The sequence below is a fragment of the Mustela putorius genome, unplaced genomic scaffold (genome assembly GCF_011764305.1).
Source record: "Mustela putorius furo isolate JIRA1106 unplaced genomic scaffold, ASM1176430v1.1 tig00003988_pilon_pilon_pilon, whole genome shotgun sequence".
NCBI classification, from domain to species: Eukaryota; Metazoa; Chordata; class Mammalia; order Carnivora; family Mustelidae; genus Mustela; species Mustela putorius.
The window spans coordinates 14,356,769-14,473,104 of NW_025422127.1; the positions used below are offsets into that span (position 1 = coordinate 14,356,769).

The window sequence follows — 116,336 nt, forward strand, 5'->3', positions numbered from 1 at the left end:
CCTGTGGGCAGCGATCATCAGTTCTTGTCAAATAGGTGGGGGAAGAAGAGAGGTACCGACCGAATTGGTACCCTGAACCAGAAAACCAAATGCCTTTCTGCTATTCCTGCAGGGAGCCATTGGCCATCAAAGGCATCGTTAATATCCCTTCTGCTTCCATAAAATTGCCCTAGAATTATGACCTTACAGATGTATATGTCATAGTTAGGAGGAAATGTAGAAATGGCTTTGTTCTACAATCATTTTTGAACATTTTATTGTTGATTACATAGATGCATGTAGAAAAGCACACACACACACACACACACACACACACACACACACAGTATAACCAAGGCGCCACCACGTCATTTTAAAAGAGAGACATCTGAGGCCCAGAGGGGTAAAGTGCCATTTTCTATGTCTGAATTCTTCCCTACAACTAAGTATAATTGCTCATTAATCTCTCTCCCCACCACCACACTTCTTTTATTAAACATATATTCTTTGAACATCCATTGTGTCCAAGGCCCTGGGATTACTGTAGGTAGGGACGTGGGGTGGGTGCCCAGATTTATAAGGCACTAACTTTCTTTAAATTTTATTTTATCTAAATGTAATTAATTAAGATACAGCATATTATTCATTTCAGAGGGGATATTAACTCTTCCTCTTCAGAGACTGCAGTGTAGGAGGAGAAAACACCTATATGGGTAACTATGTAACAAAGAGAGTAGCGAATGCCAGGGAAAGACACATAGATAAGGTGCTTTGAGAATCTAAAGAAAGAAGGACAAATGGGAGATACTCATGGAATAAGTGGCACTTTTACTGAGCCCTGGTGGGACAGGATTTGGACATGCAGGGACTCAGGGTGAGAAAGCCACTTTAGCTGGAGTAGAAAGTACAAGAAAGATAGAGGAGTTTCGTTGGATTTCAGAAGGAGTAAATAGTCCAGTCTGGCTGGGACCTAACATTTATTAGGAGAAATGATGGGACCTAATGCTGGAAGACAGTCTAGAACGCAGTGGCAGAGGAAGAACAGCCTGAGCACTGGAGAGCAAACAGACGGCATGGTTCAGGGAAAGGTAAGCCCAAGCTTACTCTTAGGCTTGTCTTTTCCAGGGCTCCTCTCTTCTCACAACCTATGGGAGATGAGTCTATGCGTTAGGTTCTGAGGAGTAGAATTCCAGCTTCAGCTGTCCTATATACCAACCGTGTTATGGAATCACAACATTCTTGGGCCTCAAATTTTATACCCTAGGAAGGGAATCATAATCCCACCCCTTCCTTCTTCAGAGAGTAGATGTGAGCATTAAATGATATTGCATATGAAGGGGACTTGCAAGCTGGAAAATGCCACACAAAAGTAAGGCATTTCTTTTATTTCCCTCTGCCAGTTCTCCACATTTAGAATATATCAGAATTACCTGGGTGCTTGTTAAAAATGTAGTTTTTTGTCTTCTGGCCAATTTTTAAAGCAAGAAGCCAAAATTGGGACTGCACTTGCCCTCCTATATCAACAACTAGAAAATTGTTATATTCTAATAAAACATATATTTAAAAACCAATTTCCAGGGCTTCCGGGGTGGCTCAGTTGGTTAAACATCTGCCTTCAGCTCAGGTCATGATCCCAGCGTCCTGGGATTGAGCCCTGCATCAGGCTCCTTGCTTGGCAGGGTGCCTTCTTCTCCCTCTCCCTTTGCCTGCCACTCCCCCTAATTGTACTTTCTCTCTCTGTCAAGTAAATTTAAAAATCTTAAAAAAAAAAAAAAAACAATTTCTGGAGTTGGAAAACTATCAGCACAAGATTATGATTCTTGAGACAAGGAAAACAGACTAGGGAGCTCTACAATCACCTTGGCTCACTGCCTAGAGAAACCTTCAAGATTCCAGGGCAGGAAGAGGGAGCCAAAGCAGAACATGATGGTCTCTCTGAGTTAAGGACACAGCAATTGGAGGAGGCTCAGGTGGCTGGATTAACAGGACAGAATATCAGAAAAGAAAGAGTTATATAAAGAAGCTCTAGGAATCTGCAGATAACCCTCCTTGAGTCTGTTGCTGAACACTAAGCCATATATATAGAGAGAGAGTGAAATTCTACATGACCGAGTAAATAATGACTGTGGGGCTTTAAGATGAATAAGTTCAGGGCTCACACAGGCTGGAAAAGATTAGAGTTCTGACCCATCAGACTGCAAAGATCTTGATGACGTTCAATCAGATGACAAAATGATCTCGCCATAGTAGTAAGGATAGATTAGACAAGAGTGGTAACTATTCTAGACTTGCCCTATAAAAAGCTTAAAACAAACCTTAAAAGCATCGATGGATCCACAAGTAACTTAACTACCTGCAAAAATACAGTCCCACGCTGTTGAAGGCAAAACAAAAGTCAGCACTCAACAGACAGCACTCAAACTGTCTAGTATAAAATGAAAAAATTACTAGACATGTGAAGAAGGGGGGGAGTAAGACCCCAAACTAGAAGAAAACATAAACATAATGAGGTGAGAAGTGGAATATATAAAAGGAACTAAATGGAACTTCTAGAAGTGAAGCTATCTAAACTGAAGCATGGAGAGAAAAAAGACTGGGGGAAAAAATCCTGATGCTCAGGAACATGTGGATTGATATTAATCATGTTAGAGTTTCTGTTGCTGTATAGCTAAGCTTACTGATTTTTAATTCTGCACTGTATATATGCTGTCACTCCCACCGTGTAAAACTTCCATTTTGGATATTATATTTTTATCTCTGGAAGTTCCATTTAGTTTTTTCATATTTCCCATTTCTCTCCCCATTGTATTCTTATATTTCTGTAAATCCTTACACATATTTATGACAGCTGTTTTAAAATCCTTGCTAACTTCACCTTTAATTTCATATCTTGTTTTGCTGAATATTTTTCTTCTCATTTTGGGTTATAATAATGAGAAGATTGATCACAGAGTTCTTTCCAGAAAATGCAAGCCAGAAGATACTGGAATGATATCTTTCAGTGCCTAAAAGAAAGCAAAGTAAAATATTCTATATTCGTGGAAAGGAAAATTTTTAACAATTGAGGAGATAGATATGGAGGTGCCTGGGTGGCTCAGTCAGTTAAGCATCTGCCTTTGGCTCAGGTCATGATTCAGGGGTGTTGGGATCAAGCCCTACATCAGGCTCCCTGCTCAGTGGGAAACCTACTTCTTCTCCCCCTGACAATCCCCCTGCTTGTGTTCTCTCTTTCTCTCAAATAAATAAAATCTTGAAAAAAAAATTGGGAGGACATACTTTGTCAGACAAAAAGAAAAAACCTGACAGAATATGTTACCAACAGACCTGACTATAACAAATGTTAAAGAAAATTATTCAGGTAGAAGGACAATGATACCAAATGGAAACCTGGATCTATATAGAAATGCAAGTGGTCAAAATGGTGTGTGTGTTTGTGTGTGTGTTTGTATGAAAATAAAAAAGATAATAAAATTTTAAAAAATTAAAAAAGATAATTGACTTTTTAAGGCAAAATGATAATGATGTATTGTGAAATTTACAATAAATATAGAAGTAAATCTATGATGGTAATAGCACAGAGGATGGGAGGAATGGAAATAAACTGCTATAATGTTTTAATATTATATATGAAATACAACATTTGGACATAGACAATGAGAATTTAACAACAAATACTGTAAACCCAAAGCAACCGCTAAATAAATAGATAAATAGGTGGTGTCAACAAGACACTAGTGGAGGTGAGATGGACCAGAAAAGCTAAAAAAGCTATTCAAGCAAACAGAAGGCAGGAAGAGGTGAAAAAGAACAGAAAACAAATGAAACAAAAATAAAACAGCAAGATGGCAAATTTAAATCCAAACATGTTTATAAATAAATTAAATGTAAATAATCTAAGCACTCCAATTAAAAGAATGTCAGGCTGGATTCTTTTTTGGTTTGGTAGGGGGAGGATGAGGGAGGGGTTGAGAGAGGATCTGAAGCAGGTTCCATACCCTAACAACTATGCGATCATGACCTGAACCTAAATCACGAGTCGGATGCTCGACATGGTTGGAACTGGAGGGGATTATGCTAAGTGAAGTAGGTCAAGCATAGAAAGACCATTATTATATGATTCTACTCATATGTGTAACATAAGCAATAGCATGGAGGATCATAGGAAAGGGAGGGATATCTGAAAGGGGAGAAATCAGAGAGAGAGATGAACCATGAGAGACTATGGACCCTGGGAAAAGAACTGAGGCTCTCAGGAAAGGGAGTGGGGGGAGGGAGTAGCAGGATGATGAGTATTAAGGAGGGCAAATGTTGTGATGAGCACTGGGTGTTATATGTAACTAATGAATCACTGGACACTACCTCAAAAATTAATGATGCACTTACTATATAGTGGCTAACTGAACATTAAAAAAAAAAAAAAAGAGTTGGATGGTTAACCAACCAAACCACCCAGTTGCCTCTCAAGCTAAATTTTTAGAAAGTCAGATCCAACTAAATGTATTCTATACGAAAAAAAAAAAAAAAACAAACCAAAACAAACTTTAAATTTAAAGACATACATAGATTAAAGGGAAAAGAATGAGGAAAAATGTAACATGCTGTATTGGTTTTCTGTGGCTGCCATAATGGATGATTACAAATGTAATGGCTTAAGCCATTCAAATTTATTATCTTACAGTTCTGTAAGTTAGAAACTTAACGTGGGTCACTAGGCTAAATCGATGTGTCAGTAAGGCTGCCTTCCTTTCTGAAAACTCTAGGCAGGAATTGGTTACCTTACTTTTTCCATCTTCTAGAGACCACTCACATTCCTTGGCTCATGGTTCCTTCCTCTATCTTCAAAGCAAGCAAAGCAGGTCTAGTTCTTCTCACATCACACTACCCTGACCATTCCTTTGTAGTCCTACCTCCCTGTGACCACAACCACAAATGGTTCTCTGCTTTTAAGGAATCATGTGGTTAGAATGGGCACAGGTGTGCTGAGGACAAAATCCAGGACAATCTCCCCAATCTCACTGTTCTTAATTTTAATGGCATCTGCAAAGTTTCTCTTGCCATGTAGGGTAATACAATCACAGTTTACTGGGATGGTATATGGATGTTTTGGGGAGCCATTGTTCTGCCTACCACAAAAGCAAATATTAATAACGGGAAAGCTGGAATAGCTATCAGACAACTGCACATAGAACATTCATCAAAATAGACCATAAATTAGACTTTTAAGTTCCAAAATTTTCAATTAATCTTACAAGATTGAACTCATATAGATATGTTCTCTGACCACAAAGGAATTAAATTAGAAATGAATAATAGAAAGATTTGCAAAAAAGGAGAAATTTAAAAATATTTTGCATTGAATAAATATGAAAAATTGGGATGCAGATAAAACAGTGCTTGGTGGAAACTTCAGAGCTTTAAGTACTTATACTAAACAAGGAGTAAGTTTCAAGGTCAACAGTCTAAGCTTCTATCTTAAGAAGCTAGTTTTAAAAAAGCAAATGGAAACAAAAATAGGTAGAAAAAAAGAAAGATAAGAGAGCAAATCAATGAAATAGCAAACGGACAAACAATAGAGAAAAATCAATGACACTAAAAACTAGTTATATGAAAATATAAAAATGGATAAATATTTAGCCAGACTGAGTTTTAAAAACACCCAAATTACCAATATCAGGAATGAAAGAGGAGACATCATTACACAGCCTACAGACATTAAAAGGCTAATAGGAACATATAAACAACTTCATGCCAAAAAGTATGGCAACTCAGATGAAATGGATACATCATTAGATTACGACACACATACTGACTTGAAACAACACAATTCATTATCTTACAGTTCCACAAGCCAGAAGTCCAAAATGCATTTCACCTGGCTAAAATCAAGGTATTGGTGGGATTGCATTCCTTCTGGAGGCTCTGGAGGACAATCTGTTTCCTTCCTTTTTCTATTTTTTATATGCCACCGGCATTTTCTGAATTTTGCTTCCCAGATAGCAATTGCTTCATTCTGACCTCTGCTTCTGTTGTCACATCTCCTTTCTGACACTCTCACATCCCCATTACAAAGGCTCTTATGATTACATTGGACCCATCCAGATAATCCAGTATACTCTTTCTATTTAAAGATCCTTAAATTAGGGCACCTGGGTGGCTCATTTGGTTGGACAACTGCCTTCAGCTCAGGTCATGATCCTGGAGTCCTGGGATGGAGTCCTGCATCAGGGTCCCAGCTCCATGGGGAGTCTGCTTCCCTCTCTGACCTTCCTCCCTCCCATGCTCTCTCTCACTCCTCTCTATCTCTCGCAGATAAATAAATAAAATCTTTTTTTTTTAAAGATTTTATTTATTTATTTGACAGACAGAGATCACAAGTAGGCAGAGAGGCAGGCAGAGAGAGAGAGGGAAGCAGGCTCCCTGCTGAGCAGAGAGCCCGATATGGGACTCGATCCCAGGACCCTGAGATCATGACCCGAGCCGAAGGCAGCGGCTTAACCCACTGAGCCGCCCAGGTGCCCCAAATAAATAAAATCTTAAAAAAAAAAGATCCTTAACTTGATCACATATTTAAAGTTGCTTTTGCCACGTAAGGATTCACAGGTTTTGGAGACTAAAACAGACTATAGCACATTCACAGGTTTGGGAGACTAAAACAGATATCTTGGGGTGATCATTCTGCCTACCAGAGACACAAATTACCAAAATGGATACACATTTTGAAAAACCCCCTATCTATTAAAGAACTTGAATTTGTATTTAAATATCTTCTCACAAAGAAACCTCCAGGTTGGAATGGCTTCAGTGATGAATTCTGTCAAATGTTTAAGGAAAAAAATGAACTTCGACTCTTCATACCAAATACAAAAATTAACCTAAAATAGACCACAGATCTAAACATAAAAACAAAAATGGTAAAACTTTCAGAAGAAAACACAGGAGGACATGCTTTTGACTTTGAGATAGGCAAGGAATTTTTAGATAGGATGCAAAAAGCATGAGCTAGGAGAAGAAAAAAATGGTAAGATTTTCTTTATCAAAATAAAAACCTTTGCTATTCAAAAGACAATGGTAAGAAAGTGAAAAGGCAAGCCAATGACTAGAGAAAATATTTGTAATATATGCATCTGACCAGGATTGCTTTCCAGAATATATAGAGAACTCTTACAATCAATAGATAAGAAAAACAATTCAATAGAATGAGTGGGCAGAGAAAACAGGTAAATGGCCAACAGCACCTGAGAAGAAACTCAACAGTGTTAGTCAACAGAAAAATATTTGGGAAAGCCATATTAATATACTACTACCCACTCAGAGTGATAAAACTTAAAAAGCCTAAAAATACCAAGTGTTAGTGAGGATGTAAAAACACCTGAACCTTTCATACACTGCTGGTGAAGATAAAAAATAGTACAACCACTTTGGGAAACAATTTGAGAGTTTCTTATTATGTTAAATATATATTTAGTATATGACTCAGCAATTCCAATTCCAGAGTTTCTCCCCGCCAAATAGGTCCACACAAAGACTTGTCCGTTATGCTCATCCACAACAACTTTTTTCAAAATAACCAATACCCAGAAACAACCAAAATGTCCACATTTAGGTGAATGGGTAAATTACGGTTTTTATCCATACCACACAAGACTACTCAGAAAAAAAAAAAAAAGAACACACTATTGATATCATAATAGAATAGATGAATCTCAAAAGCATTATGCTGAGCAAAAAAATACACAAAAGAGTATATATTTTATGATTGCCATTTATAAGAAATTCTAGAATAGGCAAAACTAATTTATCTTGACAAAAAGTAGATCAATGGTGGACTGAGGCTGAGGCTAAAAGCAACTGACTGCAAGGGGCATGAGGTTACTTTTTATAGTGATGCAAATTTGGATCACATGGGTATATGTATTTGGCAAAACTCTTTAAATCTTGCATTCAACGTGGATGCATAGTATTACATTTAAGTTGTAACTCAATACAATTGATTTTTTTTAATAAACAGGAAAAAAAGCGCCAAAAAAAAAAAAAAAGAAAGTACTTGGGCCCCATTCCTAGTGATTTCAACATAGCAGCATGGGTGCCTGAAACCTGCATTTCAAACAAGTCCTATGGATAATTATGCTGCAGGCTATTTTATTTGTAGAATTAGTATTGTCTCTATGGGCACCCAACTCATGGAAAACAAACTGACTAGGTGAGTAAAGAAAATTCAGAAGAAAAGTGTTTGAATTTTTATGTGCCCTCATTCCATCCCCCCATTCCATCCCCCAACCTTCATTCTTTAGTTGGAATACTGATCACTACCAAAGGATCCTCTCCCAACTGTTGGCTCAGCTATGGATAGGTTCTTTCACTCATTCTTTATAGAAGGAAGTTTCCTCGGAAAATAAATGGGAGAAAAACAAAATAAAAACACACACTGGTACAGAAAAACCAATGTATTTGCAGAGCACCTATCCTTTCCCATAAGGGCATTATAGTCTGGCACCAGATGGACCTGGCTAACCCAGCTCGCTGGACACGTGGTATCCACAGATACGCCTACCCTGGGGAAACAACAACCATGTGGAGAATAGAACAGGAGAATAACAGATAATGGTAAGAGCACTCACAGCCCAGAGGAAAAGGTCATTCTTCTGTCAAATTAGATTAAATCAAAGTTCTCTATTTCCATCCCTTAGTCTTGTCCTTCTGTCTGACATATCTTCTTCATCTTCTGCTCTCCTGTTCTGTCTACCTGGTGAAATTTTCCATCCTTCAGAACCTAGCTTGAGTAACACCTCTCCTGATCAGACCACCAAACAACTGCTCCCTCCCCTGAACTCCTATGAAACTTGGCTGGAAGAGCTCTAACAGAAATTCTGATTTGCATTTTAGCTATTTAGGTGCATGCCTTATCTACTGTACTAGATTATAATCTCCTTGGTTATGGAAATCATAACTTATTATCTATGCTGGGTATGGCCTGCCTAGTTCCTAGTACATTACTTAGCAATTAGTGGGTGTTACATGTACATTTGTTGTAGTAATTAATGAATGATTCAGTCCATGCTGATTCATATCTCTGATCTTTTGCTCCTGCTGTTCCTCTTTCCAGGAAAATCCTTTCCACTTCAAGTGTTACTTTCCCCAAAAGGTCTTCCCAGATCCCAAGCTGCTGGGCTCCTGTAGTACTCTGGGCATATTTCTATCTTATAACACACAACCAGAACCATATATCGAAGTTAAATATTTACTACCTGTTTCACCTACTTAATTGTAAGCTTCAAGAATCCAAAGATTCCATCCTAGTCATCTCGATCTTACCACCACCTAGCCCAGTGTTTGTAGGAGAATGCACTGCATAAATGTTTTTGTTTTTGTTTTTTTTTAATAGAACGATCTCTTCAGAAGTTTCTGGAAGCCTGAGCCAGGACACACGGTGTAAGGTTTTACAGGCGAGATAAACAGGACACCAGGCGAGGTAGGCACAAGGCACGATTTATCAAAGGCGCTCTCCTGCGAAGTTTCAGGGCTCAGGAGAAGGGGAACCAGAAAAGTTGCATCCGGAGGATGTGGGCAGCCTCCGGCAAGGCACCCCAACTCTGGAAAGAGGAGTGGGGAAGTCACGCTGGGAGGGGGTCGAGTGGGTCTTTTATCTGGGTTAAGAGAGGGAATAGGTTCACAGCCATATAAGGTACGGTATTCGGGGGGGATTGGAGGGTTGTGGGAGTCCTGATGTTCTGGTTTCTTGCATAGGTATCCGGTTACTTGTGGAGACATGACCTAGGCATACATCCTTATGGCGGGAGAGTCAAGGTTTAAGAAAGGGGGGGCCTCGAAGATGGTGGACCAGCGATCATTTCTATTGTTTCTCCTGCATTCCCAGAGCCGCCAACCCAACACACAGGACCTGGGTTTATTTAGTTAATGTTCATAGTAGAGTGGCTGAGACTGTCCTGAGGTCTCATTTCCTGAGAAAACCCAGCATAAACAAACTTCGCACTCTAAGTTCCCTCTTGGCTGAATAAAGAAGGACTAGATGATCTCTAGGGTCCCTTATAATTCTGTGATCCTTGTGTCCCAGGGAATTCCCTAGCAGAATAGGTTGTTGAGTACAAAAGAGGCAAGTGTGGCCTCTCTCAGAAGGCCTTTAAGATGACCCATAACCTCTGGGATGGTTGGACACAGGAAAAAGAATGCGACCTTTCAGAGTCCCATGACTTCCTCGTTTCAAATATATTTCTCTTCCCTTTGCCACCTTCTCCCCCCCCCCCCTTCTCCCGGCCTCTTCCTCTTCTTTTTCTCTTTCCTTATCTGCTTTTCTTCTTCTACCCATCCCACGGCACTCTCCCAGTACCGCTAAGTCCACCTCACCCGCTTTCTTTTGGTCTCCCGATTTATCTATCTCTGGTCCCCTTCGTTTATCCTGCTCCCCTATCCACTCCCTCGCTCATCTCCCTTCTCTGTCAGCCCTGCAGGAACCTGAGACTCCTCACGAAGCCTGGAGGTGGGAGGGTGGGTGGGTGGACCCTGGCGCGGCGGTCCCGCCCCTCGGTGCGTGTGTGAATGTCTGTGTGGCCGTGACGCGGCGCCGGCGGCGGCGGGGAGGGAGGTTGGGCCCGCTGGAGAGGGAGGCGAGCGGATTGCTGGGGCTGCTCGGCTCCTGCGCGCCCTCGCGCTCCCCGCCGCCCGCCGAGGCGCAGGCAGGGCGCAGGCGGCGGCGGGCGGCATGGAGAGCCTGCTGGAGAACCCGGTGCGTGCCGTGCTCTACCTCAAGGAGCTCACGGCCATCGTGCAGAACCAGCAGAGCCTCATCCACACCCAGCGCCAGCGCATCGACGAGCTGGAGCGGCGGCTGGACGAGCTAAGCGCCGAGAACCGCAGCCTGTGGGAGCACCAGCAGCTGCTGCAAGCCCAGCCTCCGCCCGGGCTCATCCCTCCGTCGCCAGCCCTGCCGCCTGCCACCCCGGCCACCGCTGCCGCCGCCGGGGCCCAGGAACCTCTCCAGAACCACGGACAGATCTCTCCCGCAGCGCCACAGCCCGCGCCGGAGCAGCCACCGCTTCAGCACCACGGACAGCTCCTGGCGCAGCCCCAGCCGGGCCCCAGCACCAGGGCTCACGCACCTCAGTCGCCCCACCAGCACCCAGTGGCGCCTGGGGCCGTCGCCGACAAAGACAAGGAGCGGCCCCCGAGTTGTTGCACTGCTGCTGGAACCCTCCTTCAGCATAAATCCCCCGCCGCCCTCGGCAAGGGCGTCCTGAGCAGGAGACCCGAGTGAGTGGGGAAGAAGGGAGGCGGATTGTAGTGATAGAAAGGGAAGCAAATGGGTGTAAGAAGGAGATAAGGGGGAAATTGGGATCCCCTAAGAGTCTGAAGGACTAGGACAACCTGAAGTGAAGAGATGAGAAGATGTTTGGAGGTAGAAGTGTGTCAAGGAGATTTGGGGGGAAAGAGGGATTGATATCAGTGTTTGAGAGGTTTCAGGGGATGTTGGAGCAAAAGAGAGAATCCAGACCCTTACAGAGGGGCAAAGAAGGGAAGAAATGGGTTTTTAAGTGATTGGGGATATCAGAAACTGACAGATTTTAAAGGGGACAAGATCAGAAGGAAGTTGTGATGAAGATTACACTGAAAAAGAAAAAAGAAGAGCTGAATTTTTTTTTTTTTAAGTTAAGAAGAATTTGGAAGGGAGTTTAGGTAGTAAAATTATTTGAATGGAAAGAGACAGAGGTTTGGCAAAGATGCATGTTAAGAGCTTTAAAAGGTCCAGGAAGAGTAGAATTGGGGTCTGAGAAAATTTAGGAGGCAGGGGATAAGGCTGAAAAGAAGGAATGATGTGAGGAGGCAGGGGTTCTGGGGATAAAGAAAGAGTGGGAGAAAACATTTCCCAGGGGAATGAGTCTAGCTCTTTCACTGATGCAGTGGGATCAAAGCCAGGAGTGGCTCTTAGAGAAAGCTTACTCTGCTGACCTGAGTGGGCATCTTTCTTCTGAATCCCCACAGATTCAGAAGACACAATGCACCAAGCCAATGGAGGACTCAGTTACAGCATGAGGACTCAATCTGGCTATAGCTCTTTCCCTCTGACTCAAGGAGGATTTCTGTGCAGGATGGTTGGCAATTGTGGAAGGGGAACAATGATGAGAGAGAGAGTCGGCAAACGGAGTTGTTGGCATTTGGGTGTTTAAGTCTCTCTCTGTTATAGCTGGTGACTGCATTCTTGTTTCCACTTGGTTATTTGGTGATATTAGGAATCTCATGTTGGGTCCTGAGAGAAAGATACTCATTAGCCCCCAGTGAGGGACTCTAGGACCTCAAGCTCTTTCTTTACTTTCAATGTCTATGAGCCAGGGACATGGGAAGAAGAGATGAAAGAGGACTGGAATGTTCTCTCCTCTGTATTGGGCATGCTGTGACATATCAGCTTCCTTCCTCTGAGTATACAGGTGATGGGAGAACTGCATGGAAGAACGGCTCAGGGGAAATCAGTACCTAGTCAGCACTTGACACTGACAATGGTGATGTTACAGGAGGAGGTGGGTGGGGGTAGCAGGGTGGAGAGCCAAGAATCTCATCTCATCTAGTCTCTGCATGTTTCAAGTCTGCAGATACTTGTGGGGATTTGGTGTATTCCTTCAAAACTCATTTTCTCCTCATATCTATGTAGTTAGAGAAGTTGGGGAAGGATATGTTAACTCATAGAGAGTAGACTTGACTGGAACCATGGTCTCCTAGGGGTGAAGACCCAGGATGATCTGACTTGGCAGACCTATAGCAATTGCATCAAGCCCCCAAAAGGTGCAGCCTTCTTCCCCAGCTCCCCCAATGGCTCATCTGTCCTTCTTTCAGTTTCAGTTTTCTTTCCTTATCTGACATAAAAAGCAGAAAGTCAGGTTTCCCTCAGTGCCCAGGATTCAATAAGACAATGTTCTTACAAGGTGTTATGTGGCTTTCCCCTAAATAGGGGGGAAAGACCTATTTCATTTGTTTTTCTGGGGGTTGCTACAGCTTCCTGATAATTATGATTCTTCACCTGCTTCCTCTCCTCATGCCCTTTGGTATCTCTTTTCTCTTCCCCACATTCTCTGCATCTCTTCAGGGAACCATGAGCAAAAAGGGTTGAGGAAAGATCATTTTTTCTGGGAAAAGGAATTTGTTGTGGCCCCCAAAGTAGCTTGAAGAGCCCCAATTCTTCTGCCCATAGCGCCTTCATCTTTCCTTCTCCTTTGTCCTGTTTTTGCTTCCCATAGGAGCAAAACAAAAATAAGAAATAATTAGAATGGTAGAGGAGAGTGAAAGTTGTTAAAAATCTCTCACCTAGGAAGTTGTGCCAGGCACTAAGAGGTTAATACCCCAAGTAGCCCCCTCCTTCCTCCAGCTCCTCCAGTGTCTCCCCTTGCTCGGAGCCTGGACACCAATTTACAGAGAGAGCATCTTACCTCCTGTCTGCAACACTCTCTCCCCTTGGATGTGAAATCATGGACATCTTGGCTGGCTGAACACCTTTTGTGCCTTTTGTGCCACTCATTCCTCCCCACTGTTTCGCTGAACTTCAACCCAAGTTTCCCCCACAGAACCTCAGTAATGACTCACTGTTGCTGATTACATTTGGCCCCATCTAGATTCTACCCCTGATCCCCATTTTTTATGGCTATTCTCCTCTGCCCATATCTCTCAGTGGTGCAGGGCTGGATGCAACCAGCAGGCAGAGATCTTTACGGGTAGAGTGAATTGATGAGAGGAAGAACAGAGCCAGCAGCCCTCTCCTTGATGTTTCTTCTGGGGAGCTCCCTGCTGAATCAGTTCTCTACTGGGCACGCTGAAGTAAGAAGAAGACATGGCAGATGAGGTCTTCTGATCATAATTTTACTGAAATCCTTTCTCACTTTTTACTTGCCCTTCTCTGGCCTCATTATAGTAAAGATGGGGCCCTGGGGAGGTTGCTGAGGGTTGGGCGAGGGTTACATGGGGCCAGGCACTGTGTTAGATGCATTATCTTCCCACACAGTTTGTCTCTTGTACCCAGAGCTCCTCTTCCTGCCCAAATCCAGGAGAGGCAAGAGCCCCAGGGAACCTGGGCCCGGGAAACAATGCATCATTTAATTGTCATCAGATCTGCATTATTATGCAGCCTTGCCTCTCTCTCTTCCTCTTCTTCAGCTGAGGGCATAGGAAGGTGGTGGCCTTAGAGGTCAGGCCAAGAAAGTGACGATGAAGGAGTGGGTGAGTGCAAAGATATCACGGAAGAAAGACGCTGGAGGGGTTAACGTTCTTTCTCTGCATGCTTCCTGGCTTTTGCTAAGCTCCAGCCCCCACTGCTTTTGCCTCTTAATGAAAGCAGCTATCTAGCTTCCTCCTCTTTATTTTTTCAATCAAGGCTCACAGCATCTACAGAATTGATTAACCCCTTCCTGGCTGGAGTCAGAGCCTCAGCCTGATCTGGCAAAGCCTACTTCGTGCCGTGGAAGCACATGACCCTACCGGAGGCTACTGGCTTCCCTGGGACCACAGCTTCTCTGTCTGAACACGTATGCCCACCCAGCCAGCCATGCATTTACAGCCCATGTTCTCCAGCCCGAGGCAGGGGATTACTGGAGGCTGGATAAGATTCTTGAATTATAATTCACATTCAGCTCCTACTTCAACCCCCCCACCTCCAAGTAGTCAGGAAGTCTGAATGGCTCAGTAGCTCCTGTCCTCTCCTCTCTTCCTTTGTCCCTCATCTTCCTCTTCTACTTTCTCTTCCTCCCTACCTTTCCCCTTCTCTTTGTTCTTCCTTCTCTCTTTCCCCTTTCTTCTCTCCCCTCAAACTCCTTTTCTCTCCCATATTTTCTTCCTCCTATCTCTCCTTTGATTCCACTTCCGCAGCCCAGTGAAGTCTCCTTTTCGCTGCTCTCACCCTTTAAGCATAAAACAAATCTTGGGTCACTTTTTGAGTTCCACGGTGTCATAATGACTGCAGGCTGAAGGACAGACAATCATTAGATGCGCTTTTTAGCCTGTTGTCTAAAATGCTGATTGGAGCAGGTGTCTCTGTCCCCACTGAGTCAGGCTCGTCCGCCTAGAGATGGTGGCTCCTATGTGGCCCATTCTGAGAGCTACTAAGAGAGTGTGAATGTCTGTCTGTCAGTGGAAAAACAGGAAAGAAGCAAGCAGTCTCTGTTGACATACCTGAAACATATATCTAGAATCATCCAAGCAAGTGTAAGCAGATTGCTGCTCAGTCTATCAGAACAGAACAAGGTGACAAGGAGGAGCATACTGAGAGCCCAGAGAGAAGGTTTTCTTGGATGGAGTCAAGGGTTTATGTCAGGAGGAGTAAGGGCCAAGGGCAGCTGGAAGGAGGATGGAGACCCAGAGATTCAACTCATGACCTGTGCTGCATATGCATATCGTTCCCTCTTCGGACAGTACAGTACCCCCAACCCTAATCACTTCCCACCAGGCTAAACCCTATCAGCAGAGTAAGAAGAGCCTTAGCACTCAGAGTCCTTGTCTACCTGTGGCTGGAAGGCCTGCTTGCTGAAGAAGCAACATGAAGGCCAGTGCTCACCAAACTACCTGCCTACCCTCCTTTTCTCCTCTACCCCCAGCAAGGAGAGGAATTCCAGCTGGGAAGCCGGAAAATGGGGCCAGAAGGAAGGTTCACCGAGCGGAAGGAGTATGCATCCTTTTGCTCACCCTGAAGCTGGCACAAAGTGGGCACTTGTAAAGATTTTCTGTTCCCTGCTTGCCCAAGAGCCCAGACCTTCCTCCCTTTCATCCAAAAAGAACACAGCTCAAGAGAAACGAGTCACCCCTGCCTCTGGGAAAACCCACTGTTCTCTGTCCTCCTCACCAGCTCCCAGTGCCTTGCTCCATTCGAGTTCTCCTTCCTCACTCCAAAGCCCTTCCCGAGCCCACACAGCGAACACCATAAGGGCCCCATGAGACCATCCTGGAACATTCTCCTGTTGGCTTGAAACCCAACAAGAGGAGCAGTAGTTGGCTCTGCTGATGCAGCAGATATCTGTGTGGCCCGAGTTTCAAAGGTCACTTACGAGACAAGGCAGATGGAGTCAGGTGTGGGGGGAGAGCCAACAAAAGCGAGAATGATCCTGAAGAAGAGGGGAGAGCTGGGTCCAACAGCTGGACATGTGGTCTGGAAAGAGACTTGGATCCTGAATTTAAATCCCAGGTAAAGATTTTTAGACAGACTGACCTTGCTGGGGAGCCTCAACACTTCTCACTGGGGCCCAAAGATACTCTCAGTGGCCCTGGACATTAGCTAAGCAGCAGCTTGGTGTGGGGGTTCTTAGTAAGAGGTCCTGGGGACACTCTCATTGCACCTGGCAGACCCCCAAGTGCAAGGCCATCTGGCAGGATTTCCAAGCCTTGGGCCACTGCAGCACCTTCTTCCTCAGCTCCTGGAAAAGCACAAAGGGCAGGTTCTCACCCAGGCTGCAAAGGGTTTCTTGTTTTGAGGGAGGAGAATGGCGGTCATCTCCATTTCAAGGAGTGAGGGCATTAACAAACAAAAAGGGTGAGGAGCAGTAGGAGGGAGAAATTTTTAGACTTTTCAGGCTGAAGGGAACTTAAGGAACTAAAGAATCACAGAATTTTCAAGATCTAGGTAGTTAAGAACATGGGCTTTGGAGTCAGGCATCTCTGGGTGTGAGTCCTGCTTTATCCCCTACCAGCTGTGAGATCTTATAGTCATTATTTACCTTCTTTAAGCCTCTGGTTTTTTCATTTATAAAATGAAAAGTAACATATACTTTGAAGGGTTGCTGTAAAGCTTAAAAATTAAATGGTATCATTTAAAAAATATTGTTCTGGAAACCTAATAAGTGCTCAAGATATTATAGCATTTCTACAGATAAAGAACCCAGGGCTCATCCCCAGTCAGACCACAATGAAAGACCTGAAACCAAGTTCAAGATCCCTTTCCTGCTTCCAAGCCAGCTTCCTACATGTGCCCTTTTCTCATCTGCCCCTCGCTCTTCGGACAGTGCGCACCCAAGCTATTTCGTTTGCACGCATGTAGAGCTTACCTTCGAATACAGCCAAGCAGGACAAATCCACCATCCCTTAGTGATCTGTGATGGGGTCTCACAACTTTATTGTTGAGAAATGCCTCCTTAAGCTCAACTGAAATGTCTTCTGTTGCATTTTAAGATGATTTGCACTTCTCCTAAGGACATCAAAGGGATCACCCAATGCCCCGTGGTGATAAGAATGATCTTGCCCGTTTTCTAAATGGGGAAGCCACAGTCTCCTCTAGTATATGAACCTGTTGAGGATAAAAGTAAGAGGTGAGGGGAGTGGAGTCTGGGCCAGGAGAATGTGTCCCAGTTCCCTGGAATGAAACCTACATGCATTTGTCCAAATTTTTCCATCCTGGGAATTTTGAAAGGGCAGCCCTGTTCTTTGCAGCTCTTTCTGAGGTTCGAAAGTTGAAAACAAAAACAAAAAACAAAGCCCAGCAGGGTTTGCCTGAGGAAAGAACAGCCTGATGTGTCGTGGGACTTGGGGTGGTGGGTTGAGGGAGAAGGCAGGGAGGTTACGGGAGGATTCTACTTTCTCGGGTCAAGGCTAGATAAAAGAGTTTCTTCTCCTAAGACTTCCTTAGATGAAATGCCATCTAAGAAAAAACAAAAAGCAAAAAACAAAAACAGAACAGACAATGGGCTTCTGACATTCCCTCCCAGGGCGGTTGTGGCTATGAGGCCACCACAGGCAAAGGCGGCCACGGGTGGCCCTGGGAGCAGCAGAGGCCCGGGCTGCTTTGCGGTGGCTCCTTGGAATATCCCATCTGGGAGGGTTATGTAACTCTGCAGGCCCGGTGTATATGCTGAGTGGTACCTTTTGTCCCCAGCAGGCAGGCAGGCGACTGTGGACTGAGGCCACGCACGCCTGTCCGAGCGCCTCCCCATGCTCTGTGCCGGCACTGGGCCCTTCCCTCCAGGCCACAGTTGCAGGGGTGGGAGAGCTTTTGGAGCTGGGCTAAGGTCCTCCAGCCCCGCTGGGAGGTCAAGCAAAGGTCAGAGCTAGAAAGGGCCATGGCTCCAAACTTACTGTGGCACGTGAGGCAACTATGGCTGGAGAGAGAAGTGACTGGTGTTTCCAGATGAGTTAGTGGTGGAAAGAGACCTAGAACTCTTCCCCTGGTGCACTTGACATTATCCAGTGACGGGCCCCCGTAGCTGGTCAGGACTGTCCCGTGGATGTACGGGGCCAGACCTACAGCTAGTTATGGGAACTCAGGGGTCCCAGGGAGGTCTCTACCTTCCAGAATAGCTCGCCTCTGCCAGAAATTCCACAATTAGAGATTCCTTTCAATACTTCAAGTTTATCCCCCTGGTTAAGATGCAAATTCTCCTAGGACAGGAGAAAAACAACATTTAGCTCTATCAGCCTTTACACTTCAGCATGAAAGAGTTCTGATGTGAGCAGTGTCCAAGAAAGGATTTGATAAGGGAGGGGGGGGGTGCCATGGCGGCACTGGTTGACTAAGAGACAGAGCAGGAGGCTCAGAAGGAGTGGAAAGGTTCACAGGGGAGGCTGTTGAAAGCCTAAATGATTTTTATCTCTGCCATATTTTGCAGGGATTTGGAATTGCCTGGCCTGGACCTGGCAAGCTGAATGGCAGGGGGACCCAGGGCACTCCCACATTGGCTTGCCTCGGAAAAGTGATTATCTTGGCTGTAGAAGGGATACTTGCCCAATGAGCTTCATGGGTAAAAATCATTCGGCAGGAATTTAAGGAGCATCCTGATACGGGGTAATCTCTTTTGATCCTTTCTAGGATCTTAGAATAATTCTCTAGATGGCAAAATTTCACACGATTCTATTGGGGTCTGCTGTGAGGTTGGGAAGAGGTGGGTGAGAGCGTTAACAGGTGGTAGAGGTTGGGGTTACCTGGGCCTGGAGAGAATGGGGGGTGAGGGGCTAACTCAACATCTAGTAGGAGCTTGATAAATACTGCTTGAAGAAACAATCTCCTAATATGTAGGTCCCAGGCAGGCTCAGCAATCATTGGGTGGAGGGAGGTAAGCATAAGGTGTCCAGGCTGAAGAAGATCTCAGCTGGAGGGAATCTCTACTGGGGGAGGAGGTTGTGCTTAGTTAGGCCCCAAAGCCCGGAGTCTGCAGCTGAGCACAAGAGAGAAGCTGGATGAGAGGCTCAGCTCTTAAGGCCAGCTGGGGAGTGAGGGCCACATCAGGGCTTCTCCCACCCCAATCCTCTCCATGAGCCTGCAAAGGTCTCCTCTCCCTCTGCCGCCAGCCTCTAACCCTAGACCAGTCCAGTCCTTCGTATGGGAAACCGTGTTAAGGATTAAGCATGAGAAAGCCCTTTGAGTATTTCATCTCAGTGACCCTGCCCCAGGCCCATGGCCTTGTCAGAAGCTTGAACCAGGAATAGGCAATCGGTCTATGATGATGGGAAGGAAAGGAAGCCCAAGATGTGGCCATGTCTCCAGGTGGAAAGAGAAGAGAGAGAGAACTGGATTCTGGCCTGAGGGATGAAACAGGGACCAGCCTCAGGCTCCAGGCCTCTTACTCCTATTTCTTGACCGGGCAGTGTCAGCTCTGTTCAGGGAAATGTCAGGACCCCGAAGGGAGGGTGAGCAGGTGTGTATAAGCATCAGATGTGTTCATGGTTACGGCTGTGCAGAGGTGAATGTGTTACTAGGGGTGGGGGAGAGGGATCACAGCATACACCATAAAAAGATGAGTGGACCTTATGGCAAAACTCAGCATAGGTCTTCCTTCTGCTTCCCCATGACTCCATGGTCTGGTTACACAGTCAGGACTCTGGGTTCTCTCTCCTTTCTCTGCATGACTCATTTCGTCTCTCTTGGCTAGCCAGTTCCTTCTGGGTCTTCCCCTCTGTAAAATGGGGCGAGTCTACATGCTCCCACCCCCCCCCCCCCTTGCAGGTGTGAAGGGGACCAGGTTTCTGGAAGCTGCCAGCTCCTGGGAAGAAGGTTGCCTGAAGGGTGGGCAAGGGCAGGGGTCAGGGATCAGAGACTCTCTATTAAGGTATTGTGTTTGGAAGCTCAGACACCCAGCAGCAGGGTGATGCATGGAAAGCTGCGCTGTGGTTTTCCCTGGACCAGAGTTGGCCTATCTCTGGCCAGGGAGTGGCACCATATGACCTCTCTGGGCTCTGGAGCTGTCAGGTTCTACCAGCTGTCTCCCTGCTATGAGGAATGCACTCCCACCCCAGGCAGAGAGGCAAGGGAATTCCACAATCTCTTCCTTGATAAATGATTCCAATGCACCACAATTTTCATTCAACACATGAATTCAACACAATGATTATTTTAAAACGGCAACAGCGACAAAAACTCTACAAAGCGGTTGGGAAGCTCTTGCTTGTGTCTAGTTTCAGTGTATCCTGGCATAGTCTGGTCTTTACAGAGATGTCCCGGATGCTTCCAAATTGGCTAGGTTGGCATCTTTGACATTCTTGGGGCTATTTCCCTCCTATGAGCCAGTCATGGAAGGCTAAAGGGAATTCCAGAACTAGGCAGGTCCCTGACCCAGAAGCCAGGCCCCTCAGTCCTGGTGGCTGTACCATCCTCACAGACCCCAAATGTAAGCTTGGTGCAAACCCCCCCCTTTCTCTGGGCCTTGATCTCCCCCCCCCCCCGATCAAGGGGGGACCATCACTCTTTGCCCCACTCTTGGACTGTCTCCCCTAGACTCACTAAGTCCACGAGAGGCAGAGCTGTTGAGAGGTTGCGGCAGCATCTAGGACCTGGCTTAGACTTACGAAGTGACTTCCGAATGGTAAGAGCCTTAGGAAGGGAGGTCAGGATGGGGGACAAAGGGAGAATTCACGCTCCCTTTCAAAAAGAGAGAGAGAGAGAAAGAGACCCCTGCAATGTAGGGTGGTCCTGCCCTGCAGGTGGGGGAGGGACAAGGTGGATTCTGTAGAGGTTTCCAGCTTAAAGCACGCCAGGAAGTTCCACCGGGTTCCCTCCGGACTTCGCGTGACAACTGGGAGCAGGCTGGAAGGGAGAAGTCGGGAACCAGGAACCCCTCGCTCGGAAAGCCTGGGGAAAGCCCTTCCTCCCCTGGCCGCTTCCCCGGGGGCTTCTCCGCGGGGAGGGTGCGCGCAGCCGGGCTTTCGGCTGCGTGGGCGAGTTGGCGAGCTGCTCACAGCACGGTGGAACCTCCGGCCCCCGCACCGCGCCCGCCCTGCGCCGAGCTCCACGCTCCCCCGCGGGGGCGGGCACCCCGACCGGGGGAAGCCGCGCCTGCCCCCCCCCCGCCCCGCCTCCCGCGCGCACGCGCCCCGCGCCCCCGGCCCGCCCCCGCCCGGCGCATTGCTGCTGAGTCACCCGCTCCGGAGGCGCAGCCTTGGCACCTGTGCGCTCGGGCTCGGCCGCGCCCGCCACACCCCCGCCCCCTCCGCCCGCCTTCCGGGGCCCCCGCCGGGCTCGCGCTGCGGGCCTTCGCTGGGCTGCCCCGCCCCTCTCCCTTCTTGCTTCGCCGCGCTCCTCGACCCGTATCTCGAGTGCGGCGGTTCCCCGCGGTCCGGCCCCGCCCCAGCCCCACGGCCTCCTCCGACTGCTCCCGGCGTGCGCACCGCCGCCCGCCCACGGCGTCTGGGAGCGCCCCCCGGCGCCGCTGCCGCCCGCGCCTTCTCGCGAGCCAAGGGGCGAGGTCGGGGCCTCCGTGCTGCGTCACCACCCGGCCGCTGATGCTCCTGCCGCCGCCGCTGCTGCCTGCCCCCAGCCCCAGAGTAGGATCGCTCCACGCCCCCTTCCCCTCTGGCGCGGATCCTTTCCCAGCCCTCCGTAGGCCCCAACCCAGGCTGTTGGGCGTGCATTCACCTGGGGGAAGAAGGGGAGAAGAAGGCATGGGCGCAACTTCGGGGATCAGGCCGGTGTCACCTAGGTCCAGCTTCTACACAGCATCCACCTCCCCTGGGTACAAGCCTCCCTCGTACCCAGACACGTGGGCAAGAGAATCCCAGCTGTATCTCAGCCTTTCCATGGTTTATATTGTATTTTATAGAATCACTTAGCCTTAGAATTCTGGCGCAACCTATGATGAGGCATAATCGTTCAGAAAGTGGCACTGGGTTTGAACCCGCACTCGGTCACGTGCTCGCTGCCATACTCAGCAGTGACAGTCTTGGTTTTCTCATCTGAAACGGGGATGCACATACTCCTAACCTAGTAGGACTGCAGGGAAATAAAGAGGTCAGGCCAAAAAAGCGCCAGGCAAGGCGAGTGCCTGCGGGCAGTGAGCACTCAAGGAGGTATATTAGTTGCTGTTCTTTGGGGACCTTCGAGGCCAGAAAGTGCTTTTCGAAGGTAGAGGGCTCTCTTCCTTATCCCCCTTGTCTTCCAGAGGGCTCAGAACAGAAAGACTTCTCATTGACAATCCCTCCAACCCACTTATTTCCACTGTCACCCCCCAGAAACCACCTCCCCAGAAAAGTTAACGAATTCTCATGCAACCTTCCAGGGTTATTCTATGTGCCTTCAAGCAAACACACACACACACACACACACACACACAAATATATGTATATATTTGTGTGTATGTGTGTGTATTATCTTTTACACAAATGACAGTAAACTACATGCTGTTCTACACCTTGCTTCCCCCCCCCCAATAATATGTCTTGGTGATCCTTCCATATGCAGTATAAAGAAAGCTGCCTCATTCTTTTTAATAGCTGTGAAGTATGCCATTGGCTGTGAATCTAGGTTCCTTCTTGCCTACTGAGAGTTTGGAAGGCAAGCTCTGGGTAGCCCAGCCGTGTAATCATTCGGAGGTGTTTCTCTGAGGGGTGGGTGGGTAGGCAGACATGACCTAGGAGTTCCATTTGAACTTGGCCCTCCAGTTGCTGAGGTGTGCTCCTGCAGCCTCCTCCAGACACAGATCAGTTGCCGTAGAAAGAAGACTCCGGAAACGTGCCTTCTTCCCTGAAGAGTCTTCGCCACTCTTTTAGCTTGGCTCCCTTTGTTGCCCATAGACATCAAGGTTGGGGGAGCTGCCAAGGTATATAGTCTCCTTCCCACCAGCCAAAGATGAGTCCGGAAACACCACCCATTTCAGGAAGTCTTCCTGAACTGATCTGAGGAGGAAACTGAGTTTCCCATTACCTCTCCCCCTACTTCCCACCTCAGGCTGAGCCTAATCCAGGCCTGGCTAAGAATAAAGTCAATTCTTTATTCCTTGGTTTAAAAGTGCTTATTTTCTTCTCTGTGTAAGTATGTAGTCATGATATGTCTGTTCTTCCACCTAACAAATACTCGGTACTCTACCATGAGCCCGTTCCTACTGTTCCAAACACTGGGGTACAGTAGTGAACAACAAAAAAAAAAAAAACCCTCAACTCTCGTCAGGAAGCTGACAGAAAAAAAAAAATCAGCAAGATTAAGAAAGAGAACATGGGTTGCATCTGATGGGGTGAGTGTTGTGGAGAAAAATAAAACAGAGAAGGGGACCTGGGAGTAAAGGGGAATCACAGCTTCAAACAGGGAGTCCTGGGAAGTTTTCACTGAGAAGATAACATCTGGGCAAAGACTCAGAGCCTGGGGGTTGGGGGGTCTGAGAAATCTGGGTGGGGGAGTGAGGATGGCAGAGGCAAAGCCCCCTTGAGGGACTGAGGGAACAGCCTGGTTGTTGAAGTAAGACAGGAATGGAGGGAACCCAGGGAGAATAGTCTGAGGCAAAATCAGAAATGTTGGTGGAGGGTTGCAAAGTGGGAGAGTGCAGGGGTGCAGCAAATCTTGTAAGAGATGCTACAAATGGGATCCACCAGGCTGTGTTTGGAAATGGGTGGGGATATGCTAGTTGCCACAATGGCTGGCTAGGTTGAGGGGGAGGTGTCGCTCCCCCAGCATTTGGGGGCAAAGGCTATGCCAAACAGCCAATAGAGCACAGGACAGCTCCTGCAGTGAACAATGTTCTTGTCCAAAATACCAGTGTTCTTTGTTGAGACACGCTGATAGGGTCTTGACGTCCATTGTGATGAGTTTGATTTTGACTTTAAGACAAACCCGGCTAAGGGGTGCTTAGATGGCTCAGTTGGTTAAGCATCTGCCTTTGGTTCAGGTCGTGATCCCAGGGTCTGGGCTCCCTGCTCAGTAGGGAGTCCACTTCTCCCTCTGCTCCTCTCCCCACTCACATGCTCTTTCTCACATAAATAAATAAAATCTTTAAAAAAAGAAAAAGAAAAATTAGGTTAAAAGGAACCTTGGCTGCTGGGTTGAGTTTCTGTTTAGAACAGCCCGAAGAGGAAGAAAGCTAGAAGCAAGGAGAGAAGACAGGACATTGTTGCAAAGTCCAGGCGAGGACCTGGGGTGGTAACAGTGAAGGTGGCTATGAGTGGTCAGACCAAGGATTAGTGTGGCATGTAAGAGAAAGGGGGATTGGACGTGAGTTCAAGAGTTTGGGCGAAAGTTACTGGAAGGGGGAGATGGGGAGATCTGGGTGGGGGGAGATTTCAGGAGGAGTTTCAGATATGTTAAGTTTGAAATGCCTCTTATGGAATGCCTGTTGGACACTCAAGGTTGAGATGATTGGTAGGCATTTGGAATGGACTGGAGATATACATTTGGGGAGGCTTTGAAAGCCTTACTGGATATCATCACCAAGGAGTGAGAAGACTGAAGAGGACCAGAGGTGGAGACTTAGTGCACACCGGTGTCAAGAGAAAAGCTGGAGAAGCATGTGGTGTCCTAGCAAAGAGGAGTTTCAACCAGGAGGGCAGGGACAGAGAGATAAGCCCTGGAGTAGAGCAAGGACCGGGAGAACTGCCCATCAGCCTTAGCAACGTGGAGGTAATCAATGACCTAGCTCTGATAACACAATCAGGGCAGAAGCCTGATTAGTGTTGGGTTAGGAGAGAAGGGAAAAGAGACAAACCAACCAAACGTGATGTGTGGACCTTGAGCAGGTCCTAATTCAGACCAACCAACTGTAAAAAGACATTTTTAAGGCAATCAGGGAAATGTGAGCACCAATATTGGAGAATTATTGTTAATTCAGTTAGGCATAATAATGATCCCATTATTATATCTTTTTAAAGTTCTTACCTGTTAGAGATACATTCGAGCTAAAATAATCTAAAATGGGGTATGTTTTAAAATACCCCAGCAAAAAATATTGGGGCAGGAGATTAGTAGAATGCATGTTTGAAATTTCCCTAATAAGTGTAAGGATGAGAGAAGAAGAGGAACTGCAGACAATGAGTGCAGAAAACTCTTTGATGAATTTTCCTATAAGGAAGAGTAAAGGAGCGGGTTGATAATTGGAGGGGGCCCTGAGTTCAAGAGAGAAGATTGTTCTGGAGGGTGGGAGGAATAGCACATGTGTTTCCATCAGCATGATGGGCAACTCCACTTGCAGACCGTCTGCCACAGAAAGTCCTATAGGGAAACTGAGGAAGGTGGCATCACTGACTAGAGAAAAGTCACAATAACTTAATGAAGCAAATATTTTATCATGAGCTTACACTGGGCAAGGACTGTGTTAAGTGATTTACAAGCTTCTCTTGATACGTGTTCTGATACCCACTACAGCTGCGGGGTGGGGCATGAGGAGGTTAGGTGACTCGAGGTGGTGCCCACATTCAAGCCCTAGCAGGGTGATTGCGACAGTTGGTGTCTTCACCTCCACTCTCCACTGCCTTCCCCCAGACGATGCGGTAACATGCATCGGGCGGCCAAGAGAAGTTTTTCAGAATGCACTTGCTGTGGACTTCGCCTTGGAGACTGTCATTCACTTGGGAGTTAGTGGAAGGAGGGCGACCAAGGGTATTTACATGAAGAGCTCAGAATGCTGCTCCCTAAGAACTATTAGCATAGATCGGCCCAAGCTCACTCATTTATCAACATGCATACACAAATATTCACATGAGTGCTGTGAATAATTAGACTAGCTGGGGGCTGGGAAAAATGAAAATATAATGAGCTATGCTGTACAGGAGCAAGGAAGTGGAGAGAGGGGAGCTCAGTACCTTATTGTTATTTAAGGATGGAAAATTTATTTAGGTTCCTCAAGGGCTCGAGTCCTATCTATACGTTCATTAGCCGGTAGTTATTGAGCACCTACTGTATGTCAGGCTCTGCTGTAGGTGCTGGGGATTCATGGCCAAAGACTCTATCATCGTGCAGCTCACGTTCAAGAGAAGACAGATATTAAACAAGACTATATGTGCATATACATTCATAAGGGCTCAGAGGGAAAATAAGGGGATGACAGGGGGGAAGGTGGTTTTGGTAGGCAAGACCTCACCTAGGAGGTGACATTTAAGCAGAGAGATTAAATAAAGCTAGGGACAGAGCCACATGAAGATACGAAGGGAAAACATCCTGTGCAAAGGCCCCGGGGCTGGAAGAAATGGATGTGTTCAAATAATATAAGAAGGAAAGTGTGACCAGAAGGCAAGGGAGTGGGGGAGGTGGGGTTGGAGGTTAAGATGGGCCTTCCAGAAAAATTTGTGGAGTGGGAGGCTAATAGGAAGTCATAGGGGCAAAACTTTAGACAGGGCAGTGATGCAATGCCCTACTTTGGAAACCAGAGTGGGAGGTTCAAAAGGCAGAAGAGGGAGGGGATCTCAGCAGAAAGTTCTAGAGTGCTGTTCACAATTATCTGCTATTCACCCATTCATTCTGTCTTTCAACAGCATGTACTCATTTCTGCTGTGTGCGAGGCATTTATGTACATCTATCATCTCATTTGATTGACAGAATCCTGAAGGGAAGGTATTATTATTCCTCATTCACAGATGTGGTGACTGAGGCTCAGAGATGTTGAGGTGGCCCACCCAAGGTCACACAGTAAAGTGGGGTCTTCAAGTTCCTCGTGCAAGCTTCAGCCTCTTATACCCAGACATAGCTTTCTCCACTCTAGGGGAGTGTTCTGCAGTGTCGGAAGTGTCTGCCCTCAGCAAGGTCCGATCAGGAACCTGGCTCAGTGTTCAGGGACAAAAAGGTTGATGGCACCATGCCCATGTGACAGTTGTTCATGTTGCTGCAGCTCTGAACTTGGCCTTTGGCCCGCTCCTCTCCGTCATGCCAGGCAGGACTGGGCTAGAGGACTGGCCGAATGCCACCCACATGTAGCCACAGATGGAGGATTTGTAGGTCCCCATGGGACATCATATCCTTCCAGGGCCCACGTGGTCAGGAGGTGGTACAACATCCTTCATCTCGATTCTGTGTGTGTGTGTGTGTGTGTGTGTGCACGTGCATGCACATGACTGCTCTTGGAGGGCTGTAGATACATGTGTAATGCATGTCTCGATATCCAAGGGGGAGTGTGTGTGCATTCATGTATTTGCGTGTGCATAGGTTTGGGGAATTTCTACTAAGTGAGTGACTTGGGATGCAGTTAGGACCCATGCATTTTTATAAGGGTGCTGGATGTGTTCACAGAATGAAGAATGCGTGTTAAGGAGTGTGTACACTTAGGTGTGTGTGCAGTGAGGGGCATGTGTGTATAGTTACATGTATGAATCTTTGCTCTCCCAAACCAGTGTCTACAAACACATCGAGTATTAGTGTGTAGCAGTGGTTCCTGCTGTGGGTATGTGACTTGGGTTGGTGCATATGAACAGAGCGGCTGGCGAGGAGATAGTTGAAGTGTGTGATTGGAAACTGGCTGAGGTTGTCTGAGGTTTTGTGTTGCTGTGTAACTCTGAGTCTGACTGTGCCATGGAGGGCAAGATCAAGGCTCTTCCATTCACAGCCCAGAGGCCACCTCTCCTGCACATACCTGCCATGGGGTTGTGGGACATGGCATGGAGCTAGTCTTAGCTGTGGGTTTGTAGGAGGTCATGAAGACTCCCTTAGCCTTAATTTCCTCATCAGGTATATGGCATCAATATTAACATTAATTATTGTAATTATAATATATAGCATTATGACTTTTACTACCATTATCCACTAAGACCCTTCACGGGACTTTCAAAAATGTTTTGTAAATCAGAAACACTGACCAATGCAGTCATTATTATCGACCAGGATCTGCCTTCACCCTTCCGGGAAAAGCAGTGCTTGCCCACCATTGACTAAGGGTTGGGGAGTAACACCGTGCAGGCATGTTTCTCTGTGGCAGGCATGGGCTGGATGGCCCTGATCCCATCCTCTCCAGCTGGCTTTGCCCAGTAGCCAGGCACCTGTCTTCTAGGTAATAAAGATCTCTCGTAACACAAGCTGGCATGATGCAGCCGAGCGCCCGGCTCTGTAATTCCCTCTGAGCCACCCCGCCTGGCACTGGAGCTCTCCTGGCTCCTCGCAAAGGCAGCTGGACCTCAAACAAGTAGGCTTCAAGATTGGCCACTGAATGGCTGTGGACTTGCGGGCTGGGCCACCCTGCTGGGCAGCAGGAGGCTGGGAGACTGAGAAGAAGTCCTGAGGGCTCCAGGACTGGGCCCGGGGCAGGGCAGGGCGTGTGGACGGAGGAGGAGGCTGGGGCCTCGTGGTGCACTCAAGTTAGAGACCGAGTTTCCTAGTCTGAGTTAAGTTTCCCGAAGGTTACCAGGTTGATGCCGAGACTGTGTGATATTAAGCAAATATCTTGTCTCTCTGAAACTTTTCATCTGTAAAATGAAGATTTAAGTGAGGGGCGCCTGGGTGGCTCAGTCGGTTAAGCATCTGGCTTCAGCTCAAGTCATGATCTCGGGGTGCTGGAATGGAGTCCTGCGTCGGGCTCCCTGCTCAGTGGAGAGTCTGCTTCTCCCTCTCCCTCTGTCTCTCCCTTTGCCTCTGCCCCCTTACTTGTGCTCGCTGTCTCTCTCTCTCAAATAAATAAATAGAATTTAAAAAAATAAAATAAGATGAGGCAATGTCTGGAAAGGGCTCAGTACTCCTGCATAGACAATAATGGTGGTGGACATTTCTCTGAGGCATGTACTTAGGTCTTTGTTTCCATGAATGCACGTGTTTTCAAAAACATGCGGGCTTAATTCCCCATTTTTCTCCAGCGCCCTCAGTCATAGGGACTCAATTCGTGCATCGAGTCATCAAATGGTATCTACTATACGCCACGAGCCAGGCTGCCTTCTGTCCTGGAGGTAGAGGAGAACGGGTCACCGGTGCTGCTCTGTCCCGAAGAGCTCATCTAGCGTAGGGAGATGCAGGGATAGGGGATACAGCTTGGGAGAGAACTGAGAGGTTGGTGTGGGAATCCAGAGGCAAGCGGGTCCAGCCCAGGCAGGGACAGGGGCAGGGGCTGAGGCCAGCGGAGCTGGAGGGCAGGCACAAGAACAGCAAGGGAAGGCTTGGCAGGGTCACGCCTCGCCGCTGGGCTCTAGAGGGCAGGCAGAATCTGGAGATTGCTCGAGACTGAAGCAACCTGGGATCTCGGGATGAGGTTTCCCTCCTGTTTCCTAACGGTATAAATCAGAGCTGGATAGGGGCTGTGCCATTCCCCTACAACATTACCGCAAGTCTTTGGAGCATGCAAACCTAGGGCCGGGCAAGGGGCCCTCTGGGTCTGGGAGCAGCAGGGGTGTACCGGCTGAGTCAGGCACAGCTCCCGACACCTTAGATATATTGGTTCATTGAGTCCTCACCATAATCCTTGAGGTAGATGCCATTAGGATCCTATTTTACCAGTGAGGAAACTGAGGCTCAGGCAGGCCAACCTGTTAACTAGAAAGTGGCAAAACCAGCTTTGGACTCTGGACTTTCCATGCCCCGAAAACCTTGTGTGGGAGCGACATTGATTTCACCCCTGCTACGTGCTAAGCATGACACTAGCATGACATTTTTTTTTCCTAAAGATTTTATTTATTTATTTATTCATCAGAGAGAGAGAGAACATGAGCAAGGGGAGCAGCAGGCAGAGGGAGAAGCAGGCTCCCTGCTGAGCAAGGAGCCTGACTCAGGACTCGATTCCAGGACCCTGGGATCATGACCTGAGCCGAAGGCAGATGTTTAACAGACTGAACCCCCCAGACATGGGTTATCAAACCCCCCGACATGGGTTATTTTGTTGGATCTTCGCAATAACTCTATGGGGTGGTTTCCTTTATGACCCTCCCTGCTCAGAGCTGAGAACTCCGAGGCTGCAGGATGTCAGATAATCTGTCCGAGACCCCCCAGCCAACTCAGTGGAAAGGTAGTGCCTGACTGCACACCTTCCCAAACCTCAAGCCTGTTCCCTGTCCATGGAACCACGCTGCCTCCTGTGGTTTAAGGGTCCTGGATGGAATTCCTCCCTAGATCATGTGGCAACCTCACTGCTCCACACCGGTATGCTCCCGGGACCAGAGGACCTTGGGTCAAGGCTGGTTCCACCCCCTTACCAGCTGTGTGACCTCGAAGCATAACTACACCTAACCCACAAGGTGGTACCAAGGTCAAACAACGTGTCAGAAAATGCCATATAAACTGTGAAGTGCTGAAATGGAAGGAACAGACAGCCGCACTGTGTGCCCACCACCGCGGTAGATGCGATAAGGAAGGCACTAGGCAACACAAGCAAAAATAAACAAGTGGGATCGCAGCAGACAAAAAAGCTTCTGCTCAGCAAAGGAAGCCGTCAACAGAGTGAAAAGGCAGCCTACAGAATGGTAGAAAATACTTGCCAATCATATGTCTGGTGAGGGCTTAATATCCAAAACATATAAGGAATTCATACAACTCAGTAGCAAAAAAACAAGCGTCTGGTTGAAAAATGAGCAAGGGCACCCAGGTGGCTCAGGCAACTAAGCATCTGACTCTTGATTTGGGCTCTGGTCATGATCCCAGGGTCCTGGGATGGAGTCCCTCATGGGGACTCCCTGCTCAGCGGGTGGTCTGCTCTCCCTCTGTCCCCACCACCCCCTGCCCCCACCACCTCTGTGTGCTTTTTCTCTCTCTATATCAAATAAATACAATTTTTTTTTTTTTTTAATGTTAGAGATAGAACTACCATAGGATCCAGTAATCCCACTTCTGGGTATTTATTTGAAGGAAATGAAAACAGAATCAGAAAGAAATTTCCGCACGCCCACGCTCACTGCAACACTGTTTGTAGTGGCTGAAGACCTGGAAACGCCCTAAGTGTCCCCCCACAAAAGAATGAATGAAGAAAGTGTGTATATCCATGGGAATATTATTCAGCCGTGAGGAAGGAGGGAACCCTGCCATTTATGATGGAACTTGATGCTGAGTGAAGGAAGCCAGGCAGAGAAAGACAAATACTGTATGATATCCCTTAAACCACACACACACACACACACACACACACACGCATGGATGCAAAGTCATACTCAGAGAAGCTGGGGGTTAGGTCTGGGGAAAACAGGGAAGGTTTGGCCAAAGGGCATGCGCTTTCAGCTCCAAGATGAAGGCCTGCGGGGTTGAAGGGAAAACATGGTGACTACAGTTGGTAATACTGAATTGTATAACGGAATAACAACGGGAAAAGGAAGGTACCAGCCTCAGGCAGACTTTGTCCTCAGGTTAGCAAACAACGAACAGGCCCCGTGCATGTGTGTGTATGTGTGTGTGTGTGCGCGTGGGGCTACAGAGACACACAGGACACGGAGTTTGCCATTTGATTGGGATATGCCATAATACATTCAGGGATTTATTTTATTTTATACCACCATTTGTTATATACCACTGTGGGCTGTGGGCTAAATTCCTCCGGTATGTTTTCTCATTGAATTCTCCCAGCTCTCCAACAAGGGATTGTTACCATGCCTTTTCCGTGGCAATAAAATAACTTGGAGGCTGGGGACCAGCCCTGGGTTCACGTCCTACCTCAACCTCTTCCTAGCAGTGTGACTCTTGACCATGTGACCAAATTTCTCTACCCATCTGTAAAATGGGAATAACAATATCTATCTCTCCAGTCTATTGTTTTATGATTATTACACATCAAGTTCCTAGCAGGCAATCAGTGCTCAAAAAGTAAATGAACAAGCAAGCAGTTAGGGAGGGTTGTGACCTTCTGAGCTCTGTGGAGGGGAGCAAGGAGGAGAGATGACCCTTTCCGTTAGGAAGAGAGTGTCCTGTTGTCTTTAGAAGGAAGCATGAAAGGAGGTGGGGTCTGCTGTTTCTAGTTGGAGGAGTGGAAAACTTGCCAAATCCGCACGTAAGTAGGTATAAGCCACTTCCTTTCTCTGCCCCTGGCTGCTGGAACATCGGTAAGCATTTGCCTTATTAAGATCTTTCCAGAGCTTCCCATGGAAGACTGCAGTGGCAGATTGCAAGAGTGAGCACAGAAAATCTACCCCTTCCTCCATGACGGGAGGAAGGGATGGGGGCCTGGGGAGGAGGCCATTGAAATGACATCCTGGTAGGTCCCCTCTTGCAATAGCGCGGTGGTTGCTGAGTGCCCCGGGGGCAAGGTCTAATAATACCAATAATAGTCATTATAAGATTTTGCATCTGTGCAGGATTTATTATGTTTCTCCCGAGGCGGTTTCCCATTCAAAATCTTATTGAATCCCTATAATTCAGTGACATAAATGGGCAGGATTGAGAACCTCCTCTACCATGACTTGACCTTCTGTGGGCTGACAGTAGTGAATGGTAAGCTGGGTCTCCATCTCCAGAACTTCTCAGGGGCTCTCGGCCCCAGGCCCAGCTCCAAAATTTCCCCCATTCAACCATCCCCACCCCCAGTTTTCTCATTGTCCTAGTTTCTGGCCCCCTGGACTCCTTTGGCTCAGTCATGAGCCATCTGGTCTCTGAAAATCCAATCTAGTGGTTGAAGGGAAGGAACAATCCGTTATTTTTATTTGCTGCTTGGAGGGGGGTTAATAATTAGGTGATCTGGGGCCAATGAGAGCAGGGAAGTTAGAAAAAAAAATTACTCTAAAGCTTCTTGATGAAGTATAAAGATATGAGAAGGGTGAGAAAAAGATTTTGGTCTTAAAAAATCAGCCATGTTAAGGTAAAATTACATAAATGAAATTCACCTATTTTAAGCATATGAGTTTAGACAAATGTCTACAGTTCTGTAACCATGACCTCAATCAAGCTATAGAACATTTCCATCACCCCCAGAGAACCACTTGTTCCCCTTTTCAGTTTAAACTCTCGCCTCCCATATCACTGAGACTGATCTGTCACTATAGTTTTTGCCTTTTCTAGAAAATCATACAAATGGAATCACACAGCATGTAGACTTTTGTGTCTAGCTTCTTTCATTTAGTATGATGCTCTTTTGAAATTCATCCACGTTGGCACATGTATGAGTAAGCTTGCTCCTTTTTATTGCTGTGTAGTACTCCATTGTATAGATATACCACAATTTGTTTATCCATTTACCAGTCTGTGGACCTTTAGGTTGCTACCAGGTTTTTTTTGTTTTGTTTTGCTTTTTTTTTGCATGCATCTTTATTTTATTGATAATAATTGTCTCTATATACATTTAGAACACATGGACCATTTTTGTATGGATATATTGTTTACTCAACTTACAGACAATGATTGGCAAACATGTACTTGGACCTTCCTTGTATTAACTCTGGGCCAGCTCTGTCCCACTCCTACTCCTCTGACCAGGGTGCAGATTCTCGCAGAGTGGGAACGACTCATTGTAGTCATGCAACTCAAGAAATAAATATTCAAACCAAAATGTGGTATTTAACTTTATTTGTTATATTTTATTATATTGTGGTAAGAACCGTTACCATGAGATCTGCTCTCTTCAGTTTTGTTTTTTAATATTTTATTTCTTTATTTGACAGAGAAAGAGAGATCACAAATAGGCAGAGAGGCAGGCAGAGCAGAGTTGGGGGGGGAGCGGACTCCCCACTGAGCAGAAAGTATGATGTGGGACTGGATCCCAGGACCCTGAGATCATGAGCTGAGACAAAGGCAGAGGCTTAACCCACTGAGCCACCCAGGTGCCCCCATTCTCTTCAGTTTTTAAGTGTACAATATAGGCTTGTTAACTATAGGCACAAAGTTGTACAGAAGATCTCTAAAACTTATTCATGCTGAATCAAAACTTTGTGCCCACTGATTAGCAATTTCTATTCCCTCCTGCTCCCCCAACCCCTGGTAACCACCATTCTACTCTCTGAATTTATGAGTTTGACTATTTTAGATACCTTATATAAGTGGGATCGTGCAGTATTTGTCCTTCCATTTTACTTACTATTTTATTTAATATGATGTCTTTAAGTTCATCAGTGTGGTCACGTATCACAGGATTTCCTTCTTTTAAAAGTCTGAATAATATTCCATTGAATATATATACCACATTTTCTCTGTTTATCGATTGATGGACATTTATATCATTTATGAATCTTGGCTTCTGTTAATAGTGTCACACTGAATATTTGAGTGCTAATATCTCTTCAAGATCCTGATTTCATTCTTTTGGATGAATAACCAGAAGCGGGATTTCTGGATCATATGGTAGTTCTATTTTTAATTTTCTGAGAAACTTCCATACCGTTTTCCATAGCAACATTTTGCATTCCCACTAACAGTGTACAAAGATTCCAATTTCCCTGCATCCTCCTCAACACTTGTCACACACATATACACATATGTTTTGACAATAGCCGTCATAATGGGTGTGAGGTGATACCTCATTGTGGTTTTGTTTTGTATTTCCCTGATGATAGGTGGCATGGAGCATCTTTTCATATATCTGTTGGCCCTATATATGTCTTCTTTGGAGGAGTGTTTTATTCAAGTCTTTAGCTCATTTTGAATCAAGGTTATTAGTATTCTTGAGTTGTAGGAATTTTTTAAAAAATACATTTTAGAAATTAATTGCTTATCTGATGTTATGGTTTGCAAATAATTTCTCCAATTTAGTACATTGCCTTTTAACTCTGTTGTTTCCTTTGCTATGTAGGTGCTTTTTGGTTTAATGTAGTCCCCCTTGTCTATTTTTATTTTCATTGTCTGGGATTTTGGTGTCATATCCATGAAATCATTGCCAAGACCAACACCATGAAGCTTTCCCCCTGTGTTTTTTGTTTTGTTTTGTTTTTTTAATTTTAGGAGTTTTATAGTTTCAGGTCTTAGGTTAAGTCTATCATCCATTTTGAGTTGCTTTTGTGTACTGTAAGCTATAGGTCTAAATTCATTATTTTGCATGTGGGTATCCCCTTTTCTCAACACCATTTGTTGAAGAGAATATCCTTTCCCCATTGTGCATTCTTGGCACCCTTGTCAAAGATTAATTGAATGTATATGGGTAGAATTCCCTGTTGTTGGTGGCGGTTTTTTTCTTGCTGTCAACATTTGTTGCTCTCAATCGTTTTTTGCCAATCTATGTTTTATCTTATCTTGGGTAAATAACTAGGAATGCAATTACAGGGGCATGTGATAAGCGTATGTTTCACTTTGTAAGAAACTGCCAGATTGCTTTTCAAAGTGTTGTACCATTTTACATTTCTGCCACAAGTGGAAAACTGTGTATAAGAGTTTCAGGTGCTCCACATCCTTTTCAACACTTGATATTGTCAGACTTTAAAATGTTGCTAATTCTAGTGGGTGTGTACTGGCATTTTATTGTGGTTTTAACGTGTATTTCATTAATAACTAATCATATCATTGATATATTTTCTTTTGTGAAGTATCTATTGCCAATATTTTGTATATTTTTCTATAAAGTTGTTTGTCTTTTTAATATTAAGTTATAAGGATTATTCATTTTTTTTTAAAACAGTGTCTTTCAAAGAGAATATTTATTTTGATGAAGCCTAATTTATCAATTTTTTTTCTATGGTCTGTGCTTTTTGTGTCCTAGCTGGGAAATCTCTGCATCTTCTAAGTCACACATTTTCTCCTATGTTTTCTTCGAGAAGTTTTATAATTGTATCTGCTAACTTGGGTCTATGTTCCATTTTGTATTAATTTTTATATAAATATGGTACAGGACCTGAGGTCCACTTTATTTTTGCATATGGATTTTCCATGGTTTCAGCACCATCTATTAAAAAAATCTATCATTCCTCATTGAATTACCTTGGTACTTTAAAAATTTATTTATTTATTTATTTGACAGAGATCACAAGTAGTCAGAGAGGCAGGCTGAGACAGAGAGGGGAAGCCGGCTTCCTGCCGAGCAGAGAGCCCGATGCAGGGCTTGATCCTAGGACCCTGAGATCATGACCTGAGCCAAAGGTAGAGGCTTTAACCCACTGAGCCACCCAGGCACCCCTACCTTGGTACTTTTACCATGAGTTAATTTATTAGAATTAATACATGTTTGAGTCTATTTCTAGCCTCTTTATTTGGTTCAATCCATCCGTATGTCCGTCCTTCTGCATCACCAAATTGTCCTAATTTTAGTAGCTTTATTTAAAGTCTTGAAAGCACATAATGTAAGATTTACAACTTGTTCTTGTTTTTCAAAGTTGTTTTGGCTATTTTCCCACTCCCCGGGAAAAGGAGTGACCTCTGAAAAAAAAGAGTGACATTTTCCTCCTATTCATCATGTTTAGATAGAGAAGTCTTCCTGGAGGAGTTGAGAGGAAAAAAAAAAAATAGAGGCTGGTCTTCAGGCTCTGCCAGCCCTGGTGATGGTGGTCCCAGGATGGGTGGGGGTCAAGAAGGTGACAGGAAATGATTTTATGATTTCTCTCTTTTCCTGGAGCTCAAGGCAGGTCCTTTAGAGAGGTTCCTGGTTGTTTCATTTCAAGGACTGGTGGTTAAATCTGCTGTCTTCACCTTGGAAGAAGAGAAGGGGATTCCTCATTCAAAATTGCCCCTTTGAGATCCTGGTTTTGCCTTTTTGAGTCTCCTGCTGGGAATCCCTTGGCCAGCCTCTCTTACTGCGGTGCTATACATACCATCAGTTCTTCCAAGCCACTCGACTATTTTTATGGCCAAGCAGTGGAATCCTGAGTCTCAAACTGAATATAGATGTGGGAAGTTATAGGCTCACAATCCCCCAGAACTTCAAGGGTGTGGCCCTGGCTAAAGCTTTAATTAGCTCCTGTCAGCATTTGCCATTTCCTACCCCTCCCAGTGCCCTGGCCGCTTGACCCCTGTTCTCCCCTGATAGCACCACCACTCTCTCCCTAGCTTCCTTCCTAGTTCTTTCAAGAACAGGGAACTTTTCTGGCCAAACCTGAGGCTCTCCTCTTCCTTCAGGTCCATGCTGCCTTCTATGAAGACCCTTGAACCCCTGTCTTGCTTGGATGATATCCTGAAGTTCCTGAAGCAAGCTGCCCCTACTCTGTACCTCTCATTCCTGAGTCCTCCAAGCTCCTTCCCATCCCAGGCTCATGGCATAAGACAAGACATCAAAATTCTCATTCTGGGTCTGGACCACCCCATGGTCCAGCTACCCCACCGATACTCATCAGATTGGGGCACTTTTGGATTGCTAAAGCCAGGTAGAACTGAATTCTGCCTAAAGTCATGGCCATGGAATTAAAAATACAGGAAATAAATGTTTGGCCTGGATACGACTGGCTTCCCTCATTTGGAATTCCAAGAACCATATACTGAGGCTGGGTCATGTTCCTTTTCCATTGCTATTCCTTGGGTCCCTCCAGCTCCAGAACTCTTAGGGCCACAGCCCTGGGCGTCAGGTCCCACAGGCTCCTCTGTGCCTCTGGATTTGCATGATGTGGTGGCTCTGAAAAAGTCCCTCTCAGGCTCATGCTCCCGAGTGGGCTGGGGACTGTTTGATTCCAAGCCCTGGATCACATTCTCAATGCAGCTTGAAGGGTCCTTCTCACCCCAAAGTGTAGCAACTGCGCTTAGGCCTATGAGTGCAGACCTTTCTCCTTTCTTTACTTCTCCAGAAGCAATGGGAGACAGATGAAGTCTGGATCTTAGGTGCTTGAATCATCCAGCCTCCTAGGGATTTGCTCAACCTGCTGGGCCCTCGTCTCACTCTACACTAGGTCCTAGTTTCCACCATGATGGAATGAGGATGCAGAAATGTTGTCCTGGAATGATGACTCAGGTACAGGGAGCTGAGCTTGTCCAGTGTAGAGCCTTCAAGACGCAGGTTCTGAGGACCTACATGAGCTGACATTCAATGTTGTGTTTGCTTTCCTAAAAGCACCCCAGGTTCAGGTATTGCTACTGTCCTAGCTTTGCTGGTGAGAAAGCCGAGGCTTCAAGAGGCAAGGGACTAGGATGAACTTACACAAGGGTTGTGGCCCATCTGTGGGGTCTATGACCTTGTGGAGTCTATGGCCCTGGCATAGACCCTGAAACCTTACCCGGAGTGGAGTGTTCCAAGGCCTTATGTCAGGTGTTCTTTGGGAAGAAAGCTTTATTCTGGGTTCTGTGGACAGAGGCCCAGTGTGCCCATGTCCCCACCTCACACCTGGACAAACTATGATGGGACATGCTGGCAATAGCCTTGGGACGGTCCTACCCCAGGGACTCTGTCTTGTTCCTCCCTGGCTCCCACCCCCCTTTGCAGCCTCTTGTGCCCCATGGTCCATCTGCTGTGGTGGCAGTGCTCCCAGCGAAAGCTGGGAAAGAAGGAAGCAGCGAGGGACAAAGGGCTATGACCTGTGGGCTAAGGATTTGGGAAATAGCTCAAGGGCAATGTCAGGACAAGCCTTGGACTTGGGCAAGGAGGAGCAAACTAGGCAATGATCCCTCTGCCCACATTCTCATTATGTCTTCAATCAAACAGGAACTTATTGTTTGGATGTTCTCTTAGCTGGTGGGCTCCCTGAGGCAGGGCCTGCTGTGATGCTTCTCTGTATTTTCATACATTGAGCACCAACAGTGTACCAGACACTGGGGACTCCCAGTCCAGGGTTTAGTGGTTGGACCCATGAATGACCATTGGCCAAAACCCTCATGAAATAGAGAATTGGACATGATCCTTGAAACTTGCCTGCCTGGAGTGTAGGCTCTCCTACTAACTAGCTGTGTGACCATGGGCAAGTCATTTACCTGCTCTGAGTCTTGATTTTCTCATTTATAAAAGAGAGGATGATGACACACACTATAAAATTGTCTTAAGGGTTAAGGCATAGGTTGAATGCATGACATGTCATCAGTGGTCCACAAACTCCCTATGCCTCAGTTTCCTCATCTGTAGAGTGATGAGGAAGTTTTGCTCCATGGTGTTTTGTGAGAATTAAAAAGTTAATACATGCAAAGTGTTCAAACAGTCCGTGCCACATAGTAAACATTATGAAGTACTAAAATATAATTATTAGTATTCTGCTACCCCAAATTTATCATCTACCTGTATCTATCTATCTATCTATCTATCTATCTGCTAACCTCTAGACTTATTTGTATTCTATTAGTTTTTCTACTACTAACCTCTTTCTGCTCAAGGATCCCAGCCAGGGTACCATGGGACAATTTGTCCTGTCTTCTTAGTTTTCTCTGGTCTATGACAGTTTCTGTCTCTTTTTGGGTTTTAGGACCTTGACAATTCTGAGGAGTACTGGTCAGATATTTGGTAGAAGGTCCTCAATTTGGGTGTGTCTGGTGTTTTTCTCGTGGGTAGATTGGAGTTATAGTTTTGGGGGAAAGATGCCAAAGAGGTGAAGTGCTCTTCTTATCGTACCCCAACTTTATTTTTAATGGGAATGAATTCTTTGGATCGCTTTCTTGGGTTCTCCTTTGGGGTAGAGGGAAGGGCGTCTGGGAGTGTAAAATCAACGTTCGGCCAACTTATACTAAGACCGTGGGGACTTGGACTCTGACCTTGGGCAAGGGAGGAGGCCAGGCTGGTCAGAGGTGGGTAGAGCAGGACTTATAACTCAGCATGAACTAAACCCTAAGAGAAGGCAAGAAGGGAGGTTCTAATGGGGAAACCCTTGGCCCAGATTGAGGAGACCTGTGGGGGAGGAGGTGGGTAGAGGAGAAATAGAAAAAAGGCTGAAGGCAAGCTTCCCCTCTCAGCTGGACTGCCTTGAGGGACCTCATCAGTAGGAACCCCAAAGGAGAATGCAAACACCAATAGCACTGCCATCCCAAGCCCAAGGTACGGAAGGACTTGGGGACATCCAGGATTACATCACCCATTGCATGTGCCAATACAGCTGAATCTGGGGAACTGGGAGGACCATCTGGAGTCTGCCCGAGTGCCTGGCCAGAGAAGCAGCTCCCAGCTCTGGGAGGATGCCTCTAAGAATTGGAGGCAGGGTCAGGACAGAGCCCCCAGGCACTTGGCTTATGGTTGTATCCAAGTGAGCTCTCCATCCTGAAATGCCAGTGCCATGCATGGTGAACAAGCTCTGCCTCTTTGCCTACGATCTCGGGGTCTTTTCTGGAATTCTGAACCTACCCTGGGGCACAGGTACATCTGGTGGCAGGAACTGGGGGGTAGGTTCTCTGCTACCTGCATCCCTGGGTCTACCTGCCTCCCCATGGTTGGGGCTCTGAGCCTTTCTGGTTCCTGTCCTGTCTCCTCCTTCCTCCTTCCCCTTCTCCTCAGGCTGGGCAGTAATTAGAGGCTATCATGTGACATTTGGGATCCAGAAAATTCTCTAAAGGCTCTGATTTGCCCCAGGAACTCCAGAGCTGGAGTAGGAGAGGTGAGAGGATCAGGAAGACTGAGTTGGGGCTTTGGTCAGGGAACTACTGTAGACCAATTACTTCTCCACTCGGGGTCCAGTTTTCTCCTGTGTGAAATGAGGGTTCAGATTCAATATTTTCCTTACTGCCCTTTTATGAAACTATATTAGATGCATTAATTATTAGTCTGTAATCTATTGATTATATGTAATCCATAATCAATAATTTATTAAATTAACAAAAATCCAAGATGAAAATTTCCCATGATCCATCCTGAAATGACATTAATATTTCCATTGGTTTCTGACACTTTCTAGTCCTTGTTCACATATATATTCAATTTTAATGTATTTACAGTAATACCATAAGTAGGAATTTATAGTGAACATTTTCAGCTAACATTACACCAAGCATATGTTTTCCTTTCCCTTTTTTTATCTCCTTTGTCCTGCTCTCTTCTTGCTGAGGTAGCCAACGTGAACCGCTTAGTTATACATGCGCTCCTATGGAAAAACAGTACACTGTATAGAATATGCATTTGGGGGAGAAGAGTCCTTGTTTTACAAAATGATACACATTTCTCTGCAGCTTGCTTTTCTTGTTTAGCCACATGTTGTGGAAATCAACCCCAGCCAAGAGATATCACGCATAATTCCATGTAGAGATAGAACACATAACTCCATGGGATGGATGAAACTGTCCCAGTATCTTCAACCAGTCCCTGACTGATGGGGACTCGGGTTATTCCCAGCCGCTCTGTTTCCCCCACTAAAAACAATGTCGCCATATTTTGTACAAATATTTTTATGAACAGGTTCCTTGCATTTCTCTGGTATAAAATTCCAGAGGTGGAATTGCCAGGTCAGAAGACCTGTGTTCCTTTCAATTTCCAAAAAACAGCTGTAAACATTCACAATGAGTGATTCACACACAGGCAGTAGATTGGGCACTTCTCTGCCCGTGTTCTCTCCAGCCACTGTAGCTACTGTCTTTCTAATGCCTGCCAGTCTGATGGATGGGAAACGGTATTTCTGTGTTGCTTCCATTTGTACTTTCCTGTTTACTAGCAAGATAGAGCGTCTTTCCATCTGGCTCTTGGAGTTCCTCTTCTCACAACCGGAATTCATATCCTTTGCCCATTTTTTCTACTGGGTCTGTCTTTACATTATGAATTTGTGGGATCTCGGTGTAGGAGACGCACCTGCCTTCCGCCATACGTACTGCAAACATATGTTACCACTCGATCATTCGTCATTTGACTTACTAGATTATCTTTTCCCACACAAGATGCTTTCATTTTACGTAGTCAGATATATTTCTTCTTCTTAATGGCTTTTCAATTTCCTGTTTTGTTTTAAAAGTCTCCCAAACACATAAGCTGTCTTTCTAAGTTTCCTTATAAATTTGCCCGTGGTTTTTTTTTTTTTTCTGTTTGTTTGTTTTGTTTTTTTTTCCCACTGAAACTTGAAATCTTTCTGGAATTACTTTTGTCAAATTAAGGTAAGCTCCAATGTTATTTTCTCCCATGAGAAGAGCCAGGCTCAGCAGTTTCTAATCTATGCTGTTGTAATTGTGGAGCCCCCGAGAGACACCTGGGAGGTGGCTACCAACCTTGCGACTAGCAAGACAGGGGTGTGAGGGGGTGGCACAGATCTCCCACTTCCTGCCCCTATTGAGCTCTTCCGCTTTGGTTGCTTTACAAAATGGGATCCCAGGGGTGCCTGGGTGGCTCAGTCTTTAAGTGTCTGCCTTCGGCTCAGGTCATAATCCCAGAGTCCTAGGCTCAAGCCCTGAGACAGGCTTCCTGCTCCACCGGAGGCCTGCTTCCGCCTCCCTCCCTCTCCCACTCCCCCGTTTGTGTGCCCTCTTTCACGGTCTCTGTCAAATACATGAGTAAAATCTTAAAAAAAAAAAAAAAAAAAAGAACCCCACGAAAACCAAAATGGGATCCCAGGAAAGATTGGGTTTGGACAAAGTGTTCTGAGGCTAAAAGGATTTTAAACACCTCTTTCAGGTCATCTTTGGGGGCCCTTCCAGGTCTGGCATTCTCTGACTCCATGATGGTGAAACAACATGTCAATATAATTTTATCCAAATGTAATTTCAATATTAAATCCCAAGGTGGCTCAAAGTAAATATTAGAATCCTGGAGTTTTGATGATGGAAGACAACTTGGAAATCATCAAGTCTAGTGCCTCTCGATTCTGGCTACCATTCAAATCACCTGGGAGCTTATAAAAAGGCCTGGAGCCCCTAACCAGGGCCAGAACAAGAGTATCAGTCCCTTGGTGGGGGAGCTGCAGGGGGTGGGGGGTGGGAGGGTGGGGGGAGGGCAGGCGTTGATGCTTGGGAAAGTCTCCTAGTAATTCTAATCATCAGCCGGGGGTTGAAGACCACTTCTGTAGCTTAACTTCCTTACTTCGTTAGCAAATAAATTGAGACCTGGGAACGGTGAACGAGGTGTCCCACTGCTGGCTAGCTGTAGAGTTGACGCTAGAACCTTTATCTCTGCCTCTCGGTTGGCTTTTTCATTTGCATCAAACAAATCCCTCATCAAGCACCATGCCTTGGGTTTTCAGCCGGCAGCACTGAACTCTCGGTGAGAGCGCTTTGTATCTTTGCCTATGATCACCTTAAACACGTTCAGTGCTGGGCATCACAGATGAATAGACCTAGTTCCGCCTTGCTGGACCGAAGCGGGGAACAGGGTTTCAAGAACTATAATGATAAAAGATAGTGCGGAATTAATGGAAAATCCTGTGCAGTGGAACTTACCGTCAGGCGGGGGTGCTCAGAAGGAGGAAGAGGCAGCAGTTGGGAGGTCCAGGGCTGCAAGCAGTGGCAAGGGGTCTCAGGGCAGGGATGCCTTAGTGCTGGCTGGGCCCCGCCTGCTGAGGCCACCTCTGACCTTGTCCCTCTGCTCTGTCCTCAGGAATGAGACTGTGCTACACCAGTTCTGCTGTCCCGCCGCCGATGCCGAACAGAAGCCCGCCTGCTCTGACTTGGCCTCCCAAAGGTGGGAATGCCGCGGTGACTGTTCTCCCTCCCCCACCCCCACTGCCCTTCCCCTCGGAGCAAAGCACACCACACAGCGCCTCTTCCTCTGAGTCCTGTGTTCTTGTTTGTCTGTTTTTACCTCCTGCCTCCGTTTCTCTTTCCGACCTCTGGACCCCAGATGAGCCATTCCCAACTCTTGAGGTTATTATACCCTTTGGGTTTAAACTCCAAACTTAGACTCCTTCCCCCAAACAGCCTACATAAAATGGCATCTCTTTAAACGTCCAGGGTAATTAATTGGATTATGCAGAGTATAATATACATACATAAAACATCATATAGGTCATCTGGCACTCAGGAGGGGCTCAACCAATGGTAGCACCCATCCTTTCTATCAGAGCAAAGATAGATGCTTTCCTTTCTTTCTCCTTGCATAAAAGAGCCAAGATGAATACGTTTAATTCTCAGGATTTCAACACTTCACTAAGATAGCTATTGACCTGGGAAGGAAGGGGGAGTGTTAGGTCGAGGGTCCGTGTCACTGTCCCGGGCTTTCTTCACCTAGTTGTGGGTTAGTCATGGTCCCTCTTACTTTTATTATTTTTAAAAAATTAACTAATTTTTTTTTTAAACCAGGGAACCCTCAGGTCATTTAATAGTCACTGATGACATCTTAGGGTAATATAACTAAATATACATACATATTTTTTTGATTGGCACAGGCACAGCATGCCAATCTAATGAGACAGAAAATAGGGGTGTTATAGCATATATTTGGTGTCTTTCCAATATTGTCAACAACATAGCAGCTTCAGTGGGAAATAGTCACAGTGGTCAAAAAAGCTATTTAGCTTTTAAATGTACTATAAGTTTTTTGTTTTACCAGGGAGTCCATCCCCATTCATCTAAGTGTCTGTCCATTATTGTCATCACGTTTGCAAAGCCTACCCCGGCAGAAGGGCGGGGAGTCCCCAAGTGCTCTGCCTGTGACGCTGACGTGGAAATGTGGGTGCCCGAGCCCCATAAGGCAGCTCTCGGCGTGGCCAGCTTCCCACACTCTGACCCCTCCTCCCCACACATCAGCTCCCGGCTGTTTGCTGTGGATATGTTACATCTCAGGACTGATGCCTTGATTCTTTCTTTGGGTTTCTTAAGCTCAAGACTTTCCTGAAATGTAAGTGTAGGGAAATACTTCTGTTCCATGCCAGTCACTTCCTCAGGGAGGGGAGGGGGAGGAGAGCCACGGAGCAGCTGAACTCAGGGTCCCTCTTGTCCACCCGCCTGCTATTTGGTCGTCCGTCCTCCTCGTGCTCTCGTCTGCTTTCTTCCACGTCCACCTGTCCCTCCAGCTCTCCTCTTCCTCCCCAACACCAGATTCCTCTTTTCTGGCTCGCTCAGTCTTGATCCTTGCGCTCCGGGTCGCTCATTAAAGCTTTGTTCTCTTTCCACCGAGTTTTCTGTCTCAGTTCTGCACATTTCTCTCTTCTTTACTTGTTTCTGACTTCACTGGCAGTCAAGACACTTGGATTCTGGCCAGGATTTGCCCCATCGACAGACTTCTATTGTTGGGACTCGTTTGAGCAAGTTGCTTAGCTCCCCTGGGCCTCAGTTTCCCCATCTGTAGAATCAAGAGGGTGATCTGTCTGGGGAGGAACGTTGACATAACGTTTCATGGAGTCTCTCAGCTGCTCTGAGAGGTTAGACCAGGCAGGTTTTCTTATCCCTGCCTCATGTGAGAGCAGAGGGAGGTTCGGGGCACTCAAGGGCCTTGCCCACAATCACACAGCCAGGAAGTCCCAGTGCCCAGACTTGCCCCGAGGGCACGTGACTCCTACTGCTAGCACTTCCAGGTTTAAGACTCAATGATTCCATGGTCTTTCTTTCCTCCTTTGTTCCTCGGAAAGTAACTCCATAGTGATCAGAATGGGAGCTATGGACATAAGACCAAGAAAGGTGTAACTACCGGGAAATCAGGGTCAGGGAGGAGGTAGGACTCTGAGAAGGAAACTGGAGGAGTGAAGCCAAAGCCAGTGGCACACCTTCAGGATCCCTCAATCCCAGGCTGAGGGAGGCATGATTGCTCCCCGAGGCTGACCAGATTGGAGGATGGAAGGGAAAGGGAAGGACCGAGCCCTGTGCCGGCACCTGGGGTGGCCTGGGAGGCCAAGTTCTGTGCTGGGGACAGAAGCACAAGGAAGGCCATTTGGATTCTGGAGGAACTCCCCATCTAGTGGGGTACTGTAATGCCCCCAAATGGATGCTGGCTCGCCTGGAAACTGACTGGAAGGAGAAAGAAATGGGAGAATGAGACAGGGGGTCGGGGGAGGAGGAAAAGCATGAGGACAAAGAGTGGAGTGGCATCGGGGTGGTCTGCAAGGGTGGAGATGGAGAACCCTGGCCCCTCCCCATGAGGTCTCACCGTTCAGACACACAGCAGAATCTTCCACATGTCCTCCTTCGTGGGGCAGGGAGAAGAGAGGGAAGCTGTCTACTCTGCCTCCCACCCCATCAATCCAGCTCAATTCAGGAACGTTTAATTACCACCACCCAAGCACCAGGCATCGGTGAAGACAGATGGCCGGGTGTCCTCAAGCCCAGTCTTGGGGGGGGGGGCACCAGCGACAGAAATCCTCCCCAGCATTTCCCATGCTCCCCCTCTCGCTCTCATCCTTCCCACTCCTTCCCGTGCCCTCACTCCTCTGCCAGCTGGGGCCACCCTGAGGCCTGGGATTCTGGTGGGAAGGGGAGGGAGGAGCTGTTGTGATATGTGGGAGAGAGGGGTGGGAGCTGGGGGCCGGGGAGGGATGTTCCCCCCTTATGGGGGCTGGGGCACCAAGGGAAGGGGCTTTTTCCCCCAGGCTTTGGGGCGGGAGGGTAGGAAATCTATTTTCCTTGTTTCCCCTTGGAGGGACAGGCGCCGAAGTTGGGGTGCGGGTGCTCTGGGAAGGAGGGTGGGAGAACATTTGATGGTGGAGGATCTGAGAGCACTGCCCCCCGCAGCCTTCCCCTCTCTGTGGGCCAGGGAGACCTGCCCCCAGCCGGTCCAGACCTTCAGCTGCTGTCTGCCTCTGTTCCCAGTCATTTCAAATTGTCCCGTCTGTTTGGTTTGTCGTTTCCTAGAGTATATTTCTGTCTGTCTGTCGGTCTGTCTGTGTTTGTGACATCAGTCTCTTGGCTTCTCTGGGAGGAGGCCTACTGGAAGTTTTCTGACAGTCCAACAGTGTATACGTCAGTCAAGTCTGTCTGTTCTTGGTGTTCTGGGGGAATCCCATCCGGAGAGAGTTTTCTTCCACGAGATCCCTGACATCCCCCGTGACCCCTTCACAGCCCCGTATCCCTTTCCTTTACCCAGGTGCCCTCCCTCCAGGGCATAGCCCAGACCTCCCTGTGAATTTCTGTATGAGAATGTGCCAAGGTCAGAGACTGGGCTGAAGACAAATGCAGAGTCAGTGAGTCACAAAGCCCTTTGGGCCACCCTGGGAGATCCTGGGCTGGGATACAGGGCTCCGAGACAAACCAGGTTCCAGCCCAATCAGCCTCCTCGGAGTTCTCTGGGGATAAGTCCATTGGCCTCTACAGGAGACCTCAATAAGAAAGCTACACCAGTCACTCAGGTGTCAGGGTCACCGCCGTCCTTGGTGTGTGACCTCACAGCTGACTCCCTCCTCAAATTGCCAAGTTTGGGATGTCTGTCATCTTCCCTGCAGAACACAAGCTGTGGGACTGAACAGGAATCCCTTCCTTGAGCCCCTGGACTTCTCCCCTCGGGGCTGCTTGGCAGCTGGTCACCCACAGCCCCACCGGTCAGACCTGTGGAGAGGGGCCGCCACCGCCGGAGGCAAGCCCTCAGCCCCGTGGAGAGACCGGCCAGGAGACTGGCCAGGAGCCATGCTCCTGCCTCCCAAAGAGGCTGCCAAGCCCCAGCCCTGGGAGAAGGGGTGCTGCTGGGACAGCTTGCCCAGACACCTACAGAGCAGCCTTTGGGGAATGGGGTCAGGAGAAACTCTTGGGACCTGGAGCCTTCCAGGGAGTGATGCTCCAAGAAGTGGGGAGACCGAAAGTACAGCAAGCCAGGAAGCTGGGGGGTCCCCAAGAAAGGAGGCCAAGGGCTGGGCCTAAGGGACTGGGGTGCAGGGGTGCAGTGGTGGCCCTGGAGAGGCCTCTGAGGCTGGGCCACCGGAGAAAGGTGCCGAGGCTCGCAAACCCATAGGCAAACGGCCTCTGCTTGCTGGGTAGCAAGGCTCAGGTGAGAGCTGGGGGTGGTGCAGCCCCCAGCAGCCAGCCAGGGGCAGCAAGTGCCTGCCAGCTCTTTCATCCCCTTTCCCTGCCTCCTCCTGCTGCTCACTAATGACAAGGGCTTTATTCTAGGGAACTGAATAGGCTAGTAATTGCAGCCCTACTTTCCATCCTGTGGCTCTCCTCCCTCTCAGGCTCTCTCAGTGACACTCGGAACAATGACCCTGGGCTGGCCAGCCACCTCCCAGCATCCCGCAAGACGGCAGGCCATTTGTCTCTCTGGGTGGCAACGGGGCCAAGTTGAGGAAGAATGGTCTCTAATAGGGTCATGAGAGGAGGCTCGTTGGGGTGGGCGTGGGGGCTCAGGAAGGCGACGCCTAGGGTGGAAACGGAACAACCCCCAGATCTGAAGGGGGCTCCCCCGGCAGTTTCAACTGACTTGGTGTTCAGTCCTTTCTCCTCGTGTACCCCTTACTCCAGGATGGAAGAGACACTAATATTTCTTGAAAGTATGATTCACGGAACGTACCGGGGATGCTGCACTAAGCCCTCTCAAGATTTCATCCCAGCTCTGGGAGATAGCTATTATTCCCCTTTGTCGATAGGGGATCTGGGATGGAGAGAAGTCCCGTGTCTTGACAGAGGGACCGTGCCAGTCAGTTCTGGAGGCGCAGGTGGAGCTCAGGTCTACCGCCAAAATGCAACATCTCTCCACTGAGCTGCTGCTAGAATTTTTTTCTTTTCTTTTCTTTTTTTAAAGAGCACAGAAGAAATCCTTCCAGGCATTTCTTTTGATCTTAAATAACCTCTATTTTCTCTGGTTATAAGTTATACTTGCTAGTTGTTGGAAATATGGAAAATACAGAAATGTAAAGAAGAAAATAATTGAATCCCGTTATATGGAATTAACCACTGTCAACATATTAGGGTACAACCTCCCAGGATTTTATGTTTCTAGGCATGGGCTTTTATATTTTCACTCATTAAAAAGAAAAGAAAAGAGAAAAAGCTGCTGTAGCCTGCACTTCCCACTTAGTATCCCGCGTCCCAGGAGCGCTCCAGCCCCGGAGCAGCCCAGCCCATCCCCCACCCTGTCCTGGGGGCCCTGGTCTGCACCTACCACCTAGGCCAGCTGGTGTGTGCCCTTGGCCATGGGCTCTGTTGGAGGCCGCGCTCCTTGCCACCCTTGAGGAAGGGACTTCCCTTGGAGGATGCTGTCAGGGAGAACTCTTCGTCAGCATTGCTGGCGTCTCTGTCCGGCCTCTCCCTCTCAGCTCTCCCCAGCTGGCCTGGGGCGCGATCAATGGACCAGTCAGTGTTTACTCAGAGATTATGGAGCAATTAAATTCCCGATCAATACAGTTCAGTCTTCAAACAGCCGGGCTAGGGAGCCTCGGCGTCACGTGCTGGCTCCATCAGTCACCTCCCAAGCTCTGAGGCTACCGGGGAACCTGCCCCACCCGTGGTAGAGGGGATAGGGCTCGTTCTGGCGCTGCAGAACTGCGTCCCTCTTCCCTGGAGAAGCACTGAGAAGACTCGGCCTCCCTCACAGGCCTGGGGTCGGGGGGTCTCTGGGGTCAGGGGTTTCTGCCTCAGCACACTAGGAAGGCAGTGGGACGGCAGACAAGTCCAAGGGGAAATTGTCCAGTGGTTAGTTCCCAAAGGCCTTTGCAAGGGTCGGGATCATGCGACCTAATGCCATGCTGTGACACTTCCCAGGATGCCCTAGAATGGAGCAGCTGCCAACTATGGGATTCAGGTGGGATTCCTGGTGACTGAGGACCTCAGTCTAGCCTGGGATGCAGCAAACCTGGTAGGAAGTGCCTAGCAGCGGGAGGATGAGAGGGGCTGCTTCTTCTTATTTGGGCTGTTTGAGCAGGTTTGCCTAGTTCTCCGGTGGAGGATTTCTGTGGAGTTCCAGCAGAATCCACCTTGGGCGGGCTTTATACCTGAGCATAAGCACAAGGAAGATGGCCGAAGAATTCAGTCCTGGAGCTAGAGGAATCTGTCCCCTGACGAACCACATGGCCAGTCTCTTCACCAGTCTGTGCTTTTTGTCCCGCCAGCATCTTCCCAGCCAGAGGCACAAAAGACAAAATAGATGTCAAAATGCTTTGATAGCTTGGTAGGGGATGTCCTCCCCAACCCGCTCCCCCTAATTCTAGAAAGTATCAGGGAAGCTTTGTCTTGTGATTTTTGACTTTCTATTCAGAGGGTTTTTTCCCTCAGCTGCGATGTGAAACTCATGTTTGGAGTCAAGAATTTGTCCAGGCCGATTTCCTTACGTACTGTTCCGTCCCAGTCACTCTCTAAGACCAGTCTCTCCAGGAGACGTAGGTTGTCAGCAGAGGGTGCTTGGGAAAATTCCCCGTCCACAGGCCTGCGCTGGGGCCGTGGAATGTGAGCGAGGCCAGACTTGGGTCCACCTCCAAAGAGCTGCGAGTTAAGACAGACAACTTGCTGTCAGCAGTGTGATTAGAGAGGTTTAGAGAAATCCTCCTCGCTCTGTTTCGTGTCCGTTACCCGTGAGAGAGGGAAAGAAAGAAAATACTGGCTGTGAGGGATAGAGCGCTCGCTATGTGCTAGGCAGATAGGATCTTACTTAATTCCTGCTGAAAGTTCTCGAACTGTGATTAGTCCCAGGTTTACAGACAAAGTGAGAATTGGAGATGATAAGTGACTTGTCCAAGGGCCATATACCTGGTGAAGGGCGAAACCAGGATTTGAACCAAGCATCTATGAGGGTTTCTGCTACCAGAGTCAGAGGACACAAGAAGGGAGGTGTTTTCAGCATGGGAAGTAAAAGCGTGATGGTGGAGTCACCATCTGACTCCCACTTCCCCAGGGGGCTGCTTCCAGGGGGCTCCTCGCAGACACCCTGGTTTGTAGTTCAGGGACCGAGAAGGCTGGCCTTTCCTTGCTACCCTCCAAACAAGGCTGTTTGCACCCTCCAGGCAGCAGGAGGTAGACACATCAGAGCAACCAAGCTGAGGAGAGAAGTGGCGGAGAGAGGATTTTTATGGGGGGAGAAAAGATTTAGGCTTTATTATTTTAAAGAAATAAACATAACTAAAGACAATACTCCCAGAACAACAAAATGAAAACTACCACAAGGCACGTCTGACTATCTCTGCTCAGTTGGTGCCCATTAATGCGGAGTTTTATCCAATTGGGGGAAACAGATTCTTTTTTTCGATTACCGGAAACTTCTCGTTTGAGTCTTCTGGGTATTCTTTTTCCACTCCCGGAAAGAATAACCTCTCTTTGCAGTCCTAGAGATTTTTCTAACCTCACCATCTCTTATGCTGTTTGGTTTGGTTTGGTTTGGTTTTCGCCTCTGAAAAGTCATCGTTCATTATTCATTTATCTTTCAACCAATAACACGACCATAAAAATAATTTATAATTTCAATAAGCGTTTCTGATATATGACAGAAAGGGTTTTAAGTCTGTCTCATCACACCGGAAGAGAGGAAATTATCTTCCTCTGCAGCAAGAGTGATTTAATCAGATCAGACATTCTTCACAACTTTAATGCCTTTGACAGAGGCCTTGGAATGGCTTGAGAAAAGAGATTTTTGGAGATTTATTTTGTGATGATGAAAAAAAAAAAAACCCAAAACCGAAAAAACAGGAAAGACAGCTGTCTGTGAAGGAGGACCTGCATATGCTGCTGTCTCCAGCAGGGAGACGCGCCAACAGCAGCAGAAAGAAAGGGGCTGTTGCTTTTGAACCCCAGGCTGTGGAGGCTCTACCCGTTATCACAGAGATAGGAGACGGGGGACCAGAGTCCCAAGGTCTGTCAACTGCTTAAGTGCAGAACAGGGTCTAGAACTCGGGCTTCCCGAAAAGCTGGTGCTTTCCACCCCCAGACGTCTCTGTGCCTCAGTTTCCTTAGCTACCACACAAAGGGGTGAACCATCTAATCCCCAAGGCCCCTGTACCATGATTTTGTAAGAAGACACTCTGTCCTGGCCGGGGACAGCATAGGCTTACACACGTAGCCCCTGGGAGCATTTACAAAGTGAGAGGTGGAGGGGTGGGAAGACAGCGGACCCTAAGGAGCAGATGGGAACAGCCACATCCAAACTAGTGCGAGCATATGCAAGAAATGAGAAGTGTCGGTAGGAAGGTAGAAACGGACAGAGATCAAGACAAGCCCGCATACAGAGAGGGGCTGCAACGAGCAGTGACATAATGCCCTGTGTCCTGCTTGTCACCGCTGGGACGTGCTGCCTCGGCCACGTGCCCGGTGCCACCACCCATGCAAACTGGCAGCATCTCGGTGTGGTTCCGTGTTCTAAACGAGGCTGCGAGTTGGCAGGTTTGGAGGAGTGATTAGTCTACCCTGAGGTCCCCGGCTTTCAGGAGAACAGACTCACCAGATACAAATTTATAAGAGATTGATAGAGTAGTGTGAATTTATGAATTCATAATGAGAAATAGTATCGGTGAACAGGTACTACACATATTTACTGATGAATAAGGAACTTAAAAATATGAGAGTCCCTTTTCTTTTCCAAGGGCAGAGGGATGAGCACTTTCGTGGATTCCCTTCTACATTGGAGAGGAAGAGAGAAGTGGAAAGGTAGTACCCTGGGCTCAAAGATGAATTCAGGAAAATTTTAAGGAAGTTCTAGAATGTGGAGCAGGTGAGAGCACAGACACAAATCCAGGTTCGCATCCTGACCTGGCTACTTACAAACTCTGTGACTTCGGTTAATCTGCTTCCAACTTTCTAATCCTCCGTTATTATTACTTACCTGTGAAATGGGGTAACAAGAGCACTTGCCTCTTTCGAGGTTGAGGGGATTAAATGAAATGCTACATGGAAATGTTCTTGGCACCTAGGAAGCCCTCAATAAGTGCTAACTATTTTAAAGCTGGATTTTTCAAGAGTAGAGAGGGAGAAATCTATCAAGATTCAGGAGTCCCAGAGAAGGCACCTAGAAACTCAGATATGACCAGGAAAAATTTAGAGGGAATGAATGGACTGACTACTTTGGGGGATGAGGGCCTAATGGTAGAGCCTCTGAGATGGCAAATAGGAGGGGACACACTACCCAGGACATTGAGGCATGCGGCATGCCCCTCAGAGAGAGGGTCTAGTCCCTCCTCTGGATGGCAGGTGACGGGCATGGGAAGGAGGTGGTTTTTCAGGTCTTTCTATTCAAGCCTAGCTTGGGACATATGGAGTGTTGGCTAGAAAGAGCCCAATATCTGTGAGAGAGAGAGAGGACTCTGAGAATTAAGAGACCAATTTGGGCGAAAGATCAAAGAAGCTAGAGGCTCCCATGAATGCCAATCCAATAGGGCCAACAGGTCTGGGGAGGAGATTTTCTAGACATCAGGGCAGGAGAGGAAATGATTTAACCCACCACCAGGTTGTCACAGTGCAGGCTAAGATGAGATTAAAAGCAGAGGTATTTTATCAGAAAATTCTTTGCCAGCTGACAGTTTGACTGCTCTCCTAAGAGGAGGAAACAATTGAACCTTTTTGGGGAAAGGTTTCTAGCCTGGCATTGACCCCTGCTCTTCCCAGAGGGGTGGGTGGTCCCCCATGCTGGGATCTCCAAGGCTTCCTCCCAAAGCCAGCGTGCTCTGCATAGTCCTTTCATCTTAAACACTTCTGGAGATGACGTGCGAAACCCACAGGCATGTGGGAAATCACATGGCCATTCTGCGACTATACGCTTACAGCAAGAAAGATTGAAGTTAGACATGAAGAAATTTAAGTAGGAAGGCAAAAGATAAGGAAGGTGACTCTAGGGAAATAGGGAAATAATCATGCTCCTTAGCAGCTTCATGGGTGCCCGGAGCAGTGTCCTCCACTGCTGGCCATGTGCCCATTTCCATCTCTCGTGTCCTAAGACTCCTGTGTTTGGCAAAGCACACGCCTGACTACCATATGTACCTGTTGGCCATTAGAGACCCCTTCCCCTGGCACGTGGCAGTATTGAGCCTGTGAGAAGCCAAGAGGTTATCTTTCCCTGGAAATGGCTCAAGACCAAAGAAACATCCGCTCTGCTGGGGTGAGGCAGGGTGATCTGGGTGGGACAGGAGGAGGATAGAATAAAGGGGCTTTACAGCCATGAGGTTACAGAAGAGGCAGGCATGGTCTCTTGCCCAGCCTCTGGCATGCACTGTGCTCACACACGGTGTGTGTAGGTCACCATCACAGGGCTCTCTACCGGACCCAAGAGGAACTGGATGAGGACTTTGCTCTCCAGGGAGTAATCACTCTTGAGCCAGAAACTGGGGAAGCAGGACATGCCCAGATTAGGGAAGGAAACCTACACGGACTGAGCATCAGTAGGTGCCCTAGGCTTTGTGGACATTGTTCTAGTAACTCTCGCCGCAGAGTCATGTGGTAGGTCCTCCACCTCACACCTGAGGAAATGGGCTTGGAGACATCAAGGTGCCGGCCAATATCACGCAGCGAGTGAGTGGCTGCATTTGAAACCACGGGCAGTCTGTCTGGTTTCTAATCTCTTACCATGTTTGGCTGCCTCCCAGCCCCTATACCTCTGGTGAGCTTCTCTTGGCATCATCTCTAACTCTGAGCTTCAGAAATTATACCATACAGAAAAGAACAATACTTCTCCATTTCAAGAACGCTGGCACAAGAACATGAAGGATAGTTCAAGTTCAAGGACAGTTCTTTATTCCGAAGTCACGTCCTTCCTACTTTTTCTTATTCTTTTATAATATTATAAGGAAACTGAACGATACTTTCCTTTCTATTTTCTTATTTAAACAAAAGTAGCTTGTGGGAAATCCCAAGAAAGGACAAAGCTAAGCACTGCATACACATTCCTACCTCAATTCTCTCATAGAGAAGAAAGTGGGGCTCAGGGAGGTGAAGCAACTTGCCCAAGGCCACACAGCAAGCCAAGGCAGAGTCAACATTCAAACCCAGTCCACACTTACACCTGCTGCGCTGCAACCCCAGATGACACACAGGCCAACCCTGCTGCGGCCTCCTGTGCTCCCTCCTCTCAGGGACCCCAAAGGCACATGCACCCCAGGCCTGGCTCCCGGCTGGCTGGTGGGCTGTTGCCTTTCTCGAGGACGTCTCTCCCAGCATCATCTGTGTGGCTCCCGAAGTCACCACATTCCATTTGGAGATGATGACACATCCAGACCACAAGGGCCAGGGGGGCAGCGGGGTTCCTTAAAGAACAAGTCCATTCTCTTTCCTGAAAGCCTTCCTTGCTAAGATAATGGGTATCGCCCAGCTCCCGGATCCCTGGGATTGTGGCCAGATCCCTGCCAGTGTTTCTGTCCCGCCAGCATGGAGCTGTGGGCATCACCCCCTGGAGAGGCTTCCTGACCTGCTTGGAGTCTGCAGGATCTTGAATGTTCCTGAGCCTCCCCCTTGAGCTCACTCTGCAGACACGGTTCCCTGCCAAGCAGCCACCACTGCTTACGTAAAGACAGGGAAGGAATCTGCCCCTGAGGAAAAGCTAGCGAGCAATAAACACAAATTCAGGACAAAGATTCCTTTGAGGAGAGAAGCAGAAATACACGGGGTAGGAAGGCTTCTCCTGTGCCATTTCTCGAGCTGGGTACAAGGGAATAATTTTCTTTAGACTTTACATGTAGGTTACTCCTATCTGCATCTATAAAGTGGCTCATAAAAAAAAGAAACAATTAAATAAGACCCCGAGTTTTACGAGGCTGCAAATCTATAGAGTTGTCTGCACCAGCTTTGCAGTGACTTCGGGCCGCGTAGTTTAGAGACGGTTCTAGAGGCAGTGAGAGCTTCACAGCAGGGCCGGGTGCCATGGGGCTGCCAGACGTGGGAACCCTGTTCTCTTACTAACACAAGCACGTGAGGAAAGGTGAGGAGATCCCAAGTGCGTTTGGGGCCACTGCGAGTTCTCTGTGCTTGGTCTAAGAGAAATGTGCGTTTGTGAAGTTGTGTGCTGTGTCTTGGGGAAGGGACAGGGAGCGGGGAAGATGTCCTTAGAGCTGGATGTTGCTACCAGATCTACGTCTATCTGTGAGAAAATAAAATGCTCAAGACTATTAGGATTCCAGTGGCATTAAGATGGCGTTAGTCAGTGTGGCCGGCTTGGGAGCTTGTGAGGAAGGTGTACTGCGGAAACTTCTAGATGAGGCTTCCCTGGATGACTGCGGGCTCTGACGTGCCCAGCAATTCAGTTGTGGGGTGGGCTGAGCAGGGGAGGTTTCCACAGTAGACGTCTGGGGACGGTCTGCCGGAGCTGCTCCTGTGACCAGCCTGGAGAGAGGGTGGAGCAAACAGGGGCCTGCATATGGGGCAGGTGCGAGTCCAGGGAAGGACTGTGGTTTCTTGGATGGGAAACCCCCACCAGCAAACAGAACCAGCCAACACCTTTTGGGAATAGCTGTGAGATCAAAGCTTGGTGTCTCCGAGGAGCCAACGGGAGAGAGAATAACTTACTCTCTCAGGGCCCTTGGGAGAGGGGAGGGAGAAGCATCTGTCACAGCCAATGAAGTCAGGGCAGCTTCTGCAAGGGAATGGGCCCAGAAAGCCACAGCTGCCTCGCTCCGCGGCTTTCTATTCTGAGACCTGGCCTCCAGCTTGGATAATGGAGGTCAAGGAGCCATGGGCTGGGGCAGGTGCGGGCACGGAGTTGATGACGTCAGAGAAGCAAGGGGAGGCTTCTGCTGTGTCCGTGGGTATTGAGGGTGGGGGAGCCAGAGCCCAGCCATTGAGCAGGGATGGTGCAGTGAGGGTCTGGGGCCCACAGAGAGGGAAGGGGGCGTGGCCAGAGGCGAGACTGGACCTTGACTCCCAGCCTCGCGCTCTTCCCAGCACCCCGAGCAGCGTGCTCTAGATCGCCCTTAGACTCAGCACAGAGTGACTTCGTTTGCAGCACCGGCCCTCTGCTCACCCCAGCTTTCCCCAGGGGCAGCTGGGACACGGAGGGCCCTCGGCTTCCCTTGCTCGGCGCCTTTATTCTGACCCTTCCTCACCGCCTTATTGATTCAAACACAGGAGGAAAAAGGAGTGTTTTAGTAGCGGCTGAGAAATCTTCAGACGTGAGGAGTGTTGTTAGCTTTTGTCGGCCAAATGCCTAGTTTCTTTGTTCCAGAAGTGCTTGAAGAAAGCCTGGCAGAGTTTGGGCGAATATAGTGCAATCAATCAGGCCTTCTGGGGTTTCTTCCTGCCTGAGGAGTCCTTCAGCCTTCCACACCCTCCGAGCACGACGTCTAGAAATTACTGTTCCAGCTGTTGCACAGAGGGGAAAATAGCCTCCTCCAGCAGCCCCGCAACCCTCAACACCAACAAACCCCTCGGGAGCTAGGTCTCCAGGGCCCTTCCTGTTCCTTACCACACCTTCTTGCCAGGGGCCCCCACCCAAGCCAGCCTCTGGCAGGGCAGCGTGGGCCGAGGTGCCCTCTCCCAGCCCTCACACAGCACTCCAGTTCCTCCTGTCTCTCCAGCTCCTGGTGGTGGGCAACATGGCCTTCCCCCGGTCACCAGGGAGGACACTCGCTGACCTGAGTCAGCTCCTTGGCAGGGGCTACGTGAGCACAAACACCGGGGTCCCTTGCCCTCCTTCACACTCTGTCCTCGTGGAAAGGCCATAGCTCCTGTCATGGCCAGCATACCCATCTACGAGCTCACTTTCTCCTTCTCACTCTCTGGAGTCAACTGTGGTGCCGAAGAGTTAGGCATCTCGCCCGAGTCAGCCAAATAGTGAACTGGAGGACCAGGGGCCTCATTCCACGCCCGCTGTCCTGCCTGTGAGGGAGGGTGTCATCCGTGTTAGGATAGTAATAAGCAGGGTCTGAAAGCTCAGAGGTGGGTGGTATAGCCTGGTGGCTGGGGTTGCCTATAGCCCTTGACCTAGTCCTCCGCATAGGGAAGATAAGCCATGAACTTCTCTCCAGAATGGTGTTTTCAGCCTGGGCCCTACGGGGTCTATAAAGCCTCTGAGTGTGGAGGTAAAATTTGGCATGCATGAACTCTCTGGAAAGAAAGTTTTTCAAAGGTGTTCGGAACCAGCAAAGGTTCTACAGGGTGGTTGGCAGGCTGGACCCAGATAATTCTGGCTGTCGAGAGCAAAAGGAAGAATAAAGAGAAGCCGGTTATCTGTCATTGATTGGCTTCTCTGGGAAGCAGAGTCAGATTCGAGAGCCCTAAATGTCTCCTAGAGGATGCGCTTGGGATCACCACCGAGGGAAGGGAAGGCAGGAGCCCAGCATGGGGTGAAGGGAGACGTCCTAGTGATGGCGGGCCAACAGGGGCCTCAGCCAATCCCAGGGGGGCTCTGGAGTGAGAACGACCTATCAGACTTGCCCCAAGTTGGGTAAACATGGCCAAACCTTCATAGTCCCCGCTTCAGTCAGTCGCTGGATTTGGACAGCCCCAGGAATGACGTGACTTTGGGCCAAGGAGCTCCCTGCAGCTGAGACTATCTCTGATGGGACTGCTGGGGCTGAGGGCGGAGGGCAGTCCCCAGCAACACTGCCAGAGCCGGGCAACAAGTCATTTCCTGAAGGAGGGTCAGTACCTCTGCCCTTGGGCAAGTAGGAGAGATTAAACGATACCCATCCACCCACCCATCCAGCCATCTATCTTTTCATTTAACATTTATTAAACACGTATCAGGAGCCAGCCCACTGTGATAAGCGCCGGTGATAAAAAGGTGCAGATGGCATCGTCTAGTGGAGAGAGACACATCCATGAATAATTAGAACACAAAGTGGTCATTGATGAAATTGAGGCAAATGCCAAGAGTTATTAGAGCACATTGGAGGGTGGAACCGACTCTTTCCAGGGGCAATGAGTGAGTCCTGAAAGAGCTGATGAGGCAGGGAAAGGAGGGGCGGGAGCGGAGCATGAATAGGACAAGGCATCGCAAGGCAGAAGGAGGTCACGTGAGAGGCACAGTGGTCCGAGAGCACATGGGAGATTTGGGGAGAGTGTCAGTGTGCCCGGTGTGGGTGGGTCACTTGGTGGAAATCTGGCTGGAAGAGGAGGTTGGGGTGAGATCACCAGTGCTCCGGAGTCCACGCCAGTGGACTTTATCTCAGGAGTACTGGGAAGTCACTGATACTTTTGGAGCCAAGGACTGATATGAAAGTATCTACATTTTAGGAAGTCAAGCAGGGATGATAGGAGGGAGTGGTCACTGGAACCCCAAGGGAGTTATATATACACCATGCTCCCCAAGCCCCTATCATCTCTCTGAGCACAAGTCAGATTCCAACATAAGCGACCCTCTCTGATGTGAAGCTCAGTTCCTACACACAGGTTGCTCTGGTCCTGGGCACATGTAGTATTCCTCTGAGCAACTACTTATTCCCCCTACTTCCCAAAGACTTTTGTTTGTCATGCTCACATCCTGTGTTCTCATGGGTGAAATAAGCCCTGGGGATGGCCTGGGTCCCTGTGTGTGTACTGGCCTAATGTCATGTGACCTCAACCCAAGCCTTCACTGGACCCCCTTGTTCTGGTGCCACCCACATTCTTTTTACCTTCTTGAATGGGCATCCCAACCCAGGACAGGTTTTTGAGACTAGTGTCTTTTGTGTCATCAGCGACCCTAAGTTTCTCTAGGCTAGTGGGTTGCCATTCAAGGAATCTGCTTCCCCAGCTGAATAGTGAGCCCAAGAGAGCTAAGATCACCGGGATCCCTCTCCCTTCTCCCCTGCCCTTCTCTTTACAGGAAGCTATGCAGGTCACAGAGTGAATCCCATTCATGTAATTCCTGTCCAAGTGCCAGGCTGCCTGAAATCTGACCCACTAGGGACAATAGTTTCTTCATGTAAGGTCAGCCCAGCCAGCTCTGGACACTTAAGGATCACAGCCTGTATCTTGAGCAGAGTCATGTTCTGGGCACTGGAACAATAGCCTTCTATTCCGTGTGGGACTAGGATTGAAGTAGATGGTCTCTACGTGAAATAGACGGTCCTTCCAAGCTATGACAGCCAGGATGAATATTCCAACCTCTTTCTTTAGACCATGTTTACAGATGGGGTACAAACAGGGAAACTGTGGCTAGGAACATTCTTCTGATGCTCAGCCATCCTAGAGGTTTTAAGTACTCAGGCTTCTACTGCTCCCTGACAAAGTAACTAAAAGACAAATTTACACAAGGAGCACTGGACAAATGTCTGCCTAGGGCATGCCCCATGTTGTGGCTGGTACCTCCGAGGGGTCTGCCTGTAGGTGGTAAATATGTATGGATTCCTCAGAGGTCACAGATCCCAAGATTTGGTGACCCCCCTCCCCCCACAAGACTGAGGCTCTTTTGTTGCTCTGGTGGGTGGAGACCAAGTGTAGGAGGAAGCCTCAGGAAGCCAGTTTGCCTTCATCTCTCTCCCTAAAGTTTGTAAAAGCTGACCTGGAGGTCTCGGAAAGACCATGAGATCTGATGGAAAAACCCTACTGTTTCGGTTTTGTGAAGACTGAGGTAGGCTAAATGTTGAGAACCCCTTCCGCAGGAATTCTCTATGCTGTTCTTCTGGGGACTCCTTTGGGACTCCACGCTGTAGGTCTCCAGCTCAGAACAGTCACCGCAGATGTCACCACTTATCAAGGACTACTGTGTGCCAGACACCGCACTAAGTTCTTTGTAAGTTATATTTATTCCTCACAGAAGCCTTGCAAGGAATTATTTAGATGCCCATTTTGGGAAAATAGAGCCACCAAGAGGTTAGGTAACTTGCCCAAGGTCACATATTAAGTAGCAGAACTAGGAGAACCAGGATTCTAACCCACGTCTTCCTGACACCAAGCCCATGTTCTTTACCCTCCACTACATGACCTTAAACTTTGCCATATTGATGACAGCAGCTCTGGGTATCCAATAGCCACCTTGTACCACACAAGTCTGTGAAGAAGTCTAAGGAGAGTAGGCAAGGACAAGATCCCCTTTCTAATACCTTTCATCATATACTTGGGATGGCCACAGTCTCTCAGTCCCTTTGCATGGAAGTGGACAAAGGCAGAGTTGGTTCTACCAGCCAGAGAGCCTGGAACCTTGGGGCTGGTGGGCCTTGGTAGACTGGCCTTGGCACTGGAATCCAAGCTCCCAGAATTCTAAGCTTAGGGATAAGTAAGCTCCCATCAAATGACAAGTAAGGAAACCGACCCAGAAGGAAGAACAAATTACCCAAGGCCACAGAACTAGTTAGAAGCATTGTGTATGTGTCAGTGTGTGTGTGAGTGTGTGTGTGAGAGAGAGAGAGAGTGTGTGTGTGTGTGTGTGTGTGCACGCACACTCACACGTGTGTATACAAATGCATGTATGTGTGTGTGCTGGAGATGACAGTATAAGGGGTCTCCTAATTCCCAGGTCCTATGAATGAGTTCAGGAGAAGGCCGTGGAGTCCGTCTCTACCCAGAGGGGTGGACCATAAAAAAGGCTATTTTTAAAACATTTGTTTTGGTTTAACACAAGTAGTTTATTTCGGACAGGTGACTCCAAGAAGCGCCAATGTAGGAGTAGGGGATGAAGAGAAGGAAGCCAATACATGTTCATCACTGCTTTGACTGCTGGGCACTTCCAGGAGATGGTGTGGAATGTGCCTTGGGTTATTCCTCAAGGGAAGAGGAACCCCGGGGGGGTTATCCACCTGCCTCCATTACCATCTGCTGAGTACTGCTACTTGGGGGCCTCAGCTCCCCAGAACCTCTTCTCAAGCACACTCCAGCAATAAAAGAAAGCGAAGGGCTACTTTTAAATGCGTTTGTAGCCCCTAGTAGCTACCAGTTCTCTATAGAGTCTGGAAAACTTTTCAGGTGAAGAGGCTTGGGCATGAGGACCAAGGACAGTCTGTAGGAGAGATGGATGAGACTGAACGGTGCCCCCTGGAGGCCGGTTGTGATAGGAAAGGCAAGAGCTATTTCTGTGTGCCCTGCAGAAAGAATAGGGAAGTCCTACGACAGGAGTTGAAGTCCGTTCTTAAAAAGAATTTCTTGGTGATACTGGTGAAAAAGACTTATCAGACTTCTGGAGCCCATTCAGCTATGCACCTTGATTAGTGGCCATACAAGAAATGATGGAGCCAAGAAACTTGCACAAGGATGATTTCCTTAGAGGATTTGAGGCTCCTTATGGCTAGGGCCAGCCAAAGAGCTCTCCTTTATGGAGGCGATGAGGCCGGGGAGTGCTGGGAGGAGAGATGGAGATGGAGCCACAGGATTTCTCACCCACCCGTGGCTATTCTAGTACCAGAGACTCCGAAGTTGGGTGGAAGCAACAGGAAGAGGTCTCTTCTTTGGCATGATTTGGGGCACCTTCCGTGGAGGCAAAGCCTCAGAAGAAGCAAGCCCTAAGGTTACCCGGCTCTCCGACCAGGGCCACCCCACCTCTTGAGCACCTGCTCCTTATCTGTAAAAAAGGGAGATTGGAGGGCTGGACTAGAGGGCCTCAGGGTCCCTTCCCGTCCGGCTCTCCCGTCTCCGTCTGCTGTAGGGCCATCTCTACGGCCCTTGTCCTCCCTGCAGGTCAGTCATCATCAGGTGTGAACTGAGCACCTACCACTTGCCCAGTACTGAGTGGGGAGCAGGGATAAGCCGGACTACAGGCCCTGGCCTCTAGGGCAGGATGGATGTGGGGGAAAAAGAATTAATACTTACTGAGCAATGACTCTGTGCCAGGCAGTGTGCTAAACAGCTTACACATACTGACTCCTTTCCCCCTCACCATAAACTCATAGAGTAGGCAAGCGTAGCTCCACTAGACAGAGGAGAAAACCAGAGAGGGGCCCAGAGGAAAAGCAACTGAACTGAGGCTGGGTGGTGGTAGAGCTTGAATTTGAGCCCATGCTGTAGCCATAATGCTTCTCCCCCTGTGGACCAGGAAGGGACTCGCTAAGCACAGCTCCTAGTGTGCTTACAGAGGAAGTAGTTACAGCTAGAGTCACCTGGAAAGGCTTCATGGACAGGGGGCTTCACACTTGGCCTTGAGGGAGGGGCAGGACCTGCAGACCAGTCAGGGAGGGGGACGACCTAAGGGTGCTAGTTCTCCAGGATGGGCTGGGTGTGGGGGCACTAGCCTGCTTTGAGCAGGGAGGTGGACAGCAGCTACGGCCCAGCCTGCTGGTATTTCCATGGGAAGGAAGGAGGGGCCAGGAGTCAAATACAGTTGCTGCCCCAGACCCTGCAGGGCAAGCACCCTCCTCTTCATAGCCCCAGCCCCAAAGAGCTGACGTCCGTCCACCCAGCCGGAGGGGCTTCATGCCCAGATTATGCCTGTAAGGATCATTCCTTCCCCCACAGCTGCTGGGACGGTGTAAAGACGGAGCGGGTTCAGTGTAAACCAGCTTCTTTCCAGCTGCTTAAGCCACTGGTCCGGGAGCTAGATGACTGATAATGATGATCCTTAACACTGATATATAGGAGGGACCATGAGTCAGGCACTGTTCTGAGAACTTTAACTAACTCAGACCTTCCAACATCCCTATGAGGTAGGTACTATCATTGTGCCCATTTTATAGATGGGGAAACAGGTACGATGAGGTCGAATAGCCTATTGAGGTTCGCACAGCTGATAAGTCAGAGTCCAGATCCCAGCCCAGGTGGTCTGCTCTTCCCTACTGTGCCATACTGCTTCTAAGCACCACTGCTTCTTCCCTCTTCCTGGGCTACCCTTCTCAAATGTAGGTTCTCTCTCCTTGCCCGCAGCTCTCCCCTGCCAAGGCAGCCCCTCCCTAGAGGCGATGGCAGGAGGCATCCCCACGAGTCCCCACCGCCAGAAAGGCCCATCAGTGCCCCAAAGGCCAGGCCGGAGCGCCCAGTTTCTCTCCTCACCCCCGCACCCACATGCACCCTGTCCCGCTCTCCCCCAACCGAGCACCGTTGCCTTTTGTTCACAGCGATGGCTCCTGCACCCAGGCCGGTGGGGGCATGGAGGACTCCGTGGTGGCAGCGGCGGCGGTGGCAGCCGGCAGACCCAGTGCCCATGCCCCGAAGGCTCAAGCCCAGGAGCTGCAGCAGGAGGAGGAGCGGCCGGGGGCGGGGGGTGCCTCCCCGAGGGCTGGCTCCCACCGCGTGGCCTCCCCCGGCCGGCAGCAGCCTGCCCTGGCGACGGCGCTCTGCTCCCACGCCCCTAACGCCTCCGATTACGAGCTCTCCCTTGACCTAAAGAATAAACAGGTACCCAGGGCCTCCGAGGGGGGCGGGAAGGGTGGTGAGGGGGCCCTGCCTTCGGGGGCTATCCAGGGTACCAGGGATCTCCCCACTTGGGCCCACCTCTGTTGTAGGCACACTTCTTTCGCCACGACTTCTCCCAGATGGAGCTGTCTTCAGCCCTTCCCTGGAGCCCAGTTTGTCAGGAACCAGCCTCTCCATGGTAGGGGTCACACCTTTGCAATGCCAGTCCCCTCGGTACTGTATTCAGGGCCCTGTTCCTCTGGCCGTGAGCCAGAAGCTTAAACTGCCCCACCCCCAGACCTTGAGGCAGGTGGCCCACTGTTCTCTGGGGAAGAAGAGAGAGCCTCGCTTACGTGTCCATGCAAAGGACAAGCTCCGTGTGTAGGCACACACAGGTTAAAATGAGGTGCCAAGAGAATGGTCTCCTCCAAGGAGATTGAGGATTCGCTGGATTAACCAAAGCTCCCCTACTGGAGAACAAATCCCGTGTGTGTGTGTGTGTGTGTGTGTGTGTGTGTACTTAGGTGTATATGCTTAGAGAAAAACATCATGACTAGGTATTGGTTTTTTTTTTTTTTTAAGATTTTATTTATTTATTTGGCAGAGAGAGAGATCACAGGCAGGCAGAGAGAGAAGGGGAAGCAGGCTCCCCGCTGAGCAGAGAGCCTGATGCAGGGCTCGATCCCAGGACCCTGAGATCATGACCTGAACCGAAGGCAGAGGCTTAACCCACTGAGTCATCCAAGTGCCTCATGACTAGATATTGTTAAGAAAGAGCATTGAACTTGGAGTCGGAGACATGGGATCCAATCCTTGGTCTTGCTCTAGTTAACTCTGTGACTTTGGGAATGCCAGTTATGCACTCTGGGCACTGGTTTCTTCATCAGCAAAATTGGGCATTAGACCTTGAATCATCTCCAAGGTCCCTTCTAGCTCTACAGTGTGTAGGTTCTAAAGAAGCATTCTTTAACTCAATGGGCAAAGTCAGTCTTGGGAAGGATAGCTAGTAGGAAGATCACTAAGACTGAATCAGGCCATACCAACCTCACTTCTTTCCTTCTGCATCAAGGTCAGCTGTAGGTGGAACATCTGGCTGTCAGCAAAGTATTTAAAATATCCCCCATGATCGATATGTGGGCAAGAGAGGAAGCAGAGTAGATGACAATATAGTCAAGTGGGTTCTTTTCAAGCAGAATTCTTAAAAAAAAAAAAAAAGTTGGTTTTTCCATCAAGGCCAATTCCTGGGGGAGGTGAGTGGTATGCTGTCCTTGGTCCTGTTCTGTTCGATGGGTTTTGACAAGGCACTAATTTCTGATGACACAAAGCTGAAAGGGGACAGCAAATACCTCGGTGACAGAATCCAAGATTTTGTAAAAATCTTATCCAGACATAAAGATTTAAATGAAAAAGTCCAAATGAAATAGGGAAAAACATCTAAAGTTCTCTTAGCTTTGAAAAGCCCACAGCATTCATACAAGATGGGCAGGCTTGATCCTGGGAGAGAGACCTTAGGGCTTCCGTTGACTGTAAGTTCAAAAGGAGTCAATAACCAGGAAATCAGGTGCCAAAGTGAGTCCAGCAGCCTGCACAGAAGGGTAGATAAAGCCCCCTGGATAAGGAAGCAGCTGGCTAGAGCCCCACACTGGTTCCTGGTCAGGGCCTATCTGGAGCCCGTCCTTGATTCTTGGGGCTGAGTTTAAGAAGGAAGTAAGAATGCCAAGGATTCCAAGGTTCTCCCCAAGAAGAAAAGAGGATTGACTGGATTCATATGGAGAAATTGTAGACACGAAAACAAGTTTTAAATATGGAAGAGCTGGCATGTGAAAAGGGATTAGATATATTTTCTATCATTCCAGACAAAAATAGTGATACTAACGTAAGAAAGCTACAGGAAAGGAAGCTTCTAGCTCAATTAACAATTAGAGCTGTTAAAAATATAGAAGGCCTTGCTTGTGAGGTAGTGAGTTTGTGTTACTGGGAATGCCCAGGCAGGGGTTGGCAGACAGTCCATCTGGAACACTACAGTATGATGTGGGTGGTCAGTTGGCCCAGAGAAGACGTCTTCTCAGTTCCACATGACTGTGCTCCGTGAGGACAGAGACCATCTCCCATCCATCTTCGTACCGTTCCCCCAGCACCTAGCATAGGGTCTTGGACATAGGAAGAGCTCATTGAGTGAATAATATTTGGATAACTATGGTGTGAAAAGCAACAAGAGAGTGAGGTAACAAGAAGAAAATGGTCCCTACTGGCCCCCAAAGAGAGTGTAGTTCATTTTAAGGAGTATCGGGCCAATAAAACTGAGGGAAACCTGTGCTTCAACTTGGGCGGGAGAATTAGTTTAATTCTGAGCGACGATGGCAGATGGAGAGTTGCTCTGATCGGTATCATGGACCTTTTTATAGTGGACATCATTCTGATAGACGGTTCTGCATGTCGGACCAACAGGAGTGGGGTGGGAAAGGTGCGGGAGGGTTGGCAGAGGGTGCGACAGGAGCCTTTGTGTTGAGTGAACCCAGCCTCGGGGAACAGCCCACTCCCCTGGATTGAGTATCTGGGTCAAGCATAGACAGGAGGGAGGTAGGAAGAGGGCAAAAGTGAGGGGCTAGAGAAAAGTGATTAAAAATGCGGCACACATTCATAAGAGACTGAACCCAACTTCTGTCTCTTCTGCAAATGAACTGGGTGACCTCCGGCAAGCTGCTTAACTTCCCTGGGCCTCCATTGCCTCCTGTCTCTTTGGGGCTTTGTACATGCTGTTCCCTCTGCCTCTACCACTAACATTCATGCTCCCCTCCTCACTTGGCACTTGGCCTCAATTACTCTTTATTTTACTTTGAGACAGAATTGTGGTTCTCTTTCCTCCTCCTGGCAGCTTTCCCTGCCCTCCCAAGCCTGTGTTGGATGTCCCTTCTCTGTGACCCTCCCGCACCCAGCCATTCCCAGTCATAGCCCTTCAGTCCTATATCCTCATTCCCTGTTAATTTGACCACTCCTTGAAGGCAGGACGCATGACTTATTATTCATCATTATATCTCCAGTGCCTGACACAGTGCCTGGCATGAAGAAGATGCTCAGGGATGAAAAGGGGAAAATACTAAGTGAGCTGAAGAGGGAGAGGGGCATGAGACCTGGGGCCAGGACCTGGCTCTGCTTTGGGTTTCTTCGAGATCTAGGATATGGTATTCTGATTCTGTCAGTCCCACCAGTTGCACAAATACTGTAGCACTTGGACTGGAAGGATCTTGGACAGTCATTATCTCCCTAGCCCACCAACTGCTGGTCTTGCTCCATCAGCCAGTCCAGAATCCTAGGCAGTTTCTGTGGCTTCTCGCTCCTCCACATCTGCTCCAACCCAATCTCCACTGCTGCTACATCTTAACTATTTCTCCAATTCCCACCCTCTCCTGCCACCCCCACCACTCCCACCCCAGGGCAGGCCACCATCATCTCCTGCCTGAGCCCCTGGGCAGGGGAGGCCACACGTTCCCCTACTTGGAGCTGTGCTTCCTCCAAACTGATCTCCATGCTGCCACTGAGCCCTCTTGGAGAGCACATCTGATCACGGTATCTGTCTGAAAGCCTTGCATGGCTCCTCTCCATGTGCAGGACAAAGACTTCTCCAAGGTCTCCTACCACCAGACACAACTCCATCTCCTGCCCCGCTCCCAAGTGGGTTTCCAGCCATTCCCACTTGCCTTGCTCCAGACTTCTGTGCTATCGTTTGCCTCCGGGCCTTGACAGATTTTATTTCCTTTGCTAGGAATACTCCCCACTTGTCCCTCCAGCACACGTCACTGGGGAGATCTCTGCTCATACTCCGCATCTCAGCTCGGTATCCCTGAGCCTGGCTGTGTGCTTTCACGGAGTGCCCCTCTGATGACTCTGTGCCACCTGAGAGCTGTCCCACCCATAAAGGCAGGGACTATGCTGTTCTCAGGGCTGTCACGGAGTCGAGCAGACTGTGCACAGAACACCTTTGTAGCCTCTGTGGGGACTGAGCACTGCTCAGAGCTGTGTGTTAGATGATATACAGCTCTTGCCCACTTTTGCTTCCCAGCACCCCGCACAGTCCCTGGTGCCTGAGACATGCTTCACACTGGAGGAACACAGGAGTGAAAGAACAAACAAATGAATGAATTAAAGAACGAATGAATGAATGAACGAAAGAATGAATGAGTCCGCCCCCCGGACATCCCTGCCTCCCAGCCCCCAAGGCCTCTCCCCATACTCACACAGTGGGGAGGTCCTCCAGTCTGGCTTCTCCCGTCCTCTGTTCCCTCCGCCCTCAGCTCTGTCGCTTTATCTCACAGTGGTTCTTGAGGTTACAACCTCCGGGGACAAAGAACATGCAGGTCCTATTGGGGGGTCCTTTAGGAAAGTGCTGTGGGGAGGATGCATAGGGCAGCCGAGTGAGTTCCACATTCATCCTTGCTCTCGAGGGAGTTCGGATCCTGTTGTGTGCCTCTGCTGAGGAGGACCCTGTTGGAGCCCGTGTGGGATGTCCAAATGGCATGGTCTCTGTGCCATCCAAGCCAGGGGTCCATGTGGCAGCCAGACCTTGACCCCAAGGACAGCAGTCCTTTCTACAAGTGATCTCCCCTACCCGAGCCTTGGGGTCCAGCCTCATCCATGAGGTGATCACCCTCTCAAGGGGAGAGGTGGTTGATTATGTTTCCAACTCTCTGGTCTCAGTTTCCTCATTGAAGAAACAAGAGGTTATTCTGGAATATCTAACACTTGTTCTTCCTCTGAAGGTGAGAGTCCCACCATGGCCCTGGACAGCATCAGGGGCCAGCCTACAGATGACGGTGAAGGCAATGCCAGTCAAGGGTAGTCCTTCTGTCCACCTGCATCCAATTCAGGGAGCGCTATCGCACAGCTGCTATGTGCAAGGCCTGGGCCACTGTGCTACAAAAGACACAGTTCCAGGCCTCAGGGAGCTCGCTCCAGGGGTGGGCGCTGACATGTAGCGGGTACTAAGTAGCACTAACAGCCCTAATCTGGGCCAGATGAGGTTCTAAGCATTTCTTATGCATTATCTCCCCAGATCTGCAGGCTATCTCGGTGAGCTAGGGACTACTGCTACCCCCATTTGAGGAATGAGGGGACTGAGGCTTAGCCATAACAAGTAACTCACCCAAGGACACGTCCCTAAGTGTGTGTCCGCGGTCCAGCCAAGACTGGGACTCACAGTCTTTGATTTTATCCCAAGTCTTTCACAAGAGCAGCAAAGGGGTAGGTTCCAAGGAAGCGGTGGACGGTGTGCTGTGGGAGCACTGGTGACAGCGAGGAGCCCAATCTGGGGTTCAAAGCAGGCTCCCCACAGCAGCAGCTCTCCCTGAGGCAGTCTCTGTGACTGAGGAGGAGCAGAGTCATTAGTAGCCCCCAACCCTAGCTGGCTGGGGCCCAGAGAGGTTCCCAAGAGCATCCTTACTCCTAGGCAAGCCTCAGTGCCCTGTTGTGTCAAGCACTTTCGGTGTTTTGGACAGCGGACAGGGAGGTGGGAACACAGGGAAGACGCAGGGGTCCCATCCCAACAGGTGCCGGGCGCAGGCCAGCTTCCCCTGGGGGCCGCCATTAGCATCTCCGAGCTCCTCCCCGCTCCCACCCCTACTGTCTGCTCCTAAGCCTCCTGGAAACCTTCCCTTGCCAAGTTCTGCAGGCTCATTCCACGTAATGCTTAAACATTCTCAGCTGGGAAATCTTGGATCAGAGGAAATCCTCGCTCACATGTGAAAGCCACCCCCCACCTCGGGCTGGCTCCCTCCTTCCCCAGCACTGCCGCCCCCCCAGCTAGCTGCTCTTCCTCCCCCAGCCTGACTTGGTGGCCCTCTCTCTGCGGCCTTCCTCGGGCCCGGCTGCGGCAGCAACCTGAAAAGAGGGAGCATGTTCTAATTAACACTGAGAGGCTCATTAGACAGACAGAGCCCCCCAAGCCCCCCTCCACCACTTCTCCCGGCAGAAGCTGAGAGATTGCTCTCTTGGGAGGAGGCGAGGCTACAATTACCCATGATTCATGGGGTTTAGAGAGCAGTGAGCTGAGCTGCTCTTAGGCCGGTGGGCCCAGAGACCTTCCCTCCCTGGGCCCACCCCCCACTTTCCCCCACCCCCGTGTCCATCTCTTTTAGCTCTCTAATCTGGCACCGGTTAAGAAAAGAAAAGTGTTAGGGCGCTTGCGAGGACCTGGCTGGGTAGACAGAGCTGATCTGGGACACTGCCAAGTTCCCGAGCCCTGGTTGGGGGCGAAATAGTGGAGGGAAAGGGGAGAATGCAGCATTTGACTCCAAGCCCAGATCCGGAAGAGAGCCTAGATTTTTATTTTCCCTGGGATATAGGAGAGAGTTCAGTTTAGCTCCTGTCTGCAAAGATTTATTAAGCCCCAGCCATGGCTCCGGCTCGATGCTGGGCCCCAGGAATGTAGAGACATAATACCACCCTGTCTGTAAGGTACAGTCTGTGGGGCTACAGAGGGCAGGCCATAAAGGACGGGAAAGAAACAGTGGGGGACAGTGCAGGCGGGGTTTGCAGCAGGCACAAGGCTGGAATAAATGGGAGATGGTTGTGTTAAATGCGCTGGAACAAATGGAGAAGATCCAAAAATTGAATTCAAACACCACAGTGAGCAGTTGCTCCTTGCCAGGCTCTGTGCTGGGTGCTGGGCATGGATCAGAGGGCTCGAATAACTTCTGCTCTGTTCGAGTTGGGGTCGGTGGGGTGGAGAGAAGGATGGGTTAGATAAATATCCCAAAGGTGAGTGGAGAGAACTGAGCGTCAGAGAGAAGTAAGAAACAGCGTTCTCCATGGGCCCCTGAAACGGAGAGCTCCCCGTCGGGTTGGGGGACTGAGAAGGCTTCACAGAGGAAGCACATTGGAGGCAGGTCTCGAAGAAAGGGAAGAATGTTGCAGACTGAGTGACAAGGCTGAGCCAATGCTCAGGGCAGGAAAGCCTAGCGTGGGCTGGGGGAAGCGCAGGAGTCCAGCCAGTGTGTACGCAGGCTTGGCATAGGAGTAGAAGATGGGAGGGAGGCTGAGGCCAGATTGCTCAGGGTCGGAAGGCCAGCAGGAAACACTTCTACTTATTTTGGGTGATGCTCTCAAGCAACGCAAAGCCTGTGTTCACATCGGCTCTTCAAGAACCCTTGATCAGGGTCATGTAGGGTGGATGGTAGGTGTGAACAAGAAGCAGGAAGTCAGTGGGGAGGTTGCCAGAGGGTCCAAGTGGGGAGCCAAAGACAGCCTCACATGGCAACAGTAGGGTCAGGTTGATGCAAAAGGTATTGGGGTGGGGGTGCATGGAATAAAGGCTTTGAGGCTGACAAATGCAGAGGCCGGGGTGAAGGAGAACCCATGGTCAAATGCAAGTTTCCCAGCCTGAAGAATGTAACAGCCAAGGCTCTGTATGCAAAAAAAGAAGTCATCAAGAGCTGGTTTAGGGAGGTGGGGGAAGACAGGCGCTTTGTATAGGTGCACAGGGGGATCCGTGGGTTGTTGGAAATGCAAGTCTAGGATCAAGCCTAGGAATGGAAATTTGAGAGTCATTCCCATCATCATCATTGTCATCAAATAGTTACCACTTACTCTATACCTGTTATGTGCCAAGTGCTATACGAACAGTTCAAATCTCATAACAAGGTACAGGGTAAGCAGGATTAGTTTCATTTAACAGATAAGAAAGTGGAGAATCAGAGATGTTAGGAAACTTGCTCAAGGTCAACCAGCAGGGAAGAAGCAAATCTGGGCCTGAGTATCTCTCCTAAGGCTTGTTCATCAGTCCGTTAAAGTAGATTGAAGTTATGATAGGAAACAAGGTTCTCACATAAGAGGCGAGAAGACATTAGCCTGTAGATGTTGCCACAAAGGCTCTGCCTGAGACAGCTTCCCTCTTAATTAGTGCCTAATTATCAGTTACCAGAGGCTGCTCTGACGACGTCCAACATGGCAGTCACGGAATGTCCAGAAGGGCTCAGATGTGTCTGCAGAGTGGATGATGGCCCACATGGGACTCATAACCGATATGCGTAGGGGTTTCGCGGTCAGAATATAGGATGAAAGGGCTATGGAAGCAGGCAGACCAAGGTAGACTGGGTCGTGAGAGCTGAGGAGAGAGTCTCAAGGTGATAAACACACCAAGAACTGTGGAAAAGGGGGAGAGGGAGAGTGGAGGACGGACCATCAGCTGTCATGATTAAAGGTCTCTGGTGACCCTCCTGAGAGTCACTTTAGAAGACTGGTGGGAGCAGGAGGCAGACCCTGGGGAGTCGGCGCATACAGGGTTGGGTTGGCTGTTTGGCACTTGTTCATGGAAGGAGGCAGAGGGTATAGACTAGTCTTCCAAGAAGTCTGGTGACAAACAGAGAAAAAGAGCCTGGGCCAGTGCCCCAGAGCAGTGAAGTCAAGAGGAGGCATGTTTTAGCCTGGGGAGATCTGGGAGGGTCTGTAGGCAGGGGGAAAGGAGCCAGTGACACAGTAGAGTTCGAAAATGCAAGTGAAATACATCAGTTCCAGGAGAAGAAAGTTATGGGTTAGGTTACGGGGGTTTTTGAGAGTCACAAAGATAACTTTGCAATTAATTCTTTAATGTATTCAATAAATATCCACTGAAGTCCTACTGTGTGCTGGGTGCTCTCTAAGCACTGGGGATAAAGGAGTGAACATGGCAGAGTATGTGCATTCGTGGGGCTTACAGTCTAGTGGAGAACTTGATGGGAATAGATTCAAGATATTCAAAATCTGGTTTTCTTCTCTGCTTGGGTGACACTAGGACACTGGCTGGTAGAAGTCTCCTAGGCTTAGCTCAGCCTTCTGTCTCCAGGTAGGATGATACTGTGCTAGGGAAATGGACATCTTTCCCATTCTGGAAGCATTTCAGGCAATAGGGTTTCATACCTTCCTTCTGTTGCCAATAGCATCTCATAACCTAAAGAGAATGCTCTTGGGCCTAGCGTTTCCCTCAAAGCATAGGTAGGCCAGGTTATAAAGAAGTAAGAATTTCTGCCTGGTGTCTGTTTCTCCTGGTCCTCCAGACAGAAATTGATAGAAGGAGGCAATTAAGTGGTCACCTCCCCTCAGTTTGCACCTTGGAGGGCTCTCCTGCCTCGTTAAGGCCAATTGGCCATTCCAGGCCTCAGGGAACCTGCCAGAGTTCTGTGGGGACACTGAGCCGAGCCACAGTGATCTCTCCCCTCTGATGTGATTTCTGTGAAAGCAACAACGAAATGCCTCTGAGATATCAGGAGTTTCTCTTTCTCTGGAGATCCTGGGTACATGATGAAACCCTGTAGGCAACTGTCTGAACGTTCCAGGAGACAGAACTCAGACAGCCCGAGATTCCCGCCCCCCCTAGTGCGCACATCCGTATAATTCCCTTCCATGGGAAGTGCCGTGGGACTAGAGGGCATAATAAGGTATCCCTCCTGTGATTAGGTTACCACTCAGTTGACCTTAAGTGAATCAAAGGAAAATCACCCCAGGCGGCTTGACCTAATCAGGTGAACCCTTTAAAAGAAGGTGAAGTATCAGAGTCACTCTCCTGTTGGCCTCAAAGGGCCAAACTACCATGTGGCAGAGAACATTGGGTAGCTGTGACTAAGAGCCTCAGCCTTGGAATGTCAAGCAGCTGAACTCAGGATACCTACTGGCCACTCAAATCTTAGTGAGAGTCAGCTTACCCCCTATTTTCAGAGAGGACAGACAGACTGAGGAAGATAGAAAGCATAAGGCCACTAGGTCTGGGGATGGGGAAGGCCCTGAATGGTGAGACAGAAGAACCGAAGATAGGATTGATGTCATGCCATTTTACCCGGGATTGTCCCTGGGGGTTGGGGTTGTGCCTGTCAGTTTTCCTGGGCTAGAATAGGATGCCTCTGTTGGTCCGGGGGTAGGGGGGCACCCATGGGGAGGGAACCCAGCAGATCGCTGAGGTCGTGAGAGGCAGTCACTCCACCTGCAGTGGCTGGTGAGCCAATGTGGCTAAAGGTTATTGGCCACAGGGGGAAAGTCTCTCTGGTTCTTTTCTAAGAGGTTTCGATAAGGGAGAAAGAGTGAGAGCATTGCCACATGATGGGGAGAAATGGCCACAGCAGGAGGACAGAGCTGGAAGGAGGCGAGTAAGGGCCTAGAAGAAACACCGGTCCCTTGCCACAAGTTTTCCTGGGTTCACACTGCCCATGTGAGGTAGCATGTGCCCACCAGCCCCACCCAGCCCTGCCCTGATTGTACAGCTCCTGTTGTTGGGAACAGAGGTGGCCCAGATTATGAGGTACCCATAGTATGGGGCGCCCAAATTATGGTAGCCTGGAGGGACTCCCACTCTTAAAATATCCGTCCACCCACTCCTCTGTCCTCCATCTATTAGATTCACACTTATTGAGCATCTACTATGTGCCAGCCCTTGGGCTGGGTATCAGGAACACGTTGATCAATCCCCAGTCATCCCCTTATGATGATCCCAGGGTTGGGAATTTCCGCAATGCAGTGATGAGGAAGAAAGGTGAACGGGAGGAGCAGCATTATTTTTTAAACATTCCTGTTTAATTTTTAATTTGTTATTGTTTTAAATGTGCACACAAGTAGAAAGAATAGTGTAGTCAACTTTCAGATAACCACCCCCCAGTTCCAACAATTTTTGTTAATATTGTTTCCTCTAACGGTTCCAGTTTTTTTGATGGAGTATTTTAATACAAACTCAAGATCCCGTGTATTTCACCCATAAGGACTTCCATACAGATCTCTGATATGAACGCTTTAAAACAAACAGCTATCTGATCCCCAAATGCAACGCCCTGACCTCTGCCCGCTCCACCCCCCGCCCCCCGCAAATCGCCAACCGCTGGGAAGCCAGTCCTATATCCTACACATCTAGGAGTCTTGACAAGGATCTGGTATCCCAGGCCGTGACATGCTGGAGTTTCAGACTTTGGCCCTTTAGTCCCCCCCGCACCCCCTCCCTTCCCCCGCCCCAGGCCTCACCGCGCTCTTCCTCCTACCTGTTCTTGCCACAGATTGAAATGCTAGAACACAAGTACGGGGGCCACCTCGTGTCCCGGCGCGCCGCTTGCACCATCCAAACCGCCTTCCGCCAGTACCAGCTCAGCAAGAACTTCGAGAAGATCCGCAACTCGCTCCTGGAGAGCCGCCTGCCGCGACGGATCTCCCTGCGCAAAGTCCGCGCGCCCACTGCTGAGAGCCTGGCAGCGGAGAAGGCGCTCATGGAGGGCTACGGCCTCATGGGGCTGCCACTGGTGCGCTCGCCCTCCCTGCCGCCCACCTTCGCGGGCACGCTCACCGAGCTGGAGGACTCCTTCACCGAGCAGGTGCAGTCCCTGGCCAAGTCCATCGACGACGCGCTCAGCACCTGGAGCCTCAAGACCATGTGCTCCCTGCAGGAGAGCGGCGCCTACCAGCTCCACCAGGCCCTGCACGCGGGCACGGGGCCGCCGGGCCTAGAGGCCGAGATGCGGGAGCTCGACAGTGCCCGCCCCGCGCCCGCGCCAGGGGAAGAGACCGCCGAGGCCGCCGGCCTGCCCCAGGGCCACGGCAGTACCCTCATGATGGCTTTCCGGGACGTCACCGTGCAGATCGCCAACCAGAACATCTCTGTCTCCTCCGCCACGGCTCTGTCGGTTGCCAATTGTCTGGGCACACAGACCGCCCAGGCCCCGGCGGAGCCCGCGGCGGGCAAAGCCGAGCAGGAAGAGGCGCCGGGGCAGGAGGCCTCGGTGGCCACAACCGCGGCTCAGGGGGACGTGCCCGCCGAAAACACGGGCGCAGAGGCCGGAGCCAGCGGGGCCCCGAGCACCCACCCTCCTGGGGCTGTCGTGGAGGCGCTGGTGGAGGGGGCCGCGGTGGCGGCGGAGGCAGAGGTGGGGGAGGTGGGGAAAGGGACTGAGGCCGAAGCTGGCGACAACTCGGAGCCGCTGAGCAGCAGCAGCACGTCCACCAAGTCGGCCAAGTCGGGCTCGGAAGCGTCAGCCTCAGCCTCCAAGGAGGCCCTGCAGGCCATGATTCTGAGCCTGCCGCGCTACCACTGCGAGAACCCTGCCAGCTGCAAGTCGCCCACGCTCTCCACCGACACCCTGCGCAAACGGCTCTACCGCATCGGCCTCAACCTTTTCAACATGTGAGTGAGCACCGATTCGAGAGCTCTGGGGAGACCCGGGAAGCTCTTGGTCGGCGGGGAAGGGACAGGGGCTACAATGACAGGTGAGCAGGGTATGGGTTGATTTCCCGCATCATCCCAGCGCCCTGCCTGGTGACATTTGTGCGGCACCTGCTCCTGGAGGTGCTGGGTAGGGGTGCACGTTTTCTTTTTAATGGTTCACAAATTTATGTTCAGGATTAGGGACAAAACAACACATCAAGGCCATGCTTTCAACACTATTCCTGCTTACTAGGGCTTGAAAAGCGAGGGAATTGAAAAGAAAATGCAGTATTAAGTAATAGTCCAGGTCGTATGAGGATTGAGCCGAAATCCTTCAGGCAGACGGGAAGCCAGGGAAACAGCACCGTCTCAGGGGGATGACGTCAGGGAGGGAGCACGGAGGAAAAGGAGGAAAGGCAAGGGAGGGCCTGGGTGGGTGAGAAGGAAGAGAAGGAGCACAAGGAATCCAGGTAAAAGGCAGGAGAGGGGCGGGGATAAAGGGGGCGACAAGGACGCAGAGGTGGCACAGAAGAGAACAGGAGAAGGAAAGCAGGAAAATGAACAAGGGTTTTGGTTCAGAGTCCCCAGCCAGAGCCCCAGCCAGAACTGTCCTTGCAACTAGAATGTAGAGAGCCGGGGGCCAGCAGTGTACACGCACCCCTCGCGTGGAAACCCCATCTCCACCCTCCGTTCACCCCTTCCTTCAGAGCCCCGAGCCAGGAGATTGAACATCTCTCCCAGCCACGTGTCCCTTCACTTATTCACTCAACTGTTACTTATTGAATGCCGGGCACGTTGACCATGGAGATGAGCAGGACACATGCCCTGGTCTCCAGAAACTTCTATTCCAGGGAGGAACAGCTACTGTTCCCGGCTCACCTTACATAAAACATCTGCAAACTTCCTAACAATATCTATTATGCCATTTTACAGAAAAGAAGCAGGCTCACACAAGTAAGGCAAGTTGTGCGCTCACACTCACGCAGACCCTGGGATCCCTCAAAACAGTGGTTCTCAAACTCTCTGTAGTAAAGGACCAGTCTGGGTATTCACCCACCAAGTGGTGGCTGATACTTTTGTGAAATGCGATAAAAATGAGTTGCTAGAAAAACAATCACATGCTTGGTTATCCCGAAAATGTCAGAGTGCTATAAAAGGTTCTAAACGCTTGCCCTCTGTTTCTGTACTTAGCTTCTCCTGAACCAGTCAGATACAGTTCAGGGAACAGTATGGATTTGCAGGCCATACTGTGAGCACATATGCCTAAAAACACAGCACCCACATCCACACGTAGAGACCAGAGCCTGAGAAAGTGAATGATGGAGAACAGGATTCTTGTGTCCCTGTGGCCAGTGCAGTAGGAGAGCTCCCCTCTGCTCCCCAGAGCCCTGCTTCTGGGGCGAGTACTGCATACAGACGACAGAACACAGACAGGGTGGAAGGGCCTTCGTGGCAAGCCTCCGGGCCTTTCAGGGAAGACAAAAAGAAACCTCTCCACTTGCTCTGGAATTCTCTTCGTCTGCCAGACCTCTCTAACTCCTTCTCTCCCCATGCAATCTTCATTCCTGTGTGTGTTTTGGGGTGGGGGGTGGGGGTGTTCAGGAAGACAAGGTTCCTAGGTGAAGCCCCTGGGACAAGGAGCCCGTCTGCAGCAGAAGGAATCCTGGCTTTTCAATGGAATTCTTCCCAGAAACGTCCAGGCACTTCTGTAGCTTCCCTGGGCTGGAAGAAAGGGAGGAAGGAAGTCGTGGATAGCCTTGGCTCACTCTCTACTTCTTCTTCCCACCTCCACTCCCACCCCCAGAAACCCAGACAAAGGCATCCAGTTCCTGATCTCCCGAGGCTTCATCCCCGACACCCCCATCGGAGTGGCCCACTTCCTGCTCCAGCGTAAGGGCCTCAGCCGGCAAATGATCGGGGAGTTCCTAGGCAACAGCAAGAAGCAGTTCAACCGCGATGTGCTGGAGTGAGTGCCCCTCTCCCCACGCATGGCCCGGGGTCCCACAGGACACAGGGGAGGGAACAGGACCCCTGGAGTCTGGGCCCGTCGCTGTATCTTGACCAGCCTCTGTTTCCCCCTCCTGGGGTCCTGCATTTACTGAGCGGGCTCCGGGCTGGGTCCCACTGAAGGCGCCAGGGGTATAGAAATGGTCGAAGGAGACGAAAAGGCCTCCCTCCCTACTACCCTGTGGGGCCAGAGAGGAGGACTGGGTCTACACGGGGACCATCTCTGCCTGGTGAACAGACCCTCAGCCCACCCCTTGCTGCCGTCTGCCCAGCCCCTGAGCCCCCACTGGCTGGCTTGCTCCCCATGTGGGTTCAGTTTCATATTGGTGGAGGCAAACACAAGTCAGGAGAAGGGAGTTAGATGGGTTTTAGAGCAAGAAAATACAGTGATTCCATAAACATACGTTTACCACCAAGATCAACAGATGTTGATCGCTAGTGCTCTTGGCTCTGTTCACGTGGAGGCGTGGGCAGGTGAGAGCCCCCAGGTCTGGGGTGGCATCCTTGGGGCCTCGAAGCCACCTTGCCCCTGGCAGAGAGAGAGGGTGAGGCCCCATAAAGTTTGCTCCAGACCCCCTTCTTGAAGGTCATCATGCTGTCGGAAGCCTCTCCCTGGGAAGTCAGCAGACGTGTTTCTCGGGGGTTCTGAAACAATCTCTCCCTTTCGTCTTGCTCTTGGAGCAGCAAGGGGCTGTTGTAGGAGGGACAGGGGTCTCCTGCCCGAGGGTTTGGGAGCAGCCTGACTGGCAAGATTGTCACTGTGCCTGGAGCGGGAGCTCGGAGACCTGGCTTCTGTTTATGCAGTGGTCTTGGTGCTGTGTCTTTGGACAAGTCTCTGCCCTGGGGGCCTGCAGTTCCCTGCCCGTGGACTGGAGGGGGCTGGATTATGAGGGGTCGTCCCATGGTCCTTTAGAATCCCTGTCACGTTCCTGAATCCACTCAGTCTAACTGAGTACAGTCCGAAGAGCAGGGGCTTGGACACATCTGAGGGACCTTGAAATCCCAGGCTGCCCCTTAGTTGACAGAACTCAGTCCCCCCCTATTTGGACAATCAGACCCTCCCCCACTAGTGCTTAAGATGCTCTGAGGGTCTTGCAGAGGAAAATGAACGGATAAGTTTGCTTCCTTCCTCCTCCTTTCTTCTCCCTCTCCCTCGCCACCCCCCCCACTTCTCCTCAGCATCAGCCCTGCTGGGTAGGGTGCCCTGAAGGGATGCCCTGAGGAAATGATACAAAGAGGAGAAAGATCAAGTTTTCTCTGTCTCCTTTCGCACAGGCTTTCCCTCCATCTAGCTCTTCTCTCTGGCCTTTTCATCTGCTTTTGTCCCTGTTCCACTCCTGCCCCCCCCACCGCCCTGTTTCCGTGGGAGGGTGAATGGGGGTGTGCTCTCCTCAATGCTTCATTCTCCTGGCTCCCTGCGGCCCTGGGGGACCCTGCTTTGTCTCTCTGCTCGGGGGGCTTCCTGCTTCACTCCCAGCCCTGACTGACTGTCTCCTCTGCCCTCCCCAGTCGCCCTATGGCCTGGCCCTGAAATTCTGACCTGCTAGGTCCACGGTGACCTGGCACACTGGGAACGCGCAGTTTTCCGGCAGCCCCGGTGGTGCGGGTGCCCGGCAGCACAATGCTAACTAATTGCCATCCTCCCTGGGAAACCGAGTGTGTGGGCTGGAGACAGGCAGCCCCCGTGGGGAGGGGCGCCGCTGGGAGCCTGGGACCAGGCTGGCAGCTGAGGTGGGGAGCAGGCTAGGGATGAGGGGGCAGTGTGGTGGCAAGACAGAGCTGCTCCTGACAGGGCCTGCTCTGAACCCCGGCTCTGCTCCTCTCGTGCTGGGAGGCCTCCTCTGGGCCTCGGTTTCCTTACCAGAAAAGGGAGCAAGAGGGTCGGGCGGTGCGATCTCCAAAATCCCTTCAACTCCTGTGACTCTGAGATCTTACGTATTCCTCGGTGTCATTTTCTCACACTGGGATGGTTGCAGAATCGTTCGCCCTAAAGGCCAAGGCCATGCTTTGTCAGGCCACCGGGGCATCCCAGAGCAGCCTGGGGGCTCCAGAGCCGGGAGCTCACAGTTCCTGCCACAAACACGCAGTGCCTGCTCCAGGCTGGGAATGAGGCTGTGCTGGGCATCCCTGGGAGTACAGGATGGGGGCAGGGAGGAGCAGGCGTGGCCGTGGCCTCAGGGGAACTCACAAACCCTGGTGTCAGTGGGAGAGATGAGCAGAGGAGGGCGGAAAGGGAGACAGGGAACCTCCCGCAGGCCTAGGGGTGTCAGGAGAGTGGAGTGCGGAGCTGAGCCCCCTCCGCCGCTGTGGGTGCCTCGGACCCTTGTGCCATATTTGCCGGCACACCCAGCCTCCGCACGGAAACAGCACCGAAGGGAACCTCTTCACCCAAGTCCGAGTTTCCGCCTGCCTGGCTTGTCTCCTGTAGGGTGTCCGTGGGAGATGGGAGGCAGGAAGGGGGCAGGCACTCACAGGGGAGCCAGATGCTGGGGTTCCGGGGGGGGGTTCAAGCCAGCTCTCCCGCCACCTCTGGGCATCTGCTGCCTCTTCCTTACGCCCACCAGAGAACACACACAATAACAAAGTCACCAGTGCCATTTTGCCCAGGCCGAAAAGGCTTCATTGGGATTCTGCACAGCATCCCTGCCCCCGCCTGGTGACATTCAGCATGTCTCGTCCGTTCTGTACAAAGCTGCTTGCTGAATAAAAGGACATAAATCACCCATCCCCTTGGAGACTGAGACAGCCCCGTCCACTGCACTCTTCGAGATGTAGCTGGGCAGGAAGGGGAGAGGGTGGAAGCTTCTAGGAGGGGATGGGGCGGGACCCCAACCCCTACCACCTACGGGCCTGTGGAGAAAAGGAAGATAGAAGGGGCCAAGCAGAATCCACCTTAGCTGCTGGCCTACGCCGTGACGTCGCCTCCGGAATCGGGCCCTTGCTGCTCTAGGAAGCTGATCTCTTCGTCCCTCAGTGCCCTGATTCCATAGCAGATCCGTTCCAAGAAGAAATGTATTGAATCAGGGTGTATTGAATTAGTAGGAGGCATCCTGAGCTCCAGAGGCCATGTCCATTCCACTGTTTACCTGGGAAGGGTTTGGTTTTTATAAAGGAGAAAAGGGCCTGTTGCCTCGCTTGTCAAATGGGGACAATAGGACCCACGTCATGCAAATTACAGTTTTAAAATGCATGTAAAGTGCTTACGTCAGTGACTGAGGCTAAGTCAGTTCTTTACAAATATTAGCTATTTCCATTATTATCTTTCTCACTTGGAAGCACAGGGCGGTAGACGCCTCCCTAGCCTGGCCCCGGCCCGGTGGGGGGATCCCTCAGACGCCTTAGGTCTGGTTGGAGATCAGGTCCACTCCCCAGACAGCAAGAAATTGCTGGAGCTTGCTAGGGAGGGAGAGGAGCTCATTTGGGGGCCATCCTGCACTCTAAGGAAATCTTCTCTGGTGCTGAGAAGAGAAGGGCCCTGGCGGCCTGGCCTAAGGAGCCAGACATCAGCTGGGGTTAGGATCCTGGGGCGCTGGAAGCTTCTCCCTCTCAGTTTTCACATGGCTGGGAAATCTGGCTCTGCTCTATTTCCCTTCTGAAATGTTCGCCTCAGCAGTTTGAAGGCCGGTGGAGGGGGGAGCGTTCCATGCTGGCTGTGAGCAGGCTCTTTTCTGGGCTGGGTGATCTTTTCTGAGGGGAATCACAGGTGCATGGCGGGTGTGGGTATCTCTCATTTCCGTGGAAGTGCACGGAGGGCAGCTTTTGGGCTGAATTGCCAGAAGGGTTTCCTGGATGTTCCTTCTCTCGCTGCGTCTACTCCGTTTCTTGTTCAATATTAGAATTTGACATTTTAGTCAGATCGCATTATTTCATTTCCTTGGAAATGTGTTGGCCAGAGTGTAACAGATTTGTTCTTCTGAGGGGACATTCAGAAATGAAGACAGATTGCCTGTCCAACTCAACAGGCTGGGAGGTGCTAGCCTTTCGTGGTTAGGAAGAAATTATTTGAGAATGTCTTGCCCACTCTGCCATGGGTAACCTCAGAATGGTTACTTTGTTTCTGGGGAATTCCACCAGGAAGGAGAGAGCAGGCTGGGGCCCAGGCTGGCCCTTATAGGTCTGCAGGAGGGTGGGAAGAGGCCCAGGGCAGGCCAGGATAGACTCTGTGTTTATTTCCACTGCTTTAAAAACTTGACACTGCCACCACCCAGCAGGATAGAAGGACAGGGTCCTTCTTTTTTCTTTTAATTTAATTGTATTTTATTTAAATTAAGTTAATTAACATATGGTGTATTAATCGTTTTGGAGATAGAGCTCAGTGATTCATCAGTCACATATGACACCCAGTGCTCACTACATCATGTGCCCTCCTTACTGCCCATCACCCAATTACCCCATCCCCCCACCCAGCACCCCTCCAGCAGCCCCCAGTTTGTTTCCTGAGATTAAGAGTCTCTTATGGTTTTTCTCCCTTCTGATTTCCTCATTTTATTTTTTCTTTCCTTCCTCAGTGATCTGTTTTGTTTCTTAGATTCCACATATGAATAAAATCATATTATTGTCTTTCTCTGATTGACTTATTTCACTTAGCGTAATACCCTCTAGTTCCATCCACATCATTGCAAATGACGAGATTTCATTTTTTTGATAGATGAGTAATATTCCATTGTGTGTGTGTGTGTGTTTATTTATTTATACCACATCTTTATCTGTTCATCTGTTGGTGGACATCTGAGCTCTTTACACACTTTGGCTGTTGTGAACATTGCTGCTATAAACATTGGGGTGCAGGTGCCTCTTTGGGTCACTATATTTGTATCTTTGGGTAGTAGTACAATAGCTGGGTCATATGGGAGCTCTATTTTTAACTTTTAGAGGAACCTCCACACTGTTTTCCAGAGCAGCTGCACCAGCTTGCATTCCCGCCAACAGTGTAGGAGGGTTCCCCTTTCTCCACAATCTCGCCAACATCTGTCATTTCCTGACTTGTTAACATGAACCATTCTGACCAGTGTGAGGTGACATCTCATTGTGGTTTTGATTTCTATTTCCCTGATGTCACATGACGTTGAGCATTTTTTCATGTGTCTGTTGGCCATTTGTATGTCTTCTTTGGAGAAATGTCTGTTCATGTCCTCTGCCCATTTCTTGATTGGATTATTTTTCTTTGGGTGTTGAGTTTGCTAAGTTCTTTTTAGATTTTGGATGCTAGCCCTTTATCTGTTAAGACATTTGTGAATATCTTCTCCCATTCTTTCGGTTATCTTTTGGTTTTGTTGACTGTTTCCTTTGCTGTGCAAAAGCTTTTTACCTTGATGAAGTCCCAATAGTTCATTTTTGCTTTTGTTTCCCTTGCCTTTGGAGATATGTCTATCAAGAAGTTGCTGTGGCTGAGGTCAAAGCGGTTGCTGCTTGTGTTCTCCTCTAGGATTTTGATGGATTCTTGACTCACGTTTAGGTCTTTCATCCATTTTTAGTCTATTTTTGTGTGTGGTGTAAGGAAATGGCCCAGTTTCATTCTTCTGCATGTGGCTGTCCAATTTTCCCAACACCCTGTGTCGAAGAGACTCTTTTTTCCATTGGATATTCTTTCCCACTTTCTCAACTATTAGTTGACCATAGAGTTGAGGGTCCATTTCTGGGCTCTCTGTTCTGTTCCACTGATGTATTATCTGTTTTTGTGCCAGTACCATACTGTCTTGATGATAACAGCTTTGTAATAGAGCTTGAAGTCCGGCATTGTGATGCCCCCAGCTTTGGTTTTCTTTTTCAACATTCTTTTGGCTATTTGGGATCTTTTCTGGTTCCATAAATTTTAGGATTATTTGTTCCAGCTCTGTGGAAGGGGGTCTCTTCTAAAAGAGAAGGCTTTAGGTTTATGGCCTTGACCCCTCACCTCTCCAGTGCCCTTTCCCCTGATCTCCCCCCCCCACCATTACACACGTACACACACAGACAAGAGATTTTCCTTAACAATAAAGAGTAATGAACGTTTTAGACCCACTTGCTCCTGTGTGTAGAGATCTTTGGACTTTAAGTGTGGGGCGAACAAGTCCAATGTTGAGATTCCCTTTGGCTTGGTCACATTAGTGTATAAGTTGGACTTTCACACAAAGATCTACCACCTAGTCCCTTCATGATATTTTGGGCCCTAGCTCTGGAATGTTCTCTCAGTCCCTGTGTGACATTCAGGTGTGCCTTCACCTGGCCACTCTTTTAAGTGGGATTTCTAGGGAGTAGGATTCTAGGGAAGGGGCTTCCTAGGATTACAGTACTCTGGGGCTTGTAGGAGGGTCAGCTGTGAGTGAGTAGGCTGTGAGATGTAACAGTGACAGCTCACATATATCATGCATTCACTGTGTGCCAGTTGGCACTGGGCCAAGACCCATACGTTGAAAATCTCATCCCATCTTCTCAGCAGCTCTATTAGGTGAGTGCTATTAATCTGTGCCAAATGAAGGAACCAAGGAACAGAGAGGGTAGGTAACTTGCCCACAGTCACAGAGCTAACCAATGGCTGAGATCTGAAGACAGGCAGAATGGGTCTACAACCTGAGCCCAGAGCCCGACACCATCCTTCCTCTCTGCCTCATCTCAAGGCAGGTGTGGTCCAGATGACCTCAGTTGTGAAATGCAGTGCAGGAAGGCCCCTTACATGGCCTGCTTGTCCAGCCCTCTCATTTCACCCAAGCAGGAAGAGAGGACCAGAGAGAAGAAATGACTAGTCCCCTAGCTAGTGGCAAATTGAACAAAATCGGGTACTCCTACATCCCTTGACCCATGTTTGTTGGCTCTGCTCATTCAAGAAGAAAGCAAAACTGAGAAATGGATCCATACATCTCGGGTCTGAGCTGGATCAAGTTTCCTCTCTCCCCGATAGGAGGATATTTTCAAGAGTTAGTGAATGAACATCTAGAGGTGAAATTCCAGGCAGAGTTAACTGCTGATGATGGAAAAGGTCTCAATCCCTATGCTAGAAGGGACTTCAAATTCACTTACTCACTTCATATGTCAATTCAGATTGGGTGTCCAGGTACATAATGAAAACCGTCATCTCTGAAGCTTTGTTATGTAGCTTTACATACACAGTCTCTTTTAAAACTCAGAACCACCCGTCCACTAGAGGTCCTAGGAGTCAGCTCCATTCTATAGGTGGAGAAAAATGAGGCATGGAGAGTCTAGGTGACCTGAACTGAGAGGCTCAATGATGGAAGCAAGATTCAGCCTCGAGGGTGTCTGACACCAAAGGCCTGACTTCCCATGCTGCCCATTCTTAATACCCTGGAGCAGTGGTTCTCAAAGTGGGGTCCCCGGAACCGCAGCAGCAGCAGCAGCCCCTGGAAAACTGTTAGAGATATCAATTCTCAGACTCCACCCCAGACCCACGGAGTCAGAACTCCGGGGGCAGCAACAGTGGGTTCACAAGCCAGCCGGGTGGTTCGGAGGCACACTCAAGTTGGAGAATCCCTGGCAAGCGGGGATGCTGGCCGGCCCAGTGAAGGGAGAGTCCCCTCCAGGCATCCACACTGGCTTTGAGTTCATTCGGGTAGTTTCGACTTCGTTCTTTTGGTTCCTGAGTCCCCAACGTGTGACCGGCAGCCATCCCTTTTGAGGACCTCCCAGATGAGACTCTTTGTCCCCATGTCGTCACCAGGGATGCTGGCAGGTCCTCCTGCGTCAGCTTCCCTCTGTTCTATTTTCTGAGCCACATCACACTTTTCCAAAAAGCCTTGACCTTTGTTGAGCATGTTATGAGTTCTGCCTCACAAAAATAACTCTCTGGCGGATGGGGATATTTTTAATTGAATTGTATGAGCCAAGAACTGCAGAAATAAAACCAAGGTTCCTACATCCCATGGCAGTGGGCGGTTTCATCTTCCATCCTAATCCTGGAGCCTGGACTCAGTCCCCGCCTCGAGCACCAGGGCCCCCCCTGCTGTCGGTGGGCGCTGCACTCTCGCACCTCTTCTGAGCTCAGCCTGAGCCTCACCTTCCAGATCTCTGCTGTCTCTTCTGGCCAATTAAAAATCCCTGCTGCTATCATTACCTATTTTCAGCTCCCAGTCAGTTCCTTTGTCTGCCAGACACAGTCTTGCTATCGTAAAAGAAATAAAAAAAAGTTGAGATGACGAAATTCATTTTGCTCACAGTCGTGTACGATGCTTCACCTCCTTGCAACACAAACCGCTTCCACGCACAGATCAGTATTAACAAACCATTTTCTGCAAGGCTGTACCTGTTTATACAGATGCAGGGAACATCTGTGCTTCTGCTCCCCACAGCCCCTGGAAGGGGCTTGCACAGGAAAGAGAGGGAGAGAGGCCCGAGTAGAAGCTCCAACTCTTCATGATCCACTCACTCGCTGATCGGAGGCCCCACCCTGGGCAGGTGCAGGCAGGCCCTGCTGGAAGCGGCTTAATGGGCACCAGTTTGCCCGGCTTCTTGTCACTCACTTGCTCGTGCGTGCGGCACGAGCTCGTGGCAGGCACAGGCTTCCCACTGCCTTACTGCCTGCGGTCTGGCATCCATAGGGCCGTTTCCTAGGCAGCTCTGCCCCGTCTAGGGGGCAGCTCTCGATGATCTTGGCAAAGCAGGCCCAGCAATCCTGAGCCACTGGGCAGAGCTCCCAGAGGCTCAGGCCACTGGTCTCCCTCCCTAGCTGAGCACACGCTCCAGGTCCCATTCATTCGCCCAGCTGGTCTCTCACTCACGCATTCATTCATCCCAGAAACGGTTATTGAATTCACATGCATGCCAGGCATGCAGAGAGTGAGAGGCCTCTGCTGGAAGGAGCGCAGAGCCGGGTGCGAAGACAGGCAGATAAATGTTATGGCACAAGGGACAACCGCGGCGGTCGACAGAGGACTGTCCGGGAGGTCCTGGAGAGATGGATAGCTCACCAGGGACGTTGAGGTTGGGGCTGGGCAGCAGGAAGAAGGACAGCATGTACAAAAGTGTCAGGCTTGAGACCCAGACTGCGGAGGGGAAGCCAATATATGGAAGGGTCAGGAGAAGCTGGGTAGAAGTTGGGGTTTGCTTGGCCCAGAAACTGGGGCTTCAGACTACGGATGTGGGAAGCCTTGGGAAAAAAGTAGAAGCAGAGGAGTGAGTGACAGGACTAAATGGGTGTCCTTGAAGGATTGTACTGGAACATGACTTAGAGGCAGGGAGACTGGTTAGGAGGCCATCGCAGGCACAGTCCTGGGGAGAAATGTTGAGACCCTGAGCTCAAGCAGTGGCCACGGAAGGGAGAAGTAGGTGGGGCGGGGAGGCGTGGCCTGGCAGGTGCGCTGTTGTGGTAGGGGGTTGCTGATCCAAGGAACAGCCTCCATAGCGGCTGAGATTTCAGAACCCTCCCTCTTAGCATATGAATTTGTTTGTGCTTCAAGCTCTCTAGGGTAATTTGTGAAATTATACCAAATAAACATGTGCATATTTTCAGTTTGGGAAGGGAGATGCTGGGGTCGGGAACATTTGATCTGAAGAATCCCTCAAACCAGGTATTATCAAATATTTACCGGGAACAAGCTGAAATATTAAATAGCCACTGAAACATGCCGTGTGCGCAGGGTGACTTCCTTGCGAGACATGCCAGCGCAGCCTGTGGGCTTGTGAGTGTGCCCAGACCACTCTGACTGCCATTCAGACCAGAGCACCCCCATGAGGTCAACAGTGAGAACTCAGAAGTTGGTTGGCTTCGATCAAACGCACAGTTGATTGTTTACTTGGCCCCTCTGGATTCAGCAATGTTGTCTTTTATTAACAATACAAATCAACCAAAAAGAAAATTAACTAGTTAGTGATGAATAATAACATGGAAAGGGGGAATTCATCACAAGAGATACACACGTACGAGTGGTGGCAGGGGACGTTCAGAGCCACAGTGATGGATGAGGCCACCTCAACAGAGGTGTTAAGAGGGAGAAGCGAGACTAGTGGCCGGCCCTAAGCTGGAGGCCAAGGGAGGGAGGCTCTGGATGGAGGAGGGGCACCCCCAGAGATGAAAGAGTCAACCCAGGGGAGGGTGGTGTGAAGAGAGTGGGAGAGAGGAGTGTTTCAAGAAGGGAACGATGAACCGTGTCCGTGCCACCAAGAGGCTGGTGGGATGAGAAGCTGGTGCCATTGGACTCAGCAACGAGGCAGCCAGCGTGGCCTTGACAGAAGAAGTTTTAATGGAATGCTGGGGTAGATGCTTGGCTGGAGTGGGTTGAAAAGTGAATGGGATTGAGGAAGTACAGACAGCATGGGTAGGGACACCTTCTAGAATTTTGGCTCCAAAGAAGAGTAGAGAGAAGGGGTAGTGACGAGAGGCAAAGAAGAGCCAAGGCAGGGTCCTAATTCGTGAAATAGGAAAGACAAGGCTCGGGGTACTAAGGGGGATGATTTAGTAGACACTAAGTTGGTACTACCTGCAAGACCATCTCAGACTGAATGGGTCTTAACTGGCCGTCTCAATCTCTCCTCCTGCCTCTGAGTCCACCCCATCTGGACTCCACTTAAAAATTAGCACCACCAGCCCTCAGGTGCTCAAGCCAGAGCTCTGAGCTAAGAACAGTCTTTAGTAAATGTTAGTGCAGAGGCCGTGTCCCCCACTGGTCTTGGACCCTCCCCTTAGAGTGGAGAGGTCCTGCTGGGGGAAGAGGCCTCACAGGAGCAGGAAGCATGGGGCAAGCCCCTTTGTGGTCTCAGTTCTGCCTTCTGCAAAACGGGGAGATTATACGCCAGACAAGACCACGCAGAAATGTGTGATGGTTTTGACCTTAAAGATCCTCTAAGAGGAGAGACAGTCATGGGTGGACACCTGCTGGGTGGACACAGTAGGATGGGTTTGGAAAACTGTCAAACAGTCTGCACCCCACAAAGATTCCAGGGTGGCAAAGAAGGATGGGGAAGGGGTGATTTTACGGTGGACCCAGCAAAATAAGAGAAACCGTGGGAAAGAGGGAGAGAAGAGGAGAGGGAGAGGAGGTCTCCATGCAAAGCTGAGCTGGCCCTTCGGGAGAGAAAAAAGCATCATGCTGAGTGGAAGGACGAAGGTTTGGGTGATTGCAGGATGGCCGAGGCGTCTGAGGTGAGGATCCACTGGGGCAGGCTTGTCAGGAGAGAGCACAGCCTGGTCTTGCCAGCTGCCGCGGGCGGCACAGTCCCCACCAGGAAGACCCCCGGTGGTCCCCTGGGGCGAGGGAGCGAAGCAGCCCGTCATTGCCCACTCTGTATTCCAACGCCCCCCAGGAATGCTGCTGTTGACTGTGGCCGTCTCTGCTTCTGGGTCTTTCTTAGAGAGTGGGGGCAGTCCTGAGCGCTTACCTGGCTTGGACCCCAAGTCTCCAGAGAGGAAGGCATTTGTCTTCTCAGGGATGGTAATACCCTACCACCACTCAGAACAGCTTCTTCCCTGCCATCTGGGGTTTGGCAGAACACACTGAGATTTTTTTTCCCCTCGGGATCTGAGAGCCCCAGGACACCATCAGCCCATCGAACATTGATGCCCCATGGTGGCAGTCCTCCCGGGAGGAAGGCGCGAAATAAGTGCGCACATGCGTGTGCGTGTGTGCGTGTGTATGTGTGTGTGTGTGTGTGTGTGTAGGGGGCTCTGCATCTGTCTCTTCCTCCTTCCATTGCCCCCTCACCACCACCCTGCAAAAGGAGCCTCTGACAGCCTGACGGGGGATCTGTGTGCCCCCGGGCGCTGCTGTCTGGTGGCCCATAAGTTTCTGGATTCGCCTTTTCCAAAAAGCCTCCACACAGGCTGGACCCGCTCCTACCCTGGCCCTCAGCTCTCAGCCATGGCTTTTCAGGTTTTTAAGAATTGCCTGGAGAGCTTGGGAAAAATGCTGATTGCCAGGTTTCGCCTCTGCATATTCTAGTCTGTAGATCTGGGATAGGCCTCAGGGGTCTGCATTTTACCAAGCCATCTCACAATTCTTACAAGGGGCCCTCGAGGACCTGGGGTGTAGACTCCCCACCCCACGGCCCAGGTGACCTCTCACAAGGTCCTCCCCATCATGCCCTCCCCCTCCCCCACCCCATCACCCATCCCCTCCCCGCCCTGCCTCCCTGGTGGCCTGTGGCAGATTTACTCCGCACTCCCAGTCTGCGGCTGGCATTTCCACCTGGCTGAGTCTCGGGCTCTGGGCTCATTACTGGAGCTTTCAGCCGCAGCCCCGAGCGAGCCAGTGAGCAGGCTGCCGGTCACCTGAGTGAAGGCCGGGAAACTAGGCCATCGTGCTTGGCCGAGCAGATCCCACTTTCTCCCAGCTGCTCCACTGCTTCCTTCAGCTGCCCTCGCCCCCTGCCATGGTGCCTGGGGCCTCCCACCCCCTCAGAGGCCTGAGGCTCCCACCCCCGCAGAGCAGTGGGACAGAAGGCACAGAGGCTCTGGGAAAGACGCCACAGAGGGCCTCAGAGGCCCCGCAGCAGTGGGATGGACAGACTGACGGGGCAAGTCCTAGGCAGCAGCTGGGCGCCTGGCCGGGGCACCAGGGGCCAGCCTGGGGTCCTCTGGGTTTGGCCAGCCTGGGGCACACCACCCTCCCTGGTGGTCTCCACATGTCTGGTAGGGGCAGAGATGAGCTTGTGCAGCCCACTCCCCCCACACACCCGGGCCACCCTGTCCAGTCCGTGGTGTTCTCCACCTCCATGTCCTGTTACTTTCTGCCTCTCTCCTCTCCTTCCTCTTTGTCTGTCTGTCTCTTTCTCTGTCTCTCCCCAATTCTGTCTCTTGTTCTGTCTCTGTCTCTTCCCTGTTTTGTGGGTCTTTCTTGCTTCCCTGTTCACCTCCTTGCCCCACTTTTTCTGTCTCTCTTGCCTTCTCTGTCTCTATGTCTTTGTCCTCCCTGTCTTTCTCACCAGACTCTGTATCCTCTGCGTCTCTCACTGTCTCCATCCCTGTCCCCACGCTGCCCTTGCCTCCCGGGCTCTAGCTCCTGGTCCCCTCGCTGCCAGTCCGCACCCACCGGTTCACCTCCTCCAACCAGCCTCGTGGTCTGGGTCAATCATGCACGATCTCTAACTCCTGACTGTGTTGGGCTGGGGGACACGTGGATATGGGTCCCATGATGCTGCTCTCAGGGCTCACCTGCCACCTGGGGAGGACCTAGGGAAGAGGTAACATGCTGCTGAGAAATCAAGAGTGACCTCTCCCAGGGCTAGACCCAGAGGCTTCCACCACCAGCTGCCCTCTGGGGGTTTTCAAAGGAAAGCCCCCAGGACGGGGCGGGGGGTGTTTGGAGTGGGGGGGTGGCGGGGGGGGGTATTTGGCCTAGAAGGCCCTTCCTGATTGGTCACTGGGACCCCAGGCCCGCCCCCAGCAGGGCGGGCTGTCCAGCGGGATAGGGAATTGCACCTTGCACACTGCTCCTCAGTTTCCTTGGGTTGAGGGAGGTTCAGGGGCCCACCTCTCCTCAAGACCCCTCCACCCCTCCCCCGCCCCCAGCTGCGTGGTGGACGAGATGGACTTCTCCAGCATGGAGCTGGACGAGGCCCTGCGGAAGTTCCAGGCTCACATCCGCGTGCAAGGGGAGGCCCAGAAGGTGGAGCGGCTCATAGAGGCCTTCAGGTAGGACCCCCTTCTGTAGCCTCCCTCCCCTCCCCCAGCCCTCAGAACACATGCCTGGGGGCACGTGGGACCGGAGATACTGTGGGGGGGGGGCAGCGGTTAGTGCAGGGCTGAGGAGAAGCCCTCCTGGTGAGGCAGCGGGGGTGGTGGGCTGCGTGGGATGGAGGGAAGGGAAGAAAAGGGACAGGAGCCCTCAGCCCTTGAGGTCGTTAGGCTGGAGTAGCGCTGGGCTCCCCAAGTGGACTGCGGGTTTCTCCCTCATCCTGCTTCTGTGCAAGGTGATGGGCTCCACGGGTGTGCGACACCTGCCCCGTCCTCTCAGTGGAGAAGAGGACCAGTCTAGAGGGAAGCTAACCACCATTACGGACCGGATGCCCTTGGGGAACCAGCTTACGGCCCCAACAGCCCCCAGTCTCTGGAGTTCAGGGACCGGGGGATGAGGGGTTGGGGGGAGAGGATGTAACTGGGCAACCCGCTCCATGTCCCCCCGACAGCCAGCGCTATTGCATGTGCAACCCCGAGGTGGTGCAACAATTCCACAACCCCGACACCATCTTCATTCTTGCCTTCGCCATCATCCTCCTCAACACCGACATGTACAGCCCCAACATCAAGCCTGACCGCAAGATGATGCTGGAGGACTTTATCCGAAACCTGCGAGGTGAGGAGGAGGGGGAGCAGGGGTGAGGCCACAGCTCGGACCCCCGTCTGTTCAGCCTTAATTCTGTGAGCCTGATTCCACTGGAGATGGTCACTCCAGCAGCCAAGGGCACGGGGACGCTGCTACCTGGTCTTGGTCACACATAGCAATCTGGGAAGGCTGCTTGAGTGCCAGGCATCTGGTCAGTTTACAGGAGCCATTGCCACCATCCTAGACCTTGGGTGGGTACCCCTTGTCCTCCACGGAACGCCCTCCATGGGCTGACCTCTAGGTGCGGGCACCACAGCCAGTGCCGAGGTATACCAGCCTGCACAACATACAATGACATTTAGGTCTTAGGTCTGCTTATGTCCGCCTTGCAGATGTCATGCAGCCACCAGCCAAGTCCTTCCCTAAATGACATTGTGCAGCCCCTGGCAGGGATCAGAGCAAAGCTGGCAGTACGGGATGTGTGCTCAACTGGGTTTTTTTTCTTTTCTAGCATTTAAGAAATCAAAGCCATACATGCACGTAATTTAATAAAGTCAAATAATTCCACAAGGCTTGCTACAAAGTTCATCCCTGCCCTTGTCACCACTCTCCTTCCTCAGAAGCAACCAATCTCAATTTTGTTTTGCTGTATATTATATGTCTTCTATAGCGCTAAACAACATACTTCTGCTTCTTTTCTTATGCCTTTTTTCTAATTAGTATAAAAGCCGATTGTAAGGTGTATAAATCTGAGGGCTTGAGGAATGCTTGAATGTATGAATATACATGTGTGTGATCATAGCCAGCTCACGATCTAGATCATTTCCCTGATCCCAGGACCGTCTCTCCCATCCTGTCCCATTCAGCACCCCTGCCCAGGGACAGCTCTCCTAACTGCCATCCCCGCTGACCAGCTGGGCCAGTTCTTGAACTTCTTACAGGTGGGATTAAATAGTACACACACTTTGGTTCATTTTATACTTTTGTTCTTTTTATATGAGACTTGTTCATTTTTTAATCTTAAGTATTATTAATTTCTGTCTTAATCAGTTCAGGCTGCTGTAACAAAATATCACAGACTGGGTAGCTGATACACAACAGACATTTATTTCACACTGTTCTGCCCGCTAGGCCACCCAAGATCAAGGCGCTGGCCAAGTTGGTGTTTGGTGAGCACCCACTTCCTGATTCTGGCTGGGCCCATCCACCTGTGTGCTCACATGGCGGAAGGGGTGGGGAGCTCTTCGTTGTTGTTGTTGTTGTTTTAATGACACTAATCCCACTTATGACAACTCTATCTTTATGACTTCCACACTTTCTAAAGGCCCCACCTCCTCATACCATCCATTTTGAGGCTTAGGATTCCAGCCTATGCATGGGGAAGGGGGACACGAACATTCCGACCACGGCCATCTCCTGTTGCAGAATCCAAGGATTAGCTCTCTTTCATCCACCATCCCCAGCCCACCCCACTAAGACGACACTGCGTTTATATTATTAAGACATAAACACAGTCCAAAGCTGAGTCTGGAAGGATGTCATGATTACAAAGTCTTTTTGTTTCTGCTTTCCTTGGAGTGAAGTGAGCACTTGTGTTCTTCTTCTCTTTGCTTAGCTCTTTAGGTACACGCTACTGATTTCTCTCCAAATTCCCCATCCTAAGTATCACGTCCCTCTCAACCCATTGAACCCAGGGAGGTGTTCTTCTTGGAGTCTCCCTCCCGGAGCCTTTAGCTGCTCCAGTCTGTATGGGATCCCTTCCCCCATCATCTGGGGCCCCCCTTTACCTTGCTTCTATGTTCGGTCCATAGTTCCTAGATTTTATGGCTTGCTCATTTCTTTTTTTTTTAATTTTTTATTAACATATAATGTATTATTAGTCCCAGGGATACAGGCTTACACACTTCACAGCACTCACCATAGCACATACCTTCCCCAGTGTCCATAACCCCAACCACCCTCTCACTATCCCCCTCCTCCCGGCAACCCTCAATTTGTTTTATGAGATTAAGAGTCTCTTATGGTTTGTCTCCCTCCCGATCCCATCTTGTTTTTCCTTCCCTACCTCCCAAGCCCCCAACTTTGCTTCTCAAATTCCTCATATCAGGGAGATCATACTATAATTGTCTTTCTCTGATTTACTTATTTCGCTCAACATAAATACCCTCTAGTTCCATCCATGTCATTGCAAATCGCAAGATTTCATTTCTTTTGATGGCTGCATAGTATTCCATTGTATATATATATACCACATCTTCTTTATCCATTTATCTGTTGATGGACATCTAGGTTTTTTTCCACAGTCTGGCAACTGTGGACATTGCTGCTATAAATATTTGGGTGCACGTGCCCCTTCGGATCACTACGTTTGTATCTTTAGTTGTAAATACCCACTAGTGGTTTGCTCATTTCTAATTCACTTCCATAGAAAAGGGGCACAGGGGGCAAACTTTCTGAGAACCTGTGTGTCTGAGTATAGCTTTTTCTACCCTCACTCTTGATTGGGAGTTTGGCTGGGAAAAGAATTCCAGATTGGAAACAGGGAACTCAGAATTCTTAAGGTGCTGCTCCATTGTCTTTTCACGATGGTGCTTCTCTGCCATTCCAATTTGTCTCCTTTTGCATATTAATTTCTCTCTCTCTCTCTCTCTCAGAAAATTCACAGGCTCTTCTCTTTGTCCTTTGTGTTCTAAATTTTCATGATTTTTCACCTCCATTTTGTTCTTTTTTTAAAAACTGAAGTGTAACTGACATCCTGTTAGTTTCAGGTAAACAACAGAGTGATTTTTATACACTGCGAAAGCAGTCTAGTTACCATCTGGCACCGCCCAAAGTTACTACAATGTTATTGACTCTGTTTCCTATGCTATATATTACATCCCTGTGATTTAACTTATTTGTAACTGGAAGTTTGTACCCCTTAATCCCCTTCACTTATCTTGCCCACCCCCAACCCACCTCCCCTCTGGAGGTGTTCTCTGTATTTATGAGTCTGTTTCTATTTTTGTTTTGTGTGCTCATTTGTTTCATATTTAGAGCCCACATATAAGTGAAATCTTATGGTGTTTTTCTTTCTCTTTCTGACTTGGCTTCACTTAGCACAGTAACCTCTAGGTCCACCAATGCTGTCATAAATGGCAAGATTTCATTCTCTTTTATGACCAATATTCCATTTTATATATATGTTACATCTTCTATATTGATCCTTATTTCAATTCTTCCACATCTTGGCCACTGTAAGCAATGCTCAGTGGACCTGGGGTTGCAGATATCTCTTCAAACTGGTGAGTTTCTTTATAGTTCTTTTCTCATCTCTTGTGCTAACACTAGGTTGATCCTTTAGTCTAGAAATATGTCCTCCAATTGTCGGGAAGTTTTCTTAAATATAGTATTTGATCATCTCCCCATTTTGTTTTCTCTGTGCTTTCTGGAATGCCTATTGTAAGGATGTTAGATCTCCTAGTTTGATCTTCTAATTTTTACAGCTTTCTATTTGCCATCTTTGTCTTCCTGTTGGACTTTTTTTTTTTTTTTTAAGATTTTATCTACTTGAGAGAGACAGAGAGAGCGAGAGAGAGCAGGAGCTGCGAGGAAAGGGAGAAGCAGGCTCCCCGCTGAGCAAGGAGCCCAATGTGGGACTCGATCCTGGCACCCTGGGATCATGACCTGAGCTGAAGGCAGATGCTCAACCCACTAAGCCACTCAGGTGCCCCCTGTTGGACTTTCTTGAAGATGTCTTCCGAGTCTCCTCCTTAAGGTTTTCACCTTACCTGTCATGTTTTTCATTTTCAAGAACATTTTGTTCTCAAAATGTTCCTCTTTTCTGGGATTTTACTCTTGTTTTTTAGATGTGGTATCTTCTTACATGTCTCTGATGGTATTTATTAAGTTGTTTCTCCCTGCTTGTCTCTATTTCTTCTGGCTTCCTTTTTCTGATTCCCTGTCCTTTTTCTCTTTTGCTTTATACACTTTACATATATACATGATGAAACTTGGCTGTTCTCTCATATTTAAGAATGAGCTAAAAGGCTGATTAAAAACTATAAGTATGGGGCGCCTGGGTGGCACAGTGGGTTAAGTGGGTTCAGCTCAGATCACTATCTCAGAGACCTGGGATAAAGCCCCGCATTGGGCTCTCTGCTTCGCAGGGAGCCTGCTTCCTCCTCTCTCTCTGCCTGCCTCTCTGCCTACTTGTGATCTCTGTCTGTCAAACAAATAAATACAATCTTTAAACATATATATATATATATATATATGTATAGGCGGGAGCTGCTGACCAGTGGGCTTTCTCATAGGGTGATTTAGTTGAGCTGCTTCACTGAGGGACCCCTACGGCAGCATCTTCAGATTTTTCTCATCTGCCTGTTGATTTCTCAGAAGAGAAATGTCTGATCTGTTGCCCAGAGGGTATGAGTCTGGCTGCCTTCGTTCTGAGATCTTCTGGGTCAATAGGACTAAGAGGGTCTCTTAATGTATAGACATCAACTCCATGCCCTAGTTTTCAGCACGGACTCCCACCTTTGGCTGGGCTTGCCCCCCACCCCCAACAGAGTTCCTATCTCACCTCTTGCAGAGGACAAACCCTCAGTCGGCTGCCAGAGTGGAAGAAGGGACAGGGAGATCTAAATGCTTTCTAGACTGATGATCGAGCTATGATCCTATGTCCAGCCCGACTTTACCTCTACTTTCAAGGATTCCTGTTGCCACATTCCAGAGCCTTTTGGTGGTTCTGTGGTGTATGGAGTGGCTTCTAACCTCGCTGCTGGCTTCACATTCCACTCTCTCACGTTTGCCAGTCCGGCTCATTAGTCCACTTCCCAGGTCACGTGGTGCCATTGTTTCTTCCCTGCCCTCTTTTAAAAATCCTCCCTTTGACCAGAATGTTGAGGAGGAACAGCGGTGTATGACCTGCTGTCTTCAGCTGGGAGCCTCTGTGGGTTCAGTCTTGGTCCCTGCTCTTTCTTGCCCCCAGCCTGATGTCTTTTAGGCCCTCAGGGGTGCTGCATGGCTAATGTGTCTGACTTGAAGAACCAAGGTCAGATGGAGAAGAAACAAGGTTGATACAAAGAGTTGCTTGTAGAAGGTATAATATCCTCTCACTAAGTTAGAAAATCTCTGAGCACACTTGCCAAAGTTGCTTTATTTTCCACTTTTCTCTCTTGTAAGAGAAACATATAGTCATTAAAAAAAAATAAAAGCTTTAGAAAAGGTAGAAAGAAGAAATTTTTTATTGCCTCTCTTTCTACCTCCGGAAGAAATTTGTTTCCATGCTGGTCAATTTCGTGCTACTATTTTTTTGTTGCCAGAGTGTAATGACTGTGAAGTAGGAGATGGATGTCAGGTCTCCTCCGCTTCTCTTCACCTGATGTCTAACCACCACCACCTCCCACGCTCCCAGTGAGGGAAGAATTGTGTCATACATGCAGCAACTAATCATGGGGCACCAGGCCTCTGTGTGGAGGGGTGCGGAGGGTCCAAGAGGGAGGAGATCCAAGAGAGAACAAGCTAGAACATCAGCTGTCAAGAGACTCTCATGGTGGGGACAGGGAGCGGGGTGGGGGTAGACAAATGCACGGAGGATAAGAGAACTACAGAAGCAAGGCACTGAGCAGGAGCATGGAGGCTGTATTTGGGGATGGGGAAAGAGGCGGGAGTGGGGAATGGAGGTTCCGGTCATGGAACAGCAGGAGATGAGGCTGCAGTGTGTGTTATATTATAGTATTCTGGTGCCTGGCTCAGGAGTCTGTCCTTAATTCAGTAGGTAAAGGGAGTTGTCACTGAAGGCTTTGGAACAGGGACAGGGGCAAAATCAAGGCCACCCTTGAAGAGACTCAGTCTGGTAGGGTTTCCCCTCTCTGGCTCCTGGCCTCTACGACCGCCCACCCTCCCTCCGCTGCCTCCCTGACCTTCCCTTCCCTGTCCATTGCTGGTAGGTGTGGATGATGGTGCCGACATCCCCAGGGAGCTGGTGGTAGGCATCTATGAAAGGATACAGCAGAAGGAGCTCAAGTCCAATGAGGACCACGTCACGTATGTCACCAAGGTGGAGAAGTCCATCGTGGGCATGAAGACAGTAAGTGCCCCCCACAGAACAGCACTCACCCCATGGGGGTCGCTTCCCATGGCTGCCAAGCCCCCCACCTTGAGCCTGCTTCTGTCTCCTGTGTGTCATCTCTTCCCATTCTCCTCCTTCCCTTTCAGAAACACTTTTGCATTATTTGGTCACTTCATAGTGATTGAATTCCCACTGTGTGGCACCCCCACACCCACACCATTTCCTCTTGCCTCATTTCCTCGTGGCTACCAGCCACCACAGCATGAGGGCTTGAGCTGAGGTGTTGGGAAAGACTAGCCAGTGATCTAGGGTTGAAGCATCCGGATGGCCCGATGGGGAGACTAAGCATGGGCGGGATGCTGAGCGTTCCTGAATGGTCCTACTGAACAGAAGACAGGAAAGAGCTAAAAAGCCTTCTAGACTCTGGTGTCCCAACCACTGGCTGCCCCTCAGTTATGACCTATGTCACAGGCAATATGGTCCATGCTGGTAATGATGCTTTATAGGTTACTACTCACACATCAGCAGAGGCTGTTCATGCCATAAATATAAAGGATGTAGAGTGGGTTCTGGTATTTCTTTCAACTTTCTCCTCCTAAATTGCTGACCCAGAAGCAACATGGGGATGTCATCTGAGCTCTGCACTGGGCTCCTCTGCACTGGGATGGTCCTTTTTGCCCAGACCCTTGATTGCTGAGGTCTTTTTTTTTTTTTTTTAAGATTTTATTTATTAGTTTGACAGAGAGTGAGAGTACAAGCAGGGGGAGTGGGAGAGGAAGAAGCAGACTCCCCACTGAGCAGGGAGCCCAATGTGGGACTCTATTCCAGGACCCCGCGATCATGACCTGAGCTAAAGGCAGACGCTGAACTGACTGAGCTCCCCAGGCACCTCCATTGCTGAGGTCTCAGCATCTGCCTGCTCTGCAGGTGCCACTGCAGTAGACTGTTACACACGGCCGATCCAAGGCCTCCCGGCCATCCCCTCCCTCCGGCATACTAGGATTTGGTGTACAGGGGACAAGGGGACGGAGGTGCAGCCCTGCAGCCGGCAGCCTGGGTCGTGGGGGGGCCCTCCAGAAGGTCTTAGAGGGAAACGGGTCGACGGCGGCCATATTTGAACAACCTGGAAGCTCTTTTCAATGGCCACGCCCCTGCTCCAGGTGCTGTCTGTGCCCCACCGCCGCCTGGTCTGCTGCAGCCGTCTCTTTGAGGTGACAGATGTGAACAAGCTGCAGAAACAGGCCGCGCATCAGAGGGAGGTGTTCCTCTTCAACGACCTGCTGGTGGTGAGTGGACTGGCCGGGCCGGGACACCCTGCGGCCCCTCCTCAGCCTCAGCCCTGTCCCTGGGGACCTCCTTCAGAATGCTGTAGTTATTTCTCTCTTTTGGTGGCTCCAGTGTCTCCAGGGCCCAGCTGGAGGAAGGGCGCTGAGGAAGCATTTGTGTATTGAGCAACTGGCTAAGTTTCCATTTTCCTTGGGGAGGGAGATGGAAATAACTAAGAAATTAACAAGATATTATCAAATTGGGAAGAAGGTGGGATAAAAGCAAGCAACGGTGAGGGGGGATTTGGTGCAGTTTGTTTCGGTTTGCTACTTGGGCTACTCAGGGAGGGGATTCCTAAGGAGGCCACATGAGTTGAGATGTAAGTAATGAGAGTAGCCCAGCCACGCAAAAAGCTGCAGGGAGGGTTGCGGCCCCGGGATAGCATGTGCAAAGGGCCTGCGGGGAGACTGAGCTTGCCCTATTCAGGCCACGGAAAGGAGGACAGTAGGACCCAGCATAAAGCCAGAGTGAGGCCTGGAAAAGATGGGGAGAGGCAGGGAGTGTGGGCTGGCTTCTTCTAACTGCGGTGGGAAGAGCCACTGAGGAGTTTAGCAAGTTAAAAAAAAAACACCATATTTTGAGATAGTGTGTATTTATATACATTTGTATACACGCATGTGTATGTGTGTGGACACATATATAGCAATGTGTATGCGTGTGTGTATATAGAAACATGTGAATATGTGTGAATGAAACTAAGTGTACAAGCGTGTTCACATTTCTTTGTATGCACTCGTGTGTTCCCCAGTGCCCCGTGCGTGTGTGCACCCGAGCACACACACACACGTGCGCTGTCAGTGCTTGTCTCTGTCCCTCTCTGAACAGATTCTGAAACTTTGCCCAAAGAAGAAGAGCTCCTCCACATACACCTTCTGCAAATCAGTCGGCCTGTTGGGCATGCAGTTCCATCTCTTTGAGAACGAGTGTAAGTCTCCCGCAGACCCGGAGACGTGGCAGAGGCAGTTTTGGAGGGGAAAGTTGGAGGCTGGAGGGAGGAGGAGGGGACAAGGGCCCCAAAGTCCCTGGTCATTCTCCCCACGGGGCTGCCTCTAGCCTCCCCTGCTGTTGCTCACGGCCACGCGGGCCTGGGGTCTCCTTTCCAGACTACTCTCACGGCATCACCCTGGTGACCCCACTTTCGGGCTCTGAGAAGAAGCAAGTGCTGCATTTCTGTGCCCTGGGCTCGGACGAGATGCAGAAGTTTGTGGAAGATCTGAAGGAGTCCATCGCTGAGGTGACGGAGCTCGAGCAGATCCGGATAGAGTGTAAGGGCCACGGGGGGGGGGGGGGCGGCACGGCGGGGAGGGCGGGGAGGGCGGGGAGGGCGGGTGGGCTCCCCGTCAGCAGGGAATGGAGGCTGCTTGTGGCAGGAGTCTGACTCCTGCCCCTGCCCTGGAGTGAATGCGGTGGGGTGAGCTGGCCGCTCCCGTCTTCCGAGCCCTGCTCCAGGCCCACTGCATCTGCTCCCATTTCTTCACAATTGAAGTGGGGGCTCGCTAGAGCGCCCACACCTGTGTGCACACCCACCAGGCTGTGGGGCTGCATGTGGACCCCCGGAGCGGAGGACCGGCTGTGTCTGGCCAGCGCGGCTGAGCCAGCCGAGCAAGGCAGCCATGCCAACCTCAATGGTCTGTGTGCCCAGGGGAGACAGAGACCTCTGGATCCAGTCTGGCTCACACCTTACATCTGTCTGCTTCATTTCGTTCATCTTTTCTCATCTAGAATCGTCCCCCAACTTTATTTTTTCACCATATGGTCTTTTTGAAGGGTCCTGCCTGGTTTTCTGTTCTCCCTCATCTAGGAGCTGTCTTTTGATTCCCCTAAGGAATGCCTGGATTCTTGAGTACTCCAATTCAGGCGTTTTAGAAACTCCATGGGCCTCTCTGAAGGGGGAGGTGGTTTGCCAGGTAACTTGGTGATTGAGGAAGGGAGCAGCAAGGGCCCACAAGCTGTGCCCACTTGCAAGCTTTTCCTGCAGGAACATCGCCCTTGGCTTCAGACTGCCTTTCATGGGAAATCAAACAACCGTGGATTCAGAAACGAAAAGATCAGATAGATTTCGGGTCTGCCTTCTATGGTCAGTTTGTTGGAAAGTGCTTCTAAATTAACTTAAACCCATTAGGCAATAGGAAAAGCAAAGGGACTCTGGGGGCAAGGCAGCAACGGGACAGGCCAGTGCTTTTTAACAGCGTTTTTGGAGCACCTACTACATGCCGGGGCAGTTTGCTTACAGCGCTCACAGTGATGCTGCAAGGTGGTGCTTGTCCCCAGTTTACAGACCAGCCTCTGGGGAAGTTAAGGGATGTGTTTAACATCGGGCATCTTAGAAGTAAACGTGGCACTTGCATTTTAGGTCTGCTTCTGAGGTTCATGTACTTTCTACTCTAACATTGACGAAAGAGGTTCCGTTTATAATAGCATAAGGAAACAGCTCAGTCAGGTTGGAAGAGGAGCCGACCAGCCCAGACTGTAGGGCTCGGAGGTGGGGGGGTGGAGTGTAAATTCCCCTGCTGTACTCTGCTGGCATGCTTGAGCTCAGCGGCGGGACCGGAGGCTCTGACATGCCACCTTGGCTGCTGATCTTGAACATTCTCAAGGACACACCCTAAAAGGTCACTTCTGTCATTGTCGAAATGTTAAAGATGGCTCTGCGCCGCCCCGGGGAGGCACAGTGCATTGCTGGAAGAGGCCCCTTTGCCCCCACCCGCCTGGGAGCAGCATACCCAGCCCTCCCAAAGCACAAAGGAGTAGATATTGCCAGAATCCGTCTATCAAGAGCAATGTCCTTCCCTGCTGCCCAGAGGGCAGGGGAGCAGGGAGAGAGGCTCACTCACGTCTGGCTCCTCCTCTTCAGATGCAGAGAAGGGGAAGCAACAGCTAAGAAAAGATGAAGCACGGGCAGGGAGGGAGGGAGGGAAGGAAATAGACAAAGGAAAATGGAAACAGCAGAGCCACCGTTTATTCCATGCCCGGCGGTGGGCTGCGTGCTGGCCCTCTTCTGTTATCTGATCCTTGCTGCCACTGCCCATGAGTCAGGGAGGCTTGTCCTCATTTTACAAATAAGGAACCAAGCTAAAGGAAGTTGTCCAAGTTCATACAGTCAGTGAAAAAACAAGATTTGCACTAAGTTCCTCGGACTCCTATAATTACAATGCTAATTTCTCCAAAGCCAAGACAGCCCCTCTCCGGGGAGCGACAACCCTCCGCTCAGCAGAAGTATGAAGTATGGACTGATGGTGTGATTCAGGCAGTCAGGACAACCTGTGCTGGCTTGGAGGTTTGCAGTCCAAGGCCCTGGATTATAGACAACTAGGGACACAGGAAATGGGACCCAGGAGAGCAGCTTTAATAAAAGGAACCTGAGTTGTATCTCCTGGAAGAGAGACCCTGAAGGAGTGATTGAATCATGTCTGGACCAGGCTTACAGTGTAGTGAGAGGAATCAAGGTTGAGGGCAAGGCGGATGTCCTGGGGGTTGGGCAGCCACCGACATTCTCAGGTGGGGAATCTCCTCCCTGGGGGAGCTCAGCCAGCTGGGCAGGCTCTTTCCCATCAGGTGCAAGGGACGCAGGCTGGCCCCAACCGTCACTAAGGTCCTCTGTGCCAGGTGATTCGTCCGTGTTGTCATAAAAGCTAATATTCACTGAGCACTTGCCATGAGCCGGGCCGCCTCCTAAAGGGCTTTGGTGCATTTCCTCTTGAAATCCGCTTACCCACACTTGGAAGTGGGTACTGCTGTCCCCTCGAGTGAGGCATGGAGAGGTTAAGTAAGTTACCCATAGTCGCACAGCTAAGAAGTCCCAGAACCAGGATTCAAACCCAGACTGCCCGCTGCCCTCTCCGCCTCTTATGCTGCCTCTATGACACTGGAGCCGCCGTTAGCATCCCCACAGACAGAGCAAGAAACTGTGGTTCTGGTGGGTCTCTAATTTGCTGTGAAGAGGGTGCCAGACTCAGGCCACATGTTAGAGCCTCGGTCAGGGAGCAGCCCCTCTCCCTGTTCTCTCCTTACTCCTCTCCCATCTCACTGTGGTTGAGGTTGGGTTCCTCTCCATCCTCTAGGGGAGCTGGAGAAGCAGCAGGGAGCAAAGACGCTCTCCTTCAAGTCCAGCGGGGCGCAGGTGGACCCGCAGTCGAAGCAAGGATCGCCTACAGGTGAGCCCTGGTTCCACTCTAGAGTCCCAAACCCCAGGCCTGTGATGGCCCTGGGCCCACAGGGAGGCCACTCTCCGCCCCCAGCCCTGGGTTCCTGGGGAATTGGGATGAGGGAAGTGCTCATTCCCATGGTCATTTCTTTCTACTCAGAGCTCCAGGCTAATCTCACGGGCCTTAGTAGTGGGAGTGAGGAGGACAACAAGGGAGGAACGTGTCCATTTACATGCTGCCCTGAGGCCCTGGGTCCCTGTGAAATGTCACTATCCTCCCTAGAGAAGTGGGGCCAAGAGCCCAGACGCCTGGCCCCAGTGGGGGAGCCTCCCATGCACGCACCCACCCTGCATCCAGACTCCCCGGGGACTGCTGGGGTTCACTGGGGGGTGGGAGGTGTAATAAAGTAAAACAGCTTGAGAAAAATTACTGCCTATGATGGGAGCCCAGTGAGGAGGACGGCAGAAGGATCTGGAAATCTTGGTCTGCCAGTCGAGTCTTTTTCCTAATGAGCCACAAGTGCTCCAGGCCAGAGTCAGCCCACCCCAACATCCAGATAAACCTTCAAACCCGTTTTCCCCCGTGGTTTCTTCAGACTGACTTATTCACTCCAGACGACTCAAGCCGGTTTCAGATTTTGTTATCAGCTCAGGCCATGTTCTCTAGATCTGCTTCCTTTCTGCCACTGACATCTTCCTACTTTCTACCTCTTGGCCTTCACCTTACCGTCCCCCACCGCAGGGAGAAGTATCACCGCCACCCCCTCTCTGCAGTCCCAAATAAAAATCAGAGGCCAAGATGGCATAAGAATGAACTCCATCCATGAACAGACCTCCAGTAAACCATCCAGAACTGTTCACTGGTTAATTAATTCAGCCATTTATTCTTACATTTAACAAACCCTTATCAAGTGCCTGCCGTGTGCCCCTTGCAAGCACTAGAAGACCAGGTCCAGCAAGACCGTGGCTTGAGCCGAGACACTCTGGTGGGTTTCATGCTGGGCCCCGGCCCCCGGTGACAGCTGTGACACCACGATGCTGGGCCAGACGGTACTGCAGGCCTTGGTCACTCTGGAGATGGGATTCCTTTCCCAAGCAAGACCTGAGGCTCCTTTAGCTGCACGGGGATTCTCACTGTGACGTCATCTTCCTTGTGTGGGTTTGGCCTGACATCGCGCATTCATAATTCTCCACCCGGCCTGAGTGTCCAGCCAGCCCCTCCATTTCTATCAGGTCATAGTACACGGGTCACTGCTTGTTTGCACAGCTGTGTAAACTCCAGAGCCAAACCTCAGCTGTGATTAATTACTTGACATCCCACCCCACTCTACAGCTCAGCCTGCCTCTTTTGGAAGCTGCACCCCCTGGTCAGGCCAGGATGCCTGTCTCCAGGGCCTGGTCCATCAGTCACCTCCTGCTTGGGGTTCTTCTTGGTCCCAAACAATGGCATAGCTCCCTCTTGTGCTACAGAGAGCAGAGAGATGGACCCAGCAAGGGAACTTGCGCACATGGGAGCGCACATGCACCGACACACACATAGACACACATGGGCACACAGCAGTCAGAGGGGCTCCCCAAAGGGGCTGTGGGAGACCTGATGAAGGCCAGGGAGGCAGCCGGGAGTGACTGAGCCAGAGAAAGCCACCACACTGTCCCTGGAGGCCCACAGGGTTCCTGGTGCTGTGCCAAGCCAGTCAGAATGCCCTGTAGGGCTCACACAGCCACGCTTCCCACGCCAGGCCCTGTACAGGCCTCAGTTTACTGAATCCCCACCCCAGAGCTAAGTAGCGGGGATAGGAACACAAAAGGAACACTGCCTCTCCCTCAAGGGGCCTGCACTGGTCAGGGACAGGTTAACAGCGGAGCCTCCCTGTGTTACTGAGAGCCAATGGCACCATGAAGCTGACTTTCACTGTCCCTATTGGGGAGGCTTTGACCATGGATAAACGAGACTCAACAATGCTCACATAAAAACCATCAGAGATCCTGTAGTCTGCATGCCCAAGGGCACACAGCAACCAAGGGGCAGAATTGGGCTCTGCCTTCAGGTCCACCGCCCTGGGGCTGCGTCCCAGTCAGGAGTGGCACAGTACCCGGAGTCTTCTGTCCACACCAGCTAACTGCAAGGATGCTTGGTATCAGGTCGGGTTGCGGGGGGCCGGGGCGGGGCGGTGGCTGGGAAAGGCAGAAATTTGTATTGGGTTGGGTAGAGAGTGAGCCCTGTGCTCTTTGCATTCAAAGCCAAAAGGGAAGCGGCGCTGGGGGAGAAGCCAGTGGAGAGCACGGTGGAGGTAAGTGGACGCCTGGTCGCCCAGGTGAGTGGTTCCGAACCCCTGCTTGTCCTTCTTCTCACTGTCTCTGTTGTTTCTCTTCTCAGGTATTAATCAATGCCTCCCCAGCCCGACTCACCATTTTACCAATTTCAAGAGATACAATTAAAAGTTACTGCTAGCATGGGTAATGCCACTGTTCCAGCGCCTAATTAAGCCACAGCCCTCTCTGCCCATTCCCCGGCCGCGCGCTCTCCGAGGCCGGGCTCCCAGACTGACACCTGCAGACGATGGCCACGGTGCCTCCGTAGCGACTCTGCTCACAGCCCCCACCACCGCCCCAGCAGACTGCTACACACTGATCCCCTAATACACGCTCTAGCAGGGAAGCCACCGGTCCTTCCCCGTGGGGTGTCTGTCCCCCACAGGAGGGAGCTTGGGCCCCTCTGGAGACTCACTCCTCACGTCCAGCCCTAGGGCCCACTTCCGGGGCGGACCCTGCCCGCCCAGCTGCCTCTTGGGACAGTTGGAGAACAGAGACAGGGGGCAGCTGAGAGTGGGGAGCTCCTCCCTGGACCCGCCCGTCCATTTGTAAAGCGGCCCATGGCGTAGGGGTGCATGTGGGAGCCAGTGAGGGAGAGCAGGGTTGGGTCACCTTGGGGATTTCCCTGGGGGGACAGCAGAGGTATCCGAAGACTCCCCACGTGGGAGGGGGATTCCCTCCCAAGCCACACAGGGAGAGGCTGGGGAGGTAGCCGCCGCAGCTAGTCCTTGCCAAGCCCCCAAGTGGGGGGCCTACTTAGAGCCCCCTATAAGCTCCCCTGGGCCCCAGTCCTCCCCCATTCTCCCCTCCCACCCCAGTGAACCCCTCACTCCTCTGCCAGGCCTCTAGGGATGAATAGCTTCTCACACACAGACACCTCCTTTCCCAGCCCCACCCCCAGCTGGAGGAGCCCCCACTTAGAGGGAGGGAGGAGCCTGCCCACCATGATGCCCCAGGGGAGCCCAGCTTCTTCCCTCTTTTCCCATGGCCCCCACCCCCCACACACCTGGGTCTGGAGGAGGCACCTTTACACGGAGGAGCTTCCTGCCCCAGCAGCTGACAAGCCCCCAGGGTGGGTATCCCATCCCGTGCCCCCTCTTCTCCCCATCTTCCTGCAGCTGCCCATTCTCTAGCCTTGCAGATAAACACACAAGGCTCCCAGCCGTCGGGTTTGTTCTCCCAGCTCTGCCCTGCCTTAGCCTGGCTGCCTAGGGAGCACAAGCCATCTGATGGCCGGTCCTCCCCCCCCCCCACCTGCCAGAGGGCCACGTGGCTATCTGCAAGGCTGCCACCCCCAGCTAGCCCGGGGCCCTGCCAGCCTCTGCTCCCCTGCACAGAGGGCAGCCTCGCTGCCCCCAGCCTCTCAGCTGGACCCCAAGCTCTCTCGTCCTCTGCCCTCTCTCCGGCACTGCCTGGCCGAGCCCCTCTGGCAGGCGCTTCTCCATCTTCTCCGAGCTGTTCTGACCTGCTACTCATGATCCATCCTCTCTCTCTCTCTCTCTCTTCCCCCGCTCTCTCTCTGTTCTTCCATTAGCAGGGAGGTAAGAAGGGGGTCAGAATGAAATGTTTTGCTGTCACTTCCTGCTTCTCACTTACCATTAAAGATAAGGAATCCAGGCTGAGGTGGAGAGAAGGGAGGGCCAAGCAGTGGGGGGGGGGGTCCGGAAAGTAAGAGGTGATGAGGGGGCGGAGATGAGCCAAGAGCTGTGGGTTGCGTGAGGGAGGGGTGCGGGCCGGGAGGAGGAAAAGGAAGTCCAGTGGGTCTGGACTAGGGCAACTAGACACCAGCTGTAAAATCTGGGGGAGCAGGAGAGCAGAAGGCCTGCCCCCACTCTCTAGGCCACTATTCTCTTGGGGAGTAACTCAGAATACAGGCAGGTGGAGAAAGGAGCTGGTCCCCTCCAGCAGTGGAGGGCAGAAGCCTTCTGCCAGAGTGGGGATGGCAGAGGCAGAGGGCTCCCCAAGAAGAAGGTGGGCCCCAGCTATGCCCTCTGCCTACCCTGTGTCTCAGCAGAGCACTGAGGGACTGGTGGGGGGGCTCCTTCATTTGACTGGGGGGAGATGGATCTCAGCCTAGAAAATGCTGCCAAGGCTGGAGGCTGAGAGTGAAGAGGAGAGCCTCCAATGTGCTGAGCACAGCAGGGTTTGTGGCTATTGAAAGGGTAGACAAAGCAGGGGCTTGGGGGACTGTGGAGAGGGAAGCAGCCCATGGGGAGTGCTTGGGCCCAGAAGGGGGGGGGGTTCCAGAAATTGTTTCCTGTGCCAATAAATTCGGTTAGGAACCCCTGGTGTACAGCTCCGAGATGGGCATCTTGGTCTAGACCTGGCAATCAGGACTCCTCCACTCCAGCCTTGATGTCCCCCTCTGTGCTCTGAGAGCCCATCCTGGGTGGTGGTGGCCCAAAGACAGTAGGATGCCTCAGAGTGAAGGGTGTCAGCCACCTCAGAGGGCCAGGGGTTAGAAGGGGTTTGTGTGGCAACATTTGCCACACATTCCCCATGGGGAGCTGGAAGGTGAGGAACTAAACACATCCCACCCCCCAGAAGGCTTGAGCTTCTTTTCTCCCGTTTCCCCAACCTCCCCCTGCTAGGGAGAGGAGGCCAGGTTGGTTCAGAGTGACCTCCATGGGTCGAGGGAGGGCATAACGATTAGAGTCCTTTCTGAGGATCCTCTCCTGCAGTGGGACAAATTTAACCAGGATGCAGGCTGGCCCAGAAAGGCAGCTGGGGACTGAGCTCTGGCCTTGGCTATCTGGGTTGCTTTTAGATTCATGGTTTTGGCCCTGGGGAAATCTAGGAGGACAGGGTAGGTCCGGATCGTCCCTTCAGAGGCCCCCAGTGTTCTGGGTTTGGGCTCCTTTGTGATTCAACAGGGCTGGTGAAGCTTCCCCTTTAACAAAGGGAGGAGGGGGCTTGAAAGGCTCAAAGATGATGGACTGTCCCTGTGTCTGGTCTCTGTTTGTCCTCGCCATAGCCCTGGGAGGCAGGGAGAAGGCAAAGACCATTGTCCTGTTTTCTAAGCTCAGAGGTTAGTAGAGAGGGAAGTAGAGAGAGGTTTACCCGTGAGATGTGACTGCAGAGGCCTGCAGAGCCCCAGGTGAGGAGAAAGGCCTGAGAGCCGAGCTCTCTGGACCACAAAGGGGGCGGCCCTTCTGTATGGCAGCCGGAGTTCCTCCAGGCCTGTGGGGAGGCAGCCAGCCCGGCTCGGCTCGAGGTGAGGGCTGGAAGCTGCCGAGGGGCCCAGGAGACGAGAAAGGGCTGGGGAGGGAGGCTCAGGGTAGCCAGTCCTAGCAGCTGGGAATTAGTCTTGTAACATTTCATGCTTCTCTGGCTGTTTCTAAACTAGGTGTCAATTCACAACAGGCTTCAAACGTCTCAGCACAACCCCGGGCTGGGGGCCGAGAGGGGAGCGCCAGCGCCGCCGCCAGACCCGCAGCCTAGCCCCTTGAGGGAGCAGCCCCCGCTGCTGCCGCCGCTGCCACCCACACCCCCTGGGACCCTGGTGCAGTGCCAGCAGATTGTCAAGGTCATTGTCCTGGACAAGCCCTGCTTGGCCCGCATGGAGCCCCTGCTGAGCCAGGCCCTCTCCTGCTACGCCTCGTCCTCCTCCGACTCCTGTGGCTCCACACCCCTGGGTGGCCCAGGCTCCCCCGTCAAGGTCATCCACCAGCCTCCGCTGCCCCCGCCCCCACCCCCATACAACCACCCCCACCAGTACTGCCCACCAGGTTCCCTGCTGCACCGGCGCCGCTACTCCAGCGGCTCCAGGAGCCTGGTGTAGACTTTGTTCCCCACTGCGCTGCTGTCCTGGAACGGCTGGCCAGTGGGGGTGGGGGACCCTTAGCTGCCCCCAGCAGCCCCAACACTCCCTCGCTCGCTGCTCCCCACACTCCGGCACAATGCACTCCTGGCCACTGCTCACCATCATTTTGGAAAGAGATTCTCAATCCCAGGCGCCTGGGTCGGCCTCGCCCACCATGCTTCCCTTGGTCCTAAGCACCCCTTCTCCCTAATCTGGGCACACCACTTCACTCCTGGGGCCCGACACAGCAAGGGACCCCTTCGTCCTGTTACCATTCTGGCCCCTTGGGCCCCAGACTGAGTCTGTCGGGTCCCAGGCTTCAGGCCAGGTGGGGAAAGCAAGGGGTGGGAGGCTTCCTCTTCAGCAGCCCCCAAGCGGACCCCCTAACTCCCGGGGGATGTTGGCTGTCCTGGTCACATCCTCCCCCTCCTCCCAGGGCCTTCTCCCACATTCTCAGGAGCTGGGCCCTGCCTGTCTGGGGCTTCTCTGACGTCAGGAAAGTTCTGAAGTTAAGAGGGAAAGGGAAAGGGAGCCCGTCAGCAGAGCTGTGGAATCATAAGGCCATACAGCCACCAAACACACCTTTTAAAAGAGTTTTCTAGTTCTCTAGTCCCAGATAGTGCCCAGCCAAGGCGAAGTGCAGAGGTGAAGACTTAAACATACTCATCTGAACCAGGCTCTTCCAGCCTGGAAGCAGACACACAGAGAAGTGGTGGTGATTGCCCAAGGGACGGATACAGCCAGCAGAGGTAGAATTCAGACCTAAGTCAGGGTTCCTTCTGGAATGGCTGTCGCGGCCCCCATGAGAGGTTTGGAGACAGAAGCAGGCGAGAGAAGCAGGTGCTATAAAGGCACCGGCATTCCTCCTGCTGCCATTCCCAACCAGCCCGGCAGCCTTTAAATCCTGCTCCCTGTGCCTCCTCCAGGAAGGCTTCAGACCTGCCTCCAGGAGGCGTGGCTGAAAGATCCCCCACACCATCACTGTTGCACAGGAGAGCCGAGCAGGGCTCACTGACTGCTGAACAGGGCCCACCAGAATCAGAGTGTCTGCTTTTGTGAGGCCCCGCGGAGCCGAGGCACTCAAAGCCCTTGGGCACTACAGTGGCCTGCCCCATCCCAGTCCTTTCAGGAAGTATCTGCCCCAAGTCAGGCCGGGCTCTCCAGTACTGTGCCAAGAGTTCATTGCTGTCCTTCGTTAAGATCCCCTCTCACTTGAAGCCCATTAGCAAAGCCTGCCAAGACAAGGAAGGGACTATTGGCTAGGGCTAAAGTGAATCTGCGTTGCCCTGACGCCTACCCCGTGCCCCAGAGGGAGTGCCCCGAGCCAGCTAGGAGACGCAGCATCCTCCCCCACTCTCAGAGGTTCCAGATGACCTAGTTTCTAATGTGTGTGTGCGCGGTCACCCAGACGTCACATGATGTCACCCAGTGAGTTTATTTCTGGCTCTGTCTTTGTCAGCCCCGTTTTCATAACTTGTGACCAATTTGCTGCCGCCTCCCTGGGTGGCTGCCCAGCTGATCTCCTGTACTTGTCTCTCCCTGCCACCCCACAACCCCCCGCCCCGTGCCTTTCCTGTAACAGGTGGCTACAGTCCTAGCCTTCGGAGCAGAGTGGCTGACAGATGGAGCCCACAGATTCAGTCACCTCTGGTGCCCTTGACCAAGGCAGGGAATGCCCTTAAAAAAATGCAGGCCTAGACAACAGGAGTCAGGGTTGGGGGGACTCAGTGGGGGGAGTGGATGAACCTTGAAAGGGGCCAGGCCGAAAGAGAGCGATAATTACACTGGGTGGCAGGGAAGCTGCCTTAGGACAGAACAGGAGCTCTGAGATGGCAGTGTTCACTGGGTAGGGACCGTGAGTGCCAGGGACCGCCGAGAAGGGGCACCATCACAACTGCTGGACCCCTATTACCTGCTCACCCAGTGCTTCTGGTTGGAAAGTGCCCTCCTCTCTGTTGATGGGCACACAACCTCCGTCCCAGCTCTGCTGTGGCCCTGACTTTCCAGGCCGGGCCCAGCAAAGGTCTTAGGGCTGAAACCATGCCTGGAGCCTCTCTCTGAAGACCAGACGCCCAGGCACCACAGGGTCCCTTCCCCAGGTAGGGGCTTACCCGCTCTCACTGGGGTGGTTTCCCTGGGCCCCACTGGCAGCGCAGGGAGGCCTGGCCTAGGAGGCAGATCAGCCTGGGTCAGTGGCACCTGGAGCCAAGCCTGGGATCTGAGGGGCTTTTAATTCCTGATGGCCCCCCTCAGTGTCAGGAAAGCCAGACTTCCCACTGGCTCTAACTGCCCTCCTTCGATCAGCCAACAAGCTGAGGTTGGGATCCACCTCATTCCCTGTCCCCAGAGAGGTGGGACAAGCCTCCTGCTCCTCCCCACGGCAGCGTCAGGCCCCAGCCCTCCCAGAGGGCCTGGCTGGATGTGCAGTAGGGCTCCCTGCTCCCCGAGGCAGTGGGGGGGGGTGCAGTGGAGTGCTGACTGGGCCCCCAGACACAGTGTCCTGAGCACATCCCCCATGACCCCAGGATGGGCCCACTGGATCAGCTCTCTAGGCCTTACTTTAGGGGACCTGGGCTCCCCCTCAGTGGTATCCATCCAGTCCCAGCTTCAGAAGCAGGAATGGGAATGATTAATAGTTTTCCCACACAGTTTTTTTTTTTTTTTAAAGATTTTATTTATTTATTTGAGAGAGATTTATTGAGAGAGATCACAAGCAGGCAGAGAGGCAGGCAGAGAGAGAGGAGGAAGCAGGCTCCCTGCTGAGCAGAGAGCCCGATGCGGGGCTCGATCCCAGGACTCCGAGTTCATGACCCGAGTCGAAGGCAGCGGCTTAACCCGCTGAGCCACCCAGGCGCCCCTCCCACACAGTTTTGAGCAAGTCCCCCACTGGAGCTGGAACAAGCCCCCGCCCCCACCCTGGCAGCTTGGCCTGGAAGCCTGCTAGTCTCCAAGACATACCTATCAATCAGACCTGGGCCCTGGACAACCCCCCCACCCCCCGCCGACTGAACCCTGTTCCCCCACAACCTGCCAGAATGTCTCTTTGCGTCCAATAGGCTTCCCTGGTAGCCATCTGTCCATCTGTCCCTGTGTCCTGCTGTACAGACCTTCTTGCTGAACATCCCCCCACCCGCGCCCCAGCCCCCCGCATCTGCCCCCTCTCCTCGTTGGAGAGAAACCTCTCTAGGGAAAGGCAGGATGGCTGCACCCAGCGATGAATCCAAATGGCAAATATTTTGTAACAAAATAGCCCAGAGGTATTTTATCTGTTCAATTCATAGAGTTTTAGAGATTATATTGAAATATGTCACTTGAGCAAATTGCGTTGGTTCCGTTTCTCTCAGAGTGGGGTCCTACCTTGGGTCCAAGCGTCCGGTTGGCCAGAGTCCGAAGCCAGAGGCTGCTGTGCAGCCCTCAGCCCCGAGGGCTTTGGGGGGCAGCTAGACTGCCAGGCTGCTCTCCTCTGGCCACAGCGGTGTCATCTCTGACCCCGGGATGGGGTAACTCGGTGCCACCATAGGACACGGTTAGGAAGCCCCATCCGAAATAAAAAAGAGTTGGGGGCCTGTGCGGGAGTCATAGGATGGGTCAGGGCCGGGCAGCTGACCCCAACACTCAGCGCTGCCACACAGCGCGCATGCGGATACACGTGTTCCCACAAGCACCTTTCAGCCAAGTAAGAGAGCCGCTAACAGTGGAGACCGGGGCCACGTTAGAGGGAAGAAGCCCTATGACCTCCAGTGTGCCTCCCCGCAGAGAGGGAGAGGAGGGGTCAGGACCCCATCTGCTGTGCTTGGCCTTATGCCATGGAGAGCGGGGCTGTGTTTGGGTTCCCAGGTCCCACTGAGCACATTTGATCATCAGCCTCTGAATGTCTGACCTTCTAATCACAGGTCTGCTTTGACCAGCCCTGGGGTAGAGAGCCCTTCCGGAGGTGGAGGTCAACAGGCCCGAGGGCACGGAAGGACAAGCTGCACCGAACCATGGAGTGTGTGGGGCAGACATCTGCAGGTTGCAGGAGGGGACCCCCAAATTCTGCAGGAGACGACAACAGCATCAGGGCGGAGAGGAGAGACAAGGGGCTCGAGCGAGCATTCACTGCTATGGACAGGGGCTTCACAGAGAGTGATTTCCCCTGGCGGGGGAGAGAGGACAGAGCCTTGCAGCAAAGCCAACGCCTCAGAGTCAGTGCACTGTGGGATAAGAGTGACTGGCCTGGGTGGAGGGTCCGGGGACACCTGTAAAGAGGGTGACCCACTCTCCTGGTGACCAGAACTCTGAACAACCAGAAATCCAGGCAGCTCCCCAGGCTGGGGCCCGTTATCCCCAGTTCAAGTAAGAAGGAACGTGACCTCACCCTCCTTCCAGGAAATGGGAAATTCCAGGAGAAGTCTGGGGCCAGCAATGACCTGTCCCATCCTGGGAACTCTCTGACCCAGGAATCTGAGGACGGGTCCCTGGAGAACACCCCTGAGGGGACCCGGCTCAGCCCAGGCCTGGGAGAGGGCTGAAGGCCAAAAGGGCTGCTGCTGTGTGGGAACACAGGGCGGCGCCATCCTCCAAGCCTTCTGGCCCCTGAGGTCGTCTGGAAGGAACACTCTTTCTCTAGTGGGAGAGGGAGACCACGGGCTCTAACGGAAGCCCCCTGGGTCCCTTGGCCAGTGCCTCTCCCTATAGTGACCCTTGAGCGGGGAGAAACTCCTCAGCCATTGATTCAGAATGTTTCCAATAAGGGGCACCTGAGAGCAATGGCCCAGAACAGGACAGCAGCGTGAGAATTCAGGGAGCAGTTAGCAAGGTTAGGAAGCCCAGCATGCCCCAGGCACTGGTACGGGGGCGGGGGGCATCCAGTGAATGGGACAGACAAGGGTCCTGCCCTCCAGGAGATCGCACTGAGCGGTGCTGTCACAGAAACACAAAGGGACAGCTGTTTTCACAGAGCAAGTGGTGGCGCAGGAGAGGTGAGGGGGAGATGGGGAGGGGGTGAACAGTCAAGGAAGGCCTCTGCAGGGAGCCAGACACAGCAAGGTCAAGACCAGTTCCGAGGACAGGGGAGCAGTTCAGGGGGCGGAATGACCATAGCTTCCTGAGGCAAAAACAGAGACGCTCTGCCACAGGACTGTCTCCTAATCTGTGAATGTCCTTACATGAAAGGACCATCTCGACTGAGGAAATGATAAAATTGGGCTTCTCCTGGGAAACTTCAGTTGGCGGGGCACCATCATCAGTGGGGAAGGAGAGGGCTTGGACACAGGCTGGCAGGCACTTCCAGGGGCTGGCCAGGTGGGGGCAGCTACTGTCCAGAGCAAAAGTTGGTGCGGAAGAGCCGCCTGCCGCCCCCCCACCCAGGGCCCAGTGGGCCACCTCACAGCCCTCTGTCCACCTCGTCCCTGTCACCCCATGCCAAGGAAACTCAGATTTGCTTTTTAAAATAACAGGATGGATTCCATGGCCCATTACCCACAAGACCTGGGTTGGCAACCTTTCTGACCTCAGCATGAATTACCCAAAACTGTGGTAGGGTCAATTTCTCGTCCCGCAGGGCTGGCAGAAGGCTGCCATGGACCTTGGTACGCCTCCCTTCCTTCCCCAAGCCTTGACAGATGGGGCTTGTTGACCACTGCTTTGCAGGAGTCCCCATCAATCAACAAACGTTGGCCCCTGGGATGAAATGAAGAGGCCGCCCACCCCAGGTGTCTTTCCTGAGCTGCCCTGAAGGAAGCTATTTGGGACGGAGGTGGTTTTAGAGCAGGAGGCACAGGCAAACTCTATGGACTGAAGGACCGGGACCTAGGGAGGAAGCCTGGCAGCAGACGCTTGTGCCCACTCTTGTCAGATTGCTTGTGGAAAATGGCTCAGGAGGACGCCTCACTGTTCCATAGCTCACCAATGCGGTGCCAGGCCGATGCTCATGGCTGCTCCCTCTTAGGGCTGGTTCCACCCTGCTCTGGCACCCTACTGACCCCTGGCCCAGGAGGTCCCCTCACTTGCTCTACTCAGCTGCCATCAGTTCCCTCTCTCCTCTGACCCACAGAGTGAGCCACTGAGGTACAAGAGAGCAGCCAGGGTCACAGACAGGGAGTGTCCGGGGAACGGGAACTCAGGAGAGCTCTCCATCAGGACAAAGCATGGCCCCGAGAGGCCACCACCACCAGGCAAGTCTTCACAAGGCAGGGTGACGTGTTCCCTCCAGGAGAATGTGGGGCCCGACAAGAGCACGTGGCCTGTAGTGGCAGCCTGACCTCTTATCTGCTCCTCTCCCCTTCCCAGGAAGGAGCCAGACCCAGGGAGACCCATGTTGTTCCAGCCTAGAGACAGAACCGGTCCCACTGGGAAAATTCCATTCTGGAAGAGGCTGGAGGATGAGGGAACTGGGCTCAGGAGATGAAGGGGTCGGATGAAAACTCTTTCCTCACCCTCTCCTCCCATCCCTCCCGCAGGTCTGGGTGGCTCCTTTCCCTAGAGAACCAGGCGCCCTAGACCCACTAGCTAGCCCTGAGCACCTCTGAGTTTCCTGCTTCCATGACCCTAAGGAACCTCAAGGCAGGCTGTGGAGAAGTTGTGGGAACCAGCTGCAGAAAGGCAGGAAGCCTCCAGGAGAGCTGGCTCTTATTCCACATTCCCAGCTTCCCTTCCCCCAGAACCCCCAATCCTTTCTCCTTCTAAGACGTCCAGGCTTGGA

At 50.6% G+C, this 116,336-nt stretch overlaps 1 protein-coding gene across 6 annotated transcripts; it reads left to right on the forward strand.

Moving 5' to 3' along the window:
* The first annotated feature begins 10,575 nt into the window (after positions 1 to 10,575).
* IQSEC3 (IQ motif and Sec7 domain ArfGEF 3) lies at positions 10,576 to 111,464 on the forward strand. 6 transcript variants are annotated; one of them, XM_045071610.1, is made up of 15 exons: positions 10,576 to 11,244; positions 43,281 to 43,364; positions 63,403 to 63,682; positions 74,683 to 75,800; positions 77,626 to 77,787; positions 91,261 to 91,383; positions 91,878 to 92,044; positions 97,948 to 98,087; positions 99,230 to 99,355; positions 100,221 to 100,320; positions 100,499 to 100,660; positions 103,457 to 103,549; positions 105,781 to 105,830; positions 105,917 to 105,996; positions 109,199 to 109,294. In XM_045071610.1, the coding sequence occupies exons 1-14, from the start codon at positions 10,697 to 10,699 to the stop codon at positions 105,989 to 105,991; spliced, it is 3,228 nt and encodes a 1,075-aa protein (XP_044927545.1). In that variant the 5' UTR covers positions 10,576 to 10,696; the 3' UTR covers positions 105,992 to 105,996; positions 109,199 to 109,294. The 6 variants fall into 6 exon arrangements, with proteins under 6 accessions (XP_044927545.1, XP_044927541.1, XP_044927543.1 ...); XM_045071606.1 differs by lacking the exon at positions 105,917 to 105,996 and having other exon boundaries at positions 109,199 to 111,464; XM_045071608.1 differs by lacking the exon at positions 105,917 to 105,996 and having other exon boundaries at positions 109,216 to 109,411.
* The last annotated feature ends 4,872 nt before the right edge of the window (positions 111,465 to 116,336 follow it).

Bases quoted from the DNA above. Each gene is read 5' to 3' on its own strand.
- IQSEC3 (XM_045071606.1), top strand. From the start codon at position 10,697: ATGGAGAGCCTGCTGGAGAACCCGGTGCGTGCCGTGCTCTACCTCAAG. The intron at 91,384-91,877 runs GTAGGACCCCCT...TCCCCCCGACAG, and splicing joins CGGCTCATAGAGGCCTTCAG to CCAGCGCTATTGCATGTGCA. The intron at 103,550-105,780 runs GTGAGCCCTGGT...TTGCATTCAAAG, and splicing joins GAAGCAAGGATCGCCTACAG to CCAAAAGGGAAGCGGCGCTG.